Below are 144,179 nucleotides of genomic sequence, written 5' to 3'. Positions count from 1 at the left end.
GGCTATCTCCTTGATGTCTTTGAGACTGGTTTGGTCTGGTTAATAATACATATTAAAGATCTGTTACCCTTTTCACCACGGATTTTGTTTTGTTTCCTGAGTGAAAGTTTGCCAAATGAGAATATAAGCTGAGCCTGATAAATAAAATTTCCTTTCAACGTTGTAAGAATACAAAAGTAGTACATTTTTTAAATGGAGAAATATTGCAGAACTCAGAAGTACAAAGAGAATTGGATGTCCTGAGCAAGAATATCAAAAGGTTAACATGCAGAAACAGCCAGGGATTCAGAATGTAGAAAACATTGAAAATAGGAGTAGTGGTAGGCCTTTTAGTTCATCAAACCAGCTCCGCCATTCAAAATGTTCATGGCTGAACCTCTCTCAGCGCCATACTCCCATTCTCTTCCCATACCCTTTGACACCTTTAGCCTCCCAACTAGCTATTTTTCCTTTGAGTATATTCTGTGACTTAGTTTCCATAGCCTTCTGTGATAGAGAATTCTACATGTTCACAACCCTCTGCAAATATTTCTCACCAGTCCAAAATGACCTACGGCATATCCTGAGACCATGATCGTTTGTTCTGGACCCCTGACTGGGGTCATCCCTGTATCTAAGCTGCTCAGTCCAATTGCAATTTTATATATTTCACTGAGATTCCTCCTCATTCTTATAAATGCCAATGAATGCTAGCCTAATCAACCGAATCTCTACTCCTATGATAAACCCACCATCCTCTGAATCAGTCTGGTGAACCTTTGCTGCATTTAATACTCCAGATAAAATAAAACAAAGAACTGTAGGTGCTGGAGATCCGAAACTCATAAAAACAGAAATTACTGGAGAAACCCAGCAGGTCTGGCAGTATTTGTGGAGGGAAGACAAAGTTAAAGTTTTGAGTCCAGTGACCTGAAAGGCCCTGTACAACTCATGATGCTGGTCCGAACCCCCAAAGTATTACAGCCACTTTTCAGCCTTTAATTCTAAAATGCCCCTTTTAGCAGGGGACTACTACAGAGACAAAGTGGCAGCAGGTGTAAATTCAATGGCTGTCAAAAATTCGATGGTCTGATGGAATGTAACCCCTAAACGCAAAGAAACTTCCATAAGAGAGTGTGTAACTTAAGATAATGAGGGGGCTGACTATCCCCACATCTCTGGGAAGGCAGCTACCTCTTGCAGGCATTTTTACTGTTTCCGCTTCCAGGAATTACACAAAAAAGACAAAAAGGCTATTTCAGCACTAACCTGCGTGTTATTGTTAGGCTGCTGAAGACTAGAGTTGCAGCTTAAGGATATCCACTGCAGGTTTAAAAGAAAGAGTCTTTCACTCAGAGTGCTGCTAACGAATTGAAAAAAAGAATTAGGACAGAGGAACTTTAATCAGCTTACAAAACCAACAATCTTGAAAATTGACTTTTCAGCTGCCAACCAGTGTAATCTAATAGCCTCAATGTCACCTTACCTACATAACTTAAGAAATGGGTGCAGGAGTAGGCCATTCAGCCCCCTCAAGCTAGCCCTGCCAATCAACAAAATCATGGCAAATCTGCCTAACTGTGAACTTCCTGATATTTTCAAAATCTATCTGCCTTCACTTAAATAAAACAAAAAGCAGCTGATGCTGGTAATCTGAAACAAAAACAACAGTTCTGAAGAAGGGTCACTGGACTCGACGTTAACTCTTGTTTTCTCTCCAAAAATGCTGCCAGATCTGCTGATTTCTCCAATTTCTGTTTTTGTTAGCCTTCACAACTTTTTCAAGTAGAGAATCCCAGATAATCACTCCCCTCCTAAAACATTCCATTTGATTTAAATGAGCGCACCCTTATTCTGTAATGATGTTCCCTCATTAGAGATTTCCCGATCAGTGGAAATGTCTTCTCAACATCTGCCCTGTCAAGCCCCCTCAGAGTTATATATGTTTCAATTACATTGCCCCTTTTCCCCTCTACGCTGATAAATAAAGTCCTAGTCATTCTTGATAAGACAAATCCCTTCATTCCAGGAATCAGCCTAATGAATTTCTGTTGAACTGTCTTCAAGGCAAAACATTGTTTCTTGAATATGTGAATTAAAATTGCGCAACCCTCCTGGTGTGGCCTCGCCAACACCTGAAACAAAAAGTTGTTGAGATTATCATCATCAATGGTAATACATCAGGTTTTAGCTCCACCAGCTGCTGTGATTCTTTCGATTCTTTTAATTACTTGTTACCATTATATTTCTGACCTGTGTCACTACAAAATGATCTGAAACTACAATAAAATTTTGCTATGCTGCTTAATATTTATTAAATGCTTATTTTTAGGTGTTTTCAAGCCTTTCCACAAGACTGAGAAAATTCTTCACTATCGCAAGGAAAAGTGGTTTGGGAAAATCAAACTTGTTTCCTAATTTAAGTGCTTCTGTAGCTTGTGCACCAGAATTGAACATATCACCAAGTTGAAACAGATTCTGTTTTTATCAGTCTATTTGAGTCCTGGTTATCTTTCAAGAAAATGATGAGCAGTATCTTAGGCTTGGAGAAAACAGAATCGATGCAGAGTCATTCTGTACAAGCACCAACTCATTCAAGTTCTATTTCCTCTGACTCCAGCGAAGCTGAAAATGACTTTTATGAAAACCCTGAGGAAGTGAAATCTTCCAAGCTTTCACAAAGCCAGTGCAAGAGATGGATGGCAGGAAGAAATCAAACACCAAAGGAGAATCAAATTAGAGCATCTCTGTGCTCCACTGACAAACCCTCATTAAGGAAAAGTACTGGCAAAGGTAATGGGTTGAACAAGCAAAGAAATAATAAAAGGTGGAAGAGGTCTACAAAAGTTGTCAGAAAAACTGCTGATCTGAACACTGCAACAGAGTTGAAGTTTAAAGATGAAGGACAGGAATTTAAAGAAGAACCTCAGTGGTATACTGAGCCTCTTTCAGACAATGTCATCTCTAACAATTTAAAAAGTAAGTTAGAAACTGCTTACAAGAGCAGTGTACCTTCATTTGATACTGACCTGTTGGAAAAATTGCCAGCATCCATTAGAGATCTGTGCATTGATGACAATTGTCCTACAGATTACCTCTGGACAGGTGCATTTGTTGATGGTCACTTCGTTGATATTCCAGCATTACTTGATAAAGGTGAATTAAATGAGATTTTAGATTGTTCTAAATCAAATTTAGATTCCCTGGATAATCTTCAGAAATCAGTAGACCTCATCTGTGAAGGAGATATTAATCAATCTGTGATGGATTCTTGTGCCTTTGATTTAAAACAAGACACTGGAGCCCCTAACGTTATTGGAAGCAAAGATGAAGATCTAACCAGATTTGAAGGGGAACATAGTGTAGTGTTGGATGGAGGATCTTTGAATATATGGGAGGATGGCCCAACAGCATGTAGACTGGAAACTCTAACTTCATCAAGTATATCCTACGCAAACCCACTCAGCTCTAACTGGCTGCCATCCACTTCTGAATCATCTTTAATTGGTAAGACAGGAGCAGAATCACTTCCCAAAGATTTGTCAGATAAAGATGTTTGTTGGCAAGAACTTTCAGAAATGAGTGAGAAAGAGTCTTATTTTTCAGTTATAAAAAATCCAGATGATATTGTATTTTCTGGTGAAACTACTAATTGGGAAATTAATTCACAAGGAGAGCATGTTTCATTAGAACCATCTCATTCTTCTCAATTAACTACCAACAAAAGTGATGATGGTGAAAATAAATCCTGTTTTCCAAATATGTTTGGAAAAGATTGTAATTCATGGTCTTCATTATGTAAATCTGGTAACTTCAGGAATGTTGACACAGTAGCTGACCCTATAGAGCTGAGTGTAAACATGACTACAGATATCCCAACTGCTTGTTCAGAAGATGACCTCCTCAGTTTGCTCCCTGGTAGTGAATATTTACAGTTGGATGATAGTATTTTAATAGAACTTCCAGTCATGGCTTCAAAAGAAAAATTAGAAGTAACAAAACGTGATATTCAAACAGATGAGATGAAAGCTGGAAAATGGAATCCAATTTTTGGAATTTGTCAAGAGGACCTTTCTGAAAAGAAGGATGACTTAAGTTCCAGAGTAATTGAAGAAATATGGAAAGCCTCACCAGGAGAGAATAAAACAACATTTTCAGAAGATGGGATCACCAAATGTCATAGCTGTTCTACAGGAACAGAACTATCTATGAAACAAGTGGCTCCTGCAGATTGTACGAAATGTTCTTTGCAAAATTCAGAAAATAATTTCTGGGAAGAGCAACTTGGAAAGTCTCAAATTTTGGATACAGTGGATATTGATATGTCAAAGCATGGTAGTGAGTGGAAAATTGGCTCTGAAGTGACAGATGATTCAATTCCAAAATGTATTAAACTCTTAATGACTCAAAGTAACAAAGAGTGTGAATTTTCATCTTCAAAGAATACTCTTCTGAAAACTGCATCGACTCGTAGTACATCAGAGTCCAGCAACTTTAATGTTTATCCAAAGTCTTTAATAAAGGCTGATTTGCAACACAGTGTTCCCATAGAAGAGCAAAGTATAATTAATGACATTTCTATAGACCTACCCGAAGATTTGTGGGGAAATTTAACGGATTATCTGAATGATTCTACAGAGTCAAGGGAATGTTCCTATCTCCCCTTTGAACTCAGTTTTCCTGTTCCACAAATGTGTACTGTAACAAGTCCATTAGATTCCAATAATGGCGATATGAACCAACAACCGAGGACTAAACCAAAACTCAGTTCAGATTTAATAATTTCCCACAATGACAAATTACTGACTTCGCAAGAATGCATGACAATGTCAGTACAGTCCAATGTTTACCCCATCTCTGGACAATTACTTACAAAAGAAGTAGTTCTTACAAGATTGGAGGACATTGCTGTCCCAAAACCAGAACACAATATCTGCAGTGATCAGCATGGATTATCTGAAAGTTCGGATTCTGCAGTGGGTGCAGAGAACCTTGAACAAGATTTGCAGATTCTTCAAGCAGAATTAGAGTCCAAATCCTGTAAAGAGACCAGTTTAGATAAAAGGAGTTTAATTTCTCAGGATGCAAATGAAGATAAGTTGAATTTTCTTCAGTCACAGTTCCAAGATCTGTATCCGGACCATGATCATTCAAAGATGCGTCAGCAAGCCATAGATTATAAGGGTTGTACTTCCAATAATAGAAAGTCAGAGGAGGATGATCAACAGCCATTAGAAAGAGGCAAGACAAACAATGCCAATGAGCTTGAATTATCTAAGGAATGTTGCCCTTTCTCTAATAGGCATTCTGAGGTATGTAAAATATTATAAGTAAATTGTTTTTGAATAATTATCTAATTGAAGTATAATATAGTCTACTCCGTTCCAAGTCGTGTAATTAAAATTAACTTATTTAAATTTATTTGTAAAATATTGTTTTGCAAAGATATTTATTTGCTTTATTTGAATTATCAGAAATTTACTATATATACAATAGTAGTACATTTACTTTATATTTTAGTTATTGGTAGCTTACCCCCATATAATTAATGGCAACACAGAAATTGAATTAATGGTTGAATTTAATTTTAAATTTGGTTGGTAAGTGAGTTTTGTCCTGAGAAATGCAACACTTTCCATTTCAGTGTTGGCACTGATCACTCCCAAATAAGCTAAGTGAGTGAAGTGAGAGCAGTATCTCCATTTTGCCCCAGTTTGAGAAGGACAACTCTTTTGCCAGATATTTTTCCATTTTGTTAAGTCCATGGGCACAGTATATTCTGGAGGACTTACGTGTGTCTGAGCTACTGAGCAATGTATGCCTGAGGTCTACCGAATATTCTGGATTAGTGGTGCTGGAAGAGCACAGCAGTTCAGGCAGCATCCAAGGAGCTTCGAAATCGACGTTTCGGGCAAAAGCCCTTCATCAGGAATAAAGGCAGTGAGCCTGAAGCGTGGAGAGACCTTTTATTCCTGCTGAAGGGCTTTTGCCCGAAAAGTTGATTTTGAAGCTCCTTGGATGCTGCCTGAACTGCTGTGCTCTTCCAGCATCACTAATCCAGAATCTGGTTTCCAGCATCTGCAGTCATTGTTTTTACCTCATCTACCGAATATTGCAAAACTTGCCATCAGAACACAGTCCTTTTAGAATCATAGAATCCCTATAGTGTGGAAGCAGGTCATTCGGCCCATCAAGTCCACACCAACCCTCCAAAGATCATCCTGCCCACACCCACCCCCCCGTAGTATCCCTGTGTAACCCTGCATTTCCTATGGCTAATCCACCTAGCCTGCACATCCATAGACACTGCAGGCAATTTAGCACGGCTAATCCACCTAACCTGCATACCTTTGGACTTTGGGAGGAAGCCCAAACAGATATCAAGCCCAGGTCCCTGACACTGAGCCAATGTTGTCACCCTAGATAGAGAAACATAGATGGAGTTGGCGTGTGCTAAAACTTAGACACCTGAAATTTTCAGAAGAGTAACAACCATTGCCTTTAAAGATTGTACTTGAGTGGAAAGACTTTCTTCCCCTCATGTTGGCTCCTGTAGATCCCATTGAAGAGCTAGCCCAGGAATGTTTTGGGACCTGTCTGCTAAAGTGTTTGACTTGATTTTGACTTCCATTATTTGGCTATGCTAAATTGCCTATAGTGTCCATGGATGTGCAGACTAGGTGGATTAGCTGTAGGAAATGCAGGGTTATACAGGGATATTACAGGGGAGTGGGTGTGGGCCGGATGCTGTTTGGAGGGTTAGTGTGGATGTGATGGGCCGATTGACCTGCTTCCACATTGTAGGGATTCTGTGATTCTAAAAGAACTGTATTATGATGGCAAGTTGTGCAATATTAAATAAACCTCGGGCAGGTGAGATGTCTTCACGCAACTTTAGACCCAGAAAGGCTTTTATTGCCTTGGTGGATAGCCAGTAATTGTGGCAAACATGATTTTGAACGCTTGCTGGATAGAGTATTAGTATGAGGAATACCCCTCAAATAGAACTTAAAATGTGAATCCATTGCCAGAACACTCTTGATTTTTGTAGTAATACAGATTTCAGCAATATCAAGTGGAGAATTTGAGCAGCTTCTGCTTGATTCTAATGTAAATCAGTTATGTTTGACACTGAAGTCTGGATATTCTTAAATTTAACTTCCAAAATAACATCATACATCAGCCATTGTCGTTTCCGTGTGTTAATTATAAGTGGGCCATCTGCAGTGTTTTGGGGTTAAGAAAAGGCCTGTGCAAGGAAGCTTGCAGGCTGCACAATATTATCGAGTTTGCAAGTAGGTTGTCAGGTTTAGCTACCTAGGTTCTTGTGTAACTGACTTTGGTATAGCCACTGTAATCTTGCCTTCTCTTCCCGTGTACTCAGTAACAGGACACTATTTGCTAAATCATTCCCTCCCTGCAACGTTTTCTGGTTTTACCACAGATTCCAGTTTCACAGTTTTGAATTATTCACCTTTTTATTCTTTATATTCTATTGGTTTAATCTGCAAGGAATGAGTAATACCAAAGTATCCTTTCCTCTTGTCTAGTTATCTCACACAGTCCACACTTAAGTGGGTCGTCGATTAGATGTTCACGTACTGATCAAATGAAAAATTATGACCTATATGTATTATCTTTCAAATATTATCTTCAGAGTTCTTGTTTGAATTGGACAAAGTTGGTAATGCTCGAGGCAGAGAATGTTCCATTTTTCAGTTAAGGATAGATAAGCATTTGAAGCATCAGATGATACTGCAATGTAAAAGAAACCAGAATGCTAGGTTTAGTTTTAGCTTGTACTGGTAACAGGTGGTTTGATGCAGTAAGCTGAATGACCATGTTATGTGCTACAAATGCAAATTGTTCTAAATGCATCAAAGTTCTCAATTCTGAGAAGAATTAATATGTTCCTATCAGGTTCTCCTATCCAAAGCAGAAGGCATGGAGAATTGCCCTAAAGAGGCTTGTTGCCTGCCTGTTTCTTCAAAATATACAGGTCAGTCAATTTTTCAGATTGTTGGTCCTTTTCATATTTAAATGTGGAAGATTTGAGGGATATGAACATCTGCTTTTATGATTTATCATTAATCTCTATGAAAGAGATTAATGCTTGTTAAAACTGTCATAATTCTAAACACATCAATGGTGGACATTTGAGCAATTGTAAGACCAAACCATAAAACAGACTATGTAAAGCATTTCTGTTATAGTACAGGAACATTCCTCCTGTCTAATTTAGAATTGTACAACAATCTGACACTTGTATAATTATACAACTGCAAAACCATTTTGTGTAAAGTTGTACACAATGCAGTTTTTTTTTTCATTTAAATCTCATCAAATATACACATTTATAAGGAATTATGAATGATCTGACAGAATAACAAACATCATCTTCAGGTCACATGGAACTTACTACACAGGACTGACTGACATCACATATGTTTAGGGATGTCATTTCTGAGGTGACTCAGTTGATGCTTTAACGTTAAACCACATTAATTGATTAACCAATGTAGATAAAATTTATTTTGAACTGGATTTTCTGGTATAATTACCAACAGTGTCAGCAAGTTATGTAGAGTTTGGACTCCTGAGCACATCTGCTCCAGGTCAGCTGCATTCTTCTTTCTTTCCTTTTTGTCTTTTTTTCTTCTTCTTCATCTCTTTGGCGGTGGAGGAAGTGTCATTGCAGAGGAGGTTGGAATGGGACTCATGGCACAGGTGGCAGCTGCAGCCATTGTGATAGGCCTGGAGCAGGGACTCCTAGCCATGTCAGCGGGGGGCAGATGCAGCGTTAGTTGGATAGTGGGCCTGGAACAGGATTTTTAGCGAAGTCACTGAAGCAACAGCAGTGGCGCCACGGACTCCTGGGACATCAGCAGGGCCTAAATTGTTGACTCATTGCAGCCCAGAGTCCTGAACACCTTGCAGAAACTTGGAGATCTTCAGAAAACCTAGAACCATGCTTGACCAGAAGGACTGTAAAGTTGAACATTACATAGAACAATACAGCACAGAACAGGCTCGTTGGCCATCAATGTTGCGCCAACCTGTGAACTAATCTAACCCCATCACCCTCTACTATCCCATCATCATCCATATGCTTATCCAAGGACCGTTTAAATACGCCTAATGTGGCTGGGTTAACTACATTGGCAGGCAGGGCATTCCACACCCTTACCACTCTGAATGAAGAACGTGCCTCTAACATCTGTCTTAAATATCACCCCTCAATTTGCAACTATGCCCCCTCATACAAGCAGATGTCATCATCTTAGGAAAAAGATTCTCACTGTCCACCCTATCTAATCCTCTGATCATCTTGTATGTCTCTATTAAATCGCCTCTTAGCCGCCGCCTTTCCAATGAGAACAGACCCAAGTGCCTCAGCACTTTCTAATCCAAACTGCTAAATCACCTTCAATCCCATGCCTCCATATTTTCTCCAGTAGCCTACCATGTGGAACCCTATCAAAGACTTTGCTGAAGTCCATATACACCACGTCAACTGCCCTCCCCTCATCCACATGCTCAGTCACCTTCTCAAAAATGCAGTGAGGTTTGTGAGACACGACCTGCCCTTGACTAACCCATGTTGACTATTTCCAATCAAATTGCAGCTTGCTAGATGATTATAAATCCTATCTCTTATAATCCTTTCCGAAACTTTTTCGACAAAAGACGTAAGGCTCACTGGTCTATAATTACCTGGGTTATTCACTACTGCCATTCTTGAACAAGGGCATGACATTTGCAATCCTCCAGTGCTCTGGTACTAAATGTGTAGACAATGACGACTCCAAGATCAAAGCCAAAGGCTCGACCATCTCCTCCTTGTTTCCCAGAGAAGTCTCGGAAAAATCCCATCGGGCCCAGGGGACTTATCTACTTTCACACCTTCTAGAATTGATAACACCTCCCTCTTACTAACCTCAATCCTTTCAAGTTTAATAGCCCGTATCTCAGTCTGCTCCTCAACAACATTCTCCTTTTCCTGAGTGAAAACAGATGAGAAATATTTGTTTAGCACCTCTCTGATCTCCACAGAGTCCACACACAACTTCCCATTTCTGTCTTGGACAGGCCCTGTTCCTACCTTCGTCATCCTTTTTTCCTCACATATCTATAGAACACTTTAGAGTTCTCCTTTATTCCACTTGCTAAAGACTGCTCATGACCCCTCCTTGCTTTTCTTAACTGTCTCTTTAAATCCTTCTTAGCTACTCTGTAACTCTGCATTGCTTCATCTGAACCATCTCACCTCAAAGTCACATAGGCCTCCCTCTTCCGCTTAAGAAGAGATACAATTTCTTTAGTAAACCATGGTTGCCTTGTCTTATCATTTCCTCCTTACCTGACAAGGGCATACCTATCAAAGACACACAATATCTGTTCCTTAAACCAACTCCACATTTCGATTGTCCCCATCCCCTGCATTTTTCTGCCCCATTCTATGCCTCCTAAGTCTTGCCTAATTGCATTGTAATTGCCCTTCCTCCATCTATAACTCTTGCCCTATGGCATGTACCTATCCCTTTCTATCACTAAACTAAATGTAACCAGTCACTCCAAAGTGTTCACCTACCACTAAATCTATCACCTGGCCTGGTTCACTACCGAGTACCAGATCCAGTGAGGCCTCCCCTCTTGTCGGTCCTTCAATATACTGTGTAAGATAGTTCTTATTTTTCTGTCAATTGAACAGAAGATAAAGCTCTATTTAATAATTTCTTTTTATTCATTTTATAATCCAAAGCGGTGCCAAATGGTGACGTCAAAACACTTTTTTTTACTGTATTTTCCTAAATGTATGTAACAATGAAATCATTCATTCACTCAAGTAGTGATGAGCATTCAGACCTTCAGTGCTGTTGCACGTCAGGATCCAGCAGAAACCCTGACTTGTGCATTTGCGCAGTACCTCTGATGATGTAACTTCCAGTGGTAGAGATATGCAGCCTGGCCCCCTGCATGGATGCCCCTGACAATGACTTCATAGAAGAGTATCATTGAATCCCTACAGGAAACAGGCATTCAGCTAATCAGACCCACTACCCAACCCTATCTCTGTAACCTTGCATTTCCCATGGCTTAATTCATCTAGACTACACATCACTAGACATCATGGGCAATGTAGCATGGAAGTCCACCTCCTGTGGGAAACTGAAGCACCCAGAGGAAACTTACAGACACTGAGAACGTGGAATCTCCACGCAGACGGTCACCCAAGGCTGGAATTGAGCCTGGGTCTCTCGCGCTGTACGCACAGCAGTGCTAACCACTGGGTTACTGTGCCACCTGTGCCAATTTCTAACATTAAAGTGTGATACTTATTAAAAGTTAATTATGATTGATGGGAATTGATAAACTGGATAACTTGACACAATATTTAACTTCCTTGATGCAACATTGATTCTATTCAAACTGCATCAGGACACAAATCAGTTCTCCTCCTTATAGAATTAATGCAGATTAGATAGTATGAGGGGAATATGTTACATCCCAGAAAGATTTAACTTGAGCTAGGTGGCCTGACACTGGCCAGAAATTTAAATTTCTTTTTTGGCTTGAATTTTTAATCACAGGCATGAATATTACCAAGATGGGAAGTGATTTACAAAAAAGCTGATTCTCAAGGTCTTTTTCATAAATAAATTGATTTTAAAAGTACATTACTGGATGGTCATGACCATCCTTCACCCAGCACAGGAAGTCCTCTAGCTGCAGCCCAAAAAGTTAAAGATGCAATCGTTGTCCTTGCCTGTGACAAGCAGCATGGTCAGAAGTGGAAACAGCAAGTGATGTGTTGGTGGCAGAAAGAGGTGAGCAGGAGGGCCAGAGAGCATTGGCAGTAATGACATTAAGACAGAAGTAGAAGCAGTACAATTCAGGAAACATTCCTGCTACATGATTACGATGTGCTTTAAATGGGAATACAGGTCGTTCTGGTATAATGTGTGTTTTGTCCATGCATATTTGCTATAACACGGTTGACAAATTGTGGGTGCTGTTTGGGTAATGCGAACTTTCTGCTGAATGGTTTTAGTGATTTTCTATAGCGATCTTCTACAGTGCAATTTTCTATTAGCTACTGCACTGAAGAGTCTACCTTGATTATGTAGTCAGCTATTTTAATCCTGAAATCCAATTGATAAAGGAAGGAACCAAATTACTTGGATTGATTTTATTCACAAAGTGAAATACTGTAGTAACTCTTTTTGTGTTCAAGTAACCATCCAATCAATGCCCTCCACTTGTATGTACCTAACTTCAGTTAATACAATTAACATCAGGTATTGGAGTAATGTTTGAAACCATGCCTTCTAACTCCGAACACAGTGTGCTACCCCTGAACCAAGACATTTACTGGCTTAATGCTTGGTTTATTGTTTTGTGTGAGTAATTTTGTGCAGTGGCTTGATAATTGCATGATGTGATGTGATGCTGTTATAAAATTAAATATTAAATAAAATCGTTAGATCCCTACTCTGCTGAATTAGATGAGTTTAACAAAGAAGGAGTTGGGTTACTGCTTCTCATCAAAGAGCCATTCACTATCTTATGATCTCTGTTTGAAAACTAGTCTACATGAGGTTCAGGCTCAACTGCAGTGCTCTAAGTACTCAGTGTGTTGGCACTCACTGTCTGGGTTCATGCCAAAAATTAGTTATCACTGCAAAATGCCAGGGCTTCGACCAAACTATTCCTGTACCTATGATCTATGAGACTGTATTGTACCAAAAGTAGCAGATTTTCAGGAAGAGCAATTGGAAGTTTGTGGAAGACAATGCAGTAAGTTTAAACTGTTTATTTCTCTCCAAAGTAGATTCTTTATGCAGCAGAAATCCCACAATTGTGATAACATCCGTAGATGCTAATCCATCTGAAGAGCAACCTATGGTAAGTCTAAGGTTTTGGAAGGTATTTCTGCCTCAAAAACCTGTTGAAGCTCACTAATGATTCTATTGATAAGTAGATCAGATGAGGTAATGTTGACAACACAAACAAAAAGAACATAAGAAATAAGAACAGGAGTTGTTCATTCAGTCCCTTATGTCTACATCATCATTCAATAGAATCATAGCTGATCCAGCATTCCACATGTTCACTTCCTTGCATTTTCCTCAGAACCTTTTGATTTCCTGACTGATCAAGGAGATCTATCTATCTTAGCTTTAAATATACACAAGGACTATATCCCCACAACTCTCTGTGGTAAGCAGTTACAAAGACTCAACCCTCAGAGAAAGAATTCCTAATTTCAATTTTAAATTGGCAGCCCATATTCGGAGACCATACCCTCTCATCCTAGGCTCTCTCATGTGGTGAAACATCCTCTCGGCATTTATCCTATCAAGCCCTTTATGAATCCTGTGTTTCAATGAGATCACCTCTCATTTTTCTCCAAATAAGTAGAGTCCCAACCTATTTAGCCTTTGCTCATAAAACAGTTCTTCCATAACACAGTTCATCCAGTGAACCTTCTCTGAACGGTCTCCAATGAAATAATTATCCTTCCTTAAACAAGGGAACCAAAATGGCACTGAGTACTCTCGACCTGGACTCACTTACACCTTGTACAGTTGCAGTAAGACTTCTCTCATACTACAACCCCCTTGAAATAAGGGTCAACATTCCATGAGTGTTCCTGATTACCTGCTGCACCTGTGTTTGCTTTCTGTGTTCCTTCCGCAAGTACCCCCAAGTCCTTTTATGTTGCAACTTTCAGCAGTTTTTACTCCATTTAAATAATACTTTATTTTTGTTCTCCCTTCCAAAATGAACAACTTCACTTTACCCACATTATATACTCCATTTACCAACTTAGGCTCTTGTTATGGACCACACCAGACCTTCTGTATCTAATGACCTATGAGACTGTATTGGAGCAAATTTTCAGGAGGAGTGATTTTAAACTGTTTTGTTTGTAGAATCCCCACAGTGTGGAGAAAGGTCCTTTGGCCCGACAAGTCCACACCAATGTTAAAGTACAGATTTGAGACAGCCCAGGGAATCCCTCGTGGACTCAACCTGTAAGCCTCTCTTAGTTCGTCCTGGAGATCGTACTCTTTGGTAGTCTGGAATAAAAAATACTCCTTAGGCAGTTTAGTTTAATTTTAGTCATCCCCTTTGTTTACAAATAGCATCACTGTTACAACATAACACTGATACCTATAAGCCAGGCTCACAAGTTCTAATAACCTAGGAAAGCAGGATATCAGCTGTTTAAGAGCCCTAGCAGGCTACTCTGCTCTACTGTCACAAAGTGGCTTCCTTTATACAAAAAGTTTACAAAAACGCTGCATGTTTTTAATTAGACAGATAGCAGTGAAGGACAATAAGTCGCAAGGAAGAGAAGTTAATTGACAGATCTGTGTGCACTTGACTGATCACTTCTGCAGGCCCTGAACCATTCATCAGGTGGAAAAACAAATCCAGCGGACTTAGGTGTCTACTGGCGAGATACGTTACTATCATAAAGAGGTACCAGTCTGAGCTAATTGGAAGGGTTCATAAGAAAACCTTGCATAGCTCGCATGTCAGATACCATTGTTTTAAAAAAAAAGGCTTCTTTGCAAGAAGGGCAAACCTTTGACCATTAAATGGCTTCCTGACAGATTGTGTCAGAATCTCTTCAATGTTAGATTTAGAGTAATTTTTATGCTAGGAGCAGTCTCTTGCTTTTTATTTTAAGTGAGAATCATTCTGTACCTGAGGCTGAGAACAGTTTTTTTTTAATCTTCTGCTTAACTTTGGTTCCCCTTTTGTTTGTTTATGCCCTGCACCTTCCTGCCTATCGGCTTATTCTCTGGTGCACAGCAAATGTGTTCTATAATTCAGTATTACGTTTTAGTCTCAATGTTTAAGGACAAGTTTTAAGGCTATAAAGTTTCTCACCAACCCTCCGATGAGTAACCCACCCAGAACCATTCCCTTACCCTGTGTTTACCCCTGACTAATGCACTTTTCCTACACATCACTGAAATGCTATGGACAATTTAGCTTGGCCAATTCATCTAATCTGCACATCTTTGGATTGTGGGAGAAAACCAGAGCACCCAGAGGAAATCCACGCAGACACTGGGAGAATGTGCAAACTCCACACAGACAGTCGCCCAAAGTTGGAATCAAACCTGGGTCCCTGACACTGTGAGGCAGCAGTGCTAACCACTGAGCCACCGTGCTGCCTCTTCAGTTTTGATCTTTTAAGCTGCAGAAGACCCCTATTATGGTAACATCCATGGATTCTAATCCATTATGGAGAGAGTCTAGATCATTACTTTTAGAATTTAAAAAGATCTGTGTACCAGGTATAATTTGATTAGTCCACAATTTAACTTTGATTAAAACACACTTTCTTTTAATTGTGTTGTAAGAATACAACGAAATGTAGAGTTGGCATAACTACTTTATTGAAATACTTAACAAGATAATGTATTAGTTAACCACTAATCACCAACTGTTCCAGTGTAGACAGGATCTCATAAACACACCCTTTGGCAAAAATGCAATTCAACAAAATAGTTATTAATCTCGTGCTGTCTCTCCCCAGTCCAGCAGAAAGAAATAATGTGCCCTTTTGATTTTTAAGAGGAAGTCTCACTGTCTAAGACTTCACTGTAGCACTGAGAACTCAAGCTTTTTTGCTCCAGCAGTCGGCAGAAACTTTCTCACCAACTAACTGAAAGCAAATGTCTTTGAGTCTATGTGAGCAGTGATCCTGCCCAACCATGATTCTTTTGTTCCATTTTAAGAAAAAGCCCAGGGATTACTCAAAAGTTGTTTACTAGTTACCTGTCTAAAAGAGGCATGTTGGAACCACTGTGACAACGTTCCTGTGCAAGAGAAACAGCACAGAACACCTCTTTTAAAGATGCAGTATTGTCACAATATCAATATCTCTCTGTAAATTGCTTGTATCTCTTTCCAATTTGCCTTTCCATACGTTTTTGTCATCTGCAAAATTGGTTACATTCTTATGTGCTTGCCATCCAGCCCAGTATCAGAGTTCCAAATACAGAAATTAGAAATGGCAGAGTCTGCAGGGAGTTGCTCATCTGATCAGTGGCGGTTTCATTAGGAAACCTATCAGCAGCAAATGCAAGAGAGAAAACAGCCTTTGAATGGAAGAGCTGTGCAAACCCTGAGTCATTCCATTCAGCCCGAGGCCTGGGCACTAGAAACAATGACAGCAACAGTGATGGGAAAAATAAACTCGAATGGGCAGGATACCTGCACCCTCCTTGGAAGGTAGTCAAAATGTAGGAGTGCTGCACCGCAGCATTGGGTCAAGTAGGGGTCATGGTTGGGGTAGGTTGGCAGTGTTATATTGGGGATTTGGGGAGGGGCAAGATGGTGATGAGGTAGGTTAAGAGGGGTGTGAGATAAGACGTGGACTGGTTTGATGTAGTGGTAGGGCAAAGTCATGGGTCAGAAAAAGGGGCAAAACAAGGGCATGAGTCAGGGAGAGAGGCCAGTCAGAAGCGCAGCTGGGGATAATTTGTCGAGGGGAAGGGGCAAGAGAGCAAAAGCAGCAACCCTTCTCTCTCTTGCTGTCTCTCCCTCTCACTGTATAGTCATCTGGGGAGAAAGGAATCCCAGGTTGAATTAACCACCTGCTGCTGATCTCCATTTTCGTATAAATTCCATCAAGGCCAGCTGAGTGTCTTACCATTAGAGTCAAATGTAAGATCAGTGATTATTATATGCACCTTCAGTTGGTCCAGGTCTACCACTCTTCCTGGTAGCTAAGGTGTGTGGCCGTGTTATCTTCTGCACAGTGGTTCAATGGTTAGCACTGCACCCTCACAGCCCCAGGGAGCTGGGTTTAATTCCAGCTTGGGTGAATGTCTGTGTGGAGTTTAAATGTTCTCCCCATGTCTGTGCAGGTATTCTCTGGATGCTCCAGTTTTCTCCCGCAGTCCAAAGATATGCAGGTTAGGTGGATTGGCCATATTTTTAAAAAGTCTTGCTCAGTAGTATGCCAATTAGGTTGGCTAGCTATGGTGAAATCCCCATGTGAGGTTAAGAAGATGTGAAGGATTGTGGATTTGGCTGGGATGGTCTTTGGAGGGTTGCTGCAGAATTGGTGGGCCTGATGGTCCCTTCCTGCATTGTAGAGATTCTCTGATCCTGTCTGGCACGGCTTTTTAATTGAAAAGACACCTGAAAAACTGGTTTTGTTTGATCTGCTACTTAACGCATCATATGGATGTTTTTAATAAAACTCATTTAAATGATCAATTTATTGCTCTGAAATTTGCATTTAATGTTGACAGACTTTGTCTTTTTATTATCTGCTCTGTGACCACCAAGTGAGAAGCAAAGTTAAAATGTTAAGGATCTCATTTGGGGGACAAAACTAGATAATGCAACTGTAGCTGTGTCCCTGAGATCTGGAGAACTGATCTTTAAACCGAGAATAGTCCAGTGATCTTTGCTAAAATTGTGTGCAGGACAGATGTTTAACGAGAATAGGAATGGACATAGCTGTTGAGTCTTCTGTCATTAAATTATCCTGATGTTTAATGAAGTTGGCCAGGGCTTTGAGGACTTAGCCCAGAAAAAAGTGGGCTGCATAGTCTTCTACTGTGCCATAGGAGTTTAGTTGAATTGAATTTATTGTCACATGTACCGTGGCAGAGTGAAAATCTTTGTCTTGCGAGCAAAACAAGCAGATCACAGAGTTAAGTAGCATAGTTAGGTAAATAATAGGTAAACAGCAGCAAAACCAAAAACACAGGTACAGGCAAATGTTAAGAATTTGTAAGTCCATTCAGTATTCTAACAACAGTAGGGTAGAAGCTGTTCCGAAACCGGCTGGTGCGTGTGTTCAGGCTTCTGTACCTTCTCCCTGATGTTAACATTGTGGAAAACATTGCCAGGGTGGAACGGATCTTTGAGAATGCTGGCGGCCTTTCCTTGACAGCAGACCTGCTGGATGCATTCTATTGGTGGGAGATTGGCCTTTGTGATTGTCCAGGCCAAGTTCACGACTCTCTGTAACTGTCTCCGATCTTGAATGGTACAGTTGCCATACCAGTAGTGATACATCTGGACAGAATGCTCTCAGTGGCGCACCTATATAAGTTGGCATGAGTATTTGCTGTCATACCAAATTTCTTCAGCTGCCTGAGGAAGAAGAGAGGTTGTTGGGCCTTTGTAACCAGTGTGTCCACGTGAAGAGTCAAGAGTTTTGCATCTAAGACTGGTACTTCTCATACTATATTTGAAGTAATTAAAAGCTTTCAATGTGATGTTAACAAATTTGTATTTTCTTCTAGCTTACAAAACCTAATGAAACAGATCTTGAGCCAGAAGACCCAAGAACTGATCAAAAACTGTGTAGAAGTCTGAAGGATTGTGAAACATAGGGTTATACTAGAGGAAAGCTTGGTTGTATAAAGTTACAAATAGGTATGCTCTTTCCCCACCACAAAAACAGCTTCCAATAAAACAAATGCCTTTTTCATTCAAGAAGACTGCTTGTATTATACGGAGTTACTTTGGTTTCATAGAAAGAGCTCAAATGATTCAGTTCTCAACAGTGTGATTATGTATCAGTGAATGAAAAACTGAGTTCACTTTTTGGCATACTGAGGCATTTTTACTGGAGTTGGTGGATCCAGATTAAATTATCTATTCAAAAACATTTCTCCCCCTTTAAAGTAGAACATGTGCTATAACTTACAAAATGTTTCAACTTAGTACAAAACTTGAAGAGATGAGATTTTGATATTTTGTGCCTACTTAGATCTTAAAAGTTTTAAATGACTTGGCACTATCAGCTGTACCTGAGAAATAGGTTCATTGGCTTCATGCTATGGGTGTTTGTGATAATTCTACAGTCCAAGAATTGGATTGTTGATCCCAATGAAAATAAATGCTGGTTGATTATTACTTCACAGTTGCACCACACAATGCTTCAAATGTATTTTAAAATAAGCTCACAGAATACTGCACCTTTTTAAGTGCATTGCAAGTGTTCTCAGTTACATAAAAGACATTTGTAATTACTGTTTGTTGTGATTATGATTTATGATTCTGTCACACTCCCTGCAAAGCTTCCATGTTACATTGTCACAAGTATGTTAACCTTTTATATATTTCTGAATGTACTAAATAAAGTGTGTGAATTAATCAAATTTTAGTCATTTGCTGGCTCTAAAATGTAAAACATAAGTATTTACTTTGTATTTTTAAGGGAGTTGCAACATTTTGTTATTTGCATTTAGGTTACATTTGAATAATATTTTTATATTTGTATTTGTGTAGCTGACAAACATTCTGTGCGAAAAGTACTTGATGATGTAGTGTAACATGTGTTTAGTTTTATTGTTCCTACTCTAAAGCCTTTTTAATCTTAAACCATGAACCTAACTGTAGATTGAACTCCAAAGTTTCATAGCAACTTACATTTGTAATGTTGCAATATTACTAGGTACCACTGAATCTGATTTTATTATGGCTAATTTTGCAATGTAATCCCACGATGAATGGCCAATGAAGTTTGTAGCATATTCTTAGCAAACTGCTTAAAAGTATTTGGCACAAGTAATCATGCCCCACAGATATAGGTTCTTTCTATTTAATTCAAAATTTTGGGACATTGTAATATGTAAATTTGATGAGGTGTGTTTGTGTGTCAAGATGGAAGTGTCCATACTTATTTTTATTTAACATTCTTGCAGTGGTGCTTATTTATCTTTCATCAGGGAAGATGAGCTTCATACTGAGGACCACTTTCAAGATGTTTAAACCTATGTGGTTCAAAGTTTTATAAAAGTTTTTTCCCACTTTTTCATCATTCTACTTGAAGCATATTCAGTAACAATTTCTTAGTGCCTTTTTATTACATTATTCTTATACTTTATATTTAATCTTCAAATAAGTACCACATGTACTTTATTGTTAGTGTGTAAAAACATAAGGGATAATCCATTTTCTTTCTTTCTCCTATTAATGATAACTCACATTTGGTTACAGTTCCATGAATTCCAACATTTCTGACATAGCAGCTATTGTGTACCGGTATTGATAATGAGTGTCACCTGGTCTTTTGACCATGAAGAACATTGGAACTTAATCCAGTGCTTTCTTAATTTAATATGCGCTTTCCTGCTATAGTCATGAGGTAACAATGTGTCTTTTATTCCCCATTTCTGGAACTGAGGTGCTGAATCCATTCGCAGCACCTTTACTGCTAACTCACCAAGGTCAGCAGGACTACAGGATTGAGCCTAGCTCCTTCCTGTTTTATATGGTTTGGACAAATTTTTATTTAACATTTTACAAAAGTGTTTCCAACTGTTATTTATTTAATGTATTGTGCTGTGCTAAAAAGAAGAGGTAACATAGAATTTTCAGCTGTTTTCGATAATAAAACGTGATTTTAAAAAATTTGAGTTAATGAAATGACACGGTGAAAATTGAGAGATTAGCATTTTTATTTAAAGTGGATTTCATCACTGTCCAATTGTTTGATTAAATTGGCAAGAAGACACCTGGATGTAGGTTTCCTCAGTGAATATTAAAAAAACAAAGTCTGTTAAGATTTCATTCATCAGGAAAATCACTAAGTCTGCATACATACACTACTGAGCGGACTGTAGAGAAAGAGGTTGTGTAGATATTCAGGTAAATATAGCCCAAAAACAGTATAGTTGCAGAATTTTTTAATCCACCTAGAGCTGATTTGAGGCATTTTCTTATGACAAGAAAAGCCTATTGTAATAGTCTTTATAAAATAAATGTTACTTTTAAAAGAGTGCACAGAAAAGTCCTTAATTTGTAGCTGCTTTTGAATGCTCCAACAAAAGAAATTTGTTTGCCAAAAAAAGTTATTTTCTGAATTTAGTTTTGTAACTTAGGTGCCACAGAGTATAATCAAAACATGCATTATGCATTAAAACAGCACAGTTATTATGCATACCCAACACCTGTTTGGTTTTATATCTTTATAAGGGATGTGCTTATTGTATTCTGTGGAATCTTGATTTTAAATGCATTTCTACTGGAAACTGTTTCATTGTCAAACCTTTTGCATAACCAAATAAAATCAGTGTTAGATAATGTGCAATAGAACTTGTTTTTATTATTTATTGTATTTTATTAGCAAAATTGGGCTGCATGTTTATAGAACCTGTGTTACTGACTACTTTAATTTATAATTTATAGACATAAAGCATGTAACCAACATAAACAATGCACAATTAGAAGTTCACATTGATATTTGTCATCTCTCAATGCTAATATTGTTGCCAGTTTGAAACCATCAGAGTTTGATCCTAATTTTGTGGTTGAAAAAATTCAAATATAATCCAATATTGGAGAAAGTTGCCTATGATTACCTGAGTAACTCACCACACAAATTAACAAACATGTAAATTTTGTTCTGAAATGTTTTAAAATGTTAAACTAAATTTCCACCTGAGATCTTACAATAGAATTCCAGTCACCCCAAATTCACAACTTTGTACTGTTACATGCTACAGTCTCCGAATAAAGGAATACCTTTTAAAGATGAGATGAGAAACTTCTTCATACAGAGGGTTGTAAGCCTCTAAATTCCACGCCTCAAGTTGTTAAGCAAGTTGAAGTCAGAGCTCAGACTTTTGAAAATGGTAATAGTGCAGCAAAATCTAACTAGAGTTGAACATCAGCCTTGACTTTATTTAAAAAGTGGAACAGACTCAAATGTCTCAATTTACTTCTAAGTTTTACAATCATGAGTGAAATGTCCAACGAGTTTTGGGTCAATGAATTGAGGGATTTGTTTATCCTGGATGCTACCGGTTTCAATTCCACATTAAGATAGGGAGGAATCAGCTTTCAACCCACTATGTTTTAGCCTGGGCCCTCGTCACCCAGCAAAACCTATAACTAGTGTTAGGATCTGGTTCGGGATCAGTAGATGAAGTTTGAGATAGCAGATACTTAACTAAGAGAACAAAGCCGTAGATTTCATGGTTTTTATCAAATAATTTTGCAGAATTTGAAAAGTAGAACAGTCTATATGCATACATCTATTCTAACATTCAGAATTGAGTTCAATATGGATTAAGAAACAAACTATGGTCAAACAATGCACAGAATACGTTGAAAAGCATACGTTGAAAGGCACTATCTCTCAGGATTTTAAGTAACACCTCAGATATCAGTGACTTTGTGGGTTATGAAATCTCACTAAAACTTTGTCTCCTTTACAATAGATTCCACTTCGTTATTGTGGGAAATTTGGAGCTCCCTCAGAAGCTGTTTCATCATAGACTCCATCCATGATTGTGGATATCCTTGTCATTTAACCTCTTCCCGAAACTGCATTCTTTTGGATCCTTGAAGCTGACCTCAGCACATAACTATCGGCAAAATCCCAGCACTTTCAAGCAGCTAGCTTCACTACACTGTCACTGTCCTTAGTACTCCTGTTTATTTTACTACATATAATGCAAGTATTTGTATCGGGATTTCTTAAGTTGAATGTATTTTAAAATAATATTCAAACATTGATCCTTTTTAATTTTGTTGCAGGTTCGATTTTACAGCCTGATGTAACTGAACAGCAACATTATTCAAGAGAGGTTTTTGTGGTGGTCTCACGGTTGAGTCCTGAAGAAGCATATAAAAGTGAATTTGTCAATGAAGGATGGAATTAGTTGAGAATCAACTACAAATCTTGCTCTTTTTTTTAAACAAGTAGTATGCAATGAAACAAATTTATTCAGAATCTTTAAATTATATCCTGAGTTTTATGGCTTAATTTCGTTATGTACATGAAAAAAAATTAGTTGAAATCTCTGGAAGGTTTGTCTCCAATTATTCAGGAGATTAAATAACGGAGAATCCAAAGCATGCTGCACCTGGAGGCAGCAGTACAACCAGTAAGATATGGTTGACCAATTATGATACTATGGATTCTCCCTCGTTGTAATTAGGCAACAAAATTTAGGATATTGATTAAATATTACATAGGCCTGACCACACAAAAATCAGAATGTCAATTAAATAAGCCCGACTGGCATCATTCATATTTTTCATTGTTTCAGCAAAAGAATAAGATTCACTATTAACATTTTGGGTTCAGTGACCCTTAGAACTGGACCTGAACTGTTAACTCTGATTTTTCTGCAGATACTGCCCAGACCTGCTGAGCTTTTCCAGAAACTTCAGTTTTTGTTTCTGATTTAGTTATTTTTTAATAAGATTCATTGTTGATTCTTGTCTAATTCTGTCCTGCATTGACAAGCGCATTTCTGTAACAAAGCTTATTCCTGAGTCAACTCAAAGTCAAGCATTTTCAACAGGGTTTGAGAGTTAATTACTTCAAAGCTGTGAAATAAAACCTGCTGGAAGATTGAAAGTATCAATATTTATGTATTATTTTAAGATGTCTTTGAATTCAAAGAGAAGAAATCTTGATATAAATGTTTGTGTTATAGTGAGTAACATAACTGAATGAGTTCTTCAAAAGATCATTAATAGTTTGCAATTCCTCTTTTGCCCAGATGATGGGGATTGTGGACAATCATTGCCATTATAGAGTCATACAGCATAGAAATAGACCTTTTGCTCTGACTTGTCCATGTCGACCAGACATCCCAATCTGACCTAGACTAATTTGTCAGCAAAGTTTAAAAGGTATCCAGCTGCCTTTTAAATGATGTAATTATGCCCGCCTCCACCACTTCCTCTGGCAGCTCATTCTGTACACACTTGGCCATCTGACCTCACCTTAAACCTAAGCCCTCTCACTTTGGACTTTACCACTCGAGGAAAAAGACCTTAGCAATTCACCCTATCTGTGCCACTCATGATTTTAAAAGCCACTATAAGCTCACCGCGCAGTCTTCAATACTCCAGGACAAAACGCCCCAGCCTATTGAGTCTCTCCCTACAACTGGATCCCTCCAGTGTCTGCAACATCTTTGTAAATCTTTTCTGCACCTTCTCAAGTTTAACAACATTCTTTTCTGTAGAAGGACAACCAGAATTGTACGCAGTATTCTTAAAACTGGCCTCATCAATGTCCTGTACAGCCGCAACATGACATCCCAACTCCGTTAATCAATGTTATGTAGTAATAGAAAAAAATTAGATGTCCTGAATAGTATGTAAACGTCCAATTTTGGTTTCAAGTTAAAATTGGTAAGAATTTTTTTAAAATATTAGGCCCTAACAAAGAGGGCAAAAGCATTGGTAGAATCTTCCATGTTAAAAGAGAATCTGAAACTACTAATTGAATTTCACAGATGTTAGAGAACAATTTATCTGTACCTTCTTGACTGGACAGAAACACTTATTGAAGACAATAACTTGAAACAACTTTTTAATCAACTTGACAATAAGATTATTTTATCATTGATTCATTTTCTACTTTTATTTTATAGTTGCCGATGAATTTTGCATTCATATGACAAATAACTTTGGGATATCTCATATATCTGACCTGGATTAGATAATTTATTATATTGCGGCCAACATGTCTCTTAAACATTAACTGCTAAAGAACATCTATTAGCCAGCACCACTACCACCTACACGTACATAGCAATGACTTGCAGGATTTACTCACATCAATTTACTGAAATGTCAGAAAGAATTTAATATCTCACTTGGGTTGTGGCAGAGTTGAGCAGGGGCTCAAATTGATAATTGTGTGAAGTCTGACACCAAGCTGCTGCAAAAACAACTACTTCCAACTCAACAGTGACAGATTATGGGCGTCCAGGTAACCCTTTTGGGAGAGGTGTGAACGTGACTTGAGTGAGGTTCCGTACCTTAGATTTTGGGAAACATTTAGATTTAATAATAGCCTTCTGGGCTCCGGAATTCAATAACTAAGAGAAGACGCACGCAGCGCAGTCCAGCTTGTTGAAGCAGTGTTGTCCAAAACAATTTCAATGTTTATCAAGCTTGCAGCAATCAGGTTACCATGTTTGCCACATGATACCAATTAAATGCAATATTAACAAAACAAATGCAAATTGTCGTTAAAGGGGCTCTGCACATAAATTATTCAATTGAAAACATGGATGATCTACTGGTGGTGATTAACAGGTGAAAAAAGATGCCACTGCTGGTTTGGTGATGAAAGAAAGATGTTCAGTTTTGTGTATGAGTGATTCTGGATACATTAAAAAATTCACAAAGTAGTTTTGAGATTTTAATAAATCAGGAATCAAGACAAATGTACTCACTGCCAAGAGCCAGTAACAGCTTCGAAAAGATTTAGAATCTAAATATTCTGCAAAGCAAATCTATATATACACTTGAACGGTGATTGTAATTTATTATTTTGTTTCGAAAAGCGTGCTTTAGTTTATTTTATCATGCCTCACTGGGGGTAGTACGCTGTTAATAATAACCCAGTGCTCCCAGAATCATTTCAAATGTGAAAACTTGACTAAACCATTAAACTACCCAATTTTACCTATCTTAATTCGGGTTAAAAGAATGTGCATAGCAGGTTTTTTCCCCCATTAACAATAAAATAACTATCGTAATCAAGCGATTTTTAAATCAATAGCAAAAAAAGAACAAATCTCTAACTTCTTATTGTGAACCTTAAACTTCACCCTCTTTAAAAGTTCCTATACACATACAAATATGCACCGAGACAAGACAAATCAGAAGTCTTACAAGTGTGGAAAGGACAGGGTTGGGATCAGAGAAGCAGTTTTGATACTAATTTGGATCACATCTGTAAGTAAGTTTGTTTTGCTTTCAGCTTCATCCCTTTGGTGATGAGCTAAGGTTGTTTGCACATTGTTGCTGTCTTTTATTCACTGGTTGACAATGTGATCTTTCCACAGGGAATTTATGAGGGAAACACAGCTTATGTTACTTCTCTGGACAGAGAGATTGATGTGCTTTCTCTTTGCAATACGGTCGGCTCTGATATAAAGCGATAGTTCCGTTCTCGGCTCATAAGGATATTGCGCAATAGCCGTGCTATTTAAACTATTGAATCCTATTATAGCCACTACAGCGAAGGCAAGTTCATGTTCTACAAATAACGGTCTAAGTTCTTCAGTCGCGTTTAAGAAAAACACGTTCCAGCAGATGTTTCTGCTCTTTGTACAATTAGGGCTGTAACCATTTGCTCAGAAAACAATCAAGTGATAGGAACAAATAAAGATAGTTACTATGCTATGACCACAATTGCATTTCTGCACGGACTAAAGTAGTTTTTAAAACGCTGAACCCTCCTGAGCCTACAACAACTGATCAAATTTGAAAACTAACCGAGAAACTCTCTCTGGAAAATAGTTGCCATGAACTCATGCATATTGAGGTGAAGCCTCTAGAATTGTCTTCCCACTGCTTGAAGGAAGCAATACTGTAGACAGAAATTCCAGTAAATTGTTATTAAAACTGCAATGATTCCTTCCACGGTTTCCTTAGTTTAAAGCAATACCTTTTTTCACTTTCTAGTCGACAATCCAAAAATGTAGTTGTCTTTACATGCCTGAGGAGATTTGAATTGCCATTTCAAAATGCACAGTATTGTGACCCATAGAAAACAAAATATGAAACTTGCAGCCATTCAGAACAATGGCAAATTGACTTTAATCCAGACAAGTATGAAGTGATCCATTTGGGGATGATTAACAATGCAATGGAGTGGATGGTAAATGGTAGGTACTCTGCAAGTGCAGAGGATCGAAAGACTTTAATGTGTACGTCTAGAGATCCTTGCAGGCAACAGCACTGGCGGATAAAGTGGCTAAGAAAGCATATGGTGTATTTGCCTAAAGTTAAAAATCACACAACACCAGGTTATAGTCCAACAGGTTTAATTGGAAGCACACTAGCTTTCGGAGCGACGTTCCTTCATCAGGTGATAGTGGAGGGCTCGATCGGAACACAATTTATAGCAAAGATTTAGTGTGACGTAACTGAAATTATACATTGAAAAATTGATTGTCTGTTAAGCCTTTCATCTGTTAGAATACAGTGATAGTTTCACTTCTTTCATGTGTAAATTACAAAACCTTTTTTTAAAAGTTGCATTCTCGGGTTAGCTGTTAACAATGGTGATAGCTAGACAATATGTTGAAGGTAAAAACAATGACTGCAGATGCTGGAAACCAGATTCTGGATTAGTGGTGCTGGAAGAGCACAGCAGTTCAAGCAGCATCCAAGTAGCTTTGAAATCGACGTTTTGGGCAAAAGCCCTTCATCAGGAATAAAGCTTTATTCCTGATTAAGGGCTTTTGCCCGAAACGTCGATTTCGAAGCTACTTGGATGCTGCCTGAACTGCTGTGCTCTTCCAGCACCACTAATCCAGAATATGTTGAAGGTGTTAGCCCCCTGTGTTCTCTCTCTATGCCATGATGTTTAGATTGATTCTAATCTAAAAAGTGAAATAACAGAGTTTTACATAAATTCATGCAGTTTTTGAGCTCCGAGTTCTACACGAATGTATGCAGTTTTTGAGCAAAGTACAAATTCACCCCACAAAATATATGTGTGCATGTGGGTCTTTGTCTGTGTGTGTGTGTGTCTGTCTGGAGTGGGGGTTGTGAGTGTGAGAAAGTATGTGTGTAGTGAGTGCAGAATGTCTTAAGTCTGTGAGGGGGTGCATGTGTGAGTGTGGGAGTGTGTGCGTCTATAAGGGTGTGTGTGGGTGTCTGTGTGTACCTGTGTCCGTGTGTATGTGAGTGAGGGTGTGTAGGAATATCTGTGTGTGTGTGTAGTGCAATGGTGATCACCTGTAATGTGACATGAACCCAAGGTCCCGGTTGAGGCCCTCCCTATTGGTACCGAACTTAGCTATCAGCCTCTGCTTAGCCACTTTTCTCTGCTGCCTGTCCCGAAGTCCACCTTGGAGGATGGTCACCCGAAGGTCCGAGACTGAATGTCCTGGACCACTGAAGTGTTCCCCAACTGGGAGGGAACCCTCCTGTCTTGTTGATTGTTGTGTGGTGCCCATTCATCCGTTGTCGTAGCCTTTGCTCAGTTTCCCCAATGTACCATGCCTCCGGGCATCCTTGCCTGCAACGTATAAGATAGACAACGTTGGCTGAGTCACATGAGTACCTGCCATGTACAAGGTGGGAGGTGTTCCCACACGTAATAGTGGTATCTATGTCCACAATTTGATTCACCTTGTCCATAGAGAATGGCTGTTTTAATATGTTTTGGGTGGAAGCTGGAGAAGTGTAGCATTGTGAGGTTGTCTGTGGGTTTGCGGTAGAATGTGATGACAATGTTGTGATTGTAATAGCAAAGCCCGCCCTGGAACCACAGTAGACAACATTATCACTGCGGGGAAGTCTATTGTCAACTTATCGGATCACACCCTTCGAACGGAAGAGATTGAAGTCCTGAGTAGGCGTCTCAACTTCTGCCCCCCCACCAAAATGGACCCATTGGTTCTGGCAGCAGACACAGAGGAGTTCATCAGACGAATGAGACTCTGGGAATTCTTTCAAGGTGCCAGCAGTGATCTCACTGAGCCCACTGATGAACTGGAACAGTCATCACAGGGATCTGTAGAGGAGCGACCAAAGAAGGTGTCAACATGGACCCCACTGGAGGGCCACTGCCCTGGGCTTGACATGTATGCTCAAACTGTCAAGAAAAATATATATACCAGATTCATCACCTGTACCCACAAGGTAGAGCAAAACATCACCCATTCACAACGCAATGCCATCCAGACTCTCAAAACCAATCACAACATTGTCATCAAATCAGCAGATAAAGGAGGAGCCATTGTCATTCAGAATAGAACAGATTACTGCAAGGAAGTGTACCGACAACTGAACAACCAGGAACATTGCGGGCAACTACCAGCTGATCCGACCAAAGAACACACCCGAGAATTAAACACACTGATCAGAACTTTGGATCCAGTCCTTCAGAGTTCCCCATGTGCCCTCATCCCACGTACTTCTCGTGTAGGTGACTTCTACTGCCCTCCAAAGGTACACAAAGCCAACACATTGGGATGTCCCATCGTCTCGGACAATGGGACCCTATGTGAGAATCTCTCCGGCTATGTGGAAGGCATCTTGAAACCTATTGTACCGGGGATCTCCAGCTTCTGTCGCGATACTACGGATTTCTTACAGAAACTCAGCGCCTACGGACCAGTCGAACCAGAACATTCCTCGTCACAATGGACGTTTCCGCACTCTACACCAGCATCCCTCACAATGATGGCATCGCGTCAACAGCCTCAGTACTCAACACCAACAACTGCCAGTCTCCAAACACCATCCTACAACTCATCCACTTTATCCTCGATCACAACGTCTTCACCTTTGACAACCAGTTCTTCATCCAGACACACGGAACAGCCATGGGGACCAAATTTGCACCCCAATATGCCAACATTTTTATGCACAGGTTCGAACAAGACTTCTCTATGCAGGATCTCCAACCAACATTGTACACCAGGTACATTGACAACATTTTCTTCCTCTGGACCCATGGCAAGGAGTCACTGATAAAACTACACAGTGATATCAACAAGTTTCATCCCACCATCAAACTCACCATGAACTACTCTCGACTATCTGTCTCATTCTTGGACACCTGCGTCTCCATCAAGGATGGACACCTCAGTATTACGCTCTACTGCAAATCCACAGACAACCTCACAATGCTACACTTCTCCAGCTTCCACCTAAAACATATTAAAACAGCCTTCCCTATGGACAAGCTCTACGCATACACCGGATCTGCTGAGATGAGGAGGAATGTGACGGACACCTGGAAGTACTCAAGGATGCCCTCACAAGAATGGGGTACGATGCTCAACTCATCGACCGCCAGTTCTGACGTGCCACAGCAAGGAACCGTAATGACCTCCTCAGGAGACAGACACGTGCTGCAACTGACAGGGTACCCTTCGTTGTTCAGTACTCCCCAGGAGCTGAAGAATTATGCCATGTTCTTCGTGACCTGCAACACATTATCAATGAGGGTTAGCACCTCACCAAGACCTTCCCCACACCTCCACTACTTGCCTTTAAACAACCACCAAACCTCAAATAGATGTTGTTCGTAGCAAACTGCCTGGCTCTCAGGACAACTTCATAAAACCCTGTAACGGTGGACGCTGCAAGACGTGTCAGATTGTGGACATAGATACCATTATTACGCATGGGAACACCTCCCACCTTGTACATGGCAGGTACTCATGTGACTCAGCCAACGTTGTCTATCTTATACGTTGCAGGCAAGGATGCCTGAAGGCATGGTACATTGGGGAAACCGAGCAAAGGCTACGACAACGGATGAATGGGCACCACACAACAATCAACAGACAGGAGGGTTCCCTCCCAGTTGAGGAACACTGCAGTGGTCCAGGACATTCAGCCTCAGACCTTCGAGTGACCACCCTCCAAGGTGGACTTCGGGACAGGCAGCAGAGAAAAGTGGCCAAGCAGAGGCTGATAGCTAAGTTCGGTACCAATAGGGAGGGCCTCAACTGGGACCTTGGGTTGATGTCACATTACAGGTGATCAGCATTGCACTACACACACACACAGATATTCCTACACACACACTCTCTCACATACACACGGACACAGGTACACACAGACATCCACACACACCCTTATAGACACACACACTCCCACATTCACACATGCACCCCCTCACAGACTTAAGACACTCTGCACTCACTACACACATACTTTCTCACACTCACAACCCCCACCCCAGACAGACACATACTCACAGACAAAGACCCACATGCACACATATTTTTTGTGTGGTGAATTTGTACTTGCAGAGTTATATTGTACTTTGCTCAAAAACTGCATACATTCGTGTAGAACTCTGAGCTCAAAAACTGCATGAATTTATGTAAAACTCCTGTTATTTCACTTTTTAGATTAGAATCAATCTAAACATCATGGCATAGACAGAGAACACGGGGGCCAACACCTTCAACATATTGTCTAGCTATCACCATTGTTAACAGCTAACCCGAGAATGCAACTTTTTTTTAAAAAAGGTTTTGTAATTTACACATGAAAGAAGTGAAACTATCACTGTGTTCTAACAGATGAAAGGCTTAACAGACAATCAATTTTTCAATGTATAATTTCAGTTACATCACACTGTAAATTTTTGCTATAAATTCTGTGTTATGATCGAGCCCTCCACAATCACCTGATTAAGGAGTATCGCTCTGAAAGCTAGTGTGCTTCCAATTAAACCTGGTGTTGTGTGATTTTTAATTTTGTACACTCCAGTCCAACACCAGCATCTCCAAATCTTGCCTAAAATTGGTTGAGACATTGAATACCAGTGCAGGGAGGTTATGTCAGAGCTATATAAGATGTTAGGCAACATTCGCAGTACTGTGTGAAGTTCTGATCATCACAATATTATTCTAAAGAGAATGCAAAGGCGATTCACCCGGACATTACTTGAGCTGGAATAATCCAGCTATGAGGAGAGACTAGATAGGCTGGGGTTGTTTTCTTTAGAGCTGAATGGGGATCTGAATAGGTATACAAAATTATGAGGGGCATAGATAAAGTGGGTAGGAAGAAACTTTTCCCCTTAGCAGAAGAGTCAATAACCTGAGGGCATAGATTTACGGTATAGTAGTTTGCATACAGAATGAATAGATTCAAGAACACCTTCTTCCTGCTGTTCTTAGATTTCTGAGCGGACCTCTCAAATTTTAAATTTAATGTTGATCTCTCTCTTTGCACACCTTCTCTGTGACTGTAACATTGTGTTCTTTGGTCTGTTCCATTACCCCAATGCAATTTGTATGTATGATCTGCTTGTACTGCATACAAAACACACTTTTCAGTGTACTTAGGTACATGTGACATTAATAAATCAATTCAAAACAAATCAATTTAAGAGGCAGGAGGTTGTGAGGTGATTTAAGGAAGAATGTTTTTCACCCAGACTGTGGTGAGTATCCGGAACTCATTATCTGAAAAGGTGGATGAGGTAGAAACCATTACAACATTTGGAATTTAAATTATCACTTGAAATACAATACCATGTAGGACCACAGCCCAAGTGCTGGAAAATGCGGCTAAAGCAGATAGGTGTCTTATAACCAGTAAGAACATGATGGGCCAAAAGGCCTCTTTCCATGTTGTAAACCTCCATGCTTCTACTCACCTTCACTCATTGCTTATAAAAGTTTTATACAATCTTTATCATATTTTCCTTGAATTCTTAACTTATTATATCATTTTTACATCCTGGACAATGCACTTACTGTCATATTAGCTTTACCAGCAATATTGTCACAAAACTGGTTCCTTTTCTAAAAGCTGTTCCTTGTAAACAGATGAGATTTCAGGCCATAGTGATAATGTTTTGTAAGTGACCTGTATAATGAAAGGGGAGTGGTCAGCTCTCGAGCTGAGCAGTTCAGTCCAGAACTAGTGAGGAGTTCAACAGTGAGCTATGTAGAAACTCTTTTTCTGCCTTTCTCACTTCAACCTGTAAGCATCTGTTCCATTTTTTAGCTATGTTTTAAGGGGGTTTACTTATTGGGACTGTTGTACATATTCAGAACACCACAATTAAATCTTGTTTAGATTGACTGAGTTCTGTAGGGGTCCTTCATTCTGTTTCATTGTGTAATTTTGTGAATAAATTTCTGTCTGTTTTAAAACCCAGTAGTCAACCTAGCTAGCTTACTCTGGGTAATTGTCACTGTACACTTACCGAAACAAATTGCAAAGTTATGGTCTGGATTGCCTGGTCAAGAATGTTTTGAGTGGTCTGGCCTAGTCCATAACAATATGAACAATCTTAATAGATATCAGACTTCAACTGTTGAAGCGCCAATAATAATCCCAAAGCCTTCTCTTCTACTGCAGAATACTTCCTCTGAAACGGGGTTAGTTTATTAAATAAAAACCCCAGTGGCTCATTTATTGCTGACTTGTCACCTTGCAATAAGTTACTGCCAAGTCACTAGCCTCTTTAAAAGGTTTGGTAAAGTCAGATGCAGTCAACAATATGCTTTAATCAGGATTTTGAGAGTCTGATAGTATCTCCAAAGCTTCTTTTGTTTGTGGGTGATAGGCAATAGTCTTCAACTCTTTTAAACTCGGATTGCTGATTATGTCTTGAAAATGTTTGGCATAAATATTTCAGCAGATTTAGTCACATTTGTATTTTTAAAATTATTATTCACTCATGGGGATGTTGGCATTGCTGGCTGAGCCAGCTTTTATTGCCTCTCTCTAATTGCCCTTGAGAATGTGATGAGCTGCCTTCTTGAACTGCTGCAATGCATTTTGTACAGTTTGGTACATCCACAATGCTTTTAGGGATGGAGTTCCAGGATTTTTATGTGGTGAAACTGAAGGAATGGCAATATCTTCCCAAATCTGGATATTGAGCGGCTTGGAGGGGAACCAGCAGGTGGTAGGGTTCCCATGTATCTGCTGCCCTTGTCTTTTCCAGTCAGAAATAGTCATTTGTTTGGAAGGTGCTGCGTAAGCAGCCTTGGTGAATTTCTGAAGAGCATCTTGTAGATAGTACACACTAGATCGATGGAATGGATATCTCTGGATGTGGTGCCAATCATGCAGGCTTCTTTGCGGCTGTTATTGGAGTTGCACCCATCCAGGCAAGTGAGGAATATTCCATCACACTTCTGACTTGTGCCTTGTAGATGGTGAACAGGCTTTGAGGAGTCAGGAGGTAAGTTACTCACTGCAAAATTCCTAATCTCTGATCTGTTCTTGGAACCATAGTCCTTATGTAACTAATCCAGTCCATTTGTAGACAATGGTTATCCCTCCTGACATAATTTACACTCGACTGAATGGGTCTTCAAAAAGTCAGAGTCAAGGGAATACATGGCCTACTCCTGCTCCTTATTTGTATGTGTGTTCATATCACTTCATTCCATCTCTAATGATGACCTAGGGACTGAAACAGCCTAGTCCCAATGTCACAATATTTTCCACCTTCATTGTAACTATAGACTGAAATTCCTCAATCTTTCACAATTGCTGGCGATGATTGTTCAGAAGCTTTGTGTTCAAGTTTTTCTATAGGAGTGGATGGCCCAGGATGTTGCATTCAAAACTATCCAAAACTCCAGAGTACAACAGAAATGTAAAAGTGTACCTGGCCACAGCAGTTTGGATTGCTTGGGCAACCAGTTGGCTTGGTGGACAGATTGGTGCTAGAAGCACAGTGGTCAATTCCCATTTTGTGGATTGGGTACTTGTGTTCCTGTGTGGTGGAGATTATTGAACTGTGAATCAGACCTGCCTGAGAACAGAGAACTCAAGGAGCAAATCTTGTAGCCTGCCAATCTGACTAACGTCAAACAAGAAGTATGGTAAAAACAAATCATCTAAACACACCTTACTGTTCATAACTTTTCCAGGTGATAGCCTGACCACTCACATCAGTGCAAATATCAGTTGTGCATCACTCCCTCTTCTTTTCCAAAAGCCTGTAAATTTAACAGCCATCACATCTCAGTGATATCTCCTTACATCTGTTGCATTTCATTATATTCACATAAATGAATTTCTACTGTTGTCTTATAAAATCTGCCTTGCCGTGATACTATCTAAATTCATTTTGCCATAGTGCATTATGAGCATCATTTTGCTCTCCTGTACCTAAGCTGCATTTCAATTAAGTAGTAATGTTATCCATTATGTTCTGACTCCAATGAGTAGTCATTCTGATTAATAATTAATCAAAAGGACATTTCTTGATATTTGTATTACAGGTTTGAGGTACAGGCCCAATAAGGTAAAGCTTTACAGAATGTGTTAAAAATGAGCACAAAGAAGCAGATTTCAGTTTTACAGCATGGTATTTTCAGAAACATACAGAAAGGAATATTTGGTCTTCTGTTAATGGATAATGAAATTTAAATAATCTACTACTCTCATTTTCTTCAGGTTTCCACAAGTCTTAGCTTCTTCCCCACATTGTTTATTTCTCCATCTTCAAATTCTTCAATTCTCTTTGATTTTGTGAACATTACCAACCACTCCCAATATTGCAGCTAATTTCCTTCAGCACAGTTAAATGTTTACAAGTAAAAGAACTGATATCCATTCTTTAAAGACCAAACAAGTTCAGAACAAAGAACAGGAGGGCAAAACGGGGACATGAGAAAGGAGAATCCAAAGGGTTTTTACAAATATATTAAGGACAGAAGGGTAACTAGGGAGAGAATAGGGCCCCTCAAAGATCAGCAAGGTGGCCTTTGTGTGGAGCCACAGAAAATGGGGGAGATACTAAATGAGTATTTTGCATCAGTATTTACTGTGGAAAAGGATATGGAAGATATAGAGTGTAGGGAAATAGATGGTGACATCTTGCAAAATGTCCATATTACAGAGGAGGAAGTGCTGGATGTCTTGAAACGGTTAAAGGTGGATAAATCCCCAGGACCTGATCAGGTGTACCCAAGAACTCTGTGGGAAGCCAGAGAAGTGATTGCTGGGCCTCTTGCTGAGATATTTGTATCATTGATAGTCACAGGTGAAGTGCCGGAAGACTGGAGGTTGGCAAACGTGGTGCCACTGTTTAAGAAGGATGGTAAGGACAAGCCAGGTAACTATAGACCAGTAAGCCTGACCTCGGTGGTGGGCAATTGTTGGAGGGAATCCTGAGGGACAGGATGTACATGTATTTGGAAAGGCAAGGACTGATTCAGGATAGTCAACATGGCTTTGTGCGGGGGAAATAATGTCTCACAAACTTGATTGTGTTTTTTGATGAAGTAACAAAGAAGATTGATGAGGGCAGAGCAATAGATGTGATCTATATGGACTTCAGTAAGGCATTCGACAAGATTCCCCATGGGAGACTGATTAGCAAGGTTAGATCTCATGGAATACAGGGAGAACTAGCCACTTGGATATAGAACTGGCTCAAAGGTAGAAGACAGAGGGTGGTGGTGGAGGGTTGTTTTTCAGACTGGAGGCCTGGGACCAGTGGAGTGCCACAAGGATTGGTGCTGGGCCCTCTACTTTTTGCCATTTACATAAATGATTTAGATGCGAGTATAAGAGGTACAGTTAGTAAGTTTGCAGATGACACCAAAATTGGAGGTGTAGTGGACAGCGAAGAGGGTTACCTCAGATTACAACAGGATCTGGACCAGTTGGGCCAATGGGCTGAGAAGTGGCAGATGGAGTTTAGTTCAGATAAATGTGAGGTGCTGCATTTTGGGAAAGCAAATCTTAGCAGGACTTATACACTTAATGGTAAGGTCCTAGGGAGTGTTGCTGAACAAAGAGACCTTGGAGTGCATGTTCATAGCTCTTTGAAAGTGGAGTCGCAGGTAGATAGGATAGTGAAAAAGGCGTTTGGTATGCTTTCCTTTATTGGTCAGAGTATTGAGTACAGGAGTTGTGAGGTCATGTTGCGGCTGTACAGGACATTGGTCAGGCCACTGTTAGAATATTGTGTGCAATTCTGTTCTCCTTCCTATCGGAAAGATGTTGTGAAACTTGAAAGGGTTCAGAAAAGATTTTCAAGGATGTTGCCATGGTTGGAGGATCTGAGCTACAGGGAGAGGCTGAACAGGCTGGGTCTGTTTTCCCTGGAGCGTCGGAGGCTGAGGGGTGACCTTATAGAGGTTTACAAAATTATGAGGGGCTGGATAGGATAGATAGGCAAAGTCTTTTCCCTGGGGTTGGGGAGTCCAGAACTAGAGGGCATAGGTTTAGGGTGAATGGGGAAAGATATAAAAGAGACCTAAGGGACAACTTTTTTACACAGAGGGTGGTACGTGTATGGAATGAGCTGCCAGAGGAAGTGGTGGAGGCTGGTACAATTGCAACATTTAAGATGCATTTGGATGGCTATATGAATAGGAAGGGTTTGGAGGGATATAGGCCTGGTGCTGGCAGATGCGACTAGATTGGGTTGGGATATCTAGTCGGCGTGGACGGGTTGGACCAAAGGATCTGTTTCCATGCTGTACATCTCTATGACTCTATGACTCTTTAAGAATATCTCACTTTCTCTCTAATTTATAACTTTTTTATATTATTCAGCACTTTTTCATTTCATTACAGCTTTTTGGGGAAAAATAAGTTTCCAAGACTATCCAACAAATTAACTGAAAAAGAAACAAAACAGTGTTGGTGCTGGAAATCTAAAAGTGGGTTGGCATTCTTCCTGTTCATTGTTAAGCATTAACTACTTTTGTGATTTAAGTCAGCTTTGTGTTTACTCTTACTCGTTACACCTTTTCTCTAAGCTGCTGTATCATGCTCAGTCTTCAAAAAGTGTCTTCCAGGTAAAGAATCTAGAAAATTAAATAGTAATGAGTGGTATAATATCAGAATGGGAGGGCGTTTTAAGGATATTCCCTGTTAGTTCTGCCTATACAAATCACCTGAGTGTCTGTTTTTACCCCTTGATAATACCAATGACGACAGATGCTGGAAACCAGATTCTGGATTAGTGGTGCTGGAAAAGCACAGCAGTTCAGGCGGCATCCAAGGAGCAGTAAAATTAACGTTTCGGGCAAAAGCCCTTCATCAGGAGTACAGGCAGAGTGTATAGTCGAGGTGTAACTGAGTCTAAGGTTTACCAGCCATTCCCATGGATGTGGGGAGTCGCTGGCAGTAATTTTTGTTGGCACTCTGGGCACTGACCAACCAACATGACTATGTCAGCATCCTAACCTGGCTACCAGACATAACTTCTCACCAACATCTTCAGTTTGGAAACCTTTGGATGGCCCTGGTGGAGTTCAGTGAGTATTTCATGGCAACCTTTATTCGGGATAATCACTCTTGCTCCCCACAACAATATGCCATCCTCTACTATGAGCTGGTTTCTCCAGGTCCAAAAATGGCTTCAATTCTAGTTGTGATGGCCCTTTGGTTTCCCCCATCAACACCAGTTGTTTCCCTTTTGACAGGACTGGATCATTCTGTGTCCAATGCTGTGTAGCTGTGACTGGGAGCATATCCAGAAACTTTAATATCATTACAATCTTTTCCAATGGGGGTATGACTGGTAATGTATCCACTAATGGGAGACATCTCAATGCATCTGCATTTAGCTTTCTGGATGGTGTTCTAACTTGAAATTATAAGCACTCCATATTAGACCTCATTGCTGAATGTGGCCCTAAGCTATGGGCCGCATTGTCTCATCCTCTTTAAGCAGACCAAGTAGGGGTTTGTTGTCTGTGATTATCACAATCTTTTGTCTGTTAAAGTATTGGTGAAACTTCCAGACTCCAAATATAACTGCCAATCCTTCTTTCTCTATCTGGGTATACAAATAACGCTCTGCATTAGCCAAAGTCCTGGATGCAGATGCTATTGGGCATTGCTTTCCTTTGGGCCAGCTATGAGCGAATACCACCCCAATGCTAAACGGGAGGCATCGCATGTCATCACCAGGTCTTTCTTGGGATCATTGTATGCCAACACTTCAGAGGATGATAGCTGTTTCCTGACTTCACTGAAAGCTAGAACTTGTCTATATGGCCATTTCCAAGCCTGACCATGTTTTAGGAGTTGATGCTATGGTGCCAGAATGGATTCCAGGTTATATATGAACTTTCCATAATAATTTACCTAAATGGTCTAAGCTCTGGTACAGATTTGAGAGCTGGGCACCTTTGATCGTCTCACTTTATCTTCCAACAAGTGTAACCCAGTCTGGTGAACTCTGTAGCCCAAGTAGATCACTAGGGGCCTGGAACACATTTTTTCCCCTTTCTAGCCATATGCCTGCCTTGGAAAAGCACATTATATCCAAGATCTCTAATTGTTCCGAATTAGTTTTCACAACATCATCTTGATAAATGGGAAAAAAAATGCTTTCCATTGTCCACTGAAAAATTGAACAGGCTGATGATACACCAAATCGCAGTCTTGTCTATTGGTATAAGCCGCTATGGATACTAATTGTAGCATACTCATGGGAATCCTCATTTACAATTAAATTGCAAGAAAGCATGGCTCATGTTCAGCTTCGTGAAGGGCAGCACCTCTACCAGCTTTGCGTATAAATCCTCTGAGGGATTCAGTGTTTACCCAGCTTGAAAAAAAGTGGTTTACCATCTGTTTATAATCCCTAGAAAGGCAAACCAACCCATTGAGCTTCAAAAATCGGTATGACCGGTGCTATCCATTCTACAAACTGAACTGGCTATAGTGTCATAGAAATGTACAGCATGGAAACAGACCCTTCGGTCCAACCCATTCAAGCCAACCAGATATCCCAACCCAATCTAATCCCACCTGCCAGCACCCAGCCATATCCCTCCAAAACCTTCCTATTTATATACCCATCCAAATGTCTCTTAAATGTTGCAATTGTACTAGCCTCCACCACGTCCTCTGGCAGCTCATTCTATATAAGTACCACCCTCTGTGTGAAAAAGTTGCCCCGTAGGTCTTTTATATCTTTCCCTTCTCACCCTAAGCCTATGCCCTCTCGTTCTGGACTCCCCAACAGCAATTAAAATGGCTTACTAGCTGGATCTTGAAAGAATTTTAACTATTTGAATGAGGCTTGGCTTTATTTTGGGGTTTTGCTGTGGTTTGACCTAAAGTCCCACTGATCAGGATATGTCCTGAATGAGGTTATTCAATTGCCTTCACTCAAGTGGTGTTCCCCAATCTCAGTTGGACTGTGGTGAGGGTGTTAATTCCATCAGAATACCCTGAAACTCATATGGTCTGCTAACTGCATTTTCCAACGATAAAGCCTGCTTGAAGTCCACTTGGGCTTCAGCTTGTAGGAGTGTTTGCATAGTTACATCATTAATTCTACATACCAGATGGTCTCTAAGCATCCCATTAAGGTTTAAAAATCAAGCTTTTGCCAATCGTCCTAACTTAGTCAAAAATCCCCATCCAGATTCCCCTGGTTCTCGAATTGCTGAGTAAAAATGATAACGTCTCAGAATTAGAACAAATTCGGCTTGAGGTCATAATATTTCTTAACTATGTTCATCAATTCTTGAAAAGTTTTAGTATCTGGTGCCTCAGGAAAAGTTAGGCTCCTAATAACAGAAAAAGCTGCAGCTCCCCAGGTTGTCAGGAGAATTACTTGTTGCTTTTTGACTGCCACAATCTCATCTGTCCAAAAACAAGCATTCTTTCCACACACTGGACCCAGTCCTCAATGGCAGGGTTGAACGAGTGAAGCTTCCCAAACAAAGGCATGATCCCAGAAATGCTTACCCCAACTCAAAGATTTCTGTTGCAGGTTTCTTTAGTGCTGTGCTTTAGTCAATTGGCCACAGAAATAACTCCACAGAGGTCGATGTCTATCACCAGGTCACTCTTTATTTGTGCATGAACAGTCCTTGATTTTAGTTCTGCCTCATTAAGGGTCAACTACCAAAATGTCAGTATCAATGTCACTCCACTTTTTAAATGTCAGCCAGGGCTCCCTGATTGGATCAGATTTATAGCCTCAATCTGGGAACAAAATACAATGCAAGAACTGTTACAAACACTACATTGGACAAACAGGCAGAAAACTAGCCACTAGGATACATGAACATCAACTAGCCACAAAGCAACATGACCCTCTCTCACTAGTATTCTTACATACAGATAAGGAAGGACACCACTTCAACTGGGACAACACATCCATCCTAGGACAATCCAAACAGAGGCACACACAAGAACTCCATGGCATTCCAACCAGAACTCTATCAACAAACACATTGACTTGGACCCCATTTACCATCCCCTGAGAAAAAGAACAGGAAGTGACATCACCATAAGAAATCATAAGAAAGATTCACCACAGGAAATGACATCACCAACCCAAGGAACCCAAACATTGATTAATATGCTCCTATTGCTTTATCATAGCAAAACCAATACTAATTATCAGATATACCTTCCCAACAGTCCCTGTGTGAGAGTTCCTCTGGTCTGGAAGTTTCTAGCAGGCAACAGCAGGTGAGCAGGTTGCCCTAGCATCACATGTCTCAGGTCATGCCCACAACTTTGGGACCATTTACCTCTGCAATGATACATGCATGTGTTCACTGACCATTTAGTCTCTTTCCTGGCCTTGCTCCTTGCCGGCATACTAATCCTCTAATACATTCCCATCTTCCACATTCCATGATCATCCCATCACCCATTCCCTCTACTTAGTAGCCACCCCTGCTTTGTTCTGTCATTTTTTAAATGTCTTTGACTCAGCTTCTCACAGCTCCCCTTTGTAAATTTTCTGCTGTTTACTCAGTATGCAGGAGCTCCTTACCTTTTGTCTCTGCCCTCTGCTGCCATGTCTGCTCATGTTTTTAAGAATTTGTGGCTTGGCAGAATCCAAATTCCCAGTCCTACGCCCATGCCCATTGAGTTTCCCTCACCCTTCAACTCAAAGTGGTTGCAGCTGCAGGTAGCTCAGAATCAACAGGCAACACTTTAAATTGGAAACCTGAGAGTAAATACGCTACAGCATACAGGGAAATGAAAATGTTTCCTAGATTGTCAATGCCAATGATACTGGGATAAGGAAAGGTCAGATTGTGTTAGCAGTGAGGTCAGCTTCAGTTTTATCTGGTTCAATCAAATCCATGGGAAAACCTAAGGTCATATACTTCCATGAGATAGAGAAACATTGAAGCACAATATTGCAATGAATAGCTGTAAGGGGTTAAATAACAAGCAACAAGGAGGTTTCTACAAATATGTGAACATAGAAATTAGCTGCAGAAGTAGGCAAATCAACCCATCGTACTCTGCCATTTGATAAGATCATGGGTGATCTTATTTGGCATCAACATCTTTTTGCCTGACACCACATCCTTAGACTTCCTTCTTCATCAATAATTGGTAACTCATCATTCTATTGACTCACAATCCTCCAAGAGAAAAGAAATTCCTTCATCTGAAATAGGAGACCGTTAAAATTTAAATTGTTTCCCTTAATTCTAGTCTCTCCTTGAGGGAAAGATTCTTTCAGCATTCCACTTTTACAAGACTCAAACATATTTCAATAAGATCACCTAAATTAAATGAGGATGTACACTACGATCAGGGTTTGAGAATTTGAAAGGATGTTGACTTGCCACCAGTGTGGCCAGTTTGAATTATGGGTGACCCTGCTACTTGATGGTGGGCCTACATAGAACCCCAAGGAAAAATTTAATATGAACTTTAATTTTACAATAATAAAAGTAGGAAGTGTTGGAGAAACTCAGCTGGTTTGGCAACATCTGAGGAGAAAGAAAAACAAAGTGAATGGTTTGAGTCTAATATGACTCTTCTTCAGAAGCCTTCTTCTTCAAGAGTTCTAAAGAAGAGTATTTTGAACTCAAAATGTTAACTTGATTTTTCTCTCTCCACTTGCTGAGTTTATCCACCACTTTCTGTTGGAATTTCAAATCTCCAGTACTTTGTTTTTAGTTTGCAATCATTAACAGAGCAATTCAGTTCATTGAGGAAAGATTCGCATTTGATTTATGTAATCAGTGTTGTTTTTGACTTCCTCTTTGATGTTCCCATTTTGCAGAATAGCACATCAAAGCAGTTGATTAAACATTACTTGAAGCTAGAAAAAGCTTTCAACTGCTGAAGTTCCAAATGATGCTTCAGTTTTGTGCAAAGAACTGTAAACCATTGCAAGACAAGTTCCAAAGTGTGCATTACCACAGTGTACTGTGCGTACAAAAGTGAACTGACAGATAGAACCCCCAGCACATGTATTCCTCTCTGCATTCTCTTAACCCTTTCTGTTTCTATGGCCAGTTCTGAGTGAAGTTTTATCAAAATAAAATTGATCAAAACATTTTATTTCTCCGCTGAATGATGCATGATCCTGTTGGACTATCATCCTTGTGAATCCTAAATCATCCCGATTCAGCAAAATTCCAGGTCTATATCTTTTTGAATGTTTAAATGGCAAGATTGAAGTGAGCCAGAATGATGAATAAATTCAGCTGTCTTATTTAATCTTTTCTTTGTTAAAATATTATCAACTGATTTATAAATTAATATTGAATGTTTTTGACTTAAGTCATGACATAATGTTACTTCTGCTGCCAAATGGCCATAAAAGAGATGACAAATTGTATTTGTTTGCCAGATTCACAGGAAACAAATGTTTTGTTTTGATGAGATAATTTTCTCAATATAATTTTAAAATACTTGTAGTTAAAATATATCCTGATTTTCTTGTTTTACTTTAATCTATGATAATACAGCTGCCTCTTGCAATGGATCTCCTCTGAACTAAAAACATGACCAATAAAATCCTTCAAATTGAAAAAACTCTTACTGTTTCATAAAGAAATTTCTAAAGTACAATTATCTCAGAACAAAATACAAATCAAAATATTTATGATAGATTTTTATTGCATTTTGTCAGAAGGTTTGTAGAAAAGAAACAAAATACAAGTAAAATGGTGATAGTGCATATGTCATAATTTTTAAATAATTCTTATTATACTAAGACTTAAGCATTTTTAATTACTGTATTGTTATATAATTTTCATATTATTTTTGTCCATGGTGAACATGCTTTTAATGGTCAATAGCAGAAGCTTGATATGACTTGTCAAGTTTTAGCTATAAATAAGATTTTTCTGTATCACTGATTTCCAACCACTGTTTAATTTATTATTAAACTTGAGATTTTTTCAGCAACTTACAATATAAATAAATTTTGGAAATGTTCAAACCCAGTGATCAAGCTTGTCTTGGTATGTGACTCAAAATCTGTTGCTTTCCAAATAAATGTTAACTTTGTTCCTAAAACATCGAATGTTTTGCTGGTGTCTGGTAAAAGTCAATAAACATTAATGAGAAGGAACTGATTTTTTTCTTTAAGCCTGAATTTGAATAGCCACTAAATTCCTACTTGTTACACCCAGGTGAGGAGGGGTGAGATGTCTTCCCTCCTTCGCCATGCCTTATCTAATTGTCAAAGGTTTTATGAATTATAACGAAGGATGGACTTGCTAATTCTCTGTGTGTCTGAACTTCATATGTGCCGATCACAAAAAAAACTAGCCAGAGAAGTTTTCTTGAGGTAAACAATTTAAGATTAGTCTTAACACCAGTAAAGTCAACCTAGGTAAACACATTAAAGATATTAAAAATTCATCCTAACTTTTGCAATCTCTTGCACAAAAACACATAGATTGGAACCACACGCGAATATACAAAATACAGAATGAAGGAGGTTACATTTGGCCAAAATTAAAGTCTTTAAGGAGAATAAACAAAACAGTTCACAGTTTGTTCACTTGACTGGATGCAAACATTCAAAAGCTTTGGATTCTCAGTTAGAGTTTTAGCTCATATCTTAGCTTCTGAAAATGCTGTTGTAGAAACTAGTCTTCTTTTAAAATTCTTTGTCTACTATGACAAAATGGAGCTTTAAAAGACAAAGCCCCATCTTAAAGGGAAAGGGAGAGGGTGGTAGCCTTGCTTCATGAGCTGCGAGTACTTTTCTGCCAAAGGGTTAAATCTAAAGAACATACAGAATTGCCAACAAAAAGTTCAAATATCAATTGTGGTTATTTTAAACAACCTGATTGTACTATGCCACACCTTTGAACCTCGATCTGCCAACTCAGCACTGGGGAACACCACCCCAAAAACCTGTAAAAACAACTGTATATTTGAAAAAGTAGCTTGATTAGTTCATACATGTAGAGTTTATTTAGGCATTGTTTAGACTCTAGTTGAATCAATTTAATAAACTGTTTTCAACAATGAATCTTAGATACTCGTCTTAATTGCCTTGTTAGTGATTCATGTGCTGGAATCATTCACATCCCTCAGGAGTGTTTTGTCTCTGTTAGGTCTCCATAGTCCCTGCGCCTCTATTCCCACCGAAGTGGAATGCAGGCTACATTGCAATGCAAATTGTGAGAGCCATTTTAACTCCGTGCCCTTACCAAAGTAAAACAGTGCTTAAAAAAAAACTAATGCCTGTCTGTAACCTATAAATTCAAATAATAATAATTGACATAAGAAAATTTTCATGACACTATTTGAAAATGATAATTCCAAGAGCTCCCCAATTGCTTAACCATGCAGACAAGAACAGACTTGGACAAAGTATTTGTTGACCTTTGGTACAAAGCAATTCAGTATAAGAGTAAAGAAGTCTAACTAGCAATTTTGCAGGGCAATGGTGACATCACATAGACTCATAGAGTCATGGAGATGTACAGCATGGAAACAGACCCTTCGGTCCAACTCGTCCATGCCGACTAGATATCCTAAATTAATCTAGTCTCATTTACTAGCATCAAGCGAAACCTATCTGAACTCTTCCTAATTATACACCCATTCAGATGCCTTTTAAATGTTGTAATTGTACCAGCCTAGACCACCTCCTCTGGCAACTCATTCCATACACACACCACCTTCTGCATGAAAAGTTTGCCCCTTACATCTGACATCTGACATATTGCATATAGTTTTGGGTTTCTTAGCTAAGGAAATATGTATTTGCCTGAGACGAAATTCAACTAAAGTTCACTGGTGATGAAGGGCTTGTCCTAAAGGGCAAGATTGAGTGGACTAGGCCTATAATCTGTGAAGTTTAGGAGAAGGAGAGATGATCTAAATGAAATATACAAAAATCTTGAAGAGCTTGACAGGGTATATACTGGGAAAATGTTACCTCTGGCTGGGTATCAGGAGGTCACAATCTTAGAATAAGGATCAGTCATTTAGGGCTGAGACTTGAGAAATGTCTTCAGTTAAAGTTGTGAATCTTTGGAATTCTCTATGCCATAGAGCTCTGGATGTTCATTGGGATCAATGAACATTCTTAGTATTAAGTGAGCTAATGGTTATGGAAATAAAACTGTGGTAAAGTTGAAGCAGAAAATTAGCTACGATATTGTTGAATTGTAGAACAACTTCGAAGGAGCAAGAGTAAATCATTTGATTCTTTTTTCTAGGCCCTTATCCTGAAGGCTGTGATTCTTTCCCAGTGGTTTTATGGGTGGTGATCACCCTGGCAGTTTTTTAAAAATTTCAGCCCACAATTTTGAATCAGTGTTTCCTGAGAGTACAGATAGGGAATCCACCTCAGTGGTATCCTATATTTTCTATGCCCTTACCTTTCATTCTTGTTTTTTACTTTAAAAGAAACTACTATTATCATAGTGTTAGGAGTATTTATATGCAATTAAAGTCTGAAACCAAAACAGAAAAGCTGCTATCCCATCAGCAAAGTGGCTTGTGCATTGTAAATTTTCAAAATCAGAATGGTGGAGGACCAAGGGAACAACCCACAAACTCAAGGAAATTCTTGCAATGAAGAATTTCAACGGGTTCTTGGAAATTGAATGAAGATGGTGGAAAAGGAGCTTTTAACTTTTCAGAAGCTAGTGGGGAAATGCTGATATGAGAAAACACGCAACAGGGATATGAAAGTAGTGAGGTATCAGGGTAAAACCTATCAGGATTTGGTTTTGGTTGTTTTGAAACGGGTGACAATAGACAACAGTTGGTCTTTTGGAGATTACACCATTTCATACCAGTATCCCCAGTGCAAAGTTGCTTGGCAACACTTATAGTTTACATGATAGGAGTCTTAATATGTCAGCAAATTAAAATCGCACAAACAACATCTTGTGGTCCTGTCATGTACATTTACTGCTGTATATTCTATTGTTATATATGAATCCGGATTAACTGTGAAAACAGGATCTGGATGCATTATCACAATGCACTTCTTCAGGTTCAGACTGCACGCAGTATCAGGAAGTGACAGGCAGGAGGAGAAGGAGATGCCACCATCCAGAATCTGATGCTATAAAAAGAGAAAGTAATTATACCAATTGAACTCCATTCTGGCTTGGCTTTTGGGAATGGAGATGTTAATCTATCTGCCACCAATGAGTTCACAAGCTCATACATTTAATGTTTCTACATTTTCATTAATCATTTTGCCAACTACCAATTTGCTCAGAATAAATTTTTCAGATAGTTAAGATAGAATGTTGTTCAAAACACAATTATCATAAAATCCCCACAGTGTGGAACCAGGCCATTTGGCCCATACTGATCCTCCAAAGAGCATTCCACCTAGTCAAATTTGTAGCAGAGGTCATGAGTCTTGTAAGGTCTGTTGCCTCCTGGATGCAAGAGTTTGGTACATAACAGAAAGGCTGGATAAACATCTAGAAAGCGAGGGTGAACTAATAGTGTTTGTTATTCACATGTGAATCATCAACATGGGGAGGTGGGGTAACACCTTGGAGATCTTGCAGGAGCAGTTTTAGGGAGTAGGTCAAAACCTTCAGAGTAATAATCTTAGAAATACTACTTGGTGGCATGAGCTTCACCTTTAAGGCAAAGGCAGATCAGGGAGGTAAATGCATGGCTTGAGAGATGGTGTAGAAGGAAGGCTTTGGGATTTTTGGCATATTGGGATCAGTTTTGGAAAAGGAGAAAGTTTTTCAGAAGAGATGGGCTTAACCTGAGCAGAAATAGAATTAATTGCCTGGCTGACTGAGTAAATAGTGTTGTAGGGATGGATTTCAAGCTTAAGGCAGGTGGGTGGGTTGACTAATAGAGCTAGTTTTGGAAGTGCCAAAGAGGGCGAAAGCAAGGATATAAGGAAAAGAAATTTGTGGGAAGGTTTCAGTGTTGACAGTGAACAGTTGCATTTCAACTGGCAAGGAAGAGAAAAAGATAAGGGCAGGATTAAGTTGTATGAATGTAAATGCACAGCGTACAGTGAACAAAATTGGGAAATTGGAAGCTGAATTTCTCTAGGGAGATATGATCTCGTAGCATTGACAGAAGGGTGGCTCAACCGAGAACAGGACTGGATACTTAACATCCCGGGTTATAAGGTTTTCAATAAAAACAGGATGGATAAAAAGTGAGAAAGTGTAATAGTCTTGGTCAAAGATATTATCTTTGCGCTTGACTAAGATGCAGTTCCTGAATTAAAATCTATATGGTTGGAGGTAAGAAACAGAAAGGGAGCAATAACATTATTGGGTATTTATTATACACCTTGAAATAATGGAAAGATAGTTTTTGCAGGTGGATTATGAAAATCTGTAGGATAAGCAGGGTTGTGATAGTTGGTGATTTTCAAATTTCCGAGGATAGGGAAAAAGATAGACTATGGGGCACAGAAGGGGAGGAATTCCTACACTGTGTGCAGAAACTTTTGGAACAGTACGTTTCCAGTCCTACCAGGGAGGGCGCGGTGTTGGATCTAGTTCTAGGAAATTAAGCAGGCCAAGCGGAGAATGTCAGAGTCAGGGAGCATTCGGGAAATAGTGATCATAAACATTATGACATTAAATATTAAGATGATAAAGGATAAAAATCTGTCAATCTTCCAGACTGGGAAAAAACTGCTGTTAGGAGTCGAAAAATTTGAACTGGAGCACATTGATTGGAAATGCATTTGGTGGTTAAAATAGTTAATGAAAATTGGGAGAATTTCAAGAGATGAATAGGATGCATGCTAGGTATATACCCATGAGAAGTAAAAACAGAGAAAGCTAGAGTACCCAAGATGACTAAGTTTTTTCATAAGAAAATAAAGAATAGAAAGGATAATATGATCCACACCAGAATAATAATAGGAATAGAAATCAGGAAGAGTATCTCAAATGCAGCAGAGAGGCTATGGCTAGATTAAGGAAGGCTAATTGGAAGTATGAGGAAAGGATGGCAAGCTGTGCTAAAACAAACAGTAAAATGTTCTCCAGACATACTAATAGTACAAGATTTACTGAAGGATGGGTCCCACAAGGAACACTGCTCACTGAAGCAAAGGATATGGCTGACGTATAAAGTGAATATTTTGTTTCTGTCTTTACCAAGTTGAAAAATGGTGACCATGACCTGGTTGAAAATGTGGGTGTTGAGCAAATGACACAGGTGAATGTATTGATCATAACTGCAGAAATTGTTTGGATAAAATTACCGGACTTTTTGGATGGTGTTTATTATTGCAGCCATTCAATTTAGAAATTATACACATGGCAGAATGAGAGAACATAATTGCCAATGTGTTACCACAACTTTAATGAAGGAAAATAGAGCCATTCCATGGTGGGAAAAACCAGGCTGAGATGGACTATAGTCATGAATGTTTGCATTCTTAGAATCAATGTAATTTATATGGATTGTTGTGTATTAATAGAATAAGGCAAAAGGTTCTTTTTAAATGAAGCCATCTTTGTATATTGATTGTACTTTATTTGGGGGGGGGGGGGGGGGAGGAAGCTGTGATGATACTTTGGCTTTGAGAGATGTATTTTGTCCTGTTTTTTTTAATGAAGAAAGGTTGAGACCGATGTGTCAAACAGTCTGCTTGAAAGCCAATAAACTAAACAGCTGCGAGGGCTTAGGGTTTTTTGGAAGTTGGAAGAATAGAAGCTACCTGAATGGGTGAGGTCAATCTCCCACAGAACCAGGATGTTTAGCTTTAATCTTCTGCAGTAACTTGGGTCTTGAAGCTGGACATGGAAGCTTTTATTCCTCTCTCTGTTACAGCTCAAATCTGGGGTTCTCTTCCTGCTGCTAGAATTACGTGAAAGGTAATATTTTTATTTGAATTTGCCTTTTCCAAGGGTATGTTTATAGGATGTTACTATTTTAGAACAGTTAATTAATAGTTTATATATATAAATAAAATTTTGTTAAGCATTTCTACAGTTACAGTTAAGCCAAATAGTTTTGTTTTATTTTGTCCGTATTTTAACCGTAGTGTAAAAATAAAGTACATGCTTGCTTAAAGTTGAGTTTGAGTAATCAAATTGCAACTGGAATACAAAGCCTAACACTTGCCTTTAAGATAAGGAAAAGTTAGGGTCTGGGCTACCGTCTTAATATATTTTGAGGGAGTTTGGTCTGGTCCATAGCATTTATACTTTTGTGACTCTTGGCTAAGATAAGAGGATATATTATATTTTCTTTGCCCATTTGTTTGGGATAGGGACTGTCAAACTCTCACGATCAATATTCTTGAGCTCATCATCTCAATTTCCACACAATTGGTAACAGTCTCTTGTTAAATAAAATCCTATATCAGTGATAGCATGTTTTAGAGGTCAATTACAAAGCAATGTTTTCCTCTCGGTTGCTGAGAGGGCTTTGAACAAGTTTCTTATTTTTAATTCAAATGATATTAGTAGAAAAGTTGCTTATAACTTCAGAACTATACATAACTAATACAGGAACTCACAAAGTGCTTATTCAAACATATTGCAAAGGTAAGTAATACTCAAGTTATGTAATGTGTGTATAGTGAAACAGTGAGGTATCCTTTATATATTCAGTCAATACATTATGATAAGTAATGTAATTCTAAAGGATTATACAGTTACAAAATTAAATGCATGTTATTGCTACAAAGTTAACAATACAAAGATTACATTTAGTCAAACATTTAGCTGGTCTTCTAAAATCACAAAGCTTTTATTTTGTTCCCTTCCTGCAGTAACTCCCTTTTTGTCTTCCTCTGTTCATAGTACTAACTTTTTCCCCAATAAGGATTTAGTGATCTGGAAGGAGATTGCAAATTCTCAGAATCTGTCTCTGTGAAATGGAAACGAGCAAAACAGGGGCATCTAGCATTTAGTTATTCTCATTCAGCTCAAAATCCCATATTGCATTTCCTTGTCAAGTGAAGCTAAGCTGAATTACATGACTTTCAAGTATTAAAATCTACATCAGTTACAAATAAGCACAACAATATATTCATTGATGAGTATAATTCAATTGTGAAATATCAATATCCCTATTCATCCTACAATGTTGCAGCTCAGGATTAGGAAGTGATAACTGGATGGTTACAAAAAGCAAACATTTCACATCCCCCATTGAGATGAGGCAGGTTTTGGCATTGCCACTTTTAAATAACTGTTCATCCCTCTTTGAAGGTACCAAGGGAGAATTCATTGAGTAGATTACATGGGAGAATTGTCCCATTGCTTTGTGATTTGATGATTTGTATGCTGAGCTAAATGGGAGATAAAGCAATTACTCCATACCAAGTTAGTGATTTCATTTACGTTGCTGAGTGCAACTACCTCTTTTTAGAAGGGGCAGAACAATTGAGCTCCAGTCCACTGATCTTAAGTTGAAGTTACCCTCTGAAATGGCCTAGCAAGCCATCTAGGTCGTGGATGGGCAATAAATTGCTGAGCCTGTTCTTCAGGAGGTTAACTATAGTCACCATATATCCACCTTTGCTTTTCATTGGTTCTCTGATATCATTTCGGATACCTACCATTAGTCCTTTTCTGACTGCAATATTTGGTGGCATGTAGCATCCAACCACAATTTCCAAGATTCACAAAAAAGTAAATTTTGAAGAAGGAAATATAGTGTGTATGGATAAGGGGGAGGGGTATGCTTTGGGCTGCATGTGTGCCACTTGGGTAATCAATGATGCTATGGAATCTGGAGGGATTATAGCTGACTAATATCCAATGAGGAGAAAGTAAGGACTGCAGATGCAGGAGATCAGAGTCAAGAGTGTGATGCTGGAAAAGCACAGCTGGTCAGCAGCATCCAAGGAGCAGCAAAATCGATGTTTCAGGCATAAGCCCATCATCAGGAAAGAAGGGCTCATTCCTGATGAAGGGCTTATGTCCAAAACATCGATTCTCCTGCTCCTTGAATGCTGCCTGATCAGCTGTGCTTTTCCAGCATCACACTCTTGACTCTGATATCCAATGACTGCTGTGAAGAATATGCACAAATGCAACTTGGGAAAGGATGAGATCAAGTTCAATTGTGATGGCCTTTGCTCACTACACAAATTACCCATGAGGGTGGGGACTGCTGACACCAAATGGATGTAAAATTCCTGGATGTGTTCATGTCAAATAATATTTGATTTGAAATGTAATTGTAAGCAAAGTAAACCCATTGAGGAGATCATAATATGTAACAGCAGAAGGCCATTCAGCCCATGCCATTCAATAAGGTAATTGCTGATCTGATAATCCTCAACTCTATTTTCCTGCCTTCACCTCACAGCCAGATTCCTTTACTGACCAAAAATCTGTCCATCTCAGCCTTTGTGGGCGGCACGGTGGCACAGTGGTTAGCACTGTTGCCTCACAGCGCCAGAGACCCGGGTTCAATTCCCGCCTCAGGCGACTGACTGTGTGGAGTTTGCACATTCTCCCCGTGTCTGCGTGGGTTTCCTCCGGGTGCTCCGGTTTCCTCCCACACTCCAAAGATGTGCAGGTCAGGTGAATTGGCCATGCTAAAATTGCCCGTAGTGTTAGGTAAGGGGTAGATGTAGATATAGGGGTATGGGTGGGTTACGCTTCGGCGGGGCAGTGTGGACTTGTTGGGCCGAAGGGCCTGTTTCCACACTGTAAGTAATCTAATCTAATCTAATATATTTAAACCACCAACCTTCACAGACTTCTGTGGTAAAGGATTCCTCAGATTCATTACCTCAAAGAAGAATTACTTCATGTCTGTCCTAAATGGGTCTACCCTTACTCTGACATTATGCCCTCTTGTCCTACACTTTCCCACAAATGGAAAGAAACTCTCTGAATCTAACCTATCAAGTCCTCTAAGGATTTTGTAACGTCATCTCTCATTTTCCAAACCTCAATGTGAATAGACTTAACCTATTCAACACCTCCTTAGAAAATTTCTCCATACCCTGAATCAACCTAGTGAACTTTCTCTGGACTACTTCCAGTGCCAGCATATCTTTCTTTAGACGAGGGGGCTAAAACTGCTATATATGATCAAATGAATATCACCGATCATTTGCTACAGAAGCATCACTAACCAGTGGTATGTTTTAGTGTTTTTACAATTATTGTAAGACTATTGGGAGAATTTGGCATAACATTAACATCCTCGTGGTCCAAAATAATCCAAGAAGCATGGCATTTCACCTACCTGAAGAGCAAACAACATAGGAGGCAAAGCATCAGTGAGTGATAAAAGTGAATTTGGCAAATATTATTCGGAACAGAAGGGGCCCAATTTTGTTTATCAGAGTCCTTCATAAACTACTAAAACAGGACGAATTAAATGAATACATTTGAACAACGTATAACCCACAAAAGTACATTTATACACATAATGCAACATTTTTGATATGAATGCATTGCTGTACCAAAATGTAAAACATAAACACCACTATTCAGTAAATATATTAAGTAATATTTAGTTCAGGTTGATGTTGCAATGTTAGCAATTAATCCCTACATTTTGCTGAAATTAATTATTTTGTTAACAATAGACTCCACAATCAGTCAGCTTTATTTGAATGATAGGCTTAGAATACAAGAAGCAAAGTCTTCAAAGGCAAATCCCATTAGCAAAGCCAGTCTTTGAACATTTGCAAACTGTTACATGGTGGTGAATTGAACAGACCACACTCACAAGCAGGAAGAAATATTCTGCAAGTTTCAACAGAATTTGCAAGAGATTGAAAATTAACTTTTGGATTATTCCTCCTACTAATGCAATTTTATTCAGCACTTTGTTGTAATAAAACAGAATCCCGACATCATAGTTCATTACAAGAAAAGAAAAACAATCTATTTTAATTATCAGAAAATTGTTTGCAGTATTTCTGGTCCTTTCGTAAAACAAAACCATCGGATTAATTATAATACACCACAGAATTATATCTCCAAATCATAAACACAATCACAGTGGCAATACTGTCACTCTGAAGGAATTTTTACTAAAACACAAATTTTAATGTGAAGATCTTTTTTTCCCACATTAGCTATGTAGATACATTATTTTCAGCATTTGTTTTACTTTAATAAACCATATTAGCACTCTTACGAATAGTGCGGCAGCATTCAGGTAATATGTAAATATACCAACACGAGAATGGCACATTGTATCTTCTCAACGGTCATTTGTGTAAAACTAGAAAATATAACAACAGGTTGTACTACCAAGATTCACAGAGTACTTGCATAAATGTTAACATTCATTGGATGTAAAAGTTAAAAAAATCATAAAGTGCTTTCAAGGTGAAATCTTATCCATTTACTCAGCAAAAGCCTTTTTAAAGCCTACTGTAGAGATTGACCAATTTCTGCAATTAGAGTAGTCAGTGTGTAAAATATTTATTATTTCTTGATTCACTTTATGAGAATGCAATGATCAATGGGCAATTTCTCTATTCACTTTACCCCTTCAAATTTCCTTTCTAATTTTCAGTATAGAATTTTTTGTTTCCCCTTATTTCACAACAGCGAGAAATTATCCCACACACGGTATGAATCTTCTGGTGTCTTGTTTATGCATAGCTATCATCACGGAAGCTAAATGACCATTGGTACATCAGTCAAGTCAGACGATGCAGTGGCTCCATATTGAAACATATAATTCAAACAGGAATGCTGTGTGTTGGATGTGCCTTTGAGCAGAACTTGTAAGGTTTGCTCTATCCCAGACTGTCCAGAAAAAATAAACCTTCCAGCATCCCAAATGTTAAACCACCTATAAATTTGGGACAAAAAGAATTCCCATCAGTGACCATCTGATGACTCAGGATCGCACTAAACATTATAGTGCAGAACTTTTCAGAAACAAATCTATTGGTTATCTTTAATATTCACTTCCATGAGCTGTCCATATTTATATAAAGCATGCCCAATGCCCAAGCAAGAATATTTAATCTGAAGTTTATTTACATGATATAGAAATATATTGGCAAATCAGAATCGATAAAGCAACATCATTTGCATGATTAGGCAATTGAGAAAAGTAATTAAATTAATATTATTATAGAATTATAAATTGTGCTTTTTCCATATTTCACCAACTTCTTTCTAATTTTAAACTGATGTTACTAGTATCTGAAACTTGAATTGAAGAAACACTGTGCAAAATAATATGTACAGAAGGTATGATTTGAGGCTCTTAAGAGATGAACTAATGCAACCAAGTTAAAAAACCTCTCGAGATTTCTCTCCAGAGTAAACTGATAGGAAGAACGGACTGACTATTATAAAATAAAATATACTGGTCCACATCTTCATATTGATGTCGTGCCCAAGCAAAAATAATTTTGCCATTTTCTCACGTGCCTTCTCATTGTGGGAGAAGATGAACACTGTCTGTTTTAGCTGGTAACTGTTCTCCTTGTTTAAGTTCCAGTTCACACACAACTGCACTTCACATCAGCTGATCTTTCTCTTTATTTTCCAATACCCCAGAAGACCAGAGGGAAAATAGGTACCCTTTAAAGATGTACTTTACCTCCCCACTGTTTTATGTAAATTCACAGGCTTGTGTGTGTTGGAGAAATTGTACAGATTAAACCACAGTGGGGAGTTAAAGTGGTACAGCTGGGGACAATAGAGGGAATCCCCTGGGATAGAATCTCTGTCCTGTCATTCTACATAGTACACCAGTTTACAAAGCATTGAATGGCTACAGCATAGAAGGCCAGTCCCTATCTGTTTCCTGGATCCCTGTAAATTTGTTCACTTTGTTAATTAAATGAATCTCTTTGCAGACCTTGAGTAAACCTCCCTAATACACTCTAGGTAATGCATTCCAGAACCTAATCACCAGCTGAAACAAAAACACATTTCTTCTTGTTGCTGTTGCTTTTGTTAAATCATTCACAAATCAGTGTACACTGGTTGCTTCTTAATAGTTTGAATGAGAAGTTTCCATGATCATTTCCACATGGACTAAGACCAGCAACAAATTCAAGGTCATAGGATGTTTGAAATATCGGAGGTATTCTTGATACAAAAAGCAATAATCTGTAAAACTGATACAGGAAAGCTGCAATAAAACCAGAAATGTTGGACATACTCAACACATTAGACAGCATCTGTGATGAGCGATGTAAGCAGAGGATGGGAATTCTGAAGCTAATAACTCACTGTCAGATGTCCCCACCCCAGAGTATATCCGCCAGTAAACCAGGCACAAGTCAGGAGTGGGATGGACTGTTCTCTACTTGCCTGGATGAGTGCAACATTCAAGTTACTTGACACCACCCAGGATAAAACAGCCTGCTTGATCAGCAATCAATTTAAACACTCACTCCCTTCCTCAATCACTGATCACAATGGCAGCAGTATACAACATGTATAAGATGGACAGCATCATTACTGAATATTTGACAGTACCTTCCAAACCCGCAATTACTTCTGCCTAGAATGACAAAAACAGCAGAATTGTGGGAACACAACTAGCTACAAGTTCCTCTCCAAGTCACACACCATCCTGACTTGGAATTGTACTGCCCTTCCTTCACTGTCACTAGGGTGTGACGTCCTGTTACTCTGTCCAGTTGACCACCACTTTCACCAGAGCAATTAGTGACTGACAACAAATGCAGGCCATGCCATGTTACATTGCATGAAAGAATATTTAAAGCAAGTCAACTTATTGCTCCCTACAGCCACTGCCTAATGTGCTGGGAATTTCCAGAATTTTCTGCTTTAATAATACTCCAAATAGACATAGGTAAATCTAAAACAATTCCTATCTTCCTTAAAATATTAAATTTTGTATGTGAACTCCCTTTTTGAAATCACAAAACAGTTGAGGCAGTAATTTGGAAAAAAAAAAATGGATATTTCACAACTTTGAAATAGTTAATTGAACAGGTTAGCAATCAGCAACAAGGTCTTTTTAATTTAATTTCTTAATAATCAGTTTAAAATACTAAGTTCCAACTGTGGCATTGCAAGTTCAAATTCAAGTATATTATACAATGTGTATATTCATCAGAATTTGATTGGGCCCCTACAGTTCAGTTTTGATTTTATGCACCAAGTCTTTCTGATCAATCTTATCCAGTTGTTGGTGCCACCGATTATACCCCAACAAAGCTATATTTTTAGCAGCAATGGCAGACATTTCCATGCTACTTGCTATCCATTCTACACCATTCAAATAATAGAGATTGTCATGTAGAACTATAGGAGGGATTCCTTTCATTGAGGTGTAATGAGGATATGCCAGCCAATCGGTGACTTGTACAGAGTAGTATGAAAGAAACAGTGTCTTCAATTGTTCTTTGGTGAGGGGTGATGGAGAGAAAACCTTCCATACAGCTGCTTCCTGTGGTTGTTTTCTTCTATAATTACTGGTGATATTCACTGGGCAAATACTGCTTGTACTAAACATAAAAAGCTTTGGGCTGTCGGTCGTTACAATTGCTGCAAACGGAAACAGCTTGGGATCTGGAAACCCAAAATACGAAGAATTGAGGTAACCATGCACTATAGAAACAATCATATGTTGGTAGTGACCAGGAAAATGTGTTACTGGTGGTGTCATGTCATTAAAGGTAATATTCGAGGTTTCCCGATGTAAAGGCGTCGCAATCACCACAATGTCATAGAAATCATAACCGCCTTCATCTTCATTTTCATACTTCAGTTGATAAAGGGACTTATCTCCTAAAGAAACAAAATGTTGAAATTATTCTTGGAAATAAACTGAATTTTGCAAACATATATTTTCTTAATCAACAATAAGCCTTGTGGAACACCACTTGTCAACGGTTGCCATCCTGAGAAGGACCCTTTTATCCCCACTGTTTGTTTTCTGCCAGACAGCCAAATTTCTATCCATGCTAGCACCTTGCTTCTAAAACCACAGGCCATTATCTTACTCAGTAGCCTCCTGTGTGGCACCTTGTCAAATGCCTTCTTGAAGTCCAGGTAGATAACATCCATTGGCTCTCCTTAGTCTAACCTGCTCATTACGTCCTCAAAGAATTCTAGCAGATTCATCAGGCATGACCTCCCCTTGATGAAACCATGCTGACTTTTCCCCATTTTACCATACACTTCCAAGTATTCAGAAATTTCATCCTTCACAATGGATTCTAGGATCTTACCCATGACTGAGGTTAGGCAAATCAGCATATAACTTTCCCTCTTTTGCCTTACTCCCTTTTTGAACAGGGGTGTCACGTTAGCGGTTTTCCAGTGCTCTGGGACCCTCCCTGATTCTAGCAATTCATGAAAGATCATCACTAATACCTCCACTTTCACTTCAGCCAACCCCCTGCGAACTCTGGGGTGTAGTCCATCTGGTCCAGGTTATTTATCCATCTTCAGGCTATTCAGTTTTTCTAGTACCTTCTCCATGGTGATGGCCACCATACTCAGCTCTGGCCCCTCACTCTCTTGAATTTTTGGGACGTTACTCGGGTCGTCCACCATGAAGACTAACGTGAAGTAATTATTCAATTCAGCCATTTCCTTGTTCCCCACTACCATGTCTCCAGCACCATTTCCCAGCAGACCAATGTCCACTTTTGTCTTTCTTTTGCCTTTTATATGTCTAAAGAAACTCTTACACTCTTCCTTTATATTACTGGTTAACTTACTCTCGTGTTTAATCTTCTCCCTCCTTATTTTCTTTGTTTGCTGCCCTCTGTTGGTCTTTATAAGCTTTCCAATCCTCTGATTTCCCACTGCCGTTTGCCACATTATATGCTTTTTCTTTTGCTTTTATGTTATCCCCAACTTCCTTACTCAGCCATGGTTGCTTCATCCTCTCTGTATCCATGCTTTTTTCCCCCCTCGGGATGAATTCCTGCTGTGTCTCCTGAATTACTCCCAGAAACTCCTGCCATTGTGGTTCTACTGTCTTTCCTGCCAGGCTCCTCTCCCAGTCAATTCTGCCCAGCTCCTCCCTCATGCCTGTACAGTTCAGCTGCAATACCATTACCTCTGATTCAATCTTCTCCCTCTCAAACTGCAGAGTAAATTCAATCATATTATGATCACCGCCCCCTAAGGGTTCCTTCACCTTAAGCTCCCTTAGCAAGTCTGCCTCATTGCACAACACTAACTACACTTTTGCCTATTCCCTAGTGGGATCCACCACAAACTGCTCCAAAAGCCTTTCTGTAGACATTCTACAAATTCCTTTTTTTCCAATCCACTACCAAAATGATTTTCCCAATCCGCCTACATATTAAAATCCCCCATGATCACTGTAACTTTGCCTTTCCTACATATCTTTTCTATCTCCTGGCGTATCTTGCGCCCAAGCTCCTAACTCCTGTTTGGGGGTCTGTACATAACTCCAACTATGGTTTTCTTACCTTTGCAATTCTTCTATTTTACCCACACAGATTCTACACCATCCTACCCTACTTTGTCTCTTACTATTGATTTAATTTCATTTCTTACTAATAAGGCAGCCCCACCCACTCTGCCCACCTTCCTATCCTTTCAACAGAATGTATATCCTTGAATATTCAGCTCCCAATCCTGATCCCCTTGCAGCCATGTCTCTGTGATGCCCACCTTGTCATACCTGCCAAGTTTGATCTGTGCCACAAGGCCATTTACCTTATTCCTTATATTGTGTGCATTCAGATAAAACACTTGCAGTCCTGTATTAACACAAGACTCATTGTCATTCGTTTGTCCAGTGTGCTTGAAGTTTGATTGCTAACCCTTTCCATATACTTTGTCCTATTTGTGCCTGTGCTGGGAGATTTTAATAACCACTCCTGCATTCTACACTCTTACCTCCTCCTTTAATTCAGGTTTTCTCATTTCCCCTATAACTGAGCACTTATGTTAAAGCCCTGCATACAACCCGTGATATGCGACTCACTAGGACTATGGTCCCTGCACGGTTCAGAGGAACACCGTCCCATCTGTTCTTCCCTTGTACTGACGCTAATGTCTCATGAATTCAAACCCATTTCTCCCACACCAATCCTTTGAGGGAAGCATTTACCATCTTAATCTTATTGACCCTGTGCCAATTAGCTCATGGATTAGGTAGCAATACAGAGATTACTACCTTTTTTGGTTCTACTTTTCACTTTAGCTCCTAGCTGTTCATACTCTTTTAGCAGAACCTCTGCCCTAGTTTTGTCTATGTTGTTGACATCTACATGGACCACAACCACTGGGTCTTTACCCTCCTACTCTAAGTTCCTCTGCAGCTCAGATAAGATATCCCAAACCTGAGCACCAAGCAGGCAACACAACCTTCAGGATTCATGATCCTGGTCACCGAGAACAGTGTCTGTGCCTCTAACTAGACTATTTCTCCTCTCTCCCCCCACTTGAATGGCTCCCTGCACCACAGTGCTGTGGTCAATCGGCTCAGTCTCCCTGCAGTCCCCATTCCCATCCACACAGGGAGCAAAACTCTTGAATCTGTTGGACAAGGACAGGACCTGAGGCTCCACTGGATCCCTCTACCTGCCTCACCCACACCCTCCTGTCCCTGACCACTGGCCAAATTCGAGTTAGTTAGTCTAAGAGGTGCGACTGTCTCCTAAAACACAGCATCCAGGTACAACTCTCCCTCTCCCTGATGTGTCGCAATGTTTGAAACGCAGACTCCAGCTCATTGACTCTGAGCTGGAGTTCTTCCAGCAACCAACATGTACTACAGACATGGTTACTGGGAATTACAAAAAGGTCCACCAGCTCCCACATCATGCAGAACCAAATCACCTGACTCTTCATTCTATTTTATTTCATTTGTTTGAATTTGTTTTTGTTTAATTTTTAACTGTTTCTGTATCAATGCTTATGCAAGTTTTAAGTAATAAATAAGTCGTAATCAATAAATTAAAGACTTAAATTTAGCAGACCCCTTATTAGACAATCAAATCACAGCCCTCCTGTGATGTCATTTTTCAGTTTCTCCTCAGTCGGAACAATTTCGAATCGGAATCTCTTACTTTTCCAGATTACTCTCCATTCGCTCCCACTCGGCTCCAGTCCCAAAGTGCAGGCCCCAAATCCACGAGCTAAGTTTTTATAATCTCTTACCTTCCCAGACTGCCCTCTGTTCGCTCCAGCCCCAAAGTGCAGGCCCCAATATGTGGGACTGGTGAGAGTGTGGGGAGTGTCATGGTGATTACACATGAATATCTGCCATAATGGGTTCTTCTTTTAGAGTCATAGAGTCACAGAGATTTTCAGCATAGATACAGACCCTTTGGTCCAACCCGTCCATGCCGACCAGATATCCCAACCCAATCTAGTCTCACCTGCCAGCACCCAGCCCATATCCCTCCAAACTCTTCCTATTCATATACCCATGCAGATGCCTTTTAAATATTGCATTAAATCTTTAGGTGATGGAATCTGACTCACAAAGGTGATGGAATCTGACTCACTTTTAGCCTTTGAACTTTTTGTGTTGTCCTTACCACTGGCATTAACATATTCATAAATTGGCTCAATATTTCTTTCAAGATATGTTTGGTCAAATAATTCAAAAACAAACTGTCTGAAAAGATCATTTCTAACTACGTGGGGGCCATATTTTAGGTGCAAACTTTCTATTATGCATAGATTTTATGTAAATTTTTTCAAACCTCCACATCATTGTAATAAGGCATAATATTTGTTCATTCCTGATCCTACCCAAACAAAAAACAGGAAGGGGAGTAAAGTACAAACATTTCAAAGTGCCATCCAAGCTCTCTGAGTTAAAGATCCACTGCTGTCCAATCGGTAAAGTAGAGGAAATGTGCAGCAGTTTGCATATGATACTAGATAACTTACCAAAATCCCAGCTAATATTGTAACAGCAGATCTTGAGGATATGAAACCTGAATACAGATGCTCTTTATAACTTAGGCGGCAATAAAATGGCTTCTCAATGCAAATAGCATGACAAAATGGTTTAGTGTCATAGAGATGTACAGCATTCTAGGCTGCAAATTGACAATTCTGCTAAAGCTGCATAAAATGGCTTTTAAGTTACTAATGAATAATTCTGCTATATCTGCATAATTGACTAACCACAGTCTGCTTCAATAGAAATTAGCAGACAATGCTCCCTGTACAGCATATATAAAACTAGACTAGATAAGACATTACTGGTCATCCTAACTGATCTTCAGATACAGGTACAGTGGCTCAGTTAGTGAGATAAGGGTGGTCTGAGTGTTGGAAAACTAAGATGGTTCCTAGGAAGTATCACTGGATCAAAGTAACTGTCAAATAAAGCTGTATCCTGTATTGATTGGTAATTGTTTGAATGTACTATGTGATCATGGCCTATACCCTTCTTTAAGAAAAGTATAAAACTGTCCTTGTTTTAAGTCAAGCAAGTGTATAACCTCAGTGTTTCTGGACACTCTGTGCCCGGCCATATGAAAAATAAAGAGTGAAGTCTTAAAAGCCATACCTATTCCAAGTGTTTATTGACCGATCGCAGAACTGAGACACCCCTGCTGGGGGTGCAGATCTTCAATTTTGTGCTGATAACATATCCTTTAAAAAACAAACAATCCGGTTTTTTGTAGTGTGCCTTCACTGACAATTGCTCAGTTATTCAGTGTATGAATAGGCCTTCCATCTAATCATTAAGTATACACTTGGTGGCTGCCTGGGACTCCTTTTGGTGGCTTCGGTGGCTGTTTCTATCAGCTTCAGTTTGGATTTCCTTGTGGCAGCTTCAGTCAGTTTGTGACTCCATGCAATGTTTTCTTCAGCATCATGGCTGCATCCAGCCCGGGATACATTTTCTGAACTTTTATTCTGTTATTTTTCTCATTTATGTTTACGATTTTGTATTTTTGAAGGTCTGTAATGCTTCTTATTTCTTTATTTTTCTAATTTCTTTTCCCTAAGAATTTGTACCTAGGTACTTTTGTATCAAAGATGGTGCTGTAAGTAGTGACTTGTAAACTTTTCACTGTACTCATGTGAGTATATGACAATAACGCTAATTCAATTAAATGTAATTCCTTTCTTACCTGATGGGTGCAGAGAAATTGAAGTCACTGTGGTGTGGGCAACATTGACTTTTGCTGAATCAAGTAACTGGGAACAAACCAGTTTATTTCCTCCTTCCACTGCCCAAAGGCCAGCTTGGACCCCTGCTATTGATACTGCTCCTACACAAAGAGAGAATAAAAATCATTAGAATAATGATTTTTGACTTAAATTTACATTTCAGAAATGCAAAGCAATTTTCCCAGATGGTCAACGTGGGAAAATTGCAGTAAGCTTTCACTCTGAAATGAATCCAAATTCCATTTTACTTGATTTCCAACTAACTCAGCAAGCCAAATAACTTGCAAAATAACCTGCACCCTGTTAGATATATGAAGCTGTCTCCTGGAGTCTAATCTCCATTGCCTGATGAAGGTGACTCACACTAGGCTTCCTTGCATCATAGTCACGACACACCTGAAAACGTTGTTCCCAGAGTCATCCTGAAAGTTGATTTTCAGATGCAGGTTTATAGACAGCACACTAATTATTACAGATAAATAGATTCTAGCAACAGGTAAATAATTAAATTAATTCTACAAATTAAAATTCTAAACTGACCAGGAAAACAAGACACGTGTAGCAGGTAACTGAGAAAACAGCTCTGTTGTCTTTGTTCTTAAGATCTGTTGGGTTGGCTCTTGCTGATCCAAGATTTCTCCTCAACCTTCCATTTTTTTCCCCTCAAAAGCATTTGCTGGCTTGCAAGTGGCACAGGGTGGCTGTTTCACTCATGAACGGTTTCTGACTTATTCAATTTAAAGTCACAACTTGTCACATCTGCATAAGGAAAGCTAAGCTGTTTTCCTAGATAATTTACTGCAGAGAACTGAGAGATTTTCTTCATGCTGCATTTGTTTCTCTTACAGTTTATCTAGCTTCTCTTCGTCTTGTTCACAGCCCAAGCTGTTGTTACCTGGCAACCAAATGGATGGCTGTGGACAGGTAGAGGACCTTTGTCATTGATAATTGGCAACCAGTCCACAACAGTCAGCTTCCCTTGTAAACAAACCATTAGTTCCCGTTCGTCTGCAAATTGCTGACACCACCAACTACTCAAACAGGTTCACAACAGGTACGGATTGCTTAATTTCAACACACTTCAAAATTCTCATTTCAGTCCACAGTTTTAAGAAGCACAAATATAAAAACATAGTGGAATGTGGGTAGTGTTCGTCACGACTAATCCAGCCCACAGCAAGCAACTATAAATGCACACATGAAGCAGTAGTCATTCGGGATATTTTGGAAAGCTATAAGGCAACTAGTGACAGGGAATAAATGCTGGCCAGCCAGTGATACCCACATCCCAAAAATAAATTTTAATAATAGCAAGGGCCTTGAAGTGAGTGGACATGGCTAAATCTGCTCACAGACAATTAGACAACCCTAGAGAATGAGAATAACTTGCTGCTCCAATTAAACTTATTTTTCTTAGTGCCCATTCTTGCAGAGTGTTGTTTAACTTTTAAGTAATTTTAATCCTGTTTGTTCTATTGTGAGACAGAAAGTGCACCAGCTGTGTACAGCAGGATAAGCACATAACTCAATAGATTACATTCAAACAAGAAATTGCAACTGAAAAAAATGTTCCTTTAAAATTTGGTATTTATTTCTAATTCAGTTCCAGGAAGTTTACTTGAGACTATATGGCTCAAGATAAACTAGTTAATCTTTGTCAGTATGATATTTCCTTATGCTAAACAGGTTAAGTGTTTTTCTAAAACTCTGGCACGACAATTCATTTGTTCTGAAGTTCTTCCTTGAGAAGATCAAACTTGAAAGTAATAAATTTGAAATTTTAAAACTTCTTTAAAAAGTCTTTTTTAAAATATAACCTATTTTTCTAATCAACCTGTTCAGAGATGCTATTTAGAGACATGCAGGGCAGATGGGACTTGAACACAGGCTTCCCAGTCCAGGGGTAGAGACATTGTCACTAAGCTTCAACAAAACTTGCTTGAGGGTGGAATTTAATGAGGGAGACAGGGGGTCTCAGACTATCCGTCACCAAAACAGGCTGCAGGCAACCTACCTCCATGACCTCCCATGGAGGTCATTAAATTTCTTTTATTATGCAATGGATAGAAATCCTGCCCCAAGAGCTACCAACTAACCAGAGGCTGGCGTCTCTCCATCACCAGGAATGCCACCTGGAACAACAGTTGCCCTTGGGACTACACTTTGGCCTTTAGAAGGGTCGTTGTTCTGCAGACAGCCCACATCCCAATGTCTGGTACCTGTGATCCTGTCCTTTGAACAAGCATTCCTCCCATCAACCTACTTCCTGATCTAACAAAACTAAAATACTGTGGATGCTGGAAATCTGAAATAAGAACAGAAATTGCTGAAGAAACTAAACTATTTGATCTGGAAACATCTGCAAGAGAGGGAATCAAAAGTTTACAAGTATGATATGACTCTCCTTCAGAACTGAAGGGAGATTTCTCCAGAACTGTGAAATTAGAAGTTAATGCTCTCTTAGAAGTTAATTTAAACTAATATAAATTAAACTAGGTTTCCACACAATACTATTGTTTTACTGTCCAGCTGGTTAGATTTCAAATATGGAATAATGCACAGATACCAACCATAAAGCAAACCAATACAAGCACTAACATGTAGATATAGGTACCATATCAGAAGCTAAAACTGAAACGTCTAAAAGAAAGGTACATATGTATACTTTAAACATCTCTATTTCTGGTGGATTTTAAATGCTATAATCAAAGTCGATTTATACACAATGTCTGGAATCTGAAACAAAATCAGAAAATGCTTCAAATGCAGATTTGCCTTTGGAACAGATCAGTATACAAACGGAGAAAAAAAGGGAGTTGAAATTTCAAAAGCCTTTTCTCAGAACTGAGATTGTAAAGCTGCTTCAATGTTAATCAAACACAAACTGAAAGTGAGCCAAATAGGTCAAGTCATCAAATACGTAAAAGTAGATCTACAGCAGAATCTCAAAAGGTAAAGAAGGAAGAAAATTTAGAGATTAGGCCCTGCACAGTTTGCGATTATAGCCATCAATGTTACACAGAAGAAAACAGAGTTGAATGAGAGACCAGAATTGGAGGAAAGTGAAGCCCCGGAGCATAGGAAGGCCGGAAGAAGAAGAATTCTTGTATTCTTTTGGATAAATTCTAAGCAAAGATTTTTGTGGGCGTATCATATTGTCATTTTAAACTCATTTGGCCTCCCTTCTCAGTATGAGGCGGGAGTAAACTTCTCAGATTTTGATGTCAATTGATGACAGTTGAAAGCAGTTCACAATGCCCTTACCAGAAAACACACATCAAATGTTAAATTCCAAAGGTTTTGCAAAAACCATATGAAATTTAGTTGAGCTTCTTTAAAGACACACACTTTAATCTGTTTTATTATCACAACATACAATATTTTTAGCGAAAGTGTAATTCAGAGTAAACGTAACCACAAATTCATCGTTTTTACCGCAGGCAAGCCATTTGCAATGATGTGCAAGTTGCATTTTAAATGCACAAAGGACATTTCTCGGCAGAATAATTCAAATTCAAGGCATCTGTTTGAGTCGAAAAGAAAATGCTAAGGCAACTTCTAATTTGGTTAAACTGTTCGTGGGACAAGGAGTATTGCTGACTAGCCCAGTATTTCTGTCCAACCAGAATAGCCCTGGAGAAGACAATGAGAGACCTGAAGAAGGGTTACACCCAAAACGGTGACTTCTCCACCTTCTGATCCTGCCTGGCTTGCTGTGTTCTTCCAGCCTCCTTCTTTTCTACCCTGGTGAAGATAGTAATAAGCTGTCTTCTTGATTGAACCACTGCTGTCCTTGGGATGTGGGAACACACACAGTACTGTTAGGGAGGAAGTTCCAGGAATTTGTTCCTTCACTGCTGCTTGGTCAATGATGTATTTCCAAGTCAGGATGGTGTGTGGCTTAGAGGGCAACTTGCGGGTTGTATTACTAAGTGTCCATCCAGATGGTAAAAGGTCTGGGTTTGGAAGGTGTTTTCAGAGGCCTTTGATGAGTTACTGCAATATATCTTGTAGATGGTATACCCAACGGCTGCTGTGTGTCAGTGGCGAAGAGAATGAGTTTCGAACATGGTGGACAGCTTTATCCTGGATGATGTCAAGCAAGTGGTGGATTCAATCACACTCCTGACTTGTGCCTTGTAGATGAAAGACAGGCTTCAGTGAGTCAGGAGTGAAGCTATCAAACAAAGATTCCTAGCACAAAGAGAAAATGCTGGAAAATCTCAGCAGGTCTAACTGACCCTTTGTCAAAGTTAGACTTGAAACATCAGCTCTTTTCTCTCCTTACAGATGCTGCCAGATCTGCTGAGATTTTCTAGTATTCTCTCTTTTGGTTTCAGATTCCAGCATCCACAATAATTTGCTTTTATAAAGATTCCTAGCCTCTGTCCTACTTTTTTTTAAAAAAAGTATTCATTTGTGGGATATGGGTGTCTAGGCTGGCCAACATTTATTACCCAGCCCTTGTTTCCCTTGAGACATTAGTGATAAGCTGCCTTCTTGAACTACTGCAGTCCATCTGCTGTGGGTTGATGCACAATGCCCTTAAGCGAGGGAATTCCAGGATTTTGACCCAGCGACAGTGAAGGAACAGCTTCCAAGTCAGGATGGGGAGTGGCTTGGAGGGGAACTTGAAGGTGGTAGCGTTCCTATATTTCTGCTGCCCTTGTCTTTTAAATGGAGGTGGTTGTGGGTTTGGAGATATCTTGCAGATAGCTCATACTGCTGCTACTCAGCGTTGGTGATGGAGGGATTGGATGTTTGTGGATATGGTGCCAATCAAGTGGGTACGTTGTCCTAGATGGTGTCAGAGTTGATAATGGTGTGGCGCTGGAAAAAGCAAAGGAGGTCAGGCAGCATCTGAGGAACAAGACAGTCGATATGTTGGGGCTGCACTCAACCAGACAAGTGGGAAATATTCCATCACACTCCTGACTTGTGCCTTGTAGTTGGTGCACAGGCTCTGGGGAATCAGGAAGTGAGCTACTCGCTGCTGTATTCCTAGTCTCTGACATGCTCTTGTAGCCACCGTGTTTATGTGGTGAACCCAGTTGAGTTTCTGGTCAAAGATAACCCCTAGGACATTGATAGTAGGGGTTTCAGTGATGGTAATGTATTGAATGCCAAGGGACAATGGTTAGATTGTCTGTTTTTGGTGATGGTCATTTGTGTGGCCAGAATGTTACTTGCCAATTGTCAGCCCAAGCCTGGATATTGTCCAGATCTTGTTGTATCTGAACAAGGACTGCTTCAGTATCTGAGGAGTCATGAATGATACTGAACATTGTACGTTATGCAAACATTGGTGAACATCCCTACTTCTGACCTTATGACAGACCTTCTGACCTTGATGAAGCAGCTAATGGTTGAGCTTAGGTAGCCATGTATTTATGTGGCTAATCCAGTTCAGTTTCTGGTCAATGGTAATCCTAGATATGGACTATGGCAATGCCATTGAATCTCAAGGGGTGATTGTAAGATAGTCAGCACTGGTACTAGTGTAATGCCAATTTCATTTTTCAGCTGAAGCCTGGATGTTGTTCAGCTCTTTCTACTTATGGACACAGACTGCTTCAATATCTGAAGAATCACTGATGGTCTGAACTTGTCACAAGCATCAGTGAATGTCGCACTTTTGACCATATAAAAGGAGGAGAGATCATTAATGAAGCAGCTGAAGATGCTTGGGCCTAGGGCACTACTCTGAGGAACTCCTGTAGATGTCCTAGAACTGAGATAATTGACTTCCAACAACCACAACTATCCTCCTTTGCGCAAGGTAGGATTCCAACCAGCAGAGATATCCCCCTCCAACTCACACTGACTGCAGCTTTGCTGGGAAGTCTTGATGTCACATTAGGTCAAATGCAACTTAACCTTCAGGGCAGTCAGTCTCACCTCAACTGCAGGGTTCGGCCTCTTGATGCTCTTATAAGGCTGTAAATGGACCAGGAGGTGAGCGACTCTTGCAGAACCCCAAATGAGCAGGTTATTCCTTTGCAAGTTCTGCGTAATTGTAGTATCGGCAGCCTCTTCCAATCACTGTGCCAATGATGGAGTCTAGTCCGATAGGGCAGTGATAGGCCGAGTTGGAGATGTATGACTTTTGTGTACAGCAGATATCTGCAGCACAGCTAGATCAGCACCACAAGTCTTCAGTACTTCTGCTGTAACATTCCTCAGGTCCCCCTGCCTTTGCAGTATCTAGTGTCTTCAGCTGTTTCCAGATACCACATGGTGTGGATGGAATTGGCTGAAGACTAGCCTCAGGATGAAACCAAAATGGATAGGAACACAGGAATTGGCGTAAGCCATTCAGCCCATTGAGCCTGCTCTGCCATTTAGTATTATTGCTGATGAAACACCTCAATGCCTTTTACCAAGATTCTCCCTACAACTCTTTTCCTTTGACAGTCAAAAATGAAATCAACCTCTACTTTAAAAAGAGAGTGTGTACTCTGGGGTAGAGAATTCCAAAGATTTCTTGGAACCTTTGTAAAAATAATCAGAGTAAAATGAAATTCTCCCCTGTACTAAATGACATTCCCTGTTCAGCTTTTTTTTTGCAGCCACCTCACACCCCCCATCCTCATCATCACTGAGATTGGGGATATTTGTGCAGCCTCAAGCTCCTGTTAATTGTTTAATTGTTCACCATTACTCATGACTGGATGCAACAAACTGCAGAACTTAGATCTGATCAGTTTGTTGTTTGCTGTTGTCACTTAGCCTTCTCTATTGAACTGTATTCCACTATTTAGCAGGCAAGTGCTCCTCCACTGTAGCTTCATCAGGCTGACATAACTTGCAGTATGCATTGTTGTTTCCTGGCAGGCAGTCCTGCACTCTTCATTCAACAAAGGTCAATCCCTTGGCTTGTTGGCAATTGTACTGTAGCCCTACATCATAAGCCCTACATTACAGATTGTGTGGTAGTATAATTCTGCTGCTGCTGATGGTGAATGTTGCCTCACAGACATACAGGCTTGAGTTGCTAGATATGCTCAAAGTCTATCCCATTTACCATAGTGATTATGCCAGACAACAAAATCGAAAGTATTCTCAATGCGCTCATAGCCTGCTGCAGTCCCAGTCTAGCATCTATACGCTTTAGGACCAGTAGTAGTAGTGCTGCTGATGAGCTATTCTTGGTGATAGGCACTGAAGCTCTCCACCCAGATCACATGGTGTTCCTTCTCCATCCTCAGTGCTTCCACCCAATGGTGTTCAGCAGCAGGAGCACTGATTCATTAGCGGAAGGCAGGGCAGTAGGTGGTAATTAGTAAGTGGTTTCCTTGCCCTTCATGCGGCCTGAAGTCAATGTTGAGGACTGCCCTAAAAACCCCCTCCCAACTATATACCACTGTGCTGCCATCTCTACTGGATCCATCCTGCCAGTGGGACAGAACAAAGCTAGGAACGGTGAAGGAGTTTTCTGGGGCTTGTCTTTAAGGTATGATTCCACAGATGTGACTATATCAGGCTTTCGTCTGAGTAATCTGTAGGACAGCTCTCCCAAATTTTGGTCCGGAACCCAGGATACTGGAACAAAGGTCAATAGGCTGTGTTTACCATTGTCACATCGAGGGCCTAAGTCAATGCCAGGTGGTCCATCCCGTTTCTTCCATTTCTCATCTTCAGATAAGTCCACATGTAGAGTCACAAGATTCAATTTTGGAATTTAAACAACTCTCACACATAAATAAATAAAACTCATATGTTGTTGAATCATTTCAATTTGAGAATGCAGCTGCAGATATGGATAAATTTTGGGAAATGAGTAAAGACCAATATTATGACACAGAAGTCTTCCCTCACAGTTTTCTGAGCAATGGAGGTGAAATGACTGAGGTAGAGTTGTGGTCAATCTTCAATCTTTGCAGAGCTGGTAGCTCCCAGATCTACAAATAGGGCCCCACTGCTTGATCTAGGAAGCCAGTCTAAAGAGGGGCTAGTGAAAGGAAAAAAGGCTGCAGCTCCTTGTCATTATCCAAATTACAGCACTCCAAGCTGCACAGTGTGGAAATGGGACAGACAGAATGTTGAGCTGCTTTCGGTTAAGGTTGATCTTGGCGTTTTGTAAACACCAGAGGGTGCTTACAGAACTGCACATCATCAAACTACAGAAAGAGACTGCATAAAATTAGTGACAAATGAAAAGCGCGTTTTTTTTCTTGGACAAGAGATCTCAAAATTCTAATTTGCTTTCTCAATTCCATCAGGCTAATTTCATGCCTCAGTGACTCCATTTGATTTCCCCTGACAGCTCACATTGTCATGGTAAATTTAAGCTTCAGTGTTCAGTAGTGATAAAGCGTCCAAATTTTAAAAGCTTCCAATCGCTTTTCACTCCTCACTTGAACTTTAATCTAGTAATTTAAGTAATAGCATTGTTCTGTCAGATAATAGAAAGCTCCAGAGTTTCTAAGAAAACTACCATTTGAGTCTTGTCCCTTGAGATTTTACTGCATTAGAAGCAACATATAAACAGACTTTTATGTTGACCTTTAAATGCAATGTTATCTCTGTAGACAAAATGAGTTACAAAATTGAGATTCCCAGAACAATTAATGTGGGAACATCTACTTCACCGGCATATAAGAATGTACAAATATAATTCATTTAACAATTGAATATTGCAACATATTGACTAATAAAAATATTGAGCATGTACTGCAAGACTCCATCCAGCATCTAACCATATTACTGCATTTTATCTTCAGACATAAATGATTAAACAGTGCAAGGCATTCAGAAGTTAAATGGAGCTAATTCACCCATTTAAAACCTCAAGAAATTCAGATAGCATCTGTATAAAAGTTTTATTGAGGCAGCACAGAATTCAGCTGCTGGGTGCTTCAATGTACTAAATCTCTTTCACAAGCCAAACCAAATCCTGTCAAATCTCCCAGTTGGCTCCAGCCATAAGTTTACAAATAACTACTATTGAGTGCAAAATTTTTTTTGTCAGGTCACAGCTCCCCCTACTTCTTATCAATCATAGAAAGTGCTAGCAGTAAGAACACAGGTCCTGTTGAATCAGCCGGTCAAGTTAAGAGCTTTCCAAGCATCAATTTTATCCACGAACTGGAGCATTATTAGACAGAATTATGCTCGGATTGTTTCATAGGCAGCACTCCCTGTTGGAAAGAAGCGGAGGTTCTGAGTTGGTAACACCTGGAATTATATTTAGATAGTCAGATTGGAACAATGAGGCTCTATCATGTGACAGGGCTTCTCTCAGCAAACGCTGTTAATAAAGAGTCATAAAAGAAGGATATAAACTGTTTCCATTCGGAATCTAATCTATTGGCCAAGCCCATTGCTGATGATGTAGCTTGCATGTGCGCGTTTCCTTTTATTATTGTCCAGTTTGCAACTGCAGAAGTTTAAAAAAAAATCTGGAATTTAAACTTAGATAAATTATGCCAGCATGGAGTGATTGTGCACATTCAGTATCAGACCAAATTACAATATTAAATGATTGATAAAGTGACTGAAATACGGAACTTGCCATTAGTAGATACCCATATAAAGATGCTTTATTTAATCACAGACACAGAAAAGAAGAAACTCCACCCTTACATTTTTTGCTATTAAGTACATCACTTTTTGGACAATTAAAATTGGAAGAAATTTTGGTCATAGCAGCTGATAAGTTACTGTACAGACACAATAAAAGCAGGACATCCTTTGCTGATAAGAAGTTAAGCAAATCAATAAACTGTGTAAGTTTTGCCTAAAAAAGCTAACACCCTCATACATCTAGAAAATCAGGGAGCCTGTCAAGTTATCTTATTAAAATATGTCCCACTCATGGGACGTGGGCATCAAAGGCTGGCCAGCTTTTATTGCTTGTCGTTACTTACCCTTGAGAAAATGGTGGTGTGCTGTAGGTAGACCTACAATGCTACTGGGGAGGGAACTTCAGACTTCTGACCCAGTGACAGTGAAGAAAAATGACATCTTTCCAAATCAGGATGGTGAGTGGCTTGGAAGGAAACTTGCAAGTGGTTGTGTTCCCAAGTACCTGCTGCCCTTATCCTTCTAGATGCAATTGGCTGTGGGTTTGTAAAGTGCTGCCAAAGGATGAGTTGGCAAATTTAAGTAATGTACCTTGTAGATAACACACACTGCTGCTATTAAGCATTGGTGGTGGAGGAACTGGCTGCTAGTGAATGTGGTGCCAAATGGGCTGCTTTGTCCTGGAAGGTGTAAAGATTCATGAGTGTTGTTGGAGCTGCACCCATCCAGGCAGGTGGGGAGTATTCCACCACACTCTTGACTTGTGCCTTATGGATGATGGATAAACTTTGGGGAGTTAGGAGGCAAGTTACTCACTGCAGTATTCTTGTCCTCTGACCTGCTCTTGCAGTCACTGTTTCTCTGTGGTGAATCCAGTTGAGTTTCTGGTCAATGTTAACCCCAGGATCTTTATAGTGGAGGATTCAGTGATGGTAATACCATGGTATTGACAAGGATAATGATTAGATCGCACCTTATTGGCGATGGACATTGCCTGGTGTTTGTGAGGCCAGTATGTTACTTACGACTTGTCAGCCCCAGCCTGGATATCATCCAGATCTTGTTGTATTTATACATGAATTGCTTCAGTATCCGAGAAGTCACCAATAGTGCTGAACGTTGGCAAATATTCCCACTTCTGACCTTTTAGTGGCGGGAAACTCATTCACAAAGCAGCTGAATATGGTTGGGCGTATGGCACTAGCCTGAAGAACTCCTGCAGAGATATCCTGGAGCTGAGATGGCAGACTTCTTCCTAGTGCAAGGTAAGATTCTAACCAGCAAACAGTTTGCCCCCAATATCCATTGATTCCAGTTTTGCGAGAGTTCCATGATGCCCCCCTCAGTTGAATGCAGCCTTGATGTCAAGGGTTGTCACTCTCACCTGCCCTCTGGAATTCAGCTCTTTTGTCCACCTTTGAACCAAAACTGCTATGAGGTCAGAAGCTGAGTGGTCCTGACAGAATACAAACTAGCATCACTGAGCAGGTTATTGCTAAGCAACTGCTGTTTTGACACTGATGATGGAGAGTAGAATGATGGGGCAGTTATTGACTGGTTTGAATTTGTCCAGCTTTTTATGTACAGGACATACTTGGACAATTTTCCATATTGGAGAAAGTGAGGACTGCAGATGCTGGAGATCAGAGCTGAAAATGTGTTGCTGGAAAAGCGCAGCAGGTCAGGCAGCATCCAAGGAGCAGGAGAATCGACGTTTCGGGCATTCCTGAAGAAGGGCTCATGTCCGAAACATCGATTCTCCTGCTCCTTGGATGCTGCCTGACCTGCTGCGCTTTTCCAGCAACACATTTTCAGCAATTTTCCATATTGTTGGGTAGATGCAAATGTTGTAACTGTATTGGAACAGCTCTGCTAGGAGAGCAGCAAGTCCTGGAGCAAAAGTCTTCAGCACTATTGCTGGAATGTTGCCAGAGTCCCTTTTCAGTGTCCAGTGACTTCAACCATTTCTTGACATCACATGGAGTGAATGGAATTGGCTGAAGGCTGATATCTGGAATTCTGAGCACCACACGGGAGGAGGCCGAGATGGATCATCTACTCAGAACCTCTGGCTTCAGTGAGATACTATTTTAAAACAGATTCTCATGTAGATGGAATGAAAGAAATGTATAGAAAGAGGGGTATTTATAAATACTTCAAAACACAAACAGGCTTGATGACTTTTAAACTTTCAAGCTTAAAGCCCATGACAGTGAATTCTCCAGTGTTGTGTCATAGGTGTGACCCTCAGGATATTTGTAATTACCTGTATTTACAAAACTTATTGTATGCTTAATTCTATGAAAGCCTATAAGTGCTTTTGAACTTCATTATCCTATAAAATAATTTACAAGTAACAACAGTTCCTTATAATCTCTTTCACTGAACAACTAGGCAACTCTCCTAATTTTTTAAAAGCATTTCCATCTATGTCAATATTTAATGTCCTACACTATAATAAACTCTATAATTTTAGTATCTCCCTGTAATTTACATGAAAATTTATTCCTCTACAACTTTCCCACTAGTTGGCAGCTTTTTACATTACATCAACTAATTTAAATACCAGCTGTTTTGTTCCTTAGTTCTTTACATATTTATTTTTTTTAAAAAAGGGTCTGTCCTCAAATGCTCCCAAAACAAAACAAAAATCAACCCGCACCTGGCCAAACAAATATTCCATCTCCCATATAGGTTATTCTCTGGAGTATGTTGAAAACATTCCTACACCATAGCAGGCTTCTATCTCAAAAATCACAATCGACAAGGAGATTCAACATCAGAGCAGATACAGCGGCTCAGCCTTCTACAAATCGTGTAATGAGTTTTTGACAACAAAGACTTCTGAAAGTAAACCAAAGACCAGTTATACAGAGCAGTTATCACCACCACACTCCTGTACCATAGTGAGCCCTGGATTGGATACACAAGTTCCATCAGCAATGCCTCTGCCACCTCCTGTGGATCCAATGGAAGGACAGAACAAACTCTGGTGTTCTTCTTGAAGTCAGCTCCAAAAGTACACAGGCTAAAGCATCAGTGGATTGGACACTGCATCTGGATAGCTGAAAAGGGTCTCCCCTGCCAGGTTCTGTTTTTTTCAACCCGCAGGGAGCAGCATTCAACAAGACGACAAAACACAACACAGACACGGTGCAGTTCTCCGTGAAGCAGTCACATTGACGCTAACAACTTGATGCTGATCTTCCAGAATGGCAAATGATTTGTCGATCAACTTGCATTGGGCTTCGGGTCACAGTATCTTAAATGATGAGGTTGTGTGGCAACAGAGATGCGAAAGAAAATCCTGCACTCTGGATCCTGTTACCTGCTATGACATCCTGCCCTATGTGACCAAAGATATCTGGTTTGGGAATCAGTCTGGTCAGTCGCATGAAGGTACACAGTAGAATCGAGTGACCCTGGGTAAAATTCATCCTCATACAGGAGAGAGGACCAACAAGGTAACTCTACATCAAATTTTGTTTGATAATACTTCCTTGACATTTTAAATGTGTTAGGTAAATGCAGGTTGTTGCAAATCTGAAATAATATCAAATGCTGACAAACCCACAGCTTAACTCTAAGCAAATATCCCTTGTCAGAACAGTTCTCACAAAGGGTTTACTTCTGTGGATTTAAGCTGTCATTCTGTAGAGATTTATAAAATGTTAGAAAAATGGGTGGGTTCTATATTTCATTTGAAAACAACTTTTAGCTGTCCTGAGAAATGACTACATACTTACATATGAACCCTGGGATTGCCCTTAATACTCATCTGTCATTATAGTAATACTCAGCCTGTCATTATATTAATACATAATTGCAATATTCTCATAACCCAGGAGAAAATAAAGCAGAAAATGTAGTAAGAAGGTGTTTGCTGTTTAACCTGCAGAACTATTATTCCCCTCAAAATACACTTGGTTTGATACTTCGTAAAAAAAAAGTTAGTAACCAGATGCTTTACAGGAGGACTACGTATGGTTAAGCCATTTTATCTTCAAATTGTACCACTCTTCAGAAAATACGCAAGCATGAAAAAAAACCCAAGGAGAAATATTAAAAAGGAGGACAAACAATTTTGCAATGATCTAAAAACCAGCTTTTTATACAAATTTGGATTTGATAGTTTCACAATTTTCTCCTTGAACAGACTTTCCTGTTTTCATTTCAAGTGGAGGTGGGGAATAAAGAATGGAAATGATTATATTTTAGCATGTTAATACCTCGCCAGAAAATAGATCTACACTGTTAATCAGATTGTTCCTTTCTTGACTGCATTTTCTACAACAGTATATCCCGAGCAACTGTTCTCCCCTGGCATGATACTATGAACTATGGGAACAAAGATTCAACCCCATAATAGATCCTTCAACAGAGGCGCTACAGGAGAGGAAAAGAGTTAAACAATAGCTGTTCCAGCACTACTATTGTGCACCTTTTGGCAGCTTGTTTATCACTTGTTAATGGAAAACGTTTGGGAGCAGATCTGTGTAACCTATTCCCAGGCCATGAGTGAATTAAAGGGATCGGAAGAGGGAAATCACTAGGTGTAATATTTTTGTTTTTACAAAACTTTGCTTCACAAGAAAGACAAGTTGACTAAATTATATCTGTTCAACTCCATTTTGCTAGTACAAATCAAGTACTAGATAAGCTTGATTGGCAGGTTGGTGTGACCCACAGCTGACCCCATGAGGGCAAGACAAGCAGACCATAAAGGCATCTTTCTCAAGGTTCCCAGTTTACTGACAGAGATATATTACTCAACAGTCAAAGGCTGACTAAACGAAAGATCAGCTAGTTTGGATCTTTTCCATTCTGCATTTGTCCTTGCACAAGTGGCACAATCATAAGTCTGGAGGGTTGCCTTTCAATCTTAGTGAAGGGGGAAAAAACACTGAAAGGTGCTGGATATCCCAACGTGAGAAAAATACATGCAATTTCCTTCTCTGTTTAAAATGATACAAGAAGAAAAACACGCAGTTCACAAATTAAAAAAAAAATATCAGCACACAAGGCCACCTTTCTTTTTCCAGCTCCTGCAGTGGCTCAACAAAATTTTACCTATAGTTGCTTACCCAGTTTCACACTTCTGCCTATGTACACCTTGTAAATTAAATTTAAGCAAAATCAAGGCAGGTATGGAACCACTAGTTTATTAAATAAAAACATCCACTTACATGTACAGGAATTAGAAACAGGAATAGACCATTCCACTTCTCCAGCCTGATTCATCGTGCTTAAAAAGAACATGGCTGACCTGATTGTAAACTCAACTGACACTTCCACATACTTCCAAGAACTTCCACCTCTTTTCTTGGCTGTTCAGTATTCCTTAAATGGTTTGTCACAGTTTACTCCACATAGAGTCATAAGATGTACAGCATGGAAACAGACCCTTCGGTCCAACCCATCCATGCCGACCAGATATCCCAACCCAATCTAGTCGCATCGGCCAGCACCCGGCCCATATCCCTCCAAACCCTTCCTATTCATATACCCATCCAAATGCTTTTTAAATGTTGTAATTGTACCAGCCTCCACCACTTCCTCTGGCAGCTCATTCCATACACGTACCGCTCTCTGTGTCAAAAAGTTGTCCCTTAGGTCTCTTTTATATCTTTCCCCTCTCACCCTAAACCTATGTACTTTAGTTCTGGACTCCCTGCCCCAGGGAAAAGACTTTGTCTATTTATCCTATCCATGCCCCTCATAATTTTGTAAACCTCTATGAGGTCACCCGTCAGCCTCCGACGCTCCAGGGAAAACAGACCCAGCCTGTTCAGCCTCTCCCTGTAGCTCAAATCCTCCAACCCTGGCAACATCCTTGAAAATATTTTCTGAACCCTTTCAAGTTTCACAAAATCTTTCCGATAGGAAAGAGACCAGAATTGCATGCAATATTCCAATTGGCCTAACCAATGTCTTGTACAGTCAAAACATGACCTCCCAACTCCTGTACTCAATACTCTGACCAATAAAGGAAAGCATGCCAAACGCCTTCTTCACTATCCTATCTGCCTGCGATTCCACTTTCAAGGAGCTATGAATTTGCACGCCAAGGTCTCTTTGTTCAGCAACACTCCCAAGGATCTTACCATTAAGTGTATAAGTCCTGCTAAGATTTGCTTTCCCAAAATGCAGCACTTCGCATTTATCTGAATTAAACTCGAAAATCAGACAAAGACAGAAGACCAAATAAAATCTAAAACTGGCACATTTGCAGTCTGTGGAGCTACATAAAATGGAGGAAGGAAATATCTTTCCCAGAGTTACAATCTCCTTTCTACAACGTAGGGAAGCAAAAAGGGTCACCCATGGGACTGAACTGATACTCTGGCTATTCACTGGAAGCCAGTTGCTTAGCATTACTGGAAGAACCTCAGAACAGCTTGCTAGTGAGCCGTTCTCAATAGACAATGGAGCATTTTTTGCTTTGAAAGTAATCTAGTTCTAAATACCTTACAGTGTCAAATGTTTCTAGTAAACGGAGACAACAGCACAATAATATGAGCTCAGCATGCCACTGAATCTACTATTTTTAGCAGCATTGCAGCAAATCACAGACCATGTATAAAATTACAACAATAAGAGCTTGTATAACCTTCACTGCCTACAGCAATACTAAAATTCAAAGTTATTTAACATTATAAACTGCATTTTAGCACATCTATACATGGTTTACACAATCACAGATGGCAACAATCTTAAAAATACCCCTGAAATGCAATAGCGTACACTCAGGCAAAATGTGCATCTCTTTTCTTTTTGTTCCAAGAAAGATCCATAATGCATATGTTACAGCAGTGGGAGGCATTCATAGAGGCGTTTCAAGGAGATCATGATAACTATGCTCTCACAAAGTAAAAAGGTGGGTTGGCCAAAACTAGAGCTCCTTGGATGTGTAGGATCATATAGGGTAATACAAGACTGAAAAAGAAAGCTTACATCAGACAACAAGAACAAAATACTGCAGAAAATTGAGAGAAGTATCAAATGCAAGGGCAAAATCAAAAGCTACAGCAGAAAAGCAAACAAAGGGTACAAAAGACTATCAGCACAAGAAATCAAGGAGAACCCAAAGTTGTTTTACAACCACAGTGGCTCAGTGGTTAGCACGGCTGCCTCAGCACCAGGGACTAGTTTCGATTCCAGCCTCAGACGACTGTCTGTGTGGAGTTTGCACATTCTCCCTGTGTCTGTATGGGTTTCCTCTGGGTGCTCTGGTTTCCTTCCATAGTCAAAGATGTGCAGGTCAGGTGGATTGGCCATGCTAAATTGCCCATTGTGTTACATGCATTAGTCAGAGGGAAATGGGTCTGGGTGGGTTACTCTTCGGAGGGTCGGTGTGGACTTGTTGGGCCCACGGGTCTGTTTCCACACTGTAGGGAATTTAATCTAATCTCTTTAATCTAAAAACCACACAAAGAGTACCATTTATAACAGATCAAAAAGGTAGCCTACGCAGTGACACAGAAGATATTTAAGTGATTATGAATAACTATACGGTGTCTATCTTACTAAAGAGAATGATTCAGATACTGTAGTTAAAGAGGATCATAAGTCCATAAGATTGTGAAACATTGAATGTGATAGACATACGTAAAGAGGAAGAGTTAAGGTGATTCGCACCACGAACACCATAAATCATAAACGGCCATAAGTGATGGACACAGACTGTTTAAAGAAGTCAACAACAAAATTTAAAAAGAAAAATCAGTAGATGCTCCAACCATCAACTTCCAATTGTCACTGGGTTAACGTGTGGTTAAAAATTGTCGGGCAACCTAAATAATTACAGATCAATCTCTCCAATCTCAGTTGTGGGCAAATCATTGGAATTAATTCAGAGACAGGCCAAATTGCCACTTAGAAAGGCACAGAGCATTCAAGGAGAGTCAGCATGGATTTATTAAGAAAAGACTTCTGAGTGACTTGATTTAATTTTTTGAGGGGTTAACAAAGAGGACTGATAGGGAGAGTTGTTAATGTGGTCTACATGAATAACAAAGGGTGATGGTTAATAAGCATCAATCAATGCAATTTAAAGATTATTTCCAATGAGGTTCCACATAGGACCTTCCACAATGAGGTTGAACATAGAGCAGTACAGCACAGTACAGGCCCTTCGGCCCTCGATGTTGTGCCGACCTTTTATCCCACTCTAAGATTAATCTACATACCCTTCATTTTACTATCATCTGTGTGCATATCCAAGAGTCACTTAAATGTCCCTAATGTCTTTACTATCAGTGCTGGCAATGCATTCCACACACCCACCACTCTGTGTAAAGAACCCACCTCTGACATCTCCCCTAAACCTTCCTCCAAACGCATAACATTATGCCCCCTCGTGATAGCCATTTCCACCTGGGAAAAAGTCTCTGGCTATCCACTCTGTCTATACCTCTATCAAGTCATCTGTCATCCTTCTACATTGCAATGAGAAAACCCTAGCTTTCTTCATAAGACATGCCCTTCAGTCCAGCAGCATCCTGGTAAATCTCCTCTGCACCTCTCTAAGCTCCCACATTCTGTCTATAATGAGGCGACCAGTACAGGATAATGTGGGGATCTTACCAGAGCTCTCGAACTACAGCATAATGTCATGGCTCTTAAATTCAATCCCCCTCTGAAACAAAGCCAACACAACATACACTTTCTTAACAACCTTATCAACTTGGGTGGCAACTGTGAGGGATCTATGAACAATGACCCTGAGATTCCTCTGTTCCTCCACACTGCCAAAGATCCTGCCGTTAACCCTGTATTCTGTATTCAAATTCAACCTTCCAACATGAATCACTACACACTTGAACAGGTTGAACCCCATCTGCCTCTTCTCAGCCCAGCTTTGCATCCCATTGCAACCTACAGCAGCCCTCCACACTATTCACAACTCCACCAACCTTCATGTCATCAAACGTACTAACCCAACCCTCCACTACCTCATCCAAGACATTTATAAAAATCACAAAGAGCAGAGGTCCCAGAACAGATCTCTGCTGAAGAAAACTGGTCGCCAAGCTCCGGGCTGAATACTTTCCATCTACTATCACCATCTGTATTCTATGGATCAGCTAACTTTCTATCCAGACAGCTGGTTTTCCTGTATCCCATGCCTCCTCACTTTCTGAATGAGCCTACCATGAGGAACCTTATCAAACGCCTTGCTGAAATCCAAATACACCACAACCACTGCTCTACCTTCAACAATGTGTTTTGTTCCATCCTCAAAGAATTCAATAAGGTTTGTGAGGCATAACCTGCCCTTCACAAAGCCATGCTGACTATCTCTTATCAAACTATGCTTTTCCAAATAATCATAAATCCTGTTTGTCAGAATCCTCTCCAATAATTTGCCAACCACCGACATAAGACTGACTAGTCTGCAATTCCCAGGGTTATCCCTATTCCCTTTTTTTGAAGAAGGGAATAACATTTGCCACCTCCAATCATTTGGTTCTACTCCAATGGACAGTGAGGACACAAAGCTCATTACAAAAAGGCACAACAATCCTTTCCCTTACTTCCTGTAAACCTTGGGTATAGCTTGTCTGGCTCAGGGGACTTACCTATCTTCACGTTTTTCAAATTTTCCAGCACAACCTCCTTTTAACATCAACCTGTTTGAGCAAATCAGCTGTTTCACGCTGCCCTCACAAACAAGGCCCCTCTCAGTCGCGAATACTGAAGCAAAGTATTCGTTAACGACCTCCCCTACTTCCTCCGACTCCAGGCATAAGTTCTCTCCACTATCCCTGATCGGCCCTACCCTCACTCTGGCCATACTCTTTGTTCCTCACATAAGTGTAGAATGCCTTGGAGTTTTCCTTAATCCTACCTGCCAATGCTTTCTCATGCCCCCTTCTAGCTCTAAGTCCATTTTTCAGTTCCTTCCTGACTACCTTGTAACGCTCTAGAGCCTGTCTGATCCTTGCTTCCTCAACCTTCAAAGCTTCCTTCTTCCTCTTGACTATATGTTCCATATCCAAGGTTCCTTCCCCTACCATCCCTTCTTTGCCTCAGTGGACAAACCTATCCAACATTATCAGCAAGTGGTGTGTTATGAATTTCCTTGAGAACATCTGTCCCCAATTTAGACTCTACAGTTCCTGTCTAACAGCATTATAATTCCTCCTCCCCCAATTAAATACTTTCTCATACCATCTGTTCCTATCCCTCTCCATGACTATAGCAAAGGTCAGGGAGTTGTGATCACTATCACCAAAATGCTCTTCCACCAAGAGATCTGACACCTGACTTGCTTTGTTGCCAAGCATCAAATCCAATATGACCTCCCCTCTAATTGGCCTATCTAGATATTGAGTTAGGAATCCTTCGTGGACAAAACTGATGAAATCTGCTCCATCCAAACTACTTGCACTAAGGAGGTTCCAATCAATATTAGGGATGTTGAAGTCATCCATGACAACTACCCTGTTTCTTCTGCACCTTTCCAAAATCTGCATCCCAATCTGCTCCTCCATGTCTTTGTTGCTGTTGAGGGGTCTATAGAAAACTCCCACTAAATTTCCTGTTTCTGACTTCCATCCATACTGACTCAGTTGACAAACCCTCCTCGAGAAACTACCTTTCTGCAGCTGTGCCACTCCCCCACCTCTTTTACCTCCCTCCCTATTCCTTTTGAAGCATCTGAACCCCAGAACATACAACAATCATTCCTGTCCATGATATTCGAATCTCCATAATGGCCACAACATCATCGCTCCAAATACTGATGCATGCTCTAAGTTAATCACCTTTATTCCTGACACTTGTTGCGTTAAAATAGTTGATCCCTTGTTACTAATATATTTAACTTAAAATGTACGAGGCGTGATTACAATGTATGGGGGGTGGGGAGGAGGAGGAAGACACAAAAATTGGCTGCATTGTTGATAGTCTAGGGGAAAGTGAGGACTGCAGATGCTGAAGATCAGAGCTAAAAATGTGTTGCTGGAAAAGTGCAGTAGGTCAGGCAGCATCCAAGGAGCAGGAGAACCGACGTTTCGGGCATAAGCCCTTCTTCAGGAGCCCTTCTCCCTGAAGAAGGGCTCATGCCCGAAACGTCAATTCTCCTGCTCCTTGGATGCTGCCTGACCTGCTGCGCTTTTCCAGCAACATATTTTCTGCATTGTTGATAGTGAAGAGGAAAGCTGTAGAACAATATTAATAGATTCATGAGGTGAGCAGAAAAGTAGCGAATGGAATTCAGCCCAGAGAAGCATGAGGTGATGCTTTTGGAGAGCTCAAAAGGACAAAGGAATACAGAATAAATGGTAGGATTCTGAGAAGTTTAGAGGAAGGCGAGGGATATTGGATGCGCACAGATCCCTGAAGGAAGTAGTACAGGTTGATAATGGAGTTAAAAAAGGTATACTTTCCTTTATTACAAATGAGGTTATGCTGGAGTTACATCAAACTTTAATTAGGCTATGACTTGTGCACTGCACTGTTCTGGTCACTTCAGTTTAGAAAGGATGTAACTGAACTACAGTAATGTAAGGAGGTGGGGCTAGAGGACTGGAAAATTATTAATGTTATATTCTTGTTCAAAATAATGTCATAAAGCTAAACACAGCAAGTACAGAGCAGTCAGTTTAACTTTAATAGTGCAGAAAATTCTACATACAACTATTTCGAACATGATTAATAGTCCAATGGAAACATACAGGTTAATTCAGAACAGCCAACATGGCATTGTTAAGGGGGAGAAAAAAATTTGGCTCTGACTAGCTTGGGAGCTTTCTTTGATGAGATAAGAGAGGATTGAGGAGGGCAAGGCTCTTAATATAAATGTACATGGATTTTCAAAAAGATATTCAATACAGTGTCACACAACAGTCCGATGAGAAGATAATAGGTCATGGAATATAAGAAACAATATAACGTTGATTGAGTGATAGTAAACAGAAAATAATGGTTGATGATATCTTTTTGGAATAGCAGAATGTTTTTAGTGGTATTCTCCAGGGGTCATTATTGGTACCTTTGCACTTCATGATTTACATAAATGGTCTACATATGCAGGGGAAATTTCAAAGTCTTGGACAGTACAAAATTTAGAGTATTATAAACTGTAAGAAGCATCCTTTAGAATTTCAAAAGAACATAGATAAGTTGGTGGAGTGAGCGGATGGGTGGCAGATGAAAATCAATGTGAACAAGTGTAAACTGATAGATATTGATACAAAAACATGGACTGACAGCAAAACAATTAAGGGCACTGTTTTAAAAGATATACAGGAGCTGTACATGTTCTTAATTCATTAAAGATGGCAGGAGAGGTAGGGAGAGCAGTTACTAAAGCAGTATTCTAGGCTTCATAAAAAGGGGCATTGAATACAGGAGCAGAAAGGTTATTTGAACTTGTATTAATACACTGCTCAGACCTCAGCTGGAGTATTATGCACATTTCTGGGCATCAGACTTTAGGAACAATGTGAACTCATAGGAGATAGTGTTGAAGATCTTACTGAAAATGGTCCCAGGAATGAGAACTCTCAGAAATGAAGATGCAGAAGGTTAAGAGGCGAGCCACTTGAAGTTTGTGAAATTATTAGGGGTGTGGACAGAATAGATACAGAGAATATCCCAGCTCCTAAGAGGATCAGAGTGCACTTTAAAATAAATTGTAAAAAAAAGAATGTAAGGTGAGGTAAAAGTTTTGTCTTACAGCAAGTGTTGATTCTGGAATGCACGAGAGCAGATTTGAGGCATTTAAGAGGGCATTGGATGGTTCAAATAGAAACAACATATAGGATTATGCAGAAAAAGCAAGAGGTTGGTACCAAGTCAGAAGGCTATAAAAAGCTACTGCAGGCACAATGGGTTGACTTGCCTCTTTCAGCACAATTAACAATTCTGTCATCTTTCCAAATTGTTGTATACATGCTTCTATTCAGCTTTGTTTTAACCTTTTCCTTTAATGTAATAAATTTGTGCTTTTCTATGAAGAAAACATTGACATCCTCATGTGATTGTTCAGTTACTAACCACCACGGTAACCAAATTGCAAGAATAAAACATATGATCTGTCAAGTAAGGTTTCACTTTAGGATCTGACTTGTCCAGCATTACCATTAGCTGGGATCATTATAAATCCAGAAGGAAACTCACAAACACAAGCTCCTTTTTTCCCCATTCCAAGTTGCCTTTGAGAAGATGGTGATAAGTTACCTTCTTGAACTGCTGCGGTCCATGTACTGTAGATATAGACACACAGTGCCATTAGGGAGCGAGTTCTTGGTGACAGTGAAGGAATGGTGATATATTTCCAAGTCAGAATGGTGAGTGGCTTGGACGGGAACTTGCAAGTGGTCCTCCCATGTGTTTGCTACCTTTGTCCTTTGAAATGGAAGTGGTTATGGGTTTGGAATAATCTTAAGATACTCAAAGCTCAGTTTCCACTTTGAAGGTTCTTGCTCACATGGCATGGTTTCATTTTGGCATATGTCTGCGTTCACTCAAAGATATCTTCTTTAGTTAATGGCTATTCCTGAGATCCTTAAGCAAAGTGCTCACAAAGCTCACTCAATCTTTGACTTGTCTTCCCTGAACTCATGAAGTCAACAGTCTTGTAAGGATGTCTCCCTCTCTTGACATCTTAAAGCCTTTCTTCAAAGCTTTCATGTTACGAGCGTCTAAGTCACTCAAGACTCCTTTTCTTTTACACAGTCTGTTTTTGAGACTTCTACCTGCACCGTAAATGTTACAGGCCCTTTTTCTCCAAACAAGTTTATCTTGAAAACTACAACAATTGCTTACCTTCTGGAGGTTTGTCTCTCTTTCTAAACGTAAACCTAGAACAGTATAAAGGCAGTGAGAGTATATTTACGAGGGAAATCAGGAGGGCAAATATGGGACATGAGACAGCTTTGGGTTAAGAAGAATGCAAAGGGATTTTATAAATATATGAAGGACAAAAGGGTAACTAGGGAGAGAGTTGGGCCCCTCAAAGATCAGCAAGGCAGCCTATGTATGGAACCATAGGATATTTCGCATCAGTGTTCACTGTGGAGAAGGACATGGAAAATACAGAATGTGGGGAAATACATGGTGACATCTTGAAAAATGTCCATATTACAGAGGTGGTGGTGCTGAATGCCTTAAATTTCATAAAGGTGGATAAATCCCCAGGCCCTGATCAGGTGTACCCTTGAACTCTGTGGGAAGCTAGGTTTAGTTTGAGAGGGGAAAGATTTAAAAGGGAACTAAGGGACAACTTTTTCACACAAAGGGTGGTGCGTGTATGGAATGAGCTGCCAGAGGAAGTGGTGGAAGCTGGTACATTACAACATTTAAAAGGCACCTGAATGGGTATATGGACAGGAAGGATTTAGAGGAATATGGGCCAAGTACTGGCAAATGGGACTAGATTAATTTAGGATATCTGGTCGGTATGGACAAATTGGACTGAAGGGTCTGTTTCTGTACATTTCTATCTTCCAAAAAGTCACCTGCCTTGCTTTTTTAAAAAATCCTCTTTAATCCTTGTTTTTTAAAACAATGAATGATTCACACCAAGGGATTTTTGAAAAGACTTCATTTAAGACCATAAGACCATAAGACATAGGAGTGGAAGTAAGGCCATTCGGCCCATCGAGTCCACTCCGCCATTCAATCATGGCTGATGCGCATTTCAGCTCCACTTGCCAGCGTTCTCCCCGTAGCCCTTAATTCCTCTAGACAACAAGAACCTATCAATCTCGGCCTTGAAGACATTTAGCGTCCCGGCTTCCACTGCACTCCGTGGCAATGAATTCCACAGGCCCACCACTCTCTGGCTGAAGAAATGTCTCCGCATTTCCGTTCTGAAATGACCCCCTCTAATTCTAAGGCTGTGTCCACGGGTCCTAGTCTCCTCGCCTAACAGAAACAATTTTCTAGCATCCACCTTTTCAAAGCCATGTATTATTTTGTACGTCTCTATTAGATCTCCCCTTAATCTTCTAAACTCCAACGAATACAACCCCAGTATCCTCAGCCGTTCCTCATATGCTAGACCTGTCATTCCAGGGATCATCCGTGTGAATCTCCGCTGGACACGTTCCAGTGCCAGTATGTCCTTCCTGAGGTGTGGGGACCAAAACTGGACACAGTACTCCAAATGGGGCCTAACCAGAGCTTTATAAAGTCTTAGTAGTACATCTCTGCTTTTATATTCCAACCCTCTTGAGATAAGAGACAACATTGCATTCGCTTTCTTAATCACAGACTCAACCTGCATGTTTACCTTTAGAGAATCCTCGACTAGCACTCCCAGATCCCTTTGTGCTTTGGCTTTATTAAGTTTCTCACCATTTAGAAAGTAGTCCATTCCTATATTCTTTTTGCCAAAGTGCAAGACCTCGCACTTGCTCACGTTAAATTCCATCAGCCATTTCCTGGACCACTCTCCCAACCTGTCTAGATCCTTCTGTAGTCTCCCCACTTCCTCAGTACTACCTGCCTGTCTACCTAACTTTGTATCATCGGCAAACTTCGCTAGAATGCCCCCGGTTCCCTCATCCAAATCATTAATATATAATGCGAACAGCTGTGGCCCCAGCACCGAACCCTGCGGGACACCGCTCGTCACCGGCTGCCATTCTGAAAAAGAACCTTTTATCCCAACTCTCTGCCTTCTGTTAGATAGCCAATCCTCAATCCATCCCAGCAGCTCACCTCGAACACCATGGGCCCTCACCTTGCTCAGCAGTCTCCCGTGTGGCACCTTATCAAAGGCCTTTTGAAAGTCCAGATAGACCACATCCACTGGGTTCCCCTGGTCTAACCTACTTGTTACCTCTTCAAAAAATTCCAACAGGTTTGTCAGGCATGACCTCCCTTTACTAAATCCATGTTGACTTGTTCTAATCAGACTCTGCTCTTCCAAGAATTTAGAAACCTCATCCTTAATGATGGATTCTAGAATTTTACCAACAACCGAGGTTAAGCTGATTGGCCTATAATTTTCCATCTTTTGCCTTGATCCTTTCTTGAACAAGGGGGTTACTACAGCCATCTTCCAATCGTCCGGGACCTTTCCTGACTCCAGTGACTCTTGAAAGATCTCAACCAATGCCTCTGCTATTTCCTCAGCAACCTCTCTCAGAACTCTAGGGTGTATCCCATCGGGGCCAGGAGATTTATCAATTTTAAGACTTTTTAACTTTTCTAGCACTATCTCTTTCGTAATGGCAACCATACTCAACTCAGCCCGGTGACACCCTTTAATTTTTGGGATATTACTCCTGTCTTCCACTGTGAAAACTGACGCAAAGTACTTGTTAAGTTCTCCTGCTATTTCCTTATCTCCCATCACTAGGCTCCCTGCATCAGTTTGAAGTGGCCCAATGTCTACTTTTGCCTGTCGTTTGTTTCTTATGTACTGAAAGAAACTTTTACTATTATTTCTAATATTACTGGCTAGCCTACCTTCATATTTGATCCTCTCATTTCTTATTACACTCTTTGTTATCCTCTGTTTGCTTTTGTATCCTTCCCAATCTTCTGATTTCCCACTGTTCTTAGCCACAAATGCATGCAAACAAATTCTAGATAACCGAACCACTCAGAAATCAAAATCTAAAATGCAATGAAAATAGTGTTTTCTATTTTCTTAAAATGCATAATATAGGACTACAACTACAATCTGTAATCTCATGGACGCCAGTCTTTAACCAAATCTACTCACTCATTGTAACATCACAAAATAGTTGGGGACACTGCATAGTGTAATGGCCATGGGCTGTGACAACAGTCAGGTACTAGTTCGAAAGCTTGCAGTCCAGAACAAACTGTACCCCTAGCCAAGATGTTCCTATACAACTACAACACTGGCATATAGCTGAAAACTACTCAAGTATATCCTGTGCACATAAATTAAGTCAAATTCAACTCGGTCCATTACTATTCTATTAGTCTACACTCCATCATCATCATCAAAATGACAGAAGAGGCAGTCAGCAGTAAATTCATGCAGAATTTGCAAAGGAATAACCTGCTCAGTTTTGGTTCTACCAGGGTCACTTACCTCCTGGCCTCGTTACAGTCTTCATTCAAATCAGGGACTAATAAGGTTGAATACCAGAGATCAGGTGAGGGTAACAGCCTTGAAATTAACACTATATTTGGCCGAGAGCAGCACCAAGATTCCCTGGCATTCACTGGGAATCAGGGATTAAACTCTCTGTTGGTTGAAGTCATGCCTAGCTCAAAAGAGAGATGGACGTGATTATTGGAGGTCAATCATCTCATGTCCCTGGACATCTCTGCAGGAGTTCCTCAGGGGAGTGTCCCAGAACCAACTATCTTTAACTGCTTCTTTCAAACTCATAAGGCAAGGACGTTCAATCATGATTGCACAATGTTCAGCATCATTCTCAACTCCTCGGGTATTGAAGACAACTTCACACGCAGCAAGACCTCAACAACATCCAGGCTTCAGCCGATAAGTGGCAAGTAACATCCACACCACTGATTTGCCAAGAAATGGCTGTATTTAACAAGAGAGAAGTAACAAACATCCTCTGATATTCAATGGCATTTCCATCATTGCTGCTCTCGGCCAAATATAGTGTTAATTTCAAGGCTGTTACCCTCACCTGACTTCTGGTATTCAACCCAATTGGTCCCTGGTTTGAATGAAGACTGTAACGAGGCCGAGAGGTAAGTGACCCTCGTAGAACTAAAACTGAGCAGGTTATTCCTTTGCAAATTCTGCATGAATTTACTGCTGACAGCCTCTTCTGTCATTTTGATGATGATGGAGTGTAGACTAATATCAACATTGACCAGAAACAGAACTGGACTAACCATATGAGTACTATGGTTACAAAAGCAAGTTAGAGACTGGGAATTCTGCAGCAATTAACTTACCTCTTGTTTCCCCAATGCCTGTCCACTATCTGTAAAGTACAAGACAGGAGTGTGATGGAATACTCCCCAATTGCCTGGATGACTGGACCTCCATCAACACCCAAGAAGTTCGACACTATCCAGGTAAAAGCAGCATGTTTGATTGGTGCCTCATCCATGACCTTCGACATTCACCTCCTCTACCACAGTGGCAGCAGTTTGTACCATCTACAAGATACACTGCTTAATTTCACCAAGACTCCTTCGACAGTGACAAAACTATAATCAGATCACCTAGAAGGGATGAGCAGCAGATTCACAGGAACTTCCTTGCAAGCCACATTCCAGCTGGACTTGGAAATACACTATCATTCCCTCAGTGTCACTGGGTCAAAACCCTGGAACTCATTTCCTAACAACATTGTGGTTTTATTTGCAGCACGTGGACTGCAGCAATTCAAGAAGGCAACTCTGCACCACCTTCTTGAGGACAATTAGGGATGGGCAATAAATGCTGGTCCAGCAGTAACACCAACATCCCATTAACACAGGGGAAAAAGAAAAATCAAATTTTGCTATGCATGGTTCTGTAGTACCTAAATTTGCCAAAAGTAATAACACGAACTTTCATCATAATACAGACCAAGCGGTCAAAAATAAAATAGGTTAGGTGAAACATTTTGTGTTTCACCTTCTGTGCCATAATTTTTTTCGAAATATTCCAATTATTCGATGAGGGGGAAATGTACAGCAATGTGGGGGTTGGGGGTGCAGGTGAGCAGCAGTATGCAAGTTAAATGGCCCCTTCTGTACTGCAATAATTCTAAGATTACAAACAACAGGAATATACAAAATGTATATGGTGTGAAGCTAAATTCAATCACAGGATAAACCCAAAGATGTTGACTGAACTTTGTGATGAGGGTGTAATTTTTTGTGCACATTTCATCCTTTGCTTCTTTCAATTTAACATGTGGAAAAGAGAAACTTTAACTGCATTAACAACTTGACAAATAGCTCTATAAATTTAAATTATGTCAAACAGAGTGAGACCTGCCAACATTATCTTTCTGGCAGAAGCATCTGCTATGAATAATACAGAGATCAGCTGCTTTTCTCACAAGGATTAATTGCATCGCGCTATGCCAAACTCAGTGTGGAAGAAAATAAATTATTCTTTAAAGGTAGGAAAATTGTTGCAGTCAATCTTTACAAAGACCCAAATGCTAAATGCACAGAATGAATTATCAAACAGGCAAGGTCCCAGAAAGTTGCTATCAAGAATAAAAACTAACTTTAATCAGTATCTTCCCTGGCTATACAGGCTGTACAGCACTTTATTACCGAGTAGATCTCTTAATACAATTGTGCCAGAGTGAAACACTTCTCCTGTTACAGAATCTTAACTGTGAAATAGATGCTAGTCTTTTTTTATTAAAAAGAAACCTGATCTGCAGTAGCTATTGATTGCACTGCAAACAGCTTATTAAAATGAATCCAACTAGTAGCAAGTAGTTTTTCATTTATGTAAGATGTTCATTCCCCTGTAATTGTGCATCTTTTATATTAATTCATTCACAGAATGTGACAGTCACAAGTCAACAATTAGTGCCCGACCCCTTCAGGAAGGCTTAAGAGTCAGTCACATTGATGTGGGTCTGGAGACATATGTAAGCTAAACTGAGCAAGGATGAGGGATTTCCTTCCTGAAAGGATATCAGGACATTACTTTTTAACAATAATTGACAATGGTTACATGGTTGCTACTAAGTCAGCTTTTTATTCCAGATTTTCATTGAATTCCCATTTGCCAAGGTGGATTGAAACTTGTGTCCATGGAAGATTGGCCTGAGGTTCTAGTTTGCTAGTCCAGTGAAAATTTACTATGCCACCACTTTCCTTTACATGTAATATTTTATGTGTATTTAAAGGTTAAAAAGCTACATACCAGCAAATGCAGGGATGGTTACTGACTGACCATAGTTTACTCTTGTGATAGCAGTGACTACTTCATCAACGAAGCGCTGGGAGATTCCTAGTTCCTGCAGAGTCTCTGCCACAGGTCGCCGTGTCATGTTAATGAAACGATCCCCACCCAATGACTGCAGCATGTCTTCCAATGTACTGAAGGAATAGCCATGGGCCTGATACTTGTAGATCCTACCATATAATGACAAGATAGGGTTAAACATTTCTTTTACTCACCATTTCTCCTTTTTCACTTCGAGAAAATTGTTGCCTATTGATTGCCAAGCATTAAAAAGGAACTAATGTACAAGCACGTGAAGAAATATCACAACGTTTCTTTTATCAGCTGCCAAGAGATGCCCAGTGTTTTAAAAATTGCATTCACAATAATTATTTCAGTAGACACTAGTAACTTGCTAGCCAATACCACATAGAATGAAGCCCTTTTTGTATCACATTCTAAAACTGCTCAACCCTGCTAGTAACTAGCAACTCAATCTGTCTGCTTAATAACAATGATCTTTTCACTGCGGCATCAAAGAAGATAACCCAACATTTGTTGTCCTCAGGACGTGCATGGGTATGGAGGAAGTTAGGTGGAGGAAGGAAGGGAAAGTAGTCTCAGTGAGACACCGTGTTTGCTTTTTCTACTATATCTCCTTGTTTATACAAGGAGACATGCTGTTAATTCAAAATCACAACTTTACAGGTTTGATTTTGGGCAACAAATCTTTCCTTCAACAATCTATGAAGTACCCAGCATTCAATTAGCACCACGTTCAGAACACTGGCAACAACCCATAAGTGCGGAATTTAATGAGGTGTTGGATTCATCTCTCAACTGTAGCAAAAGGCAACAGAATCAATGGGCTGGTGTGAACTGTGCTTTAAGACTTGATGCAAAAAGGCATTACAAATCTCAAACATATTCAGGAATTAATCTTTTTCATTGTAGAAGTGACAGACAGAAATTTCACAGGATGACAAATTTTATAGTTCTACTGTGATCAGAACCATTTTGGAATTCTGTACTGTTCCCACTAACCTGGCTCAACCTGCTACAGGAGGGGGTTAGGAGTCACATCTGCAAGTCGCCTCTTTCTATGCAACGCAAGACTCCTGGACTGACCATGGTAGCAGGCCGACTTGTAATGGGGGAAGGAGCAATCAGCATAGTCTAAGCTGCCCCCTTCCAAAACAAACTCAGCAAAACCTTTTTGTCAAACTGTTTTGGATCCTTCTGCCCACGCTGGACCTCAGATGAATGTTACTCTCTTTTGAAACATATACATCAGATGAGACCAGGTGTGCCAGTGCTGATGGTACGAGAGATTTCAATAATGGACCTAACAGCCAACTTCCTTTACAACCTATGGAACCCCAATTCTGATCCCTCTTTATGTAGATTGCCTTGTCGAGTCAGGTTGGGACTCCTTCAACACAAGGCTAAACAGAAAACATTCCCAGGAGGCTGGGATTTAACATATTTGGGACCGACTGCCGTCAAACATACCATGGGCATTCACCAGAACAACTGTGGACTTTTGGAACGAATATATTTTGCTTACAAAAGTCCTGCTTTGGTTCATTATACCTTAGCACCAAAAAGCAACAGAATGGAAGTTAAAAATAAAAAATACAAAAGCCTCGATTCCTGATGGTAAATGGGCTATTCAAAGTTTTGCTGAAATATTACAGCAAGAGATTGAGAAGTATGAACTGGTCTAAGTTAGCTGATCTTAGTGACAGCAGCGAGGAGAGCATTAGATAATTAACTTTAGACAGACTTTAACAGACTAATAAAATGAACCATTGGTTGCACTGACTGACGGAGTTTGTGCTTCCCAGCAATCAAACAGGTCAACGTTTGCTATAGACCCCAAGGCTGCTGACAAATATTTGTAGATGTACAAGGAAACAGAATAGATTCCAAAACAGAAACATTTGACAGTAGATTCCACATTGATCTGAAACAACATTCTGTTACAGTAATAGAATGGTCACATTCTTGCACGGAGAATATTTTCTGTAATTGATGTGGGTGCCAGCCTTTGCTGTGGTGGAACTTCCAGTGGCTTCAAAAGGTTGTTGCTTCAAGGCCCATTCCAGAGATTTGGCATATCATCTCAGCTAGACTTCAGTGCTACATTGCCTGCACTGCCATAAATTAGCTAGGACATTTAACATACATCCTCTGACATGGATGCAAAAATGTTCCAAAGCACGATTACATGAGCAGGGGAGCAAATACGGTGTGCTCACCAACATTTAGCTTTCGACCAACACCTAAAACAGATGATAGCGATATTCATTTCACTGCTGTTTATAGGACATTGCAGTAAATCAATTGCCTGCTGAGTTCCTTACTTTAAAACAATCTCTACATTTCAAAAATACTTGGCTGTTGGGAGGGCATGAAACAGGAACTCTATGAAAATGTGACTTCCTTTTTCAGTTTTACAGAAAAATGGAAGGAGCAGATCATATTTCAGTGTGTCCATTAACTGATGATTTGAGTTCTAAGCAACAATATATGAATTACATAATATGCTATACCTCATGAACTTCTCCACTATCTCTTCCACCCACATTTGCAGACGTAGTAAACTAAAGCCATATCGCCACCACATTTTAAACAGATCCTGGAGGTACCAATCAGTTTCTTCGAATACAAACTCTTCCCCATTGAATAGTGCCACTTTCTCTGGAACATTTTTTCTATGCTTCAGCCCTGGTAGACAGAGAGACAGGCAAAAGTAAGAAACAAATTGATACAATAATAAACAATAAACTTATTGAATAAGCAGTGTCTAAAATTCATGAATGCGTTTTATGATAAAAAGGTTTAGACAGTGAATAGCTGAATGATTCTGAGTAAATAGTCTTAGGTTTAATTTGTGAGGATGGTCGCAAAGGTTTCTGGTTATATTTTGGTGAACGCTGTCAGGAATCTAATTAAGGTGAGACCAAGCCTGGGTGAAAACAAGCATTTCTAGTTTTGATGCAACGTCAATTGAAAATGCAAATCTGTCTCTCTTTCCACATAACCTGCTTGCTATACTCTCTCTTCCTTAACCCTTTGCTTTCTTAGATTAAAAAACTCAAACTTTTCTGCCTTGTTTACTCTACCTCAAGACTACATGTCAACACAGCTACCAGCTGGTCTCATTGTGAAAGCATGGTTGAGTTCCAAAAATGAGCAGTAGTGGACTCAGCTCAGCAGGAACCCGTTCATGGTGCAAGCTTTTCTATTATTATCCTTATATATAATGTGAGTGTTACTGACAAGGTCAAATATTCATTGCCTGACCCTAACTGCCCTAGAATTAATTGACCCGTGCAGAGGGCATTTAAGAGTGCAGAGCACTCCAGTATCTACAGTCCTTCTTTTACCTATTTAAGAGTGCAGGATTAGTAGGCAGACTAACATTGTATCATTAAATTAATTCAGGTACAATCATACAATCAATATATTCATCGATTAATCTGACTAATCTGCATATCTTTGGACTATGGGATGAGGCCTGAGCACCTGGAGGAAACCCATGCAGACATGGGGAGAATGTGCAAATGCCACACAAATAGTTGCCAGAGGCTGGAATTCAACCTGGGTCCCTGGCACTGTGAGGTAGCTGTGCTAACCACTGGGCTACTGTGCTGCCATTGGACAAAGAAATGTACCATGGGATTATGAACAGAGTGAAGAGCCTAACATTATTAGATTCCCTACAGTGTGGAAACAGGCCCTTTGGCCCAACAAGTCCACACTGACCCTCCGAACAGCAACCCACTCAGACCCATTCCCCTATACCTAACACCACGGGCAATTCACCTGACCTGCACATCTTTGGACTGTGGGAGGAAACCGGAGCACCCAGTGGAAACCCACACAGACACGGGGAGATTGTGCAAACTGCACACAGACAGTCGCCCGAGGTGGGAATTGCACCCGGGTCCCTGGCATTGTGAGGCAGCAGTGCTAACCACTGTGCCACCCATTTCATGAAGACCATGAAATATTCAGACTTACAGCTGCAAAGCTGAGAGATGTTTGTTTATTTTCAGATTTAGACTTCCAAGGTTGAAAAAGACAGAGATAATACACTTCCCAGCTGGTTAGCCCTTAGCAAGGAACATTCACAACCAACATTTTGTCTAAGCTGTGCAGCTGTGTACACATGCAGCAACTCCATGATTCCATATACCAACTTTGGAAGTCTGTGCAGCCAGAAAGACAATTTTAATGGATCACTGGTGACCAGACCTAGGCTGTTGCATTGGTGTATTTTAAAGAGCTTAGCAATTAACTAAAGGTAATCTTTGTATTAAAGTTAAATATCTAACAATACATTTGTTTGGGGAAGGAAACTGCTGTCCTTACCTAGTCTGGCCTTTATGTGGCTCCAGACCCACAGCAATATGGTTGACACTTAACTGCCTGCTGAGCAATTAAGGATGGACAATAAGTGCTGGCCTAGTTAGCAACACCCATATCCTGTGAAGGAATAAAAGAAAATACCGTAGAGGACGAATTCCTGAAGTGTATGGGGGATGATTTTATGGAACAATATGTTGAGGAACCAACTAGAGAACAAAATATCCTGGAGTCTGGAAGAACACAGCAAGCCAGGCAGCATCAGGAGTTGGAGAAGTCAACATTTCGGGTATTAACCCTTCTTCAGGACTAGATGTGGGGGTTGGGGGAGCTACAGATAAAGGGGGTTGGGGAGAGTAGCAGAATGGTGGGTTAGGAATAGGTGAACACAGGTAGTGTATATGACCAGGTTGGTCAATGGGAAGCTTGAATCTGGTTGGTAGCTGGAAAGAAGGGTCAGTAGGTGGAATGGGAGGAGGCAGGGCAGAGAGGAGAGAGCTGGGGAATGGGATGGGAGGTTATTTGAAATTGGAGAACTAAATGTTAAGTCCTCTGGGCTAAAGGCTGCCTAGCAGACAGTGAGGTGCTGCTCCTCCAATTTGCAGTCTGATTCATTGCAGCAAAAGAGGAGGCCAAGGATGGACATGTCAAAAAAGGAATAGGAGGGTGAATTAAAATGGGCAGTGACCAGGGGGTTGGCCGTTTGTGGCGTGGCAAAGATGCTTGGTGAAACAGAAACCTACTCTAAGTTGGAGGAGATGCAGGTGAACCTCTGTCTCACCTGGAAGACTGTTTGGGGCCCTGGATGGAGGTGAGAGAAGTGTTGCACATTTTTTGCCTCCGGGCAAGTGTTAAATCTTCAGCCAGTGCTCCCAATGTGGTCTTCTCTACATTGATGAGATCCAACATACTACTGCATCCAATGCTCCTGATGTGTTCTTTACTACATCAGTGAGACCCAACGTAAAGTAGGTGGCTGTTTTGCCAAGCATCTTTCCAGGCCCGAAATGGCCAGCCTGACCTCCTGGTCACCACCCATTTCAATTCCCCCTCCAACATGTCCATCCTCAGCCTCCTCAAGTGCCGCTGTCAATCAGAGAGCAAATTAGAGGAACAACATCTCATCTTCCACCTGGGCAGCCTACAGCCCAGAGGACATAACATTGATTCCTCGAATTACAAATAACCTCACCTCCTCCCTTTCATTCAACCTACCAAACAGATTCATCCCCCCCATTGACCAACCAGGTCCTACCTGTGTTCACCTATCACTATCTCATTATTCTGCTACTCTCTCCACCCCCTGCATTATGTGTAGCTCCCCTTATCCCCAGGTCTAGTCCTGAAAGAGGGTTATACCCAAAACGTTGATTTCTCCACCTCCTGGTGCTGCCTGGCTTGTTATGTTCTTCCAACCTCCTGTTTATCTATTTTGGATTCTCGCATCTCCAGTTTTTGTGTTCTAACCAAGATATCCCAGGCTGTCATGTGTCAGAGAAAGGAAGATTGGCAATTTAGCAGCGTATGGAGAGAGTGAGCATAATTTGATGAAATTCTTCACTAATATGGAGAATGGTAAAGTTGGTTCTTAGAGTAGGGTCCTGAATCTAAATAAAGGAATCTACATGTATCAACATGAGCTGACTATAACAATTGGGGAACATTATGTAAGAGAACGATGGTGGATAGGCAATGCAAATATTTACAGCCTGTGGATGAACTGCAGCAAGTGTTCATTCTTGGCCATAAAAATAAAATGGGATAAGTGGCCCAACCAAGGAATTGTCACATAAATTGGCCAAAAAAGCAGCAGACCTGAGGATTGGGAACGGTTTAGGTTTTAACAAAGAAGGACGAAGAGATTGATTCAGAGTAAAATGACTAAAATCTTTTATTAATATTTGAAGAGAAAACGATTTAAAGAGAAAACAAAATTGGAACTCTTTCAGTTAATAAATTATGAAATGGAACAAAGAGACAGCAGACCAATTAAATATACATTTTGATTCCATCCTTGCAAAGCAAGTCACGGATACTGTCCCGACAACGTTCGGCAACATAGGCTGTCGTGAGAAGGAGGAACTGAAGGAATTGAGTATTACTAAGGAAATAGTACTGGAGAAATTGATGAGATTAAAGTTTAGTAAATCCCCAGGGTCTGCTAATCTACATCTACTTAAGGAATTGGCCCTTGAAATAACGGATGCATTGGTGATCATCTTTCAGGCGGAGTCAGTATGAATTTTTGACAGAGAAATCATGCTTGATAAATCTATCAGAATTTTTCCAGGAGGTAATAAGTAGAGTTGATAAGGGGAGCCAGTGGATGTGGTTTACTTTGACTTTCAGAAAGCTTTTGATAAGGTCCCATGCAAGAGATTAATTAGCATATAAACTTTAAAGTGCCTGGGATTGGGGATTGTGTACTGATATAAATGTAGAACTAGTTGGCAGATAGGAAACAAAGAGTGGGAATAAACAGGTCTTTTTCTAAGTGGCAGACAGTGACTACAGGGATACCACAAAAATCAGTTTTGGGACTCCAGCTTTTACCTTATATATATTAATGATTTAGATAAGGGAACTAAATCCACTATTTCCAATCTCCAAGTTTGCAGACAATACAAAACTGGGTGGGAGGTCTGCTGTGAGGAGGACAAAGATGCTTCAGTGCAATTTGAATAAGTTGATTGAATGGGGAAATGCATGGTAGATGACATATAATGCGGATAAGTTTGAAGTTGTCCATTTTTATAGCAAAAACATGAAGGCAGATTATCATCTGAATGCTGATAGATCGGGAAAGGGTAGTGCAACAACCCCTGATTGCCCTCATACACCAGTCATTGAAAATAAGCATGCAGGCGCAGCAGGCAGTGAAGATGACAAATGGCATGTTCACCTTCATTGTGAGAGGATTCGAGTACAGAAGCTGAAATGTCTTGCCACAATTGTACAAGGACTTGGTGAGACCACAACAAGTACTGTGATCGCTTCACCTGAGGAAGGATATTCTGGCTATGGATGGAGTGCAACGCAGGTTTACAAGACTGACTTCTACGATGGCAGGGCTGACATACGAAGAGAGACTGGCTCAGTTCGGATTATATTAATTGAAGTTTAAGAATGAGAAAGGAGTTCATAGAAACTTATAAAATTCTAACAGAACTAGACACTGTAAAAACAGGAAGATTGCTTCTGATGACTGGGAAGTCCAGAACCAGAGGTACGATTTAAGGATGATGTGGTAGGCTATTTACAACTGAGATCAGGAGAAATGTCTTCACCCAGAGATTGGTTTTCTTGTGGACTGTCCCTTCACAGAAAGTGGTGTGGCAAGCAGGCCATTGGGCCCATCGAGTCCACACCAACCCTCTAAACAAATTTCCACCAGGCCCACACTCTTGAATGTTTTCAAGAAGGAGTTTGATATAATTCTAGGGCTAAAGGGGTCAAAATCCTGTTAGAATTTTATAAGTTTCTATGAACTCCCTTCTCATTCTTAAACTTCAATTAATATAACTGAACTGAGCCAGTCTCTCTTCATATGTCAGCCCTGCCATCGTAGAAGTCAGTCTTTTAAACCTGCGTTGCACTCCATCCATAGCCAGCATATCCTTCCTCAGGTGAAGAGATCACAGTACTTGTTGTGGTCTCACCAAGGCCTTGTACAATTGAGTCAGATTACCATATCGAATGGCAAAGGAAGCTTGAAAGGCCAAATGGCAAAGTCCTTCTCACACATGCTATGTGCCTATGTTTATGAGATGCAAGCTTCACAGAATTTTTATAGCATGGTAAGAAGTCTTTCTGCCCATTGTGTCTGCATCCTTCTATTTTAATCCACCTCCATTCACTTGGGTTGTGAAAGCACAGTGGGATAACCAGACATGTATTTCATTCCCACATCTAAAATGTAACTCTTAGTTAACTGTGAATCATCATCTACTCGTGCATTCTTTATGGCAACGCCTCCACCAATCAGAATCTGCCTGCCAATAATCAGCACTCACTTCTCAGGATATTATATGTTGTTTTTCCATTTACTTTTATAATGCTTCCAAACTGTCTTGATTAGTGTAAGACAGGCAGTTTGTTAAATGCGTATTTTTCAGCAATACTCAAGTTGTGTCAGGTTATCGTATTATCAAATTTCAAAAAAAAACGTAGTTCTGGATTCATGCAGTTATCAGCTTTCATTGAATTATAGACTACTTACAGTGTGGCAAACAGGTCATTGGGCTCATCAAGTCCACACCAACCGTTGAATAACATCCCACCAGACCACACCCATGCCATACCCTGTAAACCTGCATTTCCCATGGTTAATCCACCAACCTTCCACATTTGATATGGCCAACCCATCTTAGCCTGCACATCTTCGGAATATGGGAGGAAACCGGACTGGCGGGATGAAACTCACGCAGGCATGGGAGAATGTGCAAACTCCACACAGCCTGAGGATGGAATTGTACCCAGTTCCCTGGTGCTAAGAGGCAGCAGGGTCAACTACTGAGCTACAGTGCCACTTCACTCCTCATTGCTAAAGAAAATGTCCTGAATACTTTGGAAATTAAAATTATTAAACATAATCTTACCTAAATGTTTAACAAAGTCTTGCATATGAAGGTTGAGAGGGTGAATCACTGAGCCACCAATCTCATATTGCTGACCATTTACAGTTACTGTTGCTAGTCGACCTCCAATAGTGCCCTTCTCGTAGACATCAATTTTAACATTGTGACCAAACTCCCGTCTAAAGAAATAGGCAGCTGATGATCCTCCAATTCCTGCACCAACTACAGCTATGGAAAACAAAATGAAAATAAGTTAATGAAAGGAATTCCAGTGTATAATATCTAGCTACTTATTTTGGCTATGTTTAAATATACATTGAAACAAATCACTTTTATCATAAGATTATAGATTTTGTTGGACATGTTAGCATGCCATTCAAGTATTTTACCAACTCTTAATAATTGCAATTGATCACAACAAACTGAAAAAAAATCAAAGCGAAGTGGGGTGGAGTTAAATGAAGAAAAATATTTAGAGGGGATCAAATTTACACTCTTACCAAATGATTTTGAAGTTGCAAGCTAAGCTGGCATTACTATGGATTTGGTTGAGCTTGAAGAAAAGCAAAACCAACCAGACCTTATTCAATATTCATACAATTGCTACACCATATACAAATAAACATATCTCCAATGAAACACATCAGTATAGATACCCTTTTAGACCTATCCTGTTGCCCCAAAATCTCACCTGGTAACTTTGCTACAACTCTTCAATTTTCTTCTATGAGTTGGGGAAGCATGATGTATTTTTATTGCACAATCATCTGACTGCAGCAGGAATCGAAAAACATGAAATTCTCACAATGTCAAAGCTAGACGGATATGGGCCAAGTGCTGGCAAATGGGAACAGATTAGGTTAGGAAATGTGGTCAGCATGGGCGAGTTGGACCGAAGGCTTTGTTTCCGTGCTGTACTTCTCTATGATTCTACCAGTCAGGTCTTGGGCCTCATAAACCAATTCAAATTACGCCAAACAGCTTTCAAATCGTGTTTAACCTGAAACTGAGGAACTCCATTTGACGTATTACGTTGTATCAAAATCAATCTAAATCAAGCTGAATGATGACCTTATCCATTTTAAACATCTCTACATTGTTTTTGGAAAGGATACGATTTGCTGTCATTTTTCTTGGATCATTGTAACTGCACATGTTTAGTGCAAAATGCGATAGTTTTTTTTTGCCGGGGGACGTTACTTCGACGCTAATTTTAAATTCAGAAACTCTCAGTAAAAATTTGAGAACACCATCTGTACAGGCTGAATTAAGATAAACATCGAACATGTTACAACTCTGCAGTTAAATCAAAAATCTTACCTATTTTTTTAGGGGGCGCTTCTTCCTGATGGCTCACTGTGACTGCGATTCTCAGCAATAAAGTACAAGTCAACACAGCTCTACCAGCCATATTGCACAAAGCTGAAACCCAATGACCAATGCACAGTGACAAAAAGGACGGAAGATGTCCCAAACCCGTGGACAGTAAGTATTTGCAGCAATGGGGAGATCGGATTGCTTTCGCAGAGCTCCTCCGCCGTGGGCTAACCCCGCACAGGCGGTTTCTCCAAATATCTGGAACAGGATCACAAATTTAACTCAGCATGAGCGAGTAACAAAACACTCCATACAGGCTTGAGTTCACCCTTGTCCCTGGAGTTATTTTATTTAACATTGGGAGAACATTCAAGGGCATGCCCCCCTCCAGTTGCCACAATTCCTTCACCTCATGTATATCAGTCCCATTTATCAGGTGATCCTTGTGCCAGGTCTTGCGACATCCCGCACCATTGACACATTGTGGGTGAAAGGCGCAAGCGCGGGCCCAGACCAGGAAATCCAGGGCTATATGACTCATTCCTTTGTAATAAATGGACCAAGGTTGACACTTTAGACAACACCCACTTACAGATTCAAATCGTACACATTCAGTTTTGGGGATCTGCGATAAATAAGCTTTGAGGAGAGATTTCAATATGTACTGTAATACTTTTACAGCCAAGGCAAAAATAGCATGTACAGAATTGGAACGGCACGGAAGAAGGACATTCTGCCCATCATGCCCGTACCTGCTCTTCCAACGAGTATTATCATAGAGTCATACAACACTGAAACTTTTTTTGCCTAACTCGTCCATGCCGACCAGATTTCCTGAATTGAACTTGTCCCATTTGCCTATATTTTCCGCTCACCTCCATCCAAGGCCCCAAACAGTCTTTCCAGGAGAGACAGTGGTTCACTTGCTTCTCCTCCAACCTAGTCTATTGTATCTGGTTCTCCCGATGTGGTCTTCTCTACATTGTTGTGGAGAAAATATAGAGAATCACCAGGAGATGCAAAGAGTTCTTCAAGAAGTAGGTCCTTTATTTGCAAACAAAAAACCGTGACCCTGAGAAAGCAGAATCTTGAATGCCCACGAACCTCAGGGTCCGTGGATTTTTTTTAATCATGTTTCTGTTAACTTATCAGCATATCCAACTATATTAATCAAAGTACCTCACTCTAGCTACACAATAAACCAGTGATGTTAATTCCCATTATCTCTTTAGTTGTACATTCTACTTAATGTTTTTCTAATGTCATGGTTAGATATTTATTATCACTTCTGCTACAGTGATCTTTCATTGCAGACTAACCTATCATGATAGATATTTAGCTATTCCATCTAGTACAATAGTCTCCTGTCTCAAACTGACTCTATTAACTATTAATTAGATATTTTAATGTCATGTCCCAAATATTTATGGTCCCAATCCTGTCATAATAACACTTAACAGAGAAACTTGCTTTATTACTTGTGTTATCTCTTCTCACCATAGTGACCTTTCAGCCTTAACCCTACTCTGTGAATTGATTTCTACTATTCTTATCCCATCCTACCTACCACAGTGATCTTCATGCTTTAACCCATCCCATGCTTTCATGTTCTTTATTTTCCATATCCCCCTTGAGACCTACTGGTCTCACCTAGAGAAAGGAGACAATAAGCTCAGCCTCTCTTGTGCCCAATACAAACAATGTAGGTCCCAACATGGATGAAATAATTTTCAGAGTCTGAGACTTAAAGGGTTCTTCCTCCATTCCTGGGGTCCCTTGGGCCAAAATGCTGTCCTTCAATAACCAGAACAGGAAAAAAAGACCCAAGATCCCTCACAATCTACGACCCGCGCGTTCTTCAGGAGTATCATCGATGTCCCCACATGGACATATTCCTTGCACCATGGCAGTGGTCAGATCATAATAGTAGAGTGGTGGGGTTCCGTCAGAGGGGTAAAAGTACTTCCTGGGGTAGCTGAAATGACCACAAGTTGCCGTGTAGTGACGCAAACTAAAAAAGACTTAATAAAAGGTAAAGAGCAACAAAAGATGAAGGTGACAACAAGCAAAACATCACCTACAATAAGACCAATCTTGACAAACCATGCTCCCCAAAACTCTACTATATTATTCAGCCATTTAAAAACCTGATGCCCAAACCCCACATTGTCTTTTAGCTCCCGTCTTAGATTCTTTAGTTTTCCCATTGCGTTAGTAAAAGATCCCCCAGGGCTAGTGTTGTTAGCTATAAAAGTACAGCAATGCTCTCCAAGCATCATACAAACACCGCCTTCTTCTGCCAGTATTCAACCTAAAGCCTGTCTGTTTTGCCATGTCATTTCAGTAGTAGCACCCAATTGTTCTCCCAAGGCCACAAGGGCATCATCAGTATAATTGATAAATCTCTGCTGTTTGTGATAAATTAATTAATCCTTTCAGCATTCTTGCTAACTCCTATCACTGGGATGAGAGCCTCCCAGCCCGCAGCAATCTCATTGCGTGCCTTAAACTCATTAGGAATACCTCTTGGCTGTCTTATATTATCAATCCAAATTATCAGATCAGGGACATACCGTCACTTAGTTTGGTGCAAAGCTGACTGTGACGTCGCGTCAAGCTGTGTGTGTGGCCATTCCGCTTAAAGCATTCAAAACTCACCATTCCCATATCCTGAAAGCAGCCACAGGGAACGTGTCATTAGTCTTACTGGTGGACCACGGGGTACTATAGCCACACCACCGTTGGAGTTGCTGCCTGTCCATGTCATCCTGCTGATAGAACATAGAGTCCTAAAGTAGGAGGCACCAAAACAGGCAATAGGTTGCCTGTAAGTTGATGAAGGCTAATAGCATGCTGGCCTTCATAACAAGAGGGATTGAGTATAGAAGCAAAGAGGTGCTTCTGCAGCTGTACAGGGCCCTGGTGAGACCACACCTGGAGTACTGTGTACAGTTCTGGTCTCCAAATTTGAGGAAAGACATTCTGGCTATTGAGGGAGTGCAGCGTAGGTTCACGAGGTCAATTCCTGGAATGGCAGGATTGCCTTACACGGAAAGACTGAAGCGACTGGGCTTGTATACCCTTGAGTTTAGAAGACTGAGAGGGGATCTGATTGAAACGTATAGGCTTATGAAAGGATTGGACACTCTGGCAGGAGGGAACATATTTCCGTTGATGGGGGAGTGCCGAACCAGAGGACACAACTTAAAAATACGGGGTAGACCATTTAGGACAGAGATGAGGAGAAACTACTTCACCCAGAGAGTGGTGGCTGTGTGGAATGCTCTGCCCCAGAGGGCAGTGGAGGCCCAGTCTCTGGATTCTTTTAAGAAAGAATTGGATAGAGCTCTTAAAGATAGTGGAGTCAAGGGGTACGGAGATAAGGCTGGAACAGGATACTAATTAGGAATGATCAGCCATGATCATATTGAATGGCGGTGCAGGCTCGAAGGGCAGAATGGCCTACTCCTGCATCTATTGTCTATTGTCTATTGTCTATTGTCTATTGAATCATCCGGATTAAGAAGTCAGCTAGAGTGCTGCAAACACCATTGAGTACAGGTGGTCGAGTTATAAGACATAGGGACAACATAGTACGAGGGGGTTGCCTTAGTACACAAGAAACAGTCCTGTCTAACTATCATTACAGCTGTATAATTTGCCCATTGATACCAGTGATTGTCACCGGAGCGTACCCATGTTAGGGTAGCAAGGTCTGCACTTCTAATATGTCTTTGCCTCCCAGCTTTAATGACCCTGGCATTACCAGTCCAGGTCTGCCAAACTAATGGTCTCCAAGTCTGAGTATGCAGGCCTGGCATCAGAGACGGGGGTATCAGGGGCATCCCCCATGTCTTCCCCATCCCCAGTGACAGGAGAACTATGCTCCACATCTCCATCACAATCATTTCTGGAATGATCAGTATCCCCAAGACCTTGTTCGGAACCCTGCTGAGGGGCACTAGCCTCCTGTGTGGTGTGCTCGTGTCCGAGTTCCTTGGCCTCAGCTCCACTTACCTCAGTGTTAGAGTTAGTTTGTGCTGGTGGGAGAGCTTTAATACAATGATTAAGGTGGTACCATATGTATCATCCTTCCACTTGGATGGCGGTAGGTGATGCCATTGTCACTACGAAAGGTCCCTCTCTCCTTGGCTTATTCCAGCATCTTTGAAAAACCCACATGTACACCCAATCCCTGGGTTTAACAGGTCCTTTCTCATTGACAGGCGGCGGTTCCCTAGTGTTTCCTGCAGGTGGATAGTCTCATGTATCATAGTTAGCTGCTGCATATATTGTTTAAATTCGAAGCTTAACTGCTCCAAGTTAGGCCCCTCGTATGGGTCTCTCCACCTGGGTACTGGCATAGGTCTACCCGTGAGCATCTCACGTGGTGTTAGATTGGTCAGGCAATTAGTCTGCATATGATAACTCTTTAGCGCCAGCGGCAGCACATCAACCCAATTAAGGTTGGTGCTTGCGCAGATCTTGTTTAATTTAGCTTTCAATGTCCCATTGATCCTTTCCACCATACCCTGTGACGGGATGATACACGCACCCAAACCTGTTTGATTCTCAAAGACAGCAGCACCAACTTAACTACTCTCTGAATGAAGGCAAACCTATTGTCTGAACTAATTTCTGATGGTATACCAAACCTTAGGATACTTCATTCATCAGAAATTTCACAACTGTCCCAGCTCCTGGTTTCAACCTTATTTCCACTGGGCTAACTGATTTCACTCTCCCCAGATCTGTATCATGCTGTGACCACAAAGTGGCTGGTAATGCATCCAATTGCTCATTGCCATATTGATCACCTTCCTCCACTGTCACTGGCATGCTCCACTGGGGTGTTACCTTGACTTCCTTCGGATTCCCTATCAAATTGCAGCATGCTAGGATTTTAATGTAACTGCCATCCCCAGATTCCCAAACCCTTGATATGAGCATATGCCATTCCCTGACTGTTTCTACATGCCTGGCCATAGGTCCTAAGTCTTTAGATTGATATCCCTTATTTACCAGTAAGGTTACATGTGGTGCGGCGCCTGGTGCTCTATGCCACTTTTCCAGGAACACATTTCTCTCTATTTGCAGGATCACTCCCTGCTCCCCGAATAATATTGCTTCATTTCTCAAATGTTGTGGAGCAGTGACTTCCTGCTGCCACTGCCTTTCTAGCACCTCATCCTGAGACTCATCAAATATCACTGGACAGTGCAGCTCAGACTTAGGTGGTCTTGTTTTTGTCAACATCGTCAACACTTCTGCTTCCCACATCCCCCAAATGTCGTGAATATCACTTGCCATACCCCCATCCAATAAACATTAACATCTTTAACTTCTTGCATCACTAATTGTGTATTGACCTTTTCTATGACTAAGCCCTGCTGTGTGCACTTCAATCTTACCTCTAACTGTAGTAAAGCATCCCTACCTGACAAGTTAATTGGCATCTCTTTAGACACTAATATTGGCAGAACTATCTTCCTACCTTCCATTTCTAATCTTACAGGAGCTGTAAATCAAGTTAACTGTGATTCCCCTGAGAACCCTACAGTTTTAACAAATTTACTTGACATGGCAAGGTGAGAGGCATACTACGCCTGTACGCCAGTGTATGTAGCTCCAGTATCTGCCGCCCTTCTATATTACTGGTTCTTGATCAGCCTCCCATGTTACTACCGTGTAGTTCCCATAGTTACTCTTTTGCCTTTAATATATTTAATAATTCAAGGTTTATGTAAAGATTTGTATCACAGGTGCCAGTTGCAGTTGTTGTGGGTATGTTTGCCGAGCTGAGAATTTGGTTTGCACATGTTTCATCCCTTTTTCTAGGTGACATCCTCAGTGCTGTGGAGTCTCCTGTGAAGTGCTGCTGTACTGTGTTGGTTGGAATTTATGTACAATCGTCACAGGAATTCCTAGACAATATCAATAATATAAACGTAGACAAATTACTTCACTTGACAGAACCCAAGCCAAAGAGACAGTAGCCAACTTCCTGGACAAACAGAACAGATGACATGATGGAGAACCAATCAACAAAGACTGCATACTCAAATTTCTGAACCTGTGTTTGATGATGCACTTTATATTAAATAGCCAGATGTATAAACAAATCATTGGGACCCCTATAGATTTACCTATCTCCGTGCTTATAGCAGAAACAGTGATGCAGAGACTGGAATAAACAGCACTTCCATAAATCTGACCCAAACTTTGGATCAGATAAGATGAGGACACTTTTGTAATAATTAAAAGAATAGAGATCGAGAGCACAACTAGATTATCAACACCATGCTCACAGGGATCAAATTTACAAGAGAGGAGGAAATTAGCAACCAACTCCCATTCCTAGACGTGATGTGGAAATAACACAAAATGGGGAATGCATAACGAAAGTGTACAGAAAAGGCACACATTTGGACCAGACCCTGAATTATGACAGCATCCACCCAAACGCACAAGAGAAGCTGTATTAGGGCCCTGTTCAAAAGGGCTACAACGTATTGTAGAACTCCTGATCTGTGAAGAGAAGAAGAACACCTCTAACAAGACTTTGCCAAGAACAGATATCCCTGCGACTTCATCCGCAGATGCCTGGCAGACAAACAACGCGATGAGGACATGCCATGACCTAACACATTAACCACCCTACCTCATATAAAAAATGTCTCGGAACTGACAGCCAGACTCCTCTGGCCACTGGGATTTATGACAGCACATTAACCAATAGCCATGCTCAGTCAACAACTCACCAGAAAAAAAGACCCAATACCCATCACATGCAGGACAAACATGGTGTACAAGAATCCATGCAGGGACTGCACAAAACATTATAAAGGACAAACAGGCAGACAACTCATGATCTGCATTCACCACAACCAGCTATCCCTACTACCTATACACATAGATGGCAAGGATCACAAATTTGACTGGGACAACACTACAATAATAGGACAAGCCAAACAGAGGACAGCCAGAGAATTCCTAGAAGCATGACACTCATTCATGGACTCCATCAATAAACACATTGTCCTAGACCCCATATACTGACCACTGCAATGAACAACCAGACCTGGCAACATGAAGCAATGGGAACAAAACCACAGAAATTCCAACTGACACAGTACAGCAGCGCTTCACAGGAAAATCCACAGCACTGTGGATGTCACCTAGAAAGGGGATGAAACATCTCCAAATCAAATTCCCAACTCGGCGAACAGGCCCACAATAACCAATACTTAATCATTTGCCCTTAATTTCTGGTGCCAATCTCTTTTTTTCTTGCATGCTATTTGTATCCATATTATCATCCAATGCACTCTAGAATGTCTCAATTGAACCTGCCTCCACCACATTTCCAGACAGTGCATTTCATATGCTAACTGTGATGTAATTCGCTGTGTGGAATTGTTTTCTCTCACGTCAGACTTGATTCTTTTCCACGTCACTTTAAATCTATGCCCCATTGCTCTTGTTCTCTTTACAACTGAGAATAATTTATTCCTTATCTACTCTATTCAGTCCATTCTGATTTGAAAAACATTGACCAAATGTCCTCTCAGCCTTCTTCTCTCCAAGGAATCTAGTCCCATCTTCTTTAGTCCTTTCTTCTAATAGGAGTTTCACGTGTCTGGAACTGTTCTTGTAAATCACTTCTGCATTCTGCAGTGCACTCACATCCTTTCTATAATGTGGTGGCCACAAATGCCCATGATATTCTAGCTGAGGTCAATCAATTATCTGAAACAAGTTCATCACCTCCTTGTTCTTGTACGCTATGCTCCTATTTTTAAACATCCTGTGCAGATAAGGGATGATACACCCCTGAAGCAAGTTGCTTGAACACTTGTCCCCTGATGGACACTGCCACTCAGCCACAAAACCTACAAAATAAGAAATAATTTCATCGTAGATATTTTTCATCAACCTGCTCAGAGATATTAATACACACCTCTAGAGCAGGCAGGACTTGAATCCAGGACTCCAGGCTGAGAAGTAGGAACACTGCCACTGCATCACAAATGCTCTATCTGTCCTTAATCTTCAATGATCTGTACACATATATACCCAGTTTCCTCTGCTCCTGCACCTTCTTTAAGAATGTAACCTCTATTTTATATTGTCTCTCCATGTTCTTCCTAGCAAAATGCATCATCTCACACCTCTCTGCAATGAACCTCATCTGATACTTATCCATCTACACCATTAACTTGTAAATGCCCTTTTGGAGTTCCACACTGCCCTCCTCTCAGTTTATGATTCTTCCAAGTTCATGTCATCTGCAAACTTTGAAATTGTTCCCTGTCCACCAAGATCCAAATCATTAGTATATATCAGGAAAAGCAAGTGTCCCAATTCTAACCCTTGTGGAGCTCCACTGTAAACTTCTATTAAGCCCAAAAAATGTGTATTGACCATTACTGTCAGCTTCCTATCACGCAACCAAATCTACCTTTCTACTATCCCCTTCCCCTTTATATCATAACCTCTATCTTTCCTCACAGATCTGTTGTGTGGCAGTGTCTCAAGCACCTTCTGTAAATCCAAATACACATGAAATTCATGTTGTTCATGTCCGACTGTTCCTTAAGATGCTTTAGAATGCGTGGAGTGAAATGCTGCCAGGCCCTATGTGATTTACACATGATGAGAATCTTCACATATTGGAGATGGAAGCTCACCTGCAATTATCATACCTAGGAAAACAATAGAAGAACAGCAGATAGGGAATATAGAAACAAAGTGCTGTTTCAAGACGTTTTCTGCTTGGCACAAGAAGAAGAGACTACAAAATTGAAACATGCTGGAGATGGCTTTCTTTACCTCTCAAGACAAGAATACCTGGTGACAACACTGATTGTAGAGGAATATCAGGATATCAAGAACTTATAAATAACAGTAATAGTTGCTACTGTCCTCAGACAAAGGACCCAACTAACCAACTGTGGTCTCAGGTTCAATCTGTATATTTGTTTATACTGTACATGATCATCCTTTAGGTTAGTAGCTGTGTGGGAGAGAGGGCAGCAAGTGAATGCTCGAAGACCATAAACATGACTGTGCTCATTTTTCTCAGGGGTAGCAGGTATTAGAATTTCTCCTTCTTTCATTTAAGAAAACCTGGGGTTGGCTCCTTACTGCTATTGAAAAAAAATAGTTAACCACATTTTATTTGGAGAAGGGGGATTCTAAAAGAGACCTTAAACCTTTTGCTGTGACCAATCAGACTAAAGGAGAGTGTTTCATCCCTGCTCACCTAGCCATAACATAAATTGAAGGGGAAACAAAACCTTCAGGTCAAAACAGATTTGCAAGAAGGACCTCAAGCAGGGCTATTAATGCCTTTGAAAATTTAAGTCTGAAACCAAGGGTTTAAATTTGAGCAACGTAAGTATGATGAAAACTGGGAAATTAGATTAAAAGATAATTCACTGAATAAGTGCAAATATTTAAAGGAATTAACTCATAATTTTCAACAAATATATATTTGCTTTAAAAAAGTATAGTGGTCTATGCCCCTCCATTACTAACTGGATATAAATGACTTTTAATGTTAAGAGTTATAAACATGAGAATTTTAGAAATCCGCAAATGATAACCAATAAATTAATAGAGAAAATACAATAAAAGTGAAATAGCAAATAACACAATAAGTAGATTGCAAAAGTGTTTTTTTACAGATATAAACAAAATAAATCAGGAGAAGTAAATGTGAATTTACAGTACTTTGTGTGTGAGTTCTGTAACTTAGGGTTAATAAGTTGAAGTGCTTTGGATTGTCACAGGGCAGTGCCTAAAAGAAGATAATGGCTTCAAGCACAGGGTCTGTAGATCTTTGATCAGCATTGTCAGCCAGTCTGAGCAGCAGTGTTTCCGAGAACGAGGCTTTTGGGGAAGATGGTTACAGGCCTCTGCAGCCTCTTGAATAAAACTCTAAAGCCAAAACAAACAGATAATGAACATGTTAAACACAACCCTCAACCTCTTTGCTTTTGGTTCAGTCCATTGGATTTTTTGCAGACATATGTTGAGGATCACTACCTGCAGCACACATTGCATTTGCCAGATAATGGATGCCTTGAGATTAAGTTTGAGATGGTTGTGACCAGTCAGAGGGCTGGCAGCTTTGCCTCCCTTGCTGAAATTTCTCAGGCCCATGACAGTGTAGACTGCATCCATGTGACAATCAAGGTGCCATAGTAACAGGCAGGCATTTTTCAGTCAGATTATTTAATGAACGCTGGTAAGGACCACTGCAAGAAGATATTGCAAGTACCCAGGTGTTGATATGAGCATTCATCCATCAGCAGATTCAACAACTCTGTTGTCTATGAGACAGCCTTAGTGAACAGCTCCAACAAGAGTGAATCGGAGATACTCATTCAATATCTAACTGCTGACACCAATATGGAAGCTCAACACAAATCTTGCCCCGAGAGCCATTGGCTTGTGCAATATCTGATTCCTTTGCTTAGACCAATCTGAGGTTGGGGGAGATGCCCTTCAATGTGGCCATGCAATTGTATCCTGATCTTAGTGATGCGTTGTACCCTGCAAAATTTTGCTCTTTAATTTGGACTGAAGCTGGAACCTGAAGAATGCCTGAAATCTTCAAACAAAGACAGCACAAATAATTTCCCAGAAATATTAGGGAATCAAGAGTCTAGTGAGAGGAAGGAATTGAAGAAAATCAGTATTAGTGTAAAAAAAACACTAGGGAACTTATTGGAGTTAAATGCTGACAAATCCACAGGGCCTGATAATCTACAGTAGACTCCAAATAGAGCTGGCCTTGAAAACATTGGATGCGCTGGTCAGCATCTTCAAAAATTCTATAGACGGTAGAGCAGATTGGAGGGTGGAAAATGTAACCCCACTATTTAAAATGAGAGAAAGGAATAAAAGAGAATTACAAACCAACTAGTCTAACATGCTAGAAAAAATGCTCGAGTCTATTATAATAATGTGTGATGACAGATTACTTGAAAACCATTAATAGTTATTTAAAACATCAGCATGTGTTTATGAAAGTGAAGTTATGCTTTACCAATCTGCTGAAGTGTATGAGAATGTAAATAGTAGAATAGATAAGGGAGAACCAGTGTATGTGGTATGTTTGGATTTCAAGAAAGATTTTGAAAAGGTCCCACATAAGAGGCTAATGGTCAAAAGTAAACCTCACAGGATTAGGGGTGATACACTGACATAGTTTATAGACTAGAAACACAGAGTACGAGTAAATGGGTATTCTTTTCCAGGTAGCAAGTAGCGACTAGTGATGTACCACAGAGAACAGTTTTTGATCCCCAGCTATTCATGACAAGTATAAATGTCTAGGATGAGAGAATCAAATTAAATATTTCCAAGTTGATGACACAAAATTATGTGGAATTGTGAGTTGTGAGGAGGATGCAAGAAGGCTTCAACATAACCTTGACAAGTTGAGTGAGTGTATAAACACAGTGTATTGTGGATAAATTTGAAGTTATGCTTTTCTGTGTGAAAAACAGAAAGGCAGAGTATTATATAAATGGTGATATATTGGCAAATGTGAATGTATAAAGGGATCTGGCTATCCTTGTACACCAGTCAATGAAAATGGGCAGGCAGATGCAGCCATAAGGGAATCAAATTGTATATTTGTCTTCACTGAAAGAGAATTTTAATTCAGAATCCTGAACTGCTGCAATTCTTACTGTGTCTTACACAATTACACAGCCCTTGCTGACACTGCACCTGGATTATGGCATAGCTAGATGGGTTGGAACAGCCGTAAAGTGGCAGAACAAATGACAATCATCTATTAAATGTCACTGTTAGCCTTGCTATACACCTGTCAATTTCTCGGTGACCAATATTGCATTATCTTAAATGAGGCATGTGTTGTTATTATATTGGGAATAATGAGTAAAATAAAATCCTTGATGTAACAAAACAGTGTGAATGGAGGACCTGTATTTATTTCACCAGGGTCAATGTGGCACAGAGTACAAATTAAACAAGGCTACTTATACAATGCTAGGGCCCTAGGTAGTATTGTAGAACAGAAAGACCTACGGGTTCAGGTACATAATTCTTTGAAATTTGCATCACAGGTTCATAGGATGGTTAAGTATAGGAGTTGGGGTGTCATTTTGAGGTTCTACAGGATGTTGAAGAGGCTGTATGCAGTTCTGGTTGGCCTGTTATAGGAAGGATATTGTTAAATTGGAGAGGGTTCAGAACGGATTTACCAGGTTGTCGGTGGTAATGGAAGAATTGAGTTATAAAATTGGTTGGGACTTTTTTCACTGAAGCATAGGAGGTTGAGGAGTGACCATAGTGAGTCTCATGAAATTGTGAGAGGCAGAAATAAGGAGAATAGCAAAGGTCTTTTTTCCAGGGCAGAGGAGTTCAAAACTAGCAAGCATATTTTTAAGGTGAGAGGAGGAAGTTTTAAAAAGGACACGAGGAGCACACAGAGTGATTTGTGTGTGGAATGAACTGCCAAAGGAAGTGCTGGATGTAGGTACAGTTACATTTAAAAAGACATTTAGATAAATACATAATAATTGGGAGTGTGGTGCTGGAAAAGCACAGCAAGTCAGGCAGCGTCCGAGGAGCAGGAGAATCAATGTTTTGGGCATAGGTTTTGCCCGAAACGTCAATTCTCTTGCTCTTTGGATGCTGCCTGACTTGATGTGCTTTTCCAGCACCTGCAGTCCTCACTTTCTCCTAAGTACATAATAGGGAAGACTTGGAGGGATATGGGCCAAATGCAGGTGAGTGGGGACAAGTTTACTTTGGGAACATGGTCAGCATGGAATAGTTGAACTGAAGGGTCTGTTTCCATATTAAATGACTCTATAACAATTACCAGTGCACGTAGAATCATGCCTTCATTAAAAAAGAAATAATCAACATAGTAACAGTCGTAACGAGCACTGAGAATGAAATAATTCTCATATGCAATCAAGATTGCTCTACCTTTGCTATGTTACCACCGAATGTCTTCAGCAGAGCTACAGTAGACTTCTTGTTCCTTTCCTCCAACACAAAGTTTCATTACAGACATCTTAAGTTCTGAGCCCATAAGGCTCTGCCACAGACAATACCACCTCCAAGGTGCAGAGGCAAACCTCTATCACCAGTGTCACAACTTAGTGTCCCTACCGTGTAGCAACAGGCCATTTGGCCCAAAAAGTCCACACCAATTCTCTGAAGAGCATCCAACCAGACTCACTCACCTACCCTATTCTTGTAATTCCCATGACTAATACATCTAACCTACACATGCCTGGACACTACAGAGCAGTTTAGCATAGCTAACCTACCTAATGTGCACATCTTTGGATTGTGGGAGGAAACCAGGGCACAGAGAGTATGTGCAAACTCCACTCAGACAGAGTCACCCAAAACTGGATTTGAACCCAGGTCCCTGGTACTGAGGCAGCAGTGCTAATCATTGAACCACTGTGCCACCCAAAATGGTGATTTGGAGATATCTTTACAGGTCCCTTCACTGCCATCATCCCGGTCTCCATCTTTCTTCTCAAGATCCACTTGCACTTGCCAGAGAAGAGAGAATTGGAGAGCATTTGATACAGTTGCACATGGTGTTTAGCCACCAAGGTGTTACACCAAGGTGCTTTGCAACTTAGCCATAATATGCAGACCATTGTCATGGATAAGCCTCCGCGGTAGGATTCTACATTTTGAAGGGAGAAAAACAAAAATCAGAAGTTGTCCATACACCATGTTCCAAGTGGCAGTTCAGAGTTTTGGGAAACCATTTAGTGTACAATGTTTGAGAGTACATGCACAAAATAGAAAGCCTGCTGAGGTGTCTGGAACATTTTGAAAGATAAATGCAAAATGTTTCACACTGTCAAAAAGGTAATGTTATAACATGAGCATGTAACAAAATGATTCACCACGGGGATTATGCTTTAAGGGAAATAAAATTTATATTACAATGCAGATGAAGCTGGTCAACTTTTTCAATGCAGACAGCACAATATTGCAATAATCTTTATAAAATGTCAGTCTGTGCTGTCATGTTTGCTACTGATTTAAATAGCTCTCAATTTTTTTTATTGATAAAAAGAGTTTACAGTATCTGTCCAACCACCTCCTCCCCTAATATTTATTGACAAGAACCCAGCTTTGATTTTGAAACATCTAGTGCTCTTCCTTTCCTAAAGGGAAATCTATTATTTTAAACAACTGTAACGCTAGGCTGAGTTTCAAGACAATAGGTTGTCCATTCATTATTTGAAAGTTGTTGCCCATTTGAAGTAGTTACTATTTGCTGGTGCAAACATTACAGGAGTTCTCTCTTCTCCATCTGAAGAGACACTCCCCCACTATGGTATTAATGATGCAGAACATTTTTAGATAGTAAGAGGTTCAGCTTCTTGTAGATATGCAAAATAGAATCTATTAATACATAGAATTTGGCACATATTAGTTAACAGCCATGGAAGGTACATGGGAGCACAGAGATGGAATGGGTGAGAAGGTGAAGAGACTTTACTGTTTATTGCATAAAGTAACTGGCAGTGGAACTTCAAAGCAGTTCTTCCCTAGAGACACTTTCCCCACACTCCAGCACAAATGTTTCAGATTGCAGTATGAAGTAAATCTGCTTAAGTAAAGTGTTTATAAAAGTCACATGGGTCAAATCAGAAAATCTGCACATTGAAAGTGCACGGCTCAGGTTTCCCCAAGTTCACAGGAAGATTGTCTTTTCTACCTTTTTTCCCCTCAATAGATGTACAGTTCAACCATCTGCTCGATTTTCTACAGTTCTAAAACCCAGCTGCAAATCAATTTTCTGAAATTTGTCACCAGTGCCATTTTTAAAAAAAAAAATGGCATTTATGCTACTATCAATTCTCAACTAGAATTTGCTGAAGTAATAGTATAAGATGCCCATGTTGATTCTACCAAAGTGCTTTGTCATACTGCAGGAAGGATAGATCAATGGATACCTATTCTTAAACTAGTTTGTTTTTCTAACTGGACATTAAAAATAGAATTGCACAACTATTCAGACCATCAAACCAGCATCAAAAAAAGTTAGCTGTTACTTTCATAGTTCATTTCTCTCTCCTCCCCCTCCCCCCAAAATATTCAGTTTACATTTGAAAGCTAACATTAGATAAGTTGATTCAGAGGAAAGGGAGGTCAGTCTATTTAGACTGTTCCATCATTAAACAGATTCATCCACATCAGAGTGAACTCCTGCCTTAACCCTTTCAAAGGCTGAGAAATTTTGAAGAGTATAAAAATGGACTTCAAAAATTAGTTGATCTAGCATAATTGGCCATTTATGAAGAGCCTTCCAAACTTCATTACTAAGGCCTAAGTTATTAATTACTTGACCATAGGTTTTGAATTACAAATTTTGTTCTTTCACAATTTCAAGATAGATATAAAATAGAAGAGGGTGGTTTGATCAAATACCTATAGCCAAAAATGGAAAGAAGAAAGTCAAAAATCAATAAATGCTGTTTTCATCGAAAGCACACTACCCTGAATTAGAGACAAGTTTAAGAGCAGAATTTGTTTCATGGTACAAGAATTCCATTTTGGTCACAATTTGTTAGATATTAAATAGAAGCTACAAGTAGAAGCTAGATACCATTAAATAAGCACATTCTAGATTTACAAAACATATCTGCTGTTTATTTAAAAATGTGTGCTTACAACATAAAGAGGACTTTGGGCACAACAAACATTTTTAGTTGACAACAGTAAAATACAGAAACAAATATATTACAATTTTCACTAGCATACTTGCACTACAGATTACAAAAAATAAAATCTGCACATCATGGTATGTTATAAATAGATTTACAGTTTTATACTGTAATAAATAACATACTATTTTGTTCACTGAACACAATTTCAGCATAGACTTGTAAAAATAATTTCAGAAACAAGTAATCAAAGCTAGTCAGCCAGTCTAACACTCCAAAATAAAAAAGAGGTAACAGGATTCTATGTACAGGGATACTTTCACCAATTCTTGATTAAACCTTTTGCCAGTTAAACCAAGAGGACAAAATGGCACAGGTATAAAAAGGAAGCCTTGCACAATGAAATAATTGAATTCATTCAAAATGTATTTCAAGAAGCCAAAAAAACCATTCAGCAACATTTCCAATCAACAACCCAATCTTAACCAGAGTTCTGGAAGACAATTACATAGGATTGTTTAATCCTTTTAAGATTTAAGTGCTCTCCAGATTTCTGCTTTTCCCCCAGCCTCAGTCTGATGGAACACAGTAACACTACAATTGTACATCCTTCTGTAAAGTCTTGATATATTGTAATTGCAAATTACCCAACTGTTTGTTGATTCCAATCCTATTCCATCAATTCACACAAGGGGATAATAGTAGTAGCCAGGAATGGGAATTCAAGACATTTCACTTTTTTTTTTTTTTAAGAGCACTGTGGCAAATTGTGACAACTGAAAAGAATTTGTAATCTTAGCACAGGCCACAAACTTTCTTGGCACAACTACTGACTGGATCAGAAACACATCCATTACAATTTCCTTTTTATTTAGTTGGATGGAGGCAACTTAGTTCTTTGGCAGTGTTAGACAAACTAGATCTCTATCTTGCCTTCAGCTTTCAGTACAATAGGCATATCATCAACAGATTTGATTGGACATGTGAAAATGCACTTGATGTCATGTTTCTGCATCACACTCACCTTCATAGTAAAATCTTAGCAGCAACTTAATGCTCTTAATGCTATAGCTAACCATCATAATGAAAAGGATATTTTTCATAGTTTATGATCTTAGAATTAATTTATGTTGTGACAGTCAGAAGGTTCAATCTACTGTGCCTTAAAATGTGGCTGGGCCTCAATGGCCAAGCCAACTTGTGCAGTCCTTAGAATCCTGCCATGAAGTTTATACCCTTCTTTTACTATTTTTACCACAGTACCAGGTAATGCATCCACAGATGGAACACGCGACACAATTTCATGTTCAGCTGAGTTATATTCAAGGCCAATGGAATTCATCTTCTCCAACCCATGCTTGGAAAATATTTTGCACAGCTTCTCATCAATCAAGCGCACACCTTCATAAAAGTTCTTAAAAGGTGGACTGGAGTTAGCAAGGTCCTCCTCAGTTATGCTCAGAGTAGTCTTCTCTAGGAGATCAGCCACTGTTAGGACATCTTTACAAAAACTATGAATACCTAGGAGAGAAAAAAAAAAGGTTTTTCATTAAAACACATTTGAAGTAGCATTTCATCATTGCCTTCCCTAAAGTTGCTCCATTGAACTTTTATTGATAAATTCCAAATCTTGACCAGTTCAAATTTCCAAGCAATTTGTCACTAACCTAAAAAGCCATGCATCATGTCCATTGCAGATGCACAAAATCATTTAGTTAGAGATACATATCATTGGCTAAAATATTAGCCAAAAAGATTAATCTTGAAAGTTAGTAAGTACCAGTGCAATTCATATATACTCACCATATAATCTGGCATCTTCAACACATTTTCTGATTCTTCTATTGTCATTTTCAACATGGGCTACAATTCTTTGATATTTCTCCTATTGATAATCAAACAGGAGTCAAAATAGACACTTGAAAGAATTTTGAAAAATTAAGATCTCTACACAGCTTCATAAAAGCATAAAACATTAACATGAACATGAACATAGTTAACTAGAATAAGTCAATTCACAGTAATCTACACTAATTGTTTCACCAAACATCCTTTAAAACACTGCTACAGTGTAAGAGAAGTTGTATGTATGCAAATGTTATTCACATGATCCCAGTGTAATATTGCACTGCAGCTTAAGAGCCCAATGGATAAAATTTATTGAACCATCAAGTGACAGCAGAATACAGAACCAAACAGATGAACTTCAATCCTTTGCCTTTACTGATCAATCAGTAGTGGTCAACAGGTCATACATGGTATTTGTATCCTAGGATAAGGAGGGAAAAGCTTGCCAGAATACCTACTCCAAGTTCAGCAGTTTGCTGGTGAATGTTAAGCAAGTACAGTGCTGGATCATAACTTCCACCAGTAACAAGTCATGCTGTCAAATTCGTAGGTTCATCTGATATAGGAGCAGAATTACATTTGGCAGAGTCTACCGTGCCATTCCATCACAGTCACTATGCTCCTCACCCCCATTTTCCTGCTTTTGCCACATAACCCACTACCAATTAAAACTCTGGCTAACTTTCTTAAATTTACTCCATCCCAGCATCCACCGCACTTTGGGCTCGTGAATTTCACAGACTTGCAACCCACTGGAGAAGTTGTTTCTCCTCAACTGTGTTTTATGTTTGCTACCCCTTATCCTGAGGCGATGACTGCTCATCCTAGAATGCCCCACAAGAGTAAGCATTTGCACCACATCTATTTTAAACATATTTTCAATCATCTTGAATACTTCAAATTTGATCCCCCCCTCATTTTTCCATGTTCCAGAGAGTATTGACTAAACTGTTCAATCTCTTTTCATACGACAGACCCCTCAACTCTGGAATCGATCAAATGATCATCTGAACTGCCTCCAATGCCACTACATCTTTCCTCAAAGGGACTAAAACCACACTACTCCAGGTGCGATCTCACCAATGTCTTGTATAGTTACAATAATACTTCCTTAGCTATTCTATTCCTTTAGCTATAAAAATTAACATTCCATTCACTCTTATTATTATCTGTTATACCCGAATGCTAGCTTGTGTCTCATGAATGAGGATACCCAGCTCTGAGACAGAGCACTCAATTATCCACTTTGCTGGTCTTCAAAAGAACTTCAGCAAATTAGTTAAACTCTATTTACCCTTCATCTTACACTGACTGATGGATAGCATTTTGACTTACCAAATGTCTTGATATTGCTTCCTTGATAACAGATTCTAATAATTGACACCTGTTGTTGGGACAATAACTGGTCTAATTTCCCTCATTGCCTCCCTCCCTTTTTGAATAAGGACATTAGCATTTTTTCCAATCCACTAGAACTTTTTCCATGCCCAAGGAATCTTGGACTATTGCAAACAATGGATCCACTATCTCCACCACCACTTCCTTTACTAGCACAGCATGTAGGCCACCAGGTGCAAGGGATTTGTCTACCATCAATCCTAATAGTTTCAGTGTACATTTTCCCCCGTTGATGTTGTTTCTATTGCCTGATTTGCCCATTCCAACATTGTCCTCTATTGTGTAAACTGAAGGAAAGTGTTGATTTAGCATCTCTGCCATTTCAGTGTTTTCTGCTGTCAACTCTCCAACTTCATCTTCCAAAGGACCAACATTCCAGGCCCAGGCATGGTAAATGATCATTTGGAAGAAATACGGAGGGTGGAGAGCATCTGAGAATGCATGGGAAAACAAGACTGCATACAAACAATTGATTGAAAGTGTACACAATTATAAACTAGTTTATAGCATGAGCAATTGATAATTTCATGCTGCAGTATATGTGCTACTCATTAAAAAAGATGAACTTAAAATTATTTAGTAGCTTAAAAGATTGCAACCAATTCCCAGTTTGCCACCATTTTTCACATGAAGTTGGTTTGCTTTGCTTAGAATCAAGAGCTTGTTCTCAACAAACTCCTGACAACACACCTTCAACTTCAAGGATCAGAGCCCCTGCTACTCCATTTCAGAACGCTCATCCACCTTGATGCTGCAAGTCACCTGCAATGAGCATTCGGATGGTCCGGTGCAGAATCCAAACTTCCGATGTTCCACACAGGCCTGAAATTTGGCTTCAGGAATACAATTATTAGAATTCAATGTTATAATCCAGCACAAAATAATTAATAACACTTGCTCACACTAGTGTTAAAAACATCTACATCTCCATAATTGGGAGCCAGGTTACACTTAAGTGATTTTGGAATTTAATTCCTCAAGTTAATTTTGATGTCCAGGTCAAAATTTCATTGTTGCAACTGTATACAGTATAGGTGCATCAAAATCTATGGCAGTAACAAAAAGGCATAGTTTTACACTACTCATGGGCTATATCAAATATTGTCTTGCTAATTAGGCTACTTTCTCATCTGGTCAAAAAGGAAAGGATTAAGAGGTTTAATTAAAAAAAAAGACTTTTTGACTTGACTAAAACAAAACAAAAAGATGCTTGAAACATTATCTCTGGGCTTTTGATTAAATCAACTGTACAGAATGCTACAATTAGTCCATCATCTTGATTGCAACATGTCCGATTAAATCAAATACTAAGCAAAGGGGTAGCCTCAGGACGTGGTTTTTTTTTGTTATTTCAAGCTCAAAGCATGGAAGACTTTCCAGCTTTCCAATGCACTGCTTACTTCAGTTGGGTTGATCTTAGAGGAGACAGTTCACATCACACCCACATGAGAAATAGACAACTAATCTAGTTAGAAAACAGAAAAGGACCATAGAACAATTTTCCAGCATTGTTGGAAGAAAATCTTCTATTAAAAAAGTAAATATTTTGCAAAAATCAGCTATTACACACCTCTGCAGCAGGTGGGACTGAAAACTAAGCTTCCTGCCTCTAGAGGTAGGGGCATAAATACTACACCACAACAGCCCCTTCTTGGCAACAAGGTCTATTTTCTAAACAGCCTCTTCTGGAGATTTCTAACGACATCCCTGAGCAGGTAGGAATTGAACCTACACCAACTGGTTACACAAAATTTATAAAGCCTATCATTTGCATAGTGGTTGAATTGCTAAATTGCAGGGACATTGTCAAAATGTAGGGGTTCATCTCATTTTAGAACTGCATAGGACCTTAGTTGCTGTGACCAGTACATCTGTCCAAGGGCGTAAATGCTCACTAAAAGCAACAGGTGCTAATGAACCACAAATGTAAAGTAGCACCAGTGCAGAGCAAAGTTAATGCTCAGTACAATGAGATTTTGTTGAGTTCTGAAGCATTACATTTGACTCAATACTAAAATGAGTTTTTTCCTCCATACAGATGATACCAGACCTGCTGAGTTTCTCCAAAAACTTACTTCAGATCTCCAGCATCCTTTGCTTTCATTGGAGATCTTCTTCCTCAGTACTTCAATTTCATTAGACAGCTCATTCCTCTCTCAGGCTCATAATTCCATTTCCAGCACCAACATTATTTATAATGTTAACTACTCTTCAAGCAATTATGTCATAAGCAATAGTCTACTGTATCCATTTTATCATGTTCGATATAATCTAGGATTTTGCAGTCAGCGGCTAAATGGCTACTTTTACTACTGATCTTGAAAGCAGATGTTAATTCAGATTCAACGTCACCTAAAGGGGATCTATGGCATTCAGCAGTGTTTATATTTCAGGCCAAGAATCCTGTTGCTTTGAACAGTACTCAGAGAGCAAACCAAAAAGTATAATAAAAATACTTACCATGTTTTACTCTTCATAATTTTTCACAAAGCAAAATAGAGGATGGGATATACACAAAAGATTGAAATAGAAACTGACAGTCAAATGTGACATTTTATAAAAAAAGCTAAACAGGAAGTTCACGCCAAATCAAGAGATTTCTCAGTATAAGAATTCCAAAGTCACACCCTAGTAGAAGGCAATCACTGACAGCAACTTATGGATGTGTTGAACTCCACTTGTGTATGGACCAGAGTTTGCTGTATGTTCTTCCAAACAGTCTTTGTAGGTATTACAGCTACGAAATCTCAGCTGTTACACACATTTGTTATTCTAAAGTCAATCTAAACTTAAAAAGGCACACTTTGGCGTGCAAGGCATTGATATGCACCGATGAAAGACTAAGCAAATAACTGCTCCCAGAAAGATTACTGCTGAGCCCTGCATTTTCCACCAGGTGAGCAACTTTAAGTACTACTGTGTGCACATAAGGTGACAAACATGGTAGCAAATAGAGGCTTGGCTGCAGATTCTACTTTGGTCACAATCATTGTTCAAATGAGACTTGCCTGCAGGGCCTGATGTTCTTTAACTAACTCGTTCATTTTAACTTGCAGCTTTTTTTGACTAGCACATGGACTAGGAGAAGTCTTGTGTTGCATTACATTTTCAGCACCACACTTGAGTGTGTTGGCAGAGTCCAGTTGATCTTGATTTTCTTCAGTCTTTTGTTGGATAGTACCACCACAGAGAGTCAAGAAACTCCTAGAATGGAAACATATTATTCCACTTAACCAGTTTGGAAATAATATCCACATATTATATGCCTTTTTGGTCTGTATCAGATACCTGCCACATTTGACCAGTTTTGGTATAGCTGGAGGTTCGTTGCTCAAGTCTGTTATTTTGTTCATTACATGTCGAATGGATCAGTATTTTGATCAAAGTGCAATCAAAGTTTAAAAACATATTTACTTGACTTCAATATCACCAAGTGTAATATTTTGAAGCGGTAATTGGTGAACAATTGGACTACACAATACCAGATTTCCTGTCAGCCTCAAAGAGAAGGTTTGTGTGGTCAACCTCAAAACAGCAAGTTAGGAAGGGGAAAATTGGCCAATACTCCACGAGTAAACTTGCAGATGGAGATTAGGCTAATACTCTTACCTCATACATCCTCTACCCAGAAAAGACAATACACTATCTCTTCTACATCTAATATGCTAATGGTTCTTAACCAAAAAATGCTTTTCAAAAGAATGCACAACAGTCAATGAATCAAAGCAGCCCACTTGTCTGTCAAGTATTTTGCATCCCAGCAAGGTGCAACTTAAGATTTAAGTTCCCATCAGTTCCCCCAATCCTCCAACTTTGAGCAACCAGACAATCCATTGGAGGAATGCTGGCAAAGACAGCAACTTTGAATTGTTTTTCCAAAAATCATGCTACAACACACAGTCAGTAGATTTTAAATGCCTGATCTACAGGACAATAAGCAAATACTCAATGGGCTTCAAACAAGTTGAGCCGAAAAGAAACTTCATTGAAATGGAATGCCAGACTTTTTCCCTGACTGGACAAGAATTTTAAAACCCCCAAATATCATACTTCAAAGATTCAGATAACTAATGGTTCCTTAGTGACAAAAACTGCAGATGCTGGAATCCAAAATAGATAAACAGGAAGCTAGAAGAACACAGCAAACCAGACAGCATCAGGTGGTGAAGAAGTTAACATTTCAGATTCATAGCTAATACTTCCTATTTTCTTTAATTAAAAAGAATTCCATCAGTTCTAAAGTTACATATAGAGAAAGAGGGGAACATGTTAAACAGCGGGATAAATATTTTACTAATTTGTTTCAAGTACCAAACAGCACTTTCAAAATCTGAAGTATGAATTACATTTTCCATAAAGTTGAAAACAAAAAGCTTAGAAAACCACAATACTTTAATTTCCCACCACTCATACAAAACCAGGTGAGAAAGTGCATAAGGTATGAGCAAGAAGGGATGTGTAGAGTCAGATGTACAGCATGGAAACAGACCCTTCTGTCCAACCCGTCCATGCCGACCAGATATCCCAAACCAATCTAGTCCCACCTGCCAGCACCCAGCCCATCTCCCTCCAAACCCTTCCTATTCATATACCCATCCAAATGCCTCTTATATGTTGCAATTGCACCAGCCTCTACCACATCCTCTGGCAGCTCATTCCATACACGTGCCACCCTCTGCGTGAAAAAGTTGCCCATTAGGTCTCATATCTTTCCCCTCTTACCCTAAACCTATGCCCTCCCCGACCCCAGGGAAAAGACTGTCTATTTATCCTATCCACACCCCTCAATTTTGTAAACCACTATAAGGTCAACCCTCAGCCTCCGATGCTCCAAGGAAAACAGCCCCAGCCTGTAGCTCAGATCCTCCAAAAGCTCAGTTGGCATGATTTTGACCAGATAAGAACCTGCAGTAAACAATGAGGTGCTGGAGGCAAGGGTAGTAGGTTAACAAGATGAAAAAGCAATTAATTATGTGAAGGCCTTTAACAAGGTGAAGAACATTCAATAACTCCAGATGGCTTAATCTTTACAATCAGTGAACATCAACAGTAACAGCCACCCAATCAATATAGTTATGGCCTTATTTGGATGCTGCTCCCTGCAAGTGACTATAGAATTCATTAAGCATCGGCTGTCTGAGGAAAGATTGAGAACTCACGTCTCTGTGCACACAGGTGATCGCACTCTCCTCCCCCTCCAGGGCCCAGAATAAAGATGAAGGACATTTAGACATAATGTGTCTAAGCGTTTGCTTCGACAGATACAGAGATAAGGAAACTATGACACAGGCCTTGGTGCAAGGGAAAGAAATGTGTTGCTTTTAAAAAAAAACATTGAGCCATCTTTTTCCAATCGGTTCACCTTAGAAGCTTTTTTCAGTGTTAATGAGCTTTTATGCTTCAGGGTTCAATTCAAACAAAATTCTACAGAAAACATTTCTTCTATATACAGAAAAGCCAGCACCAATTTTGAGAAATGTTGATAATTCTGTTATAACAGTTGCATCTTCAAAATAAGACTTAGAGTCAGACTTGTTTTAGTCTTTATTAAATAAAAGAGCAGATGTGGATAAACTTAAAGGGCAATCCTATATTAATCTTGCATTTGAAGTAGTTATGATTTCCCAATTGAATTGAATACACTGAATCTTATTCAAGATGTCAAATATAATAAATGCTTAGAATTTCTATATGGGTTCCACTAAATTCCTAGGCCATTAAAAACTTCTGTTTGCATTAATCTTGCAGAATCCACAATCAATCACTTGCTGATATTAGATTGGGTTTTTTTGTTTGCGGTGGAGAGGTAAGCATAAGAGATAGGCAACACACAGTCAGACATTTGATTTATAAATCAAATCCTAAAAAAAAAATTACTCAGGACCTAAAAAAAGTGAAAGATACTCAAAAGAAAAATTAAATAGAAACCTTAAGACAGAATTAAATGGGGCAGCACAGTGATTAAGACTGCTGCCTCAGTGCCAAGGACCCACATCTGCTTTCAGCCTCAGGCAACTGTCTGTATGGAATTTACCCAATCTCCCAGAGTCTGCATGAGATCCCTCCTGGTGCTCCAGTTTCCTCCCACAATCCAAAGATGTGCAGGTCTGGCAAATTAGTCAGGGGTAAATTTAGGATAATGGGGAATGGTGTGGATGGGATACTCTTCAAAAGGGCCGTGTGGACGTGTTGGGCTGAGGAGCCCGTTTCCACACTATAGGGATTTTAAGATGAAATATTCAATAAATTTCAAAACTAAAATGCAGTTAAAAACAATTAAGCAGAATGGTGATAACTTAATGGTCTCTATTTGCCAGCTACAAATTTTAAAGTAATTAACAGTACGTGCAAAAAAAAGTACATACACTATGTCTACATCACTGTAATACTACACTAGGTACCTTATAAGGCATTAAGAGAGACTAAAAATTTGCGTTGTAACTTAACTAGCACTCATGAGACCTTTAGTCTACCTGTGCCAAATTCACATCTTGGCAGCCCTACTATCAGATAAAACACAGTTACCTCATGAAAATAAATATATTGACAGCATTACAAGTTTGCTTAGGTGAATAAGTCAGTCGCGGAAAAGGAACATTCCACGCTGTTACGTGAAATAAAATTAAGTAATTTTAATATGAGTCAGGCTTGGGGGCGGAAAACAGCAGCGAGAGAGAGGTGTTCTCCCAAATGCACCTGCAAGTCAACTTGGTGGGACACTGAAGTCACTACATTTCAAATTGAAGCGTTTCGGAACATTCACAAAGCCTTACAAGATCCTGTTTCAAAATTAATAAGCCTAAACCCTTTCCCCGAAAACAAAAGTCTCCTCCAGCACCCCCCAAAAAACCCCACATTAACACCCATCCAGTGCGCTTTCAGATTAAGCGGCAACAGAAGTGGTTACGGGAACTCCCAAGGGAAGTATCAGCGCCAGACATCTGCGAGTCGGGTCGATCTAACAGAATTGCGACTGTGACACAAGTTTTTCGTCTAATTTTTTCCATTCTCCACTTCAGAGACCTCTCTTCTAAAAAGAAAAGTTTGGGCTTGGTGAGCATGTGATTAATTTTGAAGAAACTTTTGAACTTGGTCAAACTTTCGGAGCACGTTTGGCATTGCCGAAAATTATTCAGGGTGAACTGTAAAATATGCCGTAACTGGCCAATAAAAACAAACAAAAAAAAAGGATAGGCAATCCTCAGACTGGATTTCGTGGAAATAGTTTGATTTGCTACTTTCGAGCTCGCATTATGTTTCCGGCTGGAGGAGGAGGAAACTGAAGCGCCTACGTGAGGAGCAGCACGACTGCAGAAAGCAGCTTCCCCCCCCCGCCCCCCAGCCCACCCCACCCGTCAAACAGCCAGCCACCCCTTCAGGTCAGCTACATTTCCCAGGAATAACGAGGATTGCCGCACTCCGCATCCCGGCCAGGGATTTCAAAGTCTCATACTCTGCCGCTAATCTCCGGTCCCAGACCCCACTGTTGCCCCCCCCCCCCAGCCATTGCCCCGATTCTGCCACAGACCCATCCCATGCCCCTTGGAAAAGGGACATAACCCGCCGGGTTATTGGAATGGCAACCTCCCTCCCTCCCTCTACCTGGAACATAACGGAGACAAGCGGCTTTCCGAGTGAAAGTAAGGACAAGTGCTCTCAGGGTCGTCTCCAGAGCCGCTGTCTCCGGCCCAGGGAAGTACCGGGCCTCGGGAGGATATCCCCTCAGCTCGCGGGTCAATGTTTCCCTATACCCCCATCCCCCCGGGGCTCAGCAATCGGAGTGGGGATGGCGCCGGCTCCGGGATCACTGCCCGTTTGAGCGGGGTTGGGGTTCTCACTACCCGGGGCCCGTGCCTAGGGTTCATCTACCGGATGTGAGTGACGGTGACTCACCTGCTACTGCCCCGTAATGCCCAAAACGCCGCTCCGTTAGCGCTCTGTCTCAGAGTACACCTGCACATAGCCGCCATCTTCAATCTGTAACGGCCCGCCGGCTGCCCGTTTAAATAACCGAAAAGGCCCCGCCCCACCCGGGCAAAGCCCCACCCACAGACCCGAGCCGCCGCCACGCGGCCAAGGCCCCGCCCACAGACTCGAGCCACGGCACCCAGCCAAGGCCCCGCCCACAGACCCGAGCCACGGCACCCAGCCAAGGCCCCGCCCACAGACCCGAGCCACGGCACCTCCACCATAAACCATCGCCTCTCCCTACCCCCCCCACAGCAAAGCCGCCTCCAGAGTTCCGGGAGGCCCCACCCACCAACCCGAACCAACGGCCCACAGACCGGGCTGCAAAAGACCCACGCCTCCGGTCCCGATGAAGCCCCGCCTACAGGTCCGGGCCACCGCCCACTCCGGAACAACCACTTCCCACTTCTGCCGAACATTTCCAGCATTAAAATTCAAACCTTTTGTCCACAGGAGCCGGCGGAAGTAAAGGGTAGGAAATTGAGGTGTTTTCTCGTTGTATCATAGTTAAGGTCATTGTATTGTACAGTATGGAAGCAGATTCGTCCATGCCAACCAGATAGCCTAAAAACTAACCTAATTTAGTCCCATTTGCCAGCACTTGGCTGATATCCCTCTAAGAGGTAAAGACAATGACTGCAGATGCTGGAAACCAGATTCTGGATTAGTGGTGCTGGAAGAGCACAGCAATTCAGGCAGCATCCAAGTAGCTTCGAAATCAACGTTTCGGGCAAAAGATATCCCTCTAAACCTTTCCTATTCATATACCCATCCAGATGCTTTTTAAATAACTCAGCGTCCACCATTTCCTCTGGCAGCTTCATTCTGTACATGCGCCACCCTTTGTGTGAAAAAATTGCCTTTTATGTTATTCCCCTCCCCTTAAACAGAGACCTTCTAGTTTTGGACTCCCCTGCCCTGGGAAAAAGGCCTTGTCTATTCATTCTATCCATGCCCCTCATGATTTTATAAACTTATATAAACTCACCCCTCAGCCTCCAATGCTCCAGGGAAAATCAAGCCCCAGCCTATTCAGCCTTTCCCTCCAATCCTAGCAACACCCTTGTTAATCTTTTTTTGAACCCTTATCAGTTTAACAACATCTTTCCTATAGCAGGGAGACGAGACTGAATGCAGTATTCTAAAAGTGGCATCACCAATGTCCTGTACGGCTGCAACATAACACTGACCAACGGAGGCAAATGTGCCAATTGCCTTCTTTACCATCCTTTATACCTGTGACTCCACTTTCAAGGAACTATGCACCTGCACCCCTAGATCTGTTTGTTTGCAAAACTCCCCAGGGCCCTACCATTAACTGCATAAGTCTTGCTCGGATTAGTCTTACCAAAATGCATCACCTCACATTCATCTAAATTAAACACCATCTGCTACTACTTGGCCCATTGCCTCATCTGATCAAGGTCATGTTGGATGCTAAGATAACATTCTTCACTACACAACTAATTTTGGTGTCATCTGCAAACTTACCAAACATAACTCCTACATTCATATCCAAATCATTTTATATAAAAGGATGAGACACAGTGGACCCAGCACCAATCCTTGCAGCATACCACTGGTCACAGACCTCCAGTCCAAAAAACAACCCTTTACAACCATCCATTGTCATTAACCTGCATGCCAATTTTGTATCCAATTGGCTAGTTTCCCCTGGATTTCATGTGATCTAACCTTGCTAACTAGTCTACCATGTGCAACCTTGTCAAACGTCTACCGCTCTGCTTTTATCAATCGGAGTCAGAGAGGTGTACACACAGAAATAGACCCTTCAGTCCAACTCATCTATGCTAACCAGATAACCCAACCCAATCTAGTCCCACCTGCCAGCACAAAGCCCATATCTCTCTAAAGCCTTCATATTCATAATATCTATCCAGACACCCTTTAAATTTTGCAATTGTACTAGCCTCCACCACTTCCTCTGACAGCTCATTCTATACATGTACCACACTGTGCGTGAAAAACATGCCCCTTAGGTTCCTTTTATAGCTTTTCCCTTTCGCATGAAACCGATGCCCTTGAGTTCTGACTCCCCCACTCCATGGAATAGACTTTGTCTATTTATCCTATGCATGTCCTTCATGATTACATAAACTTCTATACTATCAACCCTCAGCCTCCAACACTCTAGGGAAAACAGCCCCAGCCTATTCAACCCCTCCCTATAACTCAAATCCTTCAACCCTGGCAACATCCTTGTACATCTTTTTTGAACCCTTTCAAGTTTCACAACATCCTTCCGATTAGGAAGGAGACCAGAATTGCATGCAATATTCCAAAAATGGCCTAACAGTGTCCTGTATAGCCACAAAATAACCTCCTGTACTCAATCTGACCAATAAGGAAAGCATACCAAATGCCGCCTTCACTATCCTATCTACCAGAGACACCACTTTCAAGAAGCTATGAACCTGCACTCCAAGGTCTCTTTGTTCAGCCACACTCCCTAGGACCTTACCATTAAGTGTATAAGTCCTGCTAAGATTTGCTTTCCCAAAATGCAGCACCTCACATTTATCTAAATTAAACTCCATCTACCGCTCCTCAGCCCATTGGCCCATCTGATTAAGATTTTGTTATGATCTGATGTAACCTTCTTCGCTGTCCACTACATCTCCAATTCTGGTGTCATCTGCAAACTTACTAACTATACCTCTTGTGTTTACATCCAAATCATTTATATAAATGACGAGAAGTAGTGGACCCAGATCACATCCTTGTGGCACTTCACTGGTCACAGGCCTCCAGTCTGAAAAGCATCCCTCCACCACCACCCACTGTCTTCTACCTTCAAGCCAGTTCTGTATCCAAATGGCGAGTTAGAGTCAACTGGAGCCCAATACAGCATCCACTGCTGAACTCTACTGCTACTAAGTCCATTAGTCATAGAGATGTACAGCACAGAAACAGACCAATCAATCCAACTCGTCCATGCCAACCAGATATCCCAACCCAATCTAGTCGCTCCTGCCAACACCTGGCCATATCAGTCCAAACCCTTCCTATTCATATACCCATCAAGATTCCTTTTAAATGCTGCGATTGTACTAGCCTCCTCTGGCAGCTCATTCCATACACATACCACCCTCTGAGTGAAAAGTTTGCCCCTTAGGTCTCTTTTATATCTTTCCCCTCTCACCCTAAACTTATGCCCTCTAGTTCCGACCCCAGGGAAAAGACTTTGTCTATTTATTCTATCCATGCTCCTTGTGATTTTATAAATCTCTAGAAGGTCACCCCTCAGCCTCTGACGCTCCAGGGAAAAGAGCCCCAGCCTATTCAACTTCTGCATATAGCTCAAATCCTCCAACCTTGGCAACATCCTTCCAAATCTTTTCTGAACTCTTTCAAGTTTCACAACATCTTTCCAATTTGAAGGAGACCAGAATATCGTTCTCCCTATATTCTATGAAATCTAACCTTGCTAATCAGTCTCTCATGAGTAAACTTGTTGAACGCCTTATTGAAGTCCATATAGGTCACATCTACCACTCTGCCCTCATCAATCTTCTTTGTTACTTCTTCAAAAAACTCAATCAAGTTTGTGAGACATGTTTCCCATGCACAAAGCCATGTTGACTATCCCTAATCAGTCCTTGCCTTTCCAAATACATATAAATCCTGTCCCTCAGGATTCCCTCCAACAACTTACCCACCATCTATGTCAGGCTCACTGATCTATAGTTCCATGGCTTTTCCTTACCACCTTTCTTAAATAGTGGCACCACATTCGCCAACCTCCAGTCTTCTGGCACCTCACCTATGACAATAGATGATACAAATATCTCAGCAAGGGGCCCAACAATCACTTCCCTAGCTTCCCACAGAATTCTATGGTACACCTCATCAAGTAGTGGGGATTTAGATTAGATTCCCTACCGAGTGGAAACAGGCCCTTCGGCCCAACAAGTCCACACTGGCCCTGCGAAGAGCAACCCACCCCTTCTGATTAATGCACCTAACACTATGGGCAATATAACATGGCCAATTCACCTGACCTGCACATCTTTGGACTGTGGGAGGAAACCGGTGCACCCAGAGGAAACCCACGCAGACACAGAGAGAATGTGCAAACTCCACACAAACAGTCGCCTGAGGCTGCAATTGAACCTGGGACCCTGGTGCTATGAGGCAACAGTGCTAACTACTGAGCCACCGTGCCACTTTTAAGACATCCAGCACTTCATCCTCTATATTATAGACATTTTAAGATGTCATCAACTATTTCCCTAGATTCTATATCTTCCTTGTCCTTTTCCACAATAAACACTGATGCAAAATAATTGTTTATTATCTCCCCCATCTCCTGTGGCTCCACACAAAGGCCGCCTTGCTGATCTTTGAGGGGCCCTATTCTCCCCTTAGTTACCCTTTTGTCCTTAATGTATTTGTAAAAATCCTTTGGATACTCCTTAAATCTATTTGCCAAAGCTATTTCATGTCCCCTTTTTGCCCTCCTGATTTCCCTCCTAAGCATACTCCTGCTGCCTTTATACCCCAAGTATTCACTTGGTCTCTCCTGTCTATACCTGACATATGCTTCCTTCTTTCTCTTAACCAAAATCTCAGCTTCTTTAGTCATTCAGTATTCCCTACAACTAACAGTCTTTCCTTCCACCCTGACAGTAATAAACTGTCTCTGGACTCTCGTTATCTCATTTCTGAAGGCTTCCCATTTTTCAGCCATGCCTTCACCTGTGAACATCTGCTCCCAATCAGTTTTTGGAAGTTCTTGCTTATTGACTTCAAAATTAGCTTTTCTCCAACTTAGAACTTCAACTTTTAGTTCTGGTCTATCCTCTTCCATCACTATTTTAAAACCAATAGAATTATGGTCACTGGCCCCACTGACACTTCAGTCACCTGCCCTATCTTATCTCCCAAAAGTAGGTCAAGTTATACACCTTCTCAAGTAAGTACATCCACATACTGAATTAGAAAATTGTCTTGTAAACACCCAACAAATTCCTCTCCAGCTCAACCCTTAATACTCTGGCAGTCCCAGTTTATGTCTGGAAAGTTAAATCCCCTACCATAATCACCCTATTATTCTTACAGATAACTGAGATCTCCTTACAAAATTTTTTCTCAATTTCCTGCTGACTATTAGGGTGTCTATAATACAATCCCAATAAGGTGATTATCCCTTTCTTATTTCACAGTTCCACCCAAATAACTTCCCCGGATGTATTTCCAGGAATATCCTCCCTAAGTACAGCTGTAATGCTATTCCTTATCAAAAGCACCCCTCCCCCTTCTCTCTTGCATCTCTTTTTGTCCTTTCTATATCATTTGCATCCTGGAACATTAAGCTGCCAGTCCTGTCCATCTCTGAGCCACGTATCTATAACTGCTATGATATTCCAGTCCCATGTTCCTAACCATGCCCTCAGTTCATCTGCCCTCCCTGTTATGCCTCTTAAACTGTGTTTATTTCAATGCATCAGTCCTACCTTGTTCTCTGCTTTGTCCGTGCCTGCCCTGACTGTTTGACTCACTTCTTTTCTTAAGTGTACCAGTCTTGGATTGATCTCTTTCCTCACTACTTCCCCACCTTACTAGTTTAAATCCTCCCGAGCAGTTCTAGCAAATCTCCCTGTCAGTATATTAGTCTCCTTCCAATTCAGGTACAATCCATCCTTCTTGTACAGGTCACATCTACCCAAAAGAGCTTCCAATGATCCAAAAATGTGAATCTTTCTTCCGTACACCAGTTCCTCAGCCATGCATTCATCTTCTCTATCCTCCTATTCCTACCCTCACTAGCTTGTAGCACCAGAATTAATTCAGATATTACAACTCTTGAGGACTTCCTTTTTAAATTCCTGCCTAATCTTCTATACTCTCCCTTCAGAATCTCATCATTTTCCCTTCTAATGTCGTTGGTTCCAATGTGTACAATGACTTCCTGTTGGGCCCTCTTCCCCTTCAGAACATTCTACACCCTCTGAGACATCCTTTATCCTGTCACCAGGGACGCAACACACTATTCTGATTTTTCACTGCTGGCCACAGAAACATCTGTCTGTGCCTTGGATAGAGAGTCCCCTAACACAATCGATCTCTTGGAACCTGACATACTCCTCATTGCATTAAAGCCAGTCTCAATACCAGAAACTTGGCTGTTTGTGCTACATTCCCCTGAAAATCCATCATCCTCTGCATTTTCCAAAACAGCATACATGTTTGACATGGAGATAGTCACAGAAGACTCCTACACTACCTGCCTGTGTCTCTTACCTTTCCTGGAGTTATCCCATCTATGTGACTGTATGTGTGACTTTTCTTCCTTCCCATAACGGCCATCCATCACACCCCCTTGCTCTTGTAAATTCCTCCTTGCCTCTAACTGTCACTCCAACTGATCCCATTCAATCTCCTAGGATTCGCAACCAACAGCATTTATTGCAGATGTAATCATCAGTAACAATGTAAACTCTCCCTAAACTCTCACATCTGACAAGAAGAGCATATCACTCTAAGGGCCATTTTTGCTTCTTCCAATCTGCTGATCCTGAAAATAACGCTGCCTTATTCCTCTACAAAATGCTGCCCCAGGCTAACTTAATACTTATGGCTTATATTTTTAAGTTTAATCAAGACACTTATCTCAATAAAACATATAATCAAGAAAGACCACACTCTACTCACTACTGTGATTTATAGCAAGACCACACTTAAAAACTATTCACTTATCTGTTTTTGTGCTGTGACATCTCTCAAACAGGTTCCTCTTGAATCAGGTGTGAATTCCACTGTTTGTTAATTTTTCTAGATGCACTCCGACTCCAGCAATACATGGATTCAATAGCAAAGGCAGTAACTGCGCAGGTTCACTGCTGCGTCAGTTAGCAGTGTGGGTTTCTTTATCTCTGTCTCTCTCTCTCTCTCTCTCTCTGCACTGACCTGAGTATGTGCTGCTTTTGTCTGCTCTTCTCCCTTTTAAAAATGCCATTGTTTTGACTTTTCTTTTCTCCAAAGTTCCAAAACAATGCAACAGCATATAAAAAAGTAATTGCTGCTCCCGGAATTCGAGGAAATCATCTCCAACACCCAAGATACCTCAAAAAAAAAAGGAGCAGCCTGTTACAGCCAGAAAGTTTTCCCGTCCTCCAACTTGGAGTGGTTTCTTCAAAAAACAAACTCAAGCAACTGAGTGAGACATGATTTCCCACGCACAAAGCCATGCTGACTTTACAAAATTAGTCCTTGCCTTTCCAAGTGCATGTAAATCCTGTCCCTCAGAATCCCCTCCAAAACCTTGCCCACCACTGACATCAGGCTACCGGTCTATAGTTGTCTGACTTTTTCTTACCACCTTTCTTAAATAATGACACATAAACCATCCTCCAGTCTTCCAGAACCTAACGCATGGCTATCAGTGATACAAATGTCTCAGCAAGGGGCCCCACAATTTCTTCCTGATGTTTCTGCTCTAATGTGGACACAAAGGGCTAAAACCACTAGTCAAGAACCAAGTGATAGTTTCTAGTGAGCCCACAATTGCATTCAAGCATGGACTGCTTCAGTATTTGGGAAGTCACAGATTGTGCTGAACACTGTGCATTCCTCAGTTAACACCCCCCTTTTGACATTCAGATGGAGAAAAGGTCATTGATGAAGAGACTGAAAACTGCTTGGCTGAGGATACTACCTTGAGATAGTGTCCTTGGCCTAGCTGTCAAGGATATCTGTAGAGAACACTGTCTCAGTGTCCTCAACAGATATCTTGGAGCGAGATGACAACAATCACAACCATCTTCCTTTGTGCTAGGTTTGACTCCAATCATTAGACAGCTCCTCCTCCCCTCCCACCACTACTCCCACCCCTGAGCTCCCAATGCTTACAGCTTTGCTAGATCTCCTTGATGCCACATTCTGTCAAATGCAGCCTTAATGTCAAGGGCGATCACTCTCACCTGACCAAGTGGAATTCAGCTCTTTTGTCCATATTTGAACTAAGGTGATAATGACGTCAGGAACTTAGTGGCTCATGCGGAACCTAAACTGAGTGTCAGAGAGCTAATGCTGAGCAAGTACTACTTGACAGCAATGCTGATGACATCTTCAGTCATTTTAATACCAAATACTGTCTAATAAATGTAATGCAAGCATCTCCCTATTGTGACATCTCATTCCTCACCATCACTCCTTCTAATCTTGGAATAGTATTTGATCAGTGCAATTCAGATCTAACAAAAATAGGAGCAAGAATGGATATTTGAGATTGAAACAACTCAAGTTTTGCAGTACTTGGCACTATTCACCGGTCTCTTAACTCAATGTTCTGCTGATTACTGTGTATAGATTTACACTACTGTCCAAGCTAATGATACTGTCAGAACATCATGTAAAAACAGTTGACTAGGAATGTACAATTCCACTTACGAATGTGACCCTGAATGTCACAGTGTTCTCACCAGTGAGATATCATAATTATTTTGAAGTGTACAGTTGTTTGCAGTATAAAATCAATACAAAAAAAAGGAGTCAACATACACCTATTATACATAGGGCCATATCCTAATAACAGTTACATTGTATTGATTCTACTCTTACCTCTGCCACAAGTCTGTACCACATTCAGCTCACAATCACCGCTAGTTGAAACGTGCAGTGCTGGAAGAGCACAGCAGGTCAGGCAGCAGAGGAGCAAGGAGAATGAAGTTCAGGAATGAAGGGCTTATGCCCAAAATGTCAATTCTCCTGCTCTTGGGATGCAGCCTGACCTGCTGTGCTTTTCCAGTGTCACACATTTTGACTCTGATCTTCAGTATCCTCTCTTTCACCACTATACTTGCTTACTATATGCTGTCTTCCTCCAAGAAGGCTGGTACCTGGAAAACAAGACAATAGCAAGAAATTTCAGTCTTAAGAAGAAGACTGCTGTTACAGGAGAAAGCAGACACGCCCAGCACAGCAAACCTCCCCTAACAGAAAGAAATAGGTTTTATTATTTAATAAGCACACAATTCCTTCAAAATGTGCATTGAAGGTTTAGAACCCTGACATGCATAAATACTGACCTTCAAAACAACGCACACTATTGTAATTGCAGGATTGCAAAATTACTTCTCAAGCACTAAGTCCTTTATACATAAAAGCTGCCCATTATGCCATTATGTAGTATTAGCAAGTAAAGAAAAGAAACTAATGGAACAAAGATTATGCACAAGTATAAAGCCATCATTGATCTCAATGCAGTGCTCTCCATATGAGCAAGATAATGAATAAGAAATGTGCAAAATATATGTCTCAAAACTTTGACATCACCGAAAGGAATTCAGATTGTTGGGGCAATCCAGCTTTTGATTCCACCTGGTGAAGAACATGGGCAGCACTATCTTAATGGCAACCTATTAATTGTCAACTTAATTGCCATCTCAGTGACTTAGAAGTGATTTAGTGCTTGGTTTCTGGAGATGCGTGCTCAATGCAGTGGCATCGACTATCAACATAACCTTAGTTAAAAAGCGCTAAAACAACAGATATCCAAGAACCTGGAGGGATAAAGCTTTGCAAAATCTCTGTCTTTAAGGTAAGCCATTTATAAAGTAAAAACATAAATGTTCTCCAGAAATTAAAGGATTTTATTTTTACTTCCACAAAATTGGGTGTGCTCAGCTCTGCCTAAATAGAGCAAATATCTAGTGCCAGTGTTTACTGCTGGGACCAAGTCTGCACATAGGCGCAGGCAATAATAGCTGGTGATGGTAGGATGGGCTCGGTTTCAATATTCTGTTGAACAGTGTCGTAATGGAAACCTCCCCATGCTGCAAGAAATGTAGCATTGTATTGGAAACATGCTCCAGAATGAGCCAGAACTGAAAAATTTAGGATTGGAGAATTACTTCAGCTTTGCAATAGCTCCTTTGCAATGTAGAATATAATTACTCAAATCTGTACAATTACATTTAAGTAGTAATGACTGATTTTAAAAACGTTTGTATATGAAGTGTTTTGAATATCACTAAAAAGAGCTATGCAAATGCATAACATTTTTCTGTTATCTTCAATACTAAATTCATTTTAATATTTGTAACTTTTAAACAACATCTAAATCTGACCTTGCTGTTGTATCTTTTCACAATTTTAGTGCTAGAGAATAATGTTGGATTGTTTCAAAATGAACACTGAAGCTTTGTGTCTTGGGTTGGGTACATCTGCTGCAACATTTGAACTTTGAAGCTTTGGAGTCAGCATTATGCGTGATGAGGCTATAACTGTTAAAAATTGACATATTTCTGAAAAATAGATGCCCATTGCAAAACATGCTAGAAAGTTCATTGGGGCCAGAACAGCAAGATAATAAACAGGAACATGAAATTCAAGCCAACACTGAAAGACTAATCTGTTTTTTTTCTCTTTTCAAATGTTGTGTATTGCAGCATTTTCTGATTTTATTTCATATTTTCTTTTATTTGTACTCATTAAAACGTTGCATTATTCTTATCACAAACCCAGCAACGATCAGTAAATACATCTATTTTACAAAAATGTCAATTCAGTTTAATTTGGTGCTGTACTCTTTGATTCCCCATACTTAAGATTGCATTTCTTTCTAATAAAAAGGTGAAATGTCAAAAAGGTCTCCTCTGAACTGTTCACTATAATTGTGGCAGAAGATCTCAGGAAACCCCAAGGAAAGAGAATAAATGTTATTTTCACCATTTCTAAGGAGTTTGTTATCTTTTGCTGAATCATGTTACAGGAAATTATCAAGAAAATTACAGTGGAAGTTAAAGGCAGTACTGCTTCAATATATTTCTCTTGCTACCAAGAATCATGTAAACCCTAATAGAATATTAAAACAGTTGTTCCAAAGGCCAAAGTGATGACAGACTTATCTGATTCACCTTTATCAGACAGACACAAAATTACTTATTAAGTACCTAGCAACATCAAAAATATGAGAACATGTTAAGAAATACCTTTAACCCCGTTCCTTGAAAATACAAATGTGATAGGTACACGATCAAACTTCATGGGTCATGCATTGCAAGCCTAAGTGGTGATTTTACATATTTGAAACTAAACTAGATGTTTAAAACATCAATATATCTAAAAAGAATAGGCAATATCAACTCTTCTGGTCAAAATGAATATAGAACACATCTTCCCCAGTCAACTCAGGAGTATAAAGAATAATACAAATAATTAAACCAAAAAAAAACTTGTGTTCTCCTAAGGGCTTCCTTCCACATTCAGTTCACCATTTAAGACACTCATTGAGCAGAACATCCACTTGAAGACTGGAACTAAAATTATTACAATTTTAATTTGCTTGCTGTGTGTATGTTTAAGAAATGTTTACGAATAAGACTGTGCACAATCAAAATCTTTAGTGGAAATCTGGTAAAGCTGTTGGATAGATTTTTGGGTCTTTTCCCCACCCATGCAAAATGAGAAAAAGAATAATTTCTGTCACCAATGTGAAAGGTGACCCCATGTACCAAAGTGGAAATAATCAGCCCCCAAATTACTTCCTGTACTAGTGAAATGTTTGGATGAAGAAGCATGTATCTCTAGATGTATTACAGCAATATTTCTGGTGCTAAAAATGTATTGTTTATAACAGGCTGACAAGTTAAAGAATGTTGCACTAGAATGTTACTACATTTTAATGCATGAAATGACGACTACAAATCTCTGTTGTCAAATGACTTAGAGAGAGATAGGTTACAGTGTATATATTGGTTGAGAGTGTAAATTTTTCATATATGCTATGCGAAGCGTAACGAGCCAAAAAGGTACGAAGCTGGAAAATGCGCAGCAGGTCAAGCAGCAGAGGAGTCAACTTTTCAGGTCGGAATCTTTCAAAAGTAGCTGATCCATTCCATCACCATAGTATAACTTTCATCTCCATGGTATAACAACTGAAGAGTTGAAGTTGAGCAGAAATATTCATCCATGTCTTTGTTACCTCTAGTCTTGATTTCCAATGCTCTCCTGACTGGTCTCCCATCTTCCACATGGCATTGGTTTCACTCAAAAATAATAACTCTGCTGCCAGTATTACATCTTGCACCAAACTTTAATCACCTATTATTCCTGTACTTGCTACAAGTACAATTGTTCAGTTTAAAAATCCTCACCTTTGTTGATCAAATCCTTCCTTTGCCTTATTATCTCTTGCCTTCCCTATTATCTCCTTCAGCCCTACAAGACAGATATCTCCATATTCCTCCAATTCTGGTCTTTTGTACATTTTTATTTTAATCATTCGAGGATCGACAGCTATGCTTTCAGGTATGGAATTGCCCTGTTTCTCATACATTCTGCTTAATGACAAACTCTTGATTACGTGTCTTGTTCTGTATCATCTGTTGATGGGTGCCAAACTTTTTTTAAAATTCCTTTTGCTAATTAAATGCCTTGAAGTGTTCTGATACATTTAAGGCACTACAGAATTGCACAATATTGCAATTTTCCACTCAATTATACTCAACTCTCTATCTACCCTGGTATTAAAATTTATTGAATTTGCAACAATCTACTCTAAACTGGAGTACATGCCATCATTTGGCTGATGGCTCTCCCACATAGGGTCTGTAAATATAGAAACTTGTTTATTTGCAGATATACTTTTTCATAAATCTGTCGTAATGTTTGCACAAGGAGGCAAAATTTCTAGTGAAAATCGGTGGAAACCAAAAATAACATTTGGAGAGCTTAATTTTGATGCTCAGAGACCAATGGCCTCAGACTTTATGATGGTACATTTGGCATCCTCATTCTGATAGTAGACTTATGACCCAATTTTTAAAAAAAATGACTGTAATCTACTTGTACATATCATTATGCAAGACCTACACCAGTGCAGTTGGTGTCTAATATACAACTAGGAGAAATGTCAAACAAAAACTTTCCAAATTGTGATAGCGATCAAGATCAAGTTCAGAGGTAGAGAGAGTTTAGAAAAAAAAGCTGTGAATTCAAGTTTACTTTAGTTGTCATTAGTTTTTGTTTCCTGTTCATTAGGAACTTTCAGCATGTACATCAATACCAAAATAGTTCAACTTTCTTGTGAAGGTCTAGCCATGTTCCTCATGATGGCAAACCACAGCTTATTCCATTGGCGCCCATGAACGTCAAGGCATCTGTACATGTATATGAAGAATGGCATTCTATATTCAGATAGCCATATATAAAATATGTATAATTGACACAAGTAATGTCAAGGAATGCTTTTCATTAGTTTAGTTAACTTCACATTTGATTCACTTGTCAAAATAATATTGACATTACATCTCATGGCATTAGATTCCTTCAATTTAAAAAAAAATTGTTTGAGTAAGTTACTGATAACTTCTTGATCATAGCTGGCACCAGGGAATGGCTGAATAGAGCATGGAGGAGAGTTATTTGCAACAAAAAGGGTGTAGATAAACAGTTCTACTCTTGCTGCCTCCACACCCCCATTTCAATTTCTCCAAAGAAAAAGGCAACAAGATCCACTCTGGTGCAAACAGTGGAATTTCTGCCAATCTAACAGCTCATTTAAATAAAACACTAGTAAGAGAGTATTATTGGAAATTAAATGCTACATCAGAATTAAACAATAGAATTTATAGAGTGTCTTTTAAAACCAATTACCTGACCATTACTACTACATTTATACAATATATTCTTTTCAACCTTGCTGCTTTTCGATAACATGTTGTCCTTTCATATCACATCAGGGTTTTTTCATTATTCTTTATCATTCTTCTGTCACTAAAAGGGAAATGTGATTTCAGGTGACATTTGAGTAAAGTCATTAATATTATGAATGCTGCTCTCATAAACATTCAATCAATTTCCACATGCATTTCAAATATTTCATACATTACGAAGAGAGGGCAACCCTAATGGTCCACTAAAAAGTGAGAAGATGGGATTACACTGCTGGTTCACACTTGGGATTCATAGTCAACTCGCAGTCAGCGTCAAAGCAACAACAGAAATTGCTGACGAAACTCAGCAGATCTGGCAGCACCTGTGGGGAAAAGACAGAGTTAATGTTTCAAGTCCAGTGATACTTAATTGAGCAATTTCTGCTTTATGATGACACTATGGGTTTAAGAGCTCTATTTTATCCTAGAGCTCTTAAACCCATAGTGTCATCTTTTATGAAAGGAGGTTGAGACAGAGCTTTGGAGTGATCTGTTCCAAGCCAATAATATAAACAGCTTGTGAGGCCTTGGGTTTTCTTTTTAAAAAGGTTTATCAATAGAAGCAGCATGAATGGGTAGAGTCAGGCTCCCGTAGAACCAGGGTTTTACTTTAGTTGTAGATAGTTGTTAGGGTTTAGAAGTTGGCTGTGGAAGTTGCCTCTCTCTCCCTGTTACAGCTAAAAAGCTTGGGTTCTCCCTCTCTGCCAGAATTACATGTGGGACAATCTATTTTACTGACTTTGCTTTTGCCAAGGGTATGTTCATGGGTTGTTGCTATATTGGAACAGATTAGTAGTTAGTTAATGTATTATTCTGTTAAATTATCCATAAAGTTGTACCAATTTTTCTTTCTTTTTGTATTTTAACTGGAGGCGTGTTTTGCATAAAGTCAAGTAATGTGACAAATCAAATTATATCTGGAACACAGTACCTTACACTTGCCTTTAACGCAGGTAAAAGTTAGGGATAGGCTGTCTCCTTGATATGTTTGCAGAGTGTTTGTTGTGGTCCAAAACAGTTTTTGTTTTCCAATTTCCAGGATTCACAATTCTTTGTTTTATTTCCATAGTCAGTGTCGTGGTGAGTAGTGTCATGGCAATGGCTCAAGAACACTGCTTTCCATTTCAAATGTGAAGGTTACACATCTAATAACAAGCAGCAGCAGCCTCCATTAAATCTGTTAATCTTTGTTAACAAGTTAAATCCGTGACTTCAAGTCAATATGACAGGTAAGGGAGAGAAATTGGTAAGTAGTAGTAATTAGTAGAACACCAAAGATTGGTAAAAAAGGAAAAAAAGGTGAATAGCAAAGGTCTTCCCCTAGGGTGGGGGAGTTCAAAACTAGGGGG

At 40.1% G+C, this 144,179-nt stretch overlaps 3 protein-coding genes across 13 annotated transcripts in view; 1 reads left to right on the top strand and 2 right to left on the bottom strand.

The window, feature by feature from the left end:
• Positions 1 to 21,069, top strand: part of LOC140492152 (uncharacterized protein KIAA0232-like) — a 155,447-nt gene extending 134,378 nt beyond the window's left edge. For 8 of the 9 annotated variants that reach the window (XM_072590986.1, XM_072590985.1, XM_072590982.1 and 5 more), the window contains 4 exons: positions 2,312 to 5,291; positions 7,900 to 7,978; positions 12,809 to 12,885; positions 18,270 to 21,069. In XM_072590986.1, coding sequence (XP_072447087.1) covers positions 2,502 to 5,291; positions 7,900 to 7,978; positions 12,809 to 12,885; positions 18,270 to 18,359 — 3,036 coding nt within the window. In that variant the 5' untranslated portion in view covers positions 2,312 to 2,501 and the 3' untranslated portion in view covers positions 18,360 to 21,069. The remainder of the gene's footprint in view (positions 1 to 2,311; positions 5,292 to 7,899; positions 7,979 to 12,808; positions 12,886 to 18,269) is intronic. The other variant, XM_072590990.1, reaches the window with a different exon arrangement.
• Positions 21,070 to 53,142: 32,073 nt separating this feature from the next.
• LOC140492151 (prenylcysteine oxidase 1-like) lies at positions 53,143 to 102,476 on the bottom strand. 2 transcript variants are annotated; one of them, XM_072590979.1, is made up of 6 exons: positions 102,249 to 102,476; positions 100,950 to 101,156; positions 94,533 to 94,707; positions 91,957 to 92,168; positions 62,594 to 62,734; positions 53,143 to 57,293 (listed from the first exon to the last, which is right to left on the bottom strand). In XM_072590979.1, the coding sequence occupies exons 1-6, from the start codon at positions 102,337 to 102,339 to the stop codon at positions 56,635 to 56,637; spliced, it is 1,485 nt and encodes a 494-aa protein (XP_072447080.1). In that variant the 5' UTR covers positions 102,340 to 102,476; the 3' UTR covers positions 53,143 to 56,634. The 2 variants fall into 2 exon arrangements, with proteins under 2 accessions (XP_072447080.1, XP_072447081.1); XM_072590980.1 differs by lacking the exon at positions 53,143 to 57,293 and adding an exon at positions 62,008 to 62,108.
• A 15,425-nt stretch (positions 102,477 to 117,901) lies between these two features.
• On the bottom strand, positions 117,902 to 129,195 carry LOC140492150 (grpE protein homolog 1, mitochondrial-like). Of its 2 annotated transcripts, none has more exons than XM_072590977.1 (4): positions 129,077 to 129,195; positions 124,192 to 124,387; positions 119,741 to 119,822; positions 117,902 to 119,458 (listed from the first exon to the last, which is right to left on the bottom strand). In XM_072590977.1, the coding sequence occupies exons 1-4, from the start codon at positions 129,151 to 129,153 to the stop codon at positions 119,091 to 119,093; spliced, it is 723 nt and encodes a 240-aa protein (XP_072447078.1). In that variant the 5' UTR covers positions 129,154 to 129,195; the 3' UTR covers positions 117,902 to 119,090. The 2 variants fall into 2 exon arrangements, with proteins under 2 accessions (XP_072447078.1, XP_072447079.1); XM_072590978.1 differs by lacking the exon at positions 129,077 to 129,195 and adding an exon at positions 124,472 to 128,471.
• Between the last annotated feature and the right edge of the window lie 14,984 nt (positions 129,196 to 144,179).

The sequence above is a fragment of the Chiloscyllium punctatum genome, chromosome 20 (assembly GCF_047496795.1).
Source record: "Chiloscyllium punctatum isolate Juve2018m chromosome 20, sChiPun1.3, whole genome shotgun sequence".
In the NCBI taxonomy this organism is placed as follows: domain Eukaryota; kingdom Metazoa; phylum Chordata; class Chondrichthyes; order Orectolobiformes; family Hemiscylliidae; genus Chiloscyllium; species Chiloscyllium punctatum.
Note: the sequence above shows the minus strand (reverse complement) of the source record. Positions and strands in the feature narration are given on the sequence as shown.

Excerpts from the sequence above, each read along its gene's own strand:
- LOC140492151 (XM_072590979.1), bottom strand. The coding sequence starts at position 102,339 with ATGGCTGGTAGAGCTGTGTTGACTTGTACTTTATTGCTGAGAATCGCA. Across the intron at positions 101,157-102,248 it reads AGCGCCCCCTAAAAAAATAG|CTGTAGTTGGTGCAGGAATT; the intron begins GTAAGATTTTTG and ends TGTTTTCCATAG. Across the intron at positions 62,735-91,956 it reads AACCATCCCTGCATTTGCTG|GAGCAGTATCAATAGCAGGG; the intron begins GTATGTAGCTTT and ends CTCTTTGTGTAG.
- LOC140492150 (XM_072590977.1), bottom strand. The coding sequence starts at position 129,153 with ATGGCGGCTATGTGCAGGTGTACTCTGAGACAGAGCGCTAACGGAGCG. Across the intron at positions 124,388-129,076 it reads GCATTACGGGGCAGTAGCAG|GAGTTTCTTGACTCTCTGTG; the intron begins GTGAGTCACCGT and ends TTTCCATTCTAG. Across the intron at positions 119,459-119,740 it reads TGAAGATGCCAGATTATATG|GTATTCATAGTTTTTGTAAA; the intron begins GTGAGTATATAT and ends TTTCTCTCCTAG.